We start from the raw sequence: 123,981 nt of genomic DNA, 5'->3' as shown, positions 1-123,981 counted from the left end.
GGTGTCGGACGGGGGGGTTGGGGAGGGTGTGTTTCAGGGATGGCCGGGGGGGGGGGAGGTGTATAGGGGTTGGCGGGGGGGTGGGGTTCAGGGTGTGGGGTTCGGGGTGTGGGGTTAGGGGGGTTCAGGGGATGGAGGGGGGGGCTGGAGGGGGAGTCGGACGGGGGATGGGGAGGGTGTCGGACGGGGGCCATTGTTCCCAACCCTTTGCCAATTGGCTGCTGGGGTTCCGTTAAACTGGGAATTTAACCTTAATTACTCGCCGCGCACCTATCAACGCGGAAATAAACCAACAATTACCAATGAACCAGACTGTTCTCCCCAAGGTCTGAGTGTGGAGGCTCACTCTCTCTCTTTCTTTCTCCCTCCCTCTCACTCTCTGGCTGTTCTCGTGGCCGCCATTTCTCCCGCTCCCAGCAGGCCGCGCGCGCCGTCGCGTCACCATGGCAACCGGACGCCGGAAGCCCGGAATGGCAGACAAGATGGAGCCGACTGGGAATCACAGGCAGAGTCGGGGGCTGGCCTCTCTTTCATCCTGACGTGCGGTATTGAGTGCTTTAAAACCTATTTCTAGCTATGCAAGATGCATTAATGTATGATGCTTCTCCTTGTTTATAACAGTTAGAATTAAGGCTGACATACGGAGGGAAATTAGTCAACAGCTCAATTGAAAAGGCAAAATATACAGTTGCCAATTTATCAGATTAATCATCACCACTAGGGTCAAAATGTTAATGGGAAAAAGTGTATTTAAGAAAATTAATTTTTACCAGGTCAAAAAGATTAGGCCCCTGGGTTTTAGTTCAAGCACCCGGCTAGTATTCACCATGCACATATCTGTCTCTCAAAAGAAAATTGAGATATTGGAAACTGGCACTTAATGATCAACAATCATTTTTGTTAGTGTGAATGCTACATATCCAGATCAGAATAGAAATCTGCAGAAGCTGTAACTTTAAAATGTACAAGTCGCATCTCACTTGGCTGACTGTGTTAAGTTTTCGTCATCAGTTTAAAATAAAGGGTTGATTCACAGTGAGAAGGGTGCTGGGAAGAACAAGAAAGATCCCAAGTGTGAAAAGAATGGGCTATGAGAAAATATTTGAAAAGTTCCAGCTCTCCTGCTAAGGAGAAGTTGCTTAGAGGGTCCTCAAGTATAGGAAAGGTAAGTACAGAATACTACTTCAAAGTAAAGCAGGCCTATTGAACTAACAATAACAACTTATATTGGTGTTGTACCTTTAACTGAATGACATATCCTAAGGCTCTTCACAGGAGCATCATAAAACAAAGTATGACACAGAACCACATAGAAAATATTAGGTCAGATGACCAAAGAGGTAGATTTTAAGGTGTCCGAAAGCAAGGTAGAGATGTGTGCAGCAGGAATTCCAGAGTTTGGAGCCGAGGCCATGGCCACAAATGGCAGAGCAATTATAACTGGAAATGCACAAGAGGCCAGAATTAGATCTCAGAGGGTTGTAGGATTGGAGGAGCTGATACAATGGTGAAGTCGAACAGTGTGATAGAGGTGGCTGAATGTCAGGTCGTAAGCTCATCTTGGGATCAATTGTGACATCAAGATTGCGAACAAACTAGCTTAATCTCAGTCTGTTGCCAGGGGGAGGGATGAAGTCAGTTGCAAAGTTTGGAGCACGGTCTGAAAACAATAGCTTCAGTCCAGAGGATATAACATCAAAATAATGAGAAAGGGATTAAAAGAGGCGCTGGGAAATGCTTTACTCAAAGGGTGATAGACATTTGCAATTATCTTCCAGGCACAACAAAAACATAGAAACAAAAATATTAGGAGCTTTCAAAATACAGTTTGATGCTCGACTAGTAAATTGAGAGTATTGGGATGTATATGTATGGGTTAAAATGTATGGGTTAAATAGCTTTTTCCTCATCCCAGTAAAACCATACAATGTTAATGTATTTTTTCATGTAAGATACTTATGAAAGCAGGTGGAGATTGAAGAAAGTTCTGCACTTAGTTTTGGGAGTTGCACCTGAGGAATTATACATGTTCCTTGAAGCAGAGAAATGTGGAGGGGGTACTGTGCAGATTCACCAGAATGGTAATAGGGCTTAAATTATGAGGACAGATTGCATAAATTTTGTTTGTAGCCCATGAGTTCAGAAGGTTAATGGATGGTCTAACTGAGAAAGGGATTCAATAGGTAGATACCGAGAATCAATTTCCCCCAGTTGGAAATCCAGACAAGGGGACATAATCTTTAAATCAGAGCTGGGCCACTCAAGTGAGATCCGGAAACTGTTCTTCACAGAGTAATAGAAATCTGGAACTCTGTCCTCCAAAGGGCCGCGGATGCTGGGGACTCAATTGAAAATTTCAAGACTCAAGTTTGATACATTTTTGTTTTATTAGGGTATCATAGGTGGGTAAATGGAGTTGAGGAATAGATCCATTATCTAATTGGCGGATATATTATCTGAATAGCGGAACATGGTCAAGTGGCTGAATCACCTACTCATGTTCCTATGACCTAATTTATGAAAGACACTGGTTCTGATGAAGAAATGCATCCAAAACATATATTTTTCTTTTCTCTTTACAGATTCTGACCTGCTTATTTCCAGAATTTTCTCTTTTTACTATTATAGCCAGCACTCCTTGCTATTGAGAATGGAGTTCATACATGAACAACATAACTTCAAATAAGAATCATGTGGTAGCACACTGACCTTCAAGTCAGAGGCTTGTTAATTCAGGCCCCATTCCAGAACCTGGAGCATAAAATCTAGGCTGAAACTCCAGTGCAGTACAAAAGGGGTGCTGCACTGTGAGAAGTGCCATTTTTCAGATGAGACATTAAGCCGAGGCCCAGTCTGCTCCCTTTCTGGATGTCAAAAATCCCTTGACGCTGTTTCGAAGAAGAGCAGGGCAATTATCCCTTGTGTCCTGGCCAATATTTATCCCTTGACCAACCCCACCAAAAACAAATTATCTGATTTTTATCACAATGCTGTTTGTGGGAGCTTGCAGTGTGCAAATTGGTTGCTGCATTTCCTACATTAAGACAGTAAATACAGTTCAAAAGCACTTAATTGTCCCAAAGTGCTGTATAGCCATTCTGAAATAGTTGAAAGGTGTGATGTAAATGTAAGTCTTTCTTTCTTTCTTTCCTTTAAGAATGCTATATTAAAACACTCTGGAACCAGAAAAGCTATTCATGTTCATGTGCCCAATCATTGACTCAACCCACTTATCTGATCGATAGCTTTCCAAAGCTTTTCCCTCAACACAGAGGGAATCAAACACGCTCGTTGAACATTTACACTTGCATTATTCCGGTCTGGCAATTTCTTATTGTTGATATTCTCTTCCTCCCAGCAGTTATTCACTCTTGCTGAGTATTTAATCATTTTGCCTATAACTATCCCTGTAACCTATAATTGCACTCACAACTCAATGGTTAATCAGCTCTTTAAAAGCAGTTGATTAACATTAATTCAGAAATATGAGTGTCTTAAGCATATTGAATTCTTCATGGGGAGAAAACATTCTCTTTGATCTGCAATTTTATTTGGGACTCATTAATTTTCTTATTATTCTCTCACACCTCCACCATGTCTGTTTCTGCACTCCCAGTCAACAGCTTTATCTACATTATCTCTCAGCATTTTAAAGAACTGAATTGTACTTCCATTGAAAAGATGTTTACCAATGACTCTCCAAAACTCAAAAACCCTTTGCCCTGGAGTCATCCTTGTCTACCTCCTCTGAACCCCTCATGCTACATTTATGCATCAGTGTGCTAGGATGTTGAATTAGGTTAACAGAAATTCAAGATTTCAATCTAACTACACAAGCACAAACCCTTTAGGTGTCACTGGGGTAAGCCTATGTATGTGTGAGTGGTTGTGTGTGTCTGTGCGTATGCATTTATCCCATCAGATACGCAGAAGTTCAACCTTATCTTGGATTCTCCTCTAAATTATTACTTTATTGCCTGTGCGATAATGCTTAATTTACTTGACCTCATGATCCCATACAATCTATATCTTTGTGATATCTTTTCAGCTCGTACTCGCTTCGTTATAAAAATCATTGAAAGCCAAGTGTTTCGATGTGATGACCAAATTTGCATGAGTTAATTACATAATAATGAATAGAACATTAAAAAAGAGAGGGCTAAGGTCCAGCAGAACAAACACAGTTCTGTCCCTTGCAAGGGTATGAGAATGGTGCATGTTCTTTTTTTTAATTCATTCAGGTGGGTGTTGCTGGCATGGCCAACACTTATTGCTCAGCATTAATCAAGAAACTGCAGTCCATGTGGTATAGGCACATGCACAATGCTGTTAGGAAGGGAGTTCCAGGATTTTGACCTTGCGACGATGAAGGAACAGAAACATAGTTCCAAGTCAGGATGGTATGTGACTTGGGTGAGAACTTGTAGGTGGTGGTGTTCCCATGCGCCTGCTGCCCTTGCTCTTCTAAGTGGTAAAGGTTGCAGGTTTCGAAGGCACTGTTGAAGAAGCCTTAAAAATTTGTTGTATACGGTACACTCTACAAACACATTGCTCTGATGATACTCTTTCGAGTTATCAACAGTCACAGATTGCAACTCTTTTTTTGAGTACAATCACAGTTCTTGGTTTCCAGGAGTGGGACATGAACCCACAACCCTCTGATTCAAAGGCGAGGGTGCTATGAACTGAGCCACAGCTGACACCATTGTTCTGATGATGGTGGAGGGAATCTTTAAGGTGCTGGATCAGGTGCCAATCAAGTTGGCTCTTTTGTCCTGGATGCTGTTGAGCTTCTTGAGTATTGTTAGAGCTGCACTCATCTAGGGAAGTGCAGAGTATTACATTACACTCCTGATTAATGTCTTGTGGTGGACAGGCTTTGGGGGGGAGGGGGGTCAGGAGGTGCGTTACTCACCACAGAATTCCCAACCCCTGACCTGCTCTTGTCACCACAGCATTTATTTGGCTGGTCCAGTTAAGTTTCTGATAAAGCTAACACTTAAGATGTTGATGTTGGAAGATTCAGCAATGAACATCAAGGGGAGATGGTTTGATTCTCTTGTTAGAGATGTTCATTGTCTGGCATTTATGTGGCACACATGTTACTTGCCACTCATCAGCCAAAGTCTGATTGTTGTCCAGGTCTTGCTGCATGTGGGCATGGACTGCTTCAGTACCTGAGGAGTTGCAAATGGCACTGAACACTGTGCAGTCATCATTGAATAACTCCACTTTTGACCTTATAATTTAGGGAAGGTTATTGATGAAACAGCTAAAGATGATTGAGAATAGGACACTGTCCTCAGCAACTCCTGCAAAGATGTCCTGGGACTGAGCCGATTGACCTCCAAAAGCCAGAATCATCTTCAATTGTGCTAGGTTAGACTCCAATCAGTGGAGAGTTTGCCCCCTGATTTACATTGACTTCAATTTTGCGAGGGCTCCTTGATGTCATACTCAAACCAATGCTGCCTTGATATCAAGGGCAGTCACACTCACCTCACCTCTTTGAGTTCAGCTCTTTTGCCCATGTTTGGACCAAGACTAGAATGAGGTCTGGAGCCAAGTGGCCATGAAGGAACCCAAACTGAGCATCTGGATGATGACTGAGAATAAACTGATGGAGCAATAATTGGCCGGATTGGATTTGTCCTTTTTGTGGACAGGATGTACCTGGGCAATTTTCCACATTGTCAGGTAGATGCCAGTGTTGTCGTTGTACTGGAGGATCTTGGCTAAGGATGCAGCTGGTTCTTGAACATAAGTCTTCAGCACCACAGCCAGATGTCATTTTGTACCAAAGTTTTCTATCTTACTAATAAGCTCTTCCTTGCCATTAGATTGAAGTAATAAAGGCAGGTCTTTGGTTCATTGTCTGCTGATTCTTCATCCTGAACTGTTTTTTTGACAGTGGTGGTTTGCCATTTCCTTCCACCCTCAGGGGTAGAGGCAGATCCCAAGTCTACCTCAGCAAAGCAGGAATCAAACCATGCTGTTGGCGTTATTCTGAACCATATGCTAGCCATCTAGCCAACTGAGCTAACCAGCCCCCTGATCAATACTTTTCTTGAACTATATCAATTACTTATATTGGGTGTACAGGGTACAATTTCAAAAGTTGGGATGTGTTGTGAACTGTGAGGAGGATAGTGAAAGACTTCGAGAGGACATAAACAGGCTGGTGTAATGGGCGGACAAATGGCAAATGAAATTTAATGCACAGAAATTTGAGATGATAAATTTTGTTAGGAAGAATGAGGAGAAGCAATATACCTCATGCACAGATCTGACCATCACACATGCCAGTTTAAAGTATAAAAATCTTGAGGGACACGGTGGCAGATTGTGCTGCATAGAATCATAGTATGGTTACAGTACAGAAGGAGCCCATTCTGCCTGTCGAGCCTGCAAAGCTCTGCAAGAGCAAATCATCCAGTCCCACTACCTGCCCTTTCTTTGTAGTCCTACAAATTCTTATCTTCAGCTGTTTATCAAAGTCACTTTTGAAAACCACAATTGAATCTCCCACAACCACTCTCTCAGGCAGTGCATTCCAGATTCCAGTAACTACACTGCTTTAAAAAATTTACCCATATCACCTTTGGTTCTCTTGCCATTCACCTTAAATCAGGATCCCTGGCTCTTGACACTTCTGCCCCTGGAAACATTTTCTCCTTATCAACTCTGTCCAGATTCCTCATGATTCAGAACACCTCTATCGAATGTTCTCTCAGCCTCTCTTCTTGAAGTTCAATAGCACCAGCATCTCCAAACTATCCATGTAACTGAAGTCCCTTATCCCTGGAACTTTTCTTGTTTATCTTTTCTGCACCCTCTCCAAAGCTTTCACATTCTTCCTAAAGTGCAGTGCTCAGAACTAGACACAATACTCAATTGAGGTTGCATCAGTGTTTTACCATAACTTCCTTGCTTTGGCACTCTGCCTCTATGTAAAAAGCCCAGGATCCCCTATGCCTTTTTTAACCATTTTCAGCAACCTGCCCTGCCACCTTCAAAAAGTTATGCTCATATACCCCCAGGTTTCTATGTTCCTGCATGCCTTTTGGATTGTATCCTTTGGTTTATATTGCCGCTCCTCATTCATCCTAACAAAATTTATCATCTCAAATTTCTGTGCATTAAATTTCATCTGCCATTTGTCCACCCATTACACCAGCCTGTTTAGGTCCTCTCGAAGTCTTTCACTATCCTCCTCACAGTTCACAATACATCCCAGCTTTTGAAATTGTACCCTGTACACCCAATATCAGTAATTGATATAGATCGAGAAAGATATCGATCAGGGGGCTGGTTAGCTCAGTTGGCTAGATGGCTAGCGTATGGTTCAGGATAATGCCAACAGCATGGTTTGATTCCTGCTTTGGCTTAGGTAGACTTGGGATCTGCTTCTACCCCTGAGGGTGGAAGGAAATGGCAAACCACCACTGTCAAAAAAACAGTTCAGGATGAAGAATTAGAAGACAATGAGCCAAGGTCCTGCCTTCAGGCAGAGCACAGATTAATGAATGAATGAAGTACTGATCCTTGGGAAACACCACTGCTTACCCACCCATTCACCACTACTGTCTGTTTCCGGTAATTCAGTCAGTTTCACATCCTTGCCACCACTGATCCTTTTATTCCATGGGCTTCAACTTTGCTGACAAGCCTATTATTTGGCATTTTATCAAGCTCTTTTTTTGGAAGTCCATATACACCACATCACCAAGACCTAAAAACGGTCGTGCTTGGACCCGAAGTCATTTTAGGTCTCGAGGTGGCCCAGGTGCGCGGTGATCTTCTGGCTGAACGTTCCCCTGTTCGGACGGAATTCCACATTGGCCCCAAGCCCTGAACCCTCCCTCGGGTGCCGGTGCCCCGCAATAATATGAGCCGCCTCGGGGACATTCCCTCCGTGCCATTTGGCACGGTGTGGAGGGGTTTTCTGTACGGACTGCTGCTGCACACCTTCCATTTTCTCGCCCTGGTCCGCCGCCCGGACACGCCCTGGCGTGCCTTGTTGCTGTCCAGCGGCGGAGGCCCCCGATGGGAGGCCCTCTACGGAGGTGTTCTCCCTCTTTCTATCGGGGACCTGGGTTGGAGGGTGTTGCATGCAGCAGTCCCCTACAATAGGAGGATGTTTAGGTTCACGGACTCCCAGGACACTTGCCCTTTTTGCGGTCTTGTGGAGTCCGTGGACCATGCATATATAGGATGTCTTAGGCTGCACTCCCTTTTTAGTTATTTAAAAAATCTTTTGCTACTATTTTGTTTGCACGTCAGTCCCACGCTCCTGATCTACGGACACCCGGTGCGGAAGGGGGTCGGGAAGGAGGAGGACCTCCTCGTGAACCTGCTCCTGGGCCTGGCCAAGTTGGCCATCAACAGGTCCAGGCAGCGGGCGATCGACGGGGGAGTCCTGCCCGATTGTTTGTCCCTCTTCCGCGGCTACGTTCGCGGCCGGATGTCCCTGGAAAGGGAGCACGCGGTGTCTGCCGGCACCATCGAGGCCTTCCGTGCCCGGTGGGCACTGCGGGGACTGGGGTGTTTTGTTGACCCCTTTAATCACATCTTAGTTTGATGTTTGTAAGGTTCCTTTAAAGTTTTTCCTTGATTTTACAGCTGACCTGACTTAGGGGCTGTGCTTGATTTCTCCCTTGTTTTTGTTAATTTAGTTTATTGTTTTGACTCAAAAGAGTTACACCACATCAACCAAATTACCCTCATCACCCTCTCTGTTATCTCATCAAAAATTCAATCAAATTAGTTAAACACAATTTGCCTTTAACAAGTCCATGCTGGCTTTCCTGAATTAATCCACTTCAAACTTGTCCAAGTGATTGTTAATTTTATCCTGGATTCTTCTATCAGCATTTTTGGATGCATCCCATTAGTCCTGGTGACTTATTGACCTAAGTACAGCCAGCCTTTCTAATGCTTCTTTATTAATATTTTGCCCCATTCACTATCTCAATTACCTCCTTGTTCACTCTCACCTTGGCAGCATCTTCTTTCTTGGTAAAGGCAGATGCAAAATACTCATTTAGTACTTTAGCCATGCCCTTTGTCTCCATGCATAGATTTTTTTCAGTCCTTAATCATCCACACCCTACACCCCCTACTACCATTTCCTATTGATATGCCGATAGAAAACTTTTGGACTTCCCTTTCTGTTAGTTGCCAGTTTCTTCTCATACTCTCTTTTGTCTCTCTCATTTCCTTTTTCACTTCCCCTCTGAACTTTCTATATTCAAGCTGTGTTATCAACCTGTCTTCTGTAATATGCACCCTTTTTTCTGTTTCATCTTAATTTCATCATTCAGGGAGCTCTGGCTGTGGTTGCCCTACCTTTCCCCTCATGAGACTGTACTTCAACTGTACCCAAACCATCTTCCCTTTAGAAGCAGTCCATTGCTCCATTCATTTTTGCCTGACAATCTTTCATTCCAATTTAGGGGACAGGTCCATTCTCGCCCCACTTAAATTGGCCTTCCTCTAATTAGGTATTTTTACTCTAGATTGTTCTTGTCTTTTTCCATAGCTAATCTAAACCTTATGATATTATGATCACTGTTACCTAAATGTTGCCTGACTGACACTCGATTAACTTGAGCCATCTCATTCCCAGAACTAGTTCCAGAAATGTCTCCTTCCAGAAATGTACTGATCAAGAAAATTCTTCTGAATACACTTCAGAAACTCTTCTCCCTTTCTTCCCTTCCAACTATTACTATCCCAGTCTATATTAGGATAAATAAAGTCATCCATTATCATTACTTTAATGTTCTCTGTAACTTTCCTGCAAATTTGCTGCTCTATTTTCTTTCCCACCAGTTGGTGGCCTATGGAATATACCCAATAGTATAATGGAACCTATATAACGCTATCCAAATAGATTCTGTATTTGACCGCTCCAGGACTTCCTCCCGCTCTGATGTTTCAGCCGTGGCTCAGTGGTAGTACTGTTGTTTCTGAGTCAGAAAGTGAATGGTTCAAGTCCCACTCCAGACACTTGAGCACTTAATATAGGCTGATACTGAATTTGAGTGCTGAAAGAGGTGTTGTCTTTTGGATAAGACATTAAACTCAGGTGCTGTTTGCCCTCTTGGGTGGACGTAAAATAATTCCATGGCATGATTTGAAAAAAATGTTGATTTCTCCAGGTGTCCTAGTCAATATTTATTCCTCAATCAACACTTCCAGAGAAAAATATTATGTTTGTGGGAGCTTGCTTTGTGCAGATGACTGCCATACTTCCTACATTACAATGGTGACTACGCTTCAAAAGTCCTTTATTGGCTGTAAAGCCCTTTGGAACATCCTGCAGTTGTGAAAGGTGCAATATAAGCATACTCCAACTGTAGAATATAAGTAAACTGATGCCTAATGCCCAACATGAAAAGTTCACAGTACTGGCTGTATTTTCCAGGGATGCGCTCAGTGAAGGGCAGCGAACTATCCAAGGGAATTTGGCAGTTGCATCACACTGTGACAATCAACATCAGCAAAAAGCAGGGTGCTACTGTCCATTGATGACCAGGGAACTATGTTCGGTGTGGCCTGACAATGCCCTGAAAGAGAGACTTCCATTTTATAGTATGTTTGCAAAATCTAAATTTTTGTTTAATTTACAAAATAGTTTAAAATTTTACACAATTTTACTTCATTATCAGAGTAAACTAGTATGTTTGCATCCACAAAACTCTGACATTGTCTCCAGTTTGCTGCATTGGAACATGACGGAGCAAACCAAGTTCCACACTAAAATTTCAATGCCCTCATTCCCCAGGTTGGTCACAATTAGAAGAGAGCCCATGTGGACTGTAAGTCTGTGCAACCAATTATATTTGAAGCTGTTTATGGTTGAAATGTATGCCCCTCCCCAAAAAATCACAGCCATTTACACCCCTCCCCACCCCGCCTCCACAATGAATCACAAACTCCCATAAATCACAACCTCCAGTGTTATCCTGCAGTGATGATATCATACTGGGTACTCAAAGTCCTAAATCAGTATCACTTCAGCTCAGTACTGTGAACTTTTCATTTTAGTTACAGCATAGTATACCTGATATCTTGACTGAGATCAGCTTAACTCAACACAGATAGGGATGAAACTTAGGATGTTCCTTTCTATAGAGTTCAGTGGTGATAATCTTCCAAACAATGTTGAATGTTCAAAGTAGTTCTAAATTTTCAAATTAAAGACTTTAAGTAGATATGAGTGCATGTAATTGATACAACAGGCACAGTTGGAGGTTATGTCTTTCAGGTGGCCTCATCTACCCTTTCAGGTGGACAAGTTACATTTATATAACGCATTGAAAGTAATAAAACATTTCAAGATGTTTAACAAGTGAAGAAACAATTAAAACACTGAGCCACAGAAGAAGATATCAAGACAGATGACCAAAAATTTGGTCAAAGAGGTAGATTTTAAAGAGCACCTTAATAGATGAAGGAGAGATAGAGAGGCGGAGAGATTTAGGGAGGGAATTCCAGAGCTTAGGGTCTTGGCAGCTGAAAAAATGACTACCAGTGGTGGAGTGATTAAAATCACGGATGCGCTACAGGCCAGAATTCAAGGAGCGCAGATATCTCAATGGGTTGTGGGACTGGAGATTATAGAGATAGGGAGGGTCAAGGCCATGGAGGGATTTTAAAATAAAGATGATAATTTTGAAATTGCAGTGTTGCTTAACCAGAAACCAATGTAGGTCAGTGAGTACAGAGGACACAGAATCGGTTGAAGCACAGAAGGAGGCCATTCGGCCCATCGAGTCTATGCTGACTCTCTGAAATGCAATCCAGTCAGCCCCGCTCCTCTGCTCGATCCATGTAGCCCTGCAGGTTTATTTCCTTCAAGTCACCCTCCAATTTCTTTTTGAATCATTGATTGATTCTGTTTCCAGAGAGCAGGGAGTTCCAGATCATTACCACTCACTGCATAAAGAAGTTCCTCCTCACATTCTCCCTGCATCTCTTGCCCAAAACCTTAAATCTGTGTCCTCCAGTCCTTGTACTATCAGCTAATAGAAACAGATTTTCCTTGTCTATCTTATCCAAACCTGTCATTATCTTGTACCCTTCTAACAAATTTCTCTCAATCTCCTTTGCTCCAAGGAGAACAACCCTAGCTTTTCCAAAGTAACCTTGTAGCTAAAATCCCCCATCCCCAGAACCATTCTGGTAAATCTGTTCTGCACTCTCTGAAGGACCCTCACATCCTTCCTAAAGTGTAGTCACAGGTGAATGGGACTTGATGCGAATTAGGATATGGGTGGCAGAGTTCTGTATGATCTTAGGTTTATGGAAGGTGGATGGAAGATGCTTTGGAATAGTCAAGTCTCAAGGTAACAAAGGCACGTATGAGGGTTTCAATATCAGATCAGCGAAGGCAGGGGCAGAGACAGGTGATGTCACAGATGTGGAAGGAGGCAGTCTTAGCATTGGTGTGAATCTGTAATTGGAAGCTCACCTCAGGATCAGATATGACACCAACTTTGCAAAGAGTTTGTTTCAGCCTCAGTCAGTTACTAGGAAGAATGGTGGAGTCGATGGCTAGGGAGTGGAGTTTATGGTGGAAACCAAAGACAATGGCTTGAGTCTTCCTAATATTTAATTGGAGGAAATTTCTACTCATCCAGTGCTGGATGTTGGACAAACATCCTGACAATTTAGAGACAGTGTAGGTGTTGAGAGGTGGTGGAGAGGCAGAGCTAGATGTCGTCAGCATACATGTGGAATCCAATGGTGTGTTTTTGAATGAAGTCACTGAGGAGAAGCATGTTGATGAGAAATAGGAGCAAGTTAGGATAGATCTTGAGGGATACCAGAGACAACGTTGCTGGAGTGAGAAGAAAATTTAATGCAGGTAATTATCTGGCTATGACTGGATAGATAAGAGAGAGACAAAGTGAGTGCAGCCCTACCCAGCTGGATGATGGTGGAGAGACATTGGACAAGGATGATGTGATCAACCATGTCAAAGGCTGCAAATAGTTCAAGAAGATGGGGAGGAATCATTTACCCTGGTTGCAGTCACATAAGATGTCATTTGTGATTTTGAGAACAGTTGATTGGTACTGTTGTAGGGGCAGAACCTCTGATATGCTAACTCTTGTGAATTGTTCACTGGAGATGTGATTTTTCACTATATTCAGCCTTCCTGACAACCTTGCAAGAGGACTGAAAACTTAGCATTTTTAATCGTCCTTCTGCGCATGCACACCTGGTTTTGGACTGTTCATGCACACCTGATGTGCCTAGATTGGAGAGGAAACTAGAAGTGTAGCATGCCAAAACACATTGCTTTGAATCTGGAGCCTGAGACAATGTTGATGTATGTGCAAGAATTATGGGGTGATATAGGGTGTGGTCCCAAAGCTTGTGCTTAAACTGGAGGGAAAGGATTTATTCGCAGTTTTGGGACACTCAGCTCAAAGCCGGTAAGAGACCCTGAGGAGGAGAAAAGGCTCAGACTCCTGGGTTCGTTCACACAGAGCCAGGAAAATCCTGGTACTGAGTGCCATATGCCATTTCCTGAGGCCTACAATTGGGAAATAGAGACGAAGGGAGGCCCCTGCTCATAAACCACCACCCCCCACCAGATGGCAAAGGAGACTATTGGCCTAACGTCTGGGCATACTGGTTCTAAGGCGTTCTAAATCAGGCCTTAGGCTCCTCATTAGTCTACTAAAGGCCAAATGTCCACTTTAGCTTGCTGGACGCCTGAACAATGGTCTGACTCAATCTCAGTTGTTCTTAAGGCATTCTTGGCCAGAGACATTGGTGCCTGATATTAGACCTTTGAGTCAGGACCATATGCTAATTCAATCCATAACTCTTGGACACATCAGCATGTAACACACTGCTTTCTGGGACCAAACAGAGTAGTTCTGTAACAAACCTCCTAATTTTTAAGAGTTTGCCTCCAGATTTATGTGACAGGTGATTTTCACATCACTGGAAATCCTGGTTGGTGTGATTCAAAGATGGACATCTGGAAAAGATGGGCATGGGTAGATAAACACAATGTTGGCAGATTTGAAGCAGAAAGGGGGACAGTATCTGAGCAAAGAGAACCATAAACAATAAGTAAAAGCAAAATACTGGGGATGTTGGATCTTCAGAAAGGTCTTACAGGTGTTAAATGTCAGCTGTTTCTCTCTCCACAGATGCTGTCAGATCTGCTGAGATTTTCCAGCATTTTCTCTTTTCATTTCATGAACCATAAACAATGTCAGCGAACATGGGCCATCATGTGTCATTAATTAAACTTGATCAACAAAAATGATGTAATTCTATTGACTGCCCCATTTGGATTTCAGTTGCCAGCCTCTTGAGAGCAGCTGCCCACTTCTAACAATACTTTCAATGAGGGAAAAACTGAATGAGATTGGTTTGATGACGTTGACAAATTCGACCAGCCCCTTCTTGGCTCTGATTGGCTGAGTGATAAACGATATAGTCGTCAATCCCATGCGCCTGAAGGTCTTTCGCCTTTTTTCTTGGAGAAAAAAAATTAAAGAGCGCGATTGAAAGTGTTTAAAAAAAAATACAGAAACGCGTGTGGGGAAGGGGTGGGTCCTGGGTGTGTTAATTTTGTATGTACGTGTGGGGGGGTTTGAATTGTTTTGTCGGGGTTGGGGGGGGGGTCAGGCAGGCGGTTGGTTTGTACATCCGGGTGTGTGAGGCGGCTGCGGCTTCTTGTCGGAGCGGCGGTGGTGACTGTTGCCGAGGCTCGGGGGTGGCCGGCTAGTTAGCCGGCGCAGAGGGTCCCGAGTGTCGCTCTTCCAGTCAGAGCCGCGGTCTGGGAGCCTGTCAAGTCCGCACTCGCCGCTCGTTAGTGCCACCGCCGCCTCCATCTCGGCTGCTTTCTTCCTTGTGTGCCTGGGGAAGCGGGTCTGCGGGAGGCTCCGGAGCCGGCGGGCCGCCGCCGCCGCTGAACCTTCCTCCCGGCCGGCAGCTCCTGGTTACCAGGAGAGTGGCCGGACCCCATCCTTCTCAGACAGGGGTGGGGGAGGAAATATCCCATTGCCACCCGCTCTCACCTCCTCAGCCAGAGGTCTCTATATAAGACTGGGAGCCTCTGCTCTGTTTCAGGTATGTAGATAGGTAGTAATGTGGGCTCTGTGCTGTGACAGAGGCGATAGCCTTTGTACCCTGTAATTCAAGCTGTATTTTACCCTCTCTAGTTTATATGAAGCCCCATCCATTGTTTTATCGACTTCGAATTAAATAACCGGCTTAAGCAAACTGTTCCTATTCTTCCTTGGCTGTTTCAGTATAGTAAGAACAAATATGTGCTTAATGTTGTCTTTTTGGTTAGGCTATATTTGTCTGTGTCAAGACTTTATTCGTTGAAAGGAAGAATGATTGTAGCTGCTTTTGCATATTGGGTGAAGTAATAGCCTGTTTCCTGTGAGGTTGGTTTTACTAATACCTGTACCATAATGTAACATCATAGTTAAAACAGCATTAAAAATATTGGGTAGTGTTTTAGTTTTTGCCTGATCTATGTTTTCAGTTGATTAACTTATCTTGGTATCACAGAATGTAAGTTAAATTGCAGTAGCTTACTACTCTAGTTGATTCCCTTTTGAATGTTTTGATTAAAGGTCTATGTCCTTTATGGCAACCATGGATAAAAAAGAATGGATTGAAGAAAATGGAGAACCATTAATTGACCCACAGAGAATGTGTGGTATGAAAAAAACATATAGATATTCCAAGGTAAGTATAATGTGGGAGTGGCTACATTTTCTTGACTAATCATGCTAAATATTTGTAACAAGGAACTGACATGGCTCTTGGCTTTTACCTTGCTGTTTGGATGATATCAGAGCCTACAAGCATTTATTCTCTGCTTTGGCAACAATGGATCAGAATGATGGTCAGGTTCAGAGAACAAGTTCTCTCAATCAGGAACTATTTTGAAAAGCTTGTCCTGGTGGCTGTGCTGGGTCTAGCCAAGCCAAAGTGTAATTAGAATTTCCTTAATTGTTTCCACTCAGCTGTACTGAGTTGGTTTAATAGCTGAAAGTAATCTAAATAGTTGACTTGAGATAGCTGTTATGGTATGATCTGATGCTGGGATCCCTGTTTTGCAGTAAGCTGTAAAATGGATGGTATAATGAGAATCTTTTAATATCCATCCTGGATGTGCATATACATCCTGGATGTACATAGAACAATTGAAAGTAATGCTAACACTACCCATCCCTAATTGCCTTTGTGAAGGTGGTGGTAAGTTACCACCTTGAACTCCTGCAGCGCATGTGCTGCAGGTACACCAAAGTGTTGTGTGGGAGGAAGTTCCAGGATTTTGACCCAGCAGTTTAAGAAGCTATATCAAAAGCTGTTGTGGCTATTTGCAGCCATAAGCCTTTAATGTGGAACCAGTTTGTGTAGTCCTCAAGCGCATGTTCAGATTGATTATTCTGCTGCAATAGTGCTTGTATGAAGCAGAACCACTTTTGAACTAATATTAGTGATGTAAATAATACCTTCAGGCTCTTGTGTGCGAGCTGAAGAATTACATTGAAAAAGTGGAAAGTTGTCCCCTATACTTAAATGCTCATTGCTTATGTATGAGCTTAGACTTAGTGCCACGAGGCTTGAGGCAGCTCAACTGAGCCTGACCTGACATCTCCATATGTTTACCTTCCCAGGGGTGTCATTGCTAATGATTAGGAGCGAGTCTTATTCTTGGCCCCTTCTTGGCTGTGTTTGCTAAAGCCAGTTACTGTCAGCACTGTTGCAAACTCGTTTCAACATTTGGTGAGGGATTAGCTGCATCACCATTGAAATAATTTGCATTTGTTCCACTACATGCTACTTGACAAGTAATATGTTATGAGCATTACCCCTGTACATCAAAATCCATGAAACTGGAATAATAGATTGTGGTACAGAAAAAGATTATATGGGCCATTGCCTTAAAGCTATCCAATTTGTCTCATTTCCCTGCTCTTTTCCATAGGCCTGCAAATTTTCTTAAGCATTGAATTACCATTTGATGGTAACTATTGAATCTGCTTCTGCTGTCTTTTCAGGCTCTGCTTTACAGATCATAACATTGCTGTTAATCAGAAGAAAAATTCCTCCTTTCTACCTTCTGGCTCTTAAATCTGTGGCCCAGACCCTCCTGCCAGTGGAGCCTGTTTCTCCCTGTCTATATTAGCACCTTCATAATTTGGAACATCTCTATTAAATCAGTCTGTCATCTTCTATGGCATAAGAAGAACAATCTCAGCTTCTGCAATGTCTACACACAGCTGAAATGCCTCATCCCGGTACCATTTTAATAAAATTCTGTTGCCCAGAATTGGAAATAACCAGTGCTTTATCAAAATTTAGTTCACTTTTTGTTCTCTTGGCATCTGTTATAGACATCTATTATGCCTATAATAGCCTTATCAACTTGTCCTAACATCTTCAGAAATTGGTGAATGTAAACCAAATTGTGCTTTTGGTTTATCTTGCCACTCCACGTTCTTCCTTCCACAACCTATTGCCTCGCTCTTTTTTGCATTAAATTTCAACTGTCATGTCTGCTTATTTCACCATCTGCTTTCCGCTTCATTAATTACTACATATGAGTTTTATGTCATCTGCTAACTATGAAATTATACTCCAATACCCACATCCAGGTCATGAATATATCAGAGCAGTAATCCAAATACTGGAATTCAGAATGCTACTATATACTTTCCTCTAGTCTGTAACAACTGTTTGTCACTACTCTCTGTTTTCTGTCTTAACTAGTTTCATATTCATGTTGCCACTGCTCCTTAGTCTTTTTACTAAGTCTACTTTATGGCACTTTATTACATGTCTTAAGTCTATGTACACCACCATCTGCATAAGCCTCATCAACCCTCTCTCCATTATTTAATTGTGGAAATTAAATCAAATTTCTGACTCTTTTGCCTTCAACGAAGCAGTGGTGACTCTTGCTTACCCATATGTTTATAAATGACTTTTTTTTCATCTTGCATTATGGTATCTAGAGGTGTTTTCCTGTATCTCACTCAGTATAAATTCAGTTGCTGTTTTAGGCCACATTTGGTGCTAAGTGACTAAGCATTTCCTGTTTGGAGCTCTGTGACTAAGTCACTTGCTTGCAGTGCAGCAAGTGGTCTTATTGTGGTATGATTCATCCAGTTACTACCAGTATCCCTATACATTTCTCTGTGAATACCCTGGATGGAAGAGCAAGTGGGATTTCTTGTAGAAAAGAAACCTAGTCATAGATTTGAAACCGAATGTACTAAACCAAGTCACAAGGTGACCCAGATGTAGGATAATTTTGTCCCCCTAAATTTTCAGATGAGCAACAGGAGCCTGGACTAGTTGGGAGGGTGGGTTTCACTTTCAATTGCGTAGTGCTGCAGGAGTGGGATTGGAAAGCTTCAAGGCAGAGCAGTTATTGTGGGCTTCATTGCCCCAGTCAGTGGGTTAAAATGGAATCTTTCCCTTTCAACTTGTCCAGATGCCACTGGTGACGACCTGATTTTCTCAAACTCAATAATGGGCAACCTCAGAGTGAATTGGGATGATTTTTTCATGCCAGGACATAAAATTCCTCATCTTGCATGCAGATGAAAAGTCTTTGTTAATATTTTCAAGTAAAATTTAATACTCTGGCTTATTCAAAACTGATGCTGTGCAGACTGAAGGATCCAGAACGCCCTATAATTCCTCTGGCAGCATTCCAAGGTTGTCTTTTTGAGCATTGCATCCTCTGGAGCAACTGTTGGTTTTCAGTTATCAAGTTGGATAGGGTTTGGCTACGCTAATGTTGAAATTAGACCACCAACCCACATCATTTTTCCAAGCAGGGTTCACTGCATATTGAATGGGGATGGCCGTTGCAGTTAATCCTGCCCCTCCAATTCTGACGGGAGTGTCCAAACTACAGCCCACAATCCAAGTTGCTCCTGCCAACCTGGAGTAGCTCTACTTCCTAGCCCCTGAAATACAGCTGAAGGCTCTTCCCTAGTTGTTTGTTTTTTCTGGGTTCTGCTCTGCCAATTTTTCAATTCTGACAAGCTGAAAATAAATTTTCTTGTGGTGTTGGGTTGCTTGGTACATGGAGCAGTAATAAGAGGTAGGAATTGACATGGGTTGGAGGGAAGGGGATGGTAGTGGTGATTGGGGGGGTGGTGTGTCAGCCTGAAATTCACATCTAAGTGACATTTTAAAAAATTTGTTCATGGGATGTTGGCGTTGCTGGCAAGGCCAACATTTATCACCCATGCCTAATTGCCCTTGAGAAGGTGGTCGTGAGCTGCCTTATTGAACTGCTGCAGTCCATGTGATGTAGGTATATCCACAGTGCTGTTAGGGAGGGAGTTCCAAGATTTTAGCTCAGCCAGAGTGAGGAATGGCAATATATTTCCAAGTAAGGATGGAGTGGCTTGGAGGGGAATTTCCAGATGGTGTTCCAATGCATCTGCCGTCCTTGTCTTTCTAGATGGTAGTGGTTGTGGGTTTGGACGGTGCTGTCAAAGGAACTTTGGTGAGTTCCTGCAATGCATCTTGTAGATGGTACACATGGCTGCCACTGCATTGGTGGTGGAGGGAGTGAATGTTTGTGGATGGGGTACCAAACAAGCTGCTTTATCCTGGATGGTGTCAAGCTTGTTGTTGGGAGCTGTACTCATCTATGCAAGTGGAGAGTATTCCATTACACTCCTGATTTGTGCCTTGTAGATGGTGGATCGGCTTTGGGGAGTCAGGAGATGTTAATCGTTGCAGGATTCCTTGCCTCTGACCTGCCCTTGTAGTCTCAGTATTTATATGGCTAGTCCAGTTCAGTTTCTGGTCAATGGTAACCCCCAGGATGTTGATAGTGGGGGATTCAGTGATGGTAATGCCATTGAACATCAAGGGGTGATGGTTAGATTCTCTTGTTGCAGATGGTCATTGCCTGGTATTTATGTGGCACAAATGTTACTTGGCACATGTCAGCCCAAGCCTGGATATTGTCCATGTCTTGCTACATTTGGACATGGACTGCTTCAGTATCTGAGGAGTCTCAAATGAGCATCATCAGTGAACATCCCCACTTCTGACCTTATGGTGGAAGGAAGGCCACTGAGGAAGCAGATGAAGATGGTTGGGCTCACAACTCATCACTTTAGGAGTTCCTCAGAGTAGTCCTGGAGCTAAGATGACTGACCTCCAACAACCACAACCATGTTCCTTTGTGCTAGGTATGACTCCAACCAGTGGAGAGTTTTCCCCCTGATTACCATTGATTCCAGTTTTACTAGGGCTCCTTGATGCAACATTCAGTCAAATGCTGCCTTGATGCCAAGGGCAGTCGCTCTTGCTTCACCTCTGGAGTTCAGCTCTTGTCCACGTTTGAACCAATCCTAGAGAAAAGTACTGAGCATCAAATTAATGTGAAAGGTGAGACTCCCAACTGATCTGAGCTTCTTGGTGGTGGTAGACAACTTGCTAGCAGTCCATGGACTCCATTGCAACTAATAAAATAGTGAACAGAGAAGAGAATGGACCAACCAGATGCCAAAACGTATGTCCCTGAAGTGTTTGTAATGGGCCAACATCAGCTTAGACTGCATTGTGACCTGCTAGACTGAACCTGCATTTTCCTGATCTATGGCTATGTTGTGAAAAAGTTAGTTAAGTAGCACAGGGGTGGTGTACATTTGTTGTTTTGAACAGGGGCGGGGGGGGGGAGTGGAAGCTTAGTACAAGACCATATATGAACCATATTGTTACTGTATCCATTCTGATTTTTAATGTGGTCATTAACATCTCCATGTTAGCATATGTTTGCCAACTACAAGCCATTTAAGCATTCTCTTAGAAGATTTTTTCCAAAGTAGTTTTAACATTTTCTTCCGTTGTGCAGGAAAAACTACTAGAAATCAAAGAGTACCCATATGCCAAACGGAGACCAGCATGCCTTTTGGAAAAATATGACAGGTAAACATTCGTCAACTAAAAATTTAATTACTGAAGTATTAAGTTGGTGATTAGTAGATTCTAAGCTATTAATTTATGAAATAGAAAATGAGACTTGAGGCATTCAGTCAGCTTGAAATGGTTCCTTGCTAGTAAACATAGCTGCTAATTCAATTAATTTGACAACAGTTACACTTTAATGAAATTCAGATAAAGGTTTGAAACTGTTTGAACATGCCCTACACCTAGAGCATATTTCTGAAACAACAGATGTATATGCCAGCATCTTCAGAGCAACATTTTTTTCAAGTAGCTTCACTTTAGAAAGTTTGCTCTTCGTACATTAGGTACTCACCACTTTAACAATCAAACCAAATGCCAAAGTCTGAATTTCAAGATCAGCACAGTAAAGTTAACTAGACCAGAATATTTTCATGTTAGTGTCAGCTTCATAGCAATATAGCATGTGAGCATTATAATGAAAAATAATTGTGCTGTCTTCTACTCTTTTTGGCAGTTTAAGTCTTGGGTCACTGCCTTCTTCTGGAGGGAGATGAAGAAGGAAGTTTTGTATCACTATCACTGATACCCAGCGCGACATGATTTGGTTTGTCAATTTTGAGAAACAGACTGCCATGTCATGTCCTTATGAGCTAGTTGAGTGAGGTGGTGCAGAGCGTTTACTGTGAATCCTGGGATTTTTAAAAAATTTATATAGTACGAGAACAATTGAAGATTTTTTTTAAAAAGCACTGTTTAGGTGCCAGCTACAGTCTCACTTTCACTTCTGGGCACCACAATTGAGGAAGAATTTTGGGCCTTGGAGAGGAGGCATTGGGAGAATAGGATTATGAATTTGTTATGTGGAGAGATTTGAGAAAGTGGGGTTGGTGTCCTTGAATCAGACAATGGATAAGGGAGATTTTACTAGAAGTATTGAAAATCATGTCTTGAAGTAGTAAGGCAAAACTTTCAAGTGGCAGAAGGATCAGTAACAAGATTTTATTTATTCATTGGGATGTGGGCTTTGCTGGCTGGGCCATTGTTTATTGCCCACCCCTAGTTGCCCTTCAGAAGGTTGTAGTGAGCTGCCTCCTTGAACCACTGCAGTCCATGTGGTGCAGGTACACCCACAATGCTGTTAGGAAGGGATATACATTTTGAAGTGATTGAAAGAGCCATAGGTGACAGAACCTTTTCAAGGGTTACTGTGATCTAGCACGACCTGCCTGAAAGAGTGGTGCAAGCAGATTCAATAGTAACTTCAAAAAGAAACTTAATATTTCAGAGCATGGTTGCCAGTGGGAGCAGAGCTGACAAGTGGACTCATTGAATAGCTCTTTGAAAGAGAAACCATCATGGACCAAATGGCCATCTTTGCTGTATTTTAACTCCATAGGATGTAGATTAAGGATACCTATCAAGTTTATTCATTATTTCATATATTTTGAGCAGAGTTGCAACATTAGTATTCTAGCTTCATGGTGTGGCATGTGTGTCAAAAACGCCAAGCAGTGAATCCCTCCACTCATATTGTACAAAACTAACAAGTCAATTTTTAGGTTAATGAACCTAGTGCTTCTGGTTTCTATAGTGAAGGTATCTGGGACCCCGAGAAGTGGCATGCGTCCTTGTATCCTAGTTCAGGCAGGAGTTCACCATCGGATGGAAATAAGAAGGATTATGGTTCGGATCTCGACAGGGCAGTTCTCAAACGCAGAATTGCAGGTGAGAATGGTGTAAAGCATAATCTCTACACTTGGCAGAGTTGAGTTTGTATTTTAATTACTGAAATTTCACCTTTTGGGGAAACTAATACAAAGTTTCAAGTTTCCATGCAATAAGTTGTAGGTGGTGGAGTAATGAGACTATATATGGAAGAAATGAATCGCTGGCAAACCTTGGTTCTTGAATTTGTGATTTCTCTGAAGATAGCAATGAACTTTGCCATGATGTTGGTATCTGGTTCCTGGTGTCTAACCCAGGGATACTTGGGTCAATTATATCAGCTGTGCCCTGTGACACATTCATAGCCTGGGAGTGAACCAGTGCACTATAGTCTGTTTGGCTCTTGGCAAAGTGATCTCCAGATGTTCACATGGAAACCATTGCCATAGCTCAGTTTGTAAGTCTGCAAAAACTACAGCCATGTCAAGCCATAATGGGGGTGGGGGCATAATGGTAATGGTAAATGGGCCAAAAATCCAGAGGCCTGGACTAATGCTCCAGAGAAGAGTTCCAATCTCACCATGACAACTAGAGAAACTTGGATTTGATTATTAGTTAAATTTGGAGTTAAATGCTGGTCTTGTTAATCATGAAACTGCCAGATTGTCCTAAAAACCCCATATGGTTCACTCATGCCCTTCAGGGGAGGCAATCTACTGCCCTGACGCACAGCAAACAATAGCCTTCTAAAATGGCCTAGCAAGTCACTCAATTCAAGTAATTAGGAATGAGCAATAAATGTTGACCTTGCCAATCACCAAGCTTCACATCAGAGGAACAAATTTTTAAAAAACTTAAGAAGGACTCCAATTCAATTGTATATTATGTCTTGTGATGTATTTAAAAGGTTCAAAGTAGCCATGCTCTTCCTTCCCTTGGCAGAGTCATTTTGTCCTGCACTTTCAGACCTTGTACTTCAGACGGCAATTCTTCAGTTTGTTTTATTTAAATGTTACGTTCATTGCTTTTTTGGAGTTTTAGGGCAATGAATTTGTGAAGCTGTCTATTTGAAAAGAGGCCTCCCACAGATTTTAAAAATAGTGGTTTGCATTGTCCTGCATGAACTTTTAAGTTCTTGCTTGCTTGGATCCTCCATATCTCAGTTGTTACACTGTGCTAATTTGCAATGTCACAATGTGGTCAGTCATCATTAATCTCTTACAAACTGATAGGTGTCAGTGAATTTAATAAATGCAGGGTGTACAGCTGACAAAGCCAACTAGCAGTGTTCATGCTGCAGCTTTTCAATACCAGTTATGTAGTTGGGGCAGTGCATACCAAGAACATCCAAGGGATTGGTAAAAGTTTACTCCCTCACAACTGTTGTCCTCTGACTCCAACTCACTTATGTGCCTCAGCAGCTGGGATACCAGATAATTGTTCCACATGTTTCAGACCACTCAATGAAAATATAATCAGATGGATGACCCAGAATTGGGTGTCTGACATGGTATAAAATGCAACCAGGCAGTGCAGACTTGAAGTTTAGTTAACAGCAAACAGCATTTGTCCTCGGTACAATTCACATGTTTCAGTACTGCCTTTTTCTCCTTGCCGAAGCCAGACTGCAGAGCAGGCATTTACTGTGTGAACAATACTTGGATCAACCTTCAGTCTACCACAGCACCGTTAAAGGGCAATTTGGCAACCACCTTCTCCAAATTGGTACACTGCTCCTTAGATTCACCACAGTGAACAGCATTTTTTTTCTTTTTTTGACCACTCATTGTACAAGTGATAGAACAAGCTGGCAGTATCCGAAATGGTGTGAAAAGATTGATTGAAGTTTAATTACGTTTTAAGATCCTGATGATCAGAATTTAGTTAGCTGTCATTCGGTAACTGTAATGCTCCGGTCAAGCAGAGGTTTAAGTCTAGCTTGAAAGTTTCCCATGTGTCTTTGCTTACAGCTGGTAGTTTTAAGCAGAAATCTGTGTAAACCCTGGAAGGTGACTTTTCCCATAGCACAAAATTGCCTGTGTGCCAAGGAGCCTACTAGGCTAATGGCACCTATTGGTAATAAATATGATTAATATCTAATGGTGCCTACCTACCTCAATGGTCAAGGGTACAGTGTACAGAGATGTAAGAAAATGCATGAACTTGTCAAATGTTTTCCCACTGACCATAACCGGGTGGCTGACAGAAGCAACAGCCTGATTCAGACCACCTGAAGCATCTAGTTCAGATCAGAGTGACCTGATCTATGCCAAGTGTCAGCTCCATTCATATCAGCAGAGTCACAAGGATAATGGCATTTGACACTCACTCCAGAGTTTGAACATAGTGTGCAGTACACTGTAGGGTGGCTGCATTTTTGAGTGTTGTCTTTTAGAAGAGGCATTAAAGGTGATTCTGGTATATCTAGAATATCTTTGGCAACATTTGTTCTTGAACAGTTATATTTGAATATATAGTCATCAATCTTTTTTTGTTTGCTTTGTACACATTGGATATTACATTTATTTTTTTTTGGAATTGCATTTCAAAATGGAACTCTGCTTGCAAGTTCTTTGGATGTCCTGAGCATGTGATAGCAGTTTACAACTGTGTCTATTTGATGATGCCTCTGCTGGCTCAGTAATCAAAAACAAATGCCACTATGCTCCCCCCTTTTTTACATGCCTCCTATTTTGAAGGATCTAATGGTTTCTGCCTCAGCCACTCCATGGCAGTGTCAAACAAGTTGCTACGTTTAACGCAGCAGCTGCTTTGGACCTGGAAAGCACTGCTTGTGTGATGGGGCAGATTCAATTGTAACCTGTAAAGGAAATTGGTGGAGAATTGGAGGGAATTTGCAGGACTGTGGGGAAAGGGTAGGAAAGTGGGACTGGCTCTTGCGCACATATCAATGGCTATCTCCTGTGCAAAAACTATTTTGTATTCTTTGTACCAACAATCCTTTGTGCAAATTATTTTCTAACTCCTCTCCTCACTTTTTGTTAACTTTAAATTTGCACCCTTCTCAGTAATTCCCTAACTGCCATCTTGCCATTTTCACCAACAAACTTCAATGTTTCTAAAAATGTTCAATTGTCTCAATTTCAAATGTTCGTGTTAACATTCCTAGTACCTTGGTTCAATCCTTATAACTTCAATCCCTGGTGCCATCAATGATTTTAAACAAAAACATAATTACCTGGAAAAACTCAGCAGGTCTGGCAGCATCGGTGGAGAAGAAAAGTGTTGACGTTTCGAGTCCAACATGACCCATCAACAGAACTGAAGTATAATTAGGAGAGGGGTGAAATATAAGCTGGTTTAAGGTGGGGGGCGGGGGGAGAGAGTAGTTGAGGGTGGGGTGGTTGTGGGGACAAGCAAGCAGTGATAGGAGCAGATAATCAAAAGATGTCACAGACAAAAGGATCAAAGAGGTGTTGAAGGTGGTGATATCTAAGAAAAGTGCTAATTAAGAATGGATGGCAGGATACTCAAGGTACAGCTCTAGTGGGGGTGGGGTGGAAAGACTAACAAGGTATTAGTTGTAGATTTAAAAATAATGGAAATAGGTGGGAAAAGAAGAATCTATATAAATTATTGAAAAAAAACAAAAGGGAGGGGGAAGAAACAGGGTGGGGATGGGGGGAGGGAGGGGGAGTTTAAGATCTAAAGTTGTTGAATTCAATATTCAGCCCGGAAGGCTGTAAAGTGCCTAGTTGGAAAATGAGGTGCTGTTCCTCCAGTTTGCGTTGGGCTTCACTGGAACAATGCAGCAAGCCAAGGACAGACATGTGGGCAAGAGAGCAGGGTGGAGTGTTAAAATGGCAAGCGACAGGGAGGTTTGGGTCTTTCTTGCGGACAGACCGCAGGTGTTCTGCAAAGCGGTCGCCAGTTTGCGTTTGGTCTCTCCAATGTAGAGGAGACCGCATTGGGAGCAACGAATGCAGTAGACTAAGTTAGGGGAAATGTAAGTGAAATGCTGCTTCACTTGAAAGGACTGTTTGGGCCCTTGGACGGTGAGGAGAGAGGAAGTGAAGGGGCAGGTGTTGCATCTTCTGCGTGGGCATGGGGAGGTGCCATAGGTGGGGGTTGAGGAGTAGGGGGTGATGGAGGAGTGGACCAGGGGTGGACCAAGGCGTGAGGGCGGATGCGCGGGAGATGGGCCGGACACGGTTGAGGGCCCTGTCAACGACCGTGGGTGGAAAACCTCGGTTAAGGAAGAAGGAGGACATGTCAGAGGAGCTGTTTTTGAAGGTAGTGTCATCAGAACAGATGCGATGGAGGCGAAGGAACTGAGAGAATGGGATGGAGTCCTTACAGGAAGCATTTCTTACATTTAATTCCTTACATTTTAATGTGACTTTTTCATGTCCTTTTTAATAATGGAATGCTCTGAACTGCAACTGGTACATTATTCTTGTACTTTATGTCCTTGATTCTAAAACCAAAACCTGGCTTTCAATGTCTTTAACTACCTGAACTTGCACTTTCGGGCACTTGATGCATTAGAACTCATGAGTGGCCTCCACTTCCTCGTCTTTCTCTTGCTTTTGCTCCCAAAATGTGTTTCCTTGCAGTCTTGTCTAACATTTCAATATCTAGTCTTAATCTTCTCTTACATTTATCTTTGCTTTGTTCTCATACTTCAGGTTTATGCTGCAAGTCCCATTGTCCTTAACGTTCCAAAAAAGGGCTACGTTGAAATGCACCGCTTTGAACTCCTAACTAAGCAACTATTTATCAGTGAACCAAATTTGCATACATGCTGCTAGAATCCCTTTTCTTTTGTCTGAATTTTCTTAAATCCATGAGAAGTTTGATCATTTTTTTGTAAGTCGCTTTTCCATCTCCTGCATTCCTTTTTTCCATTGAATTCAAATAAAATAAACAAAGCTTGCCTTTAACAAATTTCCAGATGTCATTGATTAACCCATGCTTTTCTTTTTACCTCAAGGGTTATAAAACTTGGCCTACAAAAGGCTGGTTTATCTTTTTGTCCTTCCTTGAACTGGCAAATGCTAGCTCATTCATTGAACATAAGTTCAGCAATTGAATCCTTGCTGAAGTTGACAGTTTAATTGTGTAGTGTGCTGTTACTAAACTAGAGAGACATAAAGTTCTCATTTGACCACTGGTCTGTTTCATGCTCCTGATTATCTTAGCTGCTGCCACACACATCAAATTGTGCACTGACGTTTTATTGTCTAGATGCATATATACAGTGGCCCATTTTTGATAGAGACATCAAAGGGTTGCTAGTGCTTGTGACAGTAGCTTATGTTGCACCTTAATGGGGAAACGAACAAAAATAATTTGATCTCCTTGTTGAGCAGGATATTTTCAAACCCATGGATCCTTATTATGAAAGTTTATTGATCAGTTCTGTCTTCTCTCCAGATCCGCGAGAGAGAATTAAGGAAGAAGATATTGATGTTGTGCTCAGTCCGCAACGTCGGAGCTTTGGTGGAGGCTGTCACGTGATTAATACTTCTAACTCCCGGAGATCTGGAAGCCCACTGGAAAATAAAGAAAATGAAAATATGCGTGGATTGGGGGGCCAGCGGAGAATTGGCAGTGGACGGATAATTACATCAAGGAACTTTGATCGAGATGGCCGAGACAAAGACTTGCGTGACAGAGATGTGCGAGAGGGAAGAGATCGAGATTACAAGGAAAAGCGCTTTCGGGTTAGATTTGTTCCCAGATTTCACTTGGTTTTTGAGTGCCATCTTCCAAATTATGACTGGAAAGATTAGCCATTGGCTTAAAAAAAATGGTGTAGATCCAAGTTCACTTACCAAACTGAAATTAATTTCTCTGGGTGTTATTGGAGGGAGAAATGGGACATGACCACTGGTCAGGATGAGATGGCTGTTAGAGAAGGATAGGACTAAATGACCATTGAGACTTCGACTGGAGGCTGATATGAAAGTTGATTACTTGACTATTTAAGAGGGCAACAAGAAAGTTCCTCTGTCTTTTTTAAAGCTACTTTTTGGGATTGCTGGTCTATTTTGAGCATCAAAGTAAGTTTGAACTATGAGTAGCAACATTGAAGTGGAAGCTAACAATTTTTGGTTTCCTCCTTGTTAACATCTAGTTAATTGACCAGAGTTTACTTAAAGTTGATTAGTTTTTTTGGTATTTAATTGCTACTTTCAGTCCTGTCTAATATTGAAGGGTAAGCAATGTGTCTTAATTACTTGCAGCCATTCCTATGCCCCCACTTGAGGGTGAAGTGCCTTCTGTTGCATTAAATTGCCTTCATTTGTGAAGAATGGTAACCCATTGAATTTTGGTCCTGAAGGTTTAAATTTATAAACTGAAATGTCCACATGTAACAATGGTAAACATGACATTGAAATACTCCTGAATTTTAAATATTCATTATTTAAGTGATTTGCTTTATCGCCCTCAATTCTGCCAAAGAAAATTAACTCCTCCTGACAAATATTTTCTTTCTTTTGTAGAGGGAGTATGGTGATGGTAAACGCATTTTTGGTGAGCGGAGGCGATGTGATTCGTACACTGAAGAAGAGCCAGAATGGTTCTCTGCTGGTCCCACTAGTCAGTCAGAAACAATCGAGCTGACTGGCTTTGATGATAAAGTACTATTGGAGGATCCAAGACGGCCAAAGCGATGGAGGAAGCGATCAGAAACTCTTAAAGAAGGCAAGTTAGTTGTTTATGGAGTAGTTAGGTTTGACCTAGAAGTTGGCGTGGAGTATACATGGAGTCTTGTTTAACATGGCTTTTCTTAAACATTCTTGATACTCGTGCAGTTATATAAGTTAGACACTTAACATGCCCTTGCTCAAATTCCTTCTACAAGGATAAGCATTTGCAAATTGGCTGGATAGCCACTGAGAATTTGGTCACCATCTCACTTTTCCGTCCCCAGAATCTTGGATTTCTACCTTAAGGGGCAGAAGGTACTGCTGCCTGTGGTGAGGCAGGGTGAGGTGAAGGATCCTTCTAAACATGATAAATAAGGTGGTCACCTGGAGTCGGGACAAGAAGTTGGGCAAGCAATATACAATAGGGAAATAGTTGTACGTGTAAATGTGGCTTCTCATGGGATCCATCTGACAACTTGATGGCCTGAAGTACTGTTAAGGAGGGAGCTCCAGGGTTTTGACCCAGTGACAGTGAAGGAACGGCAATATGGCTTCGAGGCAAACTTGCAGGTGGTGTGTTCCCATGCATCTGCTCTCTTGTCCTTCTGGGTGGTAGAGACAGCAGATTTGGAAGGTGCTGTTGAAGGAAACTTGGTGAGTTGTTGCTGCAGTGCATCTTGTTTATGGTGTACACTCCCTCAGTGGTGGAAAGTGAATGTTTGAGGGTGGTGGATAGGGGTGCAAATTAAGCAGGCTGCTTTGTCCTGGATAGTGTTGAGTTTTTTGCCTGGATGAGCACAGCTCCAACACAAGTGGAGGGCATTCCATCTCTCTGCTGATTTTTGTGCCTTGTAGATGGTGGACGGGTTTCAGGCACTGAGTTATGCACCGCAGGATTCAGAGCCTCTGACCTGCTCTTGGAGCTGCAGTACTTATATGGCTGGTCCAGTTCCATTGTCTGGTTAATGGTAACCCACCCCCACCCCCCAGAATTTTGATAATGGGTAATTCAGCGATGCTAATGCCATTGAATGTCAAGGAAAGAGGTTAGATTCTCGTTAGAGATTGTCATTGCCCAGTCCTTGTGTGGCATGAATGTTACTTGCCACTTATCAACCCAAGCCTCTGAGGAGTTGTGAACGGTGCTGAACATTGTGCAATCATCAGGGAACACTTCTGACCTTATGATGGAAGGAAGGTCATTGATGAAGCAGCTGAAGATGGTTGGGCCTAGGACACTAGTGTGAAGAACTCCTGCAGTAATGTCATGGAACTGAGATGATTGACCTCCAACAACCATCTTCCTTTGTGCTAGATATGATTCCAACCAGTGTAGAGTTTCTGCCCATGATTCCCATCGACTTCAGTTTTGCTAGGGTTCCTTGATGCCACACTCAGTTAAATGGTGTCGAGGGCAGCCACTTTTGCCTTGCCTCACTCCTTGAATTCAGCTCTTTTTTGTTCATCTTTGAACCAAGGCTCTGGTGAGGTCAGGAGTGGAGTGGCCCTGGTAGACCCAAACTGAAGATCAGCTTATTGCTAAGCAAGTGCTGATTGACTCCTTCCATTGCTTGAGTAGATTGGTGGGGTAGTAATTAGCTGGATTGGATTTGTCCTGACTTTTGTGTGCAGGACATACCTAGGCAATTTGCCACATTGCCAGGCAGATGCTAGTGTTGTAACTGTACTGCAACAGCCTGGCTACAGGTGCAGCTAGTTCTGGAGTGCTTGCCTTCAGTATTGCTGGAATGTTGTCAGGGCCCATATCCTCTGCAGTATCCAGTGCCTTCAACCACCCTTGATTTCATGTGGAGTGAATCCAATTGGTTGGCTGAAGACTGGCACCTGTGATGCTGGGGACCTTGGGAGGAGACAGATGGATCATCCATTCAGCACTTCTGGCTGAAGATGGCTACAAATATTCCAGCCTTGCCTGTTGCACTATGCTGGGCTCCCATCATTGAGGATGGGGATATTTTGTGGAGCAGCCAGTTAGGGCCTTCACTTTTTTAAAATTTATATCAGTGACTTAGTTGAAGGATCTGAATGTATGGTTTTTAATAGTGGGTTGTAAGGAGGACATGAGTCCGCAAAGAGATACAGACAAGTGAGTGGGCAAATAATTGGCAGATGGAGTATAATGTGGGAAAAATGTGAGCTTGTCCACTTGGCAGAAAGAATACAAAAGCAGTATATTTAGAGATTGCAGCACTTTCTCTGGATGTCTTGGTACGTGAATCACAAAGTTAGCATGCAGGTTCAGCAAGAGATATGAAGGCAAATGGAATTTTGTCATTTATTGCAAGAAAAATGGAATATATAAGTAGGGATGTTTTGCTACAGTTGTATGGGGTATTGGTGAGACCACGTCTGGAGTACTTAGAAGCTGTTCGGAGAAGGTTCACTTGTTTGCTGGGATGAAGGGATTGCCTTGTCATCAAAGGTTGGCCACCTTGTGCCTGTATCCATTGGAGTTTAGAATTGATCTTATTAAATCATAGAAGATCTTGAGGGGACTTGACAAGGTGGATGCTGTTGAGATGTTTCATTTGTGGGACAGATGAGAACTCGGGCACTTTTTTTTTAAAAGGGTCTTCTCATTTAGACTGCAGATGAGAAGTTTTCCTCAGTCTGTGGAATTCTCATTTGAGGGCAGTGGAGGCAGGGTCATTGAATATTTTAGGGTTGAATTAGATTTTAGGGTTGAATTAGATTTTTGATAAGGAAATCAAAGGGTATGAGGGTAGACAGTAAAGCAGAGGCCACAATAGGATCGGCCACTATCTTATCAAATGGCTGAGCAGGCTTGAGGAGCCGGATGGCCCACTTCTAATTCATATGTCAGTGTGTATGTTGTCCAGTTGATGGTTTAATTGTCTCCCCACCACTCATGACTGGGTGTAGCAGGACTGCAGAGTTTAGATCTGATCCATGGGTTGTGGATTGCTTAGCACTCTCTTCATCATGCTTATGCTGTTTGTCATGCAAGCACTTGTGTTGCAGCTTGACCAGGTTGGTACCTCCATATATTTAGGTCTATCTGGTGTTGCTCCTGGCATGCTCTCTTGCACTCCTCATTGAACCAGGGTTGGTCACCTGGCTTGATGGCAATGGAGTGGGGGATATGCCTGACCATGAGATTACAGATTGGGTGGTTGAATACAATTCTGGTACTGCCCATAATACCTCCATGGTTGCCCAGTTTTGAGTTGCTAGTCTTGTTCAAAATCTATCCCACTTTGCTAGTCCTGTTCAAAATCTATCCCACTTAACACGGTGGTAGTGCCACACAACACAATGGAGGGTACCCTCAATGTGAAGACGGAACTTTGTCTCCACAAGGACTTTGTGGTGGTTATTGCTACAAATACTGTCATGGGCAGTTGCACCTGCAACAGGTAGATGGTGAAGACGAGGTCAAATTGGTATTTCCATCGTACCCTCACCCCTGCCGCAGGTCCAGCCTAGCTTTTATGTCCTTTTGGACTTGGCCATTTCAGCCAGTTGTGCTACCGAGCCACTCTTGGTGACAGACATTGAGGTCCACCACCCAGATTACATTCTGTACCCTTGCCACCCTAGTACTTCTAGTAGTAGCACTTGGGGATGGCAAGGTTGCTTTTAAGTAGAAGCATGAGGGGAAATGAATCAGTTATGTTGATAGGAGCATAGGACATGTTCTTCTCATTGAATGGCAGAGCAGACTTAATGGGCCAAATGGCTGCCACTTTCTCCTATGTCTTATGGTATTATGGAAATATGAGGAAGCACAGGCCAATGAGCCCTTTGAGCCTTCTCTGTGTGGCTGACCATCTACCTTAAACACCATTTTCCTGCACTATCCCTATATCCACGACTCCTTAATCTAGATATCTATCTGTCTCGAACATACTCCTGAGCCTCCAGCCCTCTGGCAAAAAATTCCAAAGATTCACCACCTGAGTGAAGAAATTCCTCCTCCTCAGTCCTAGAAGGCCTGCCTCTTAGCCTGAGACTGTACCCTGGTTCTAGATCTTTTTCCCTCCTCCTCCTCCCCCCCACCCCCACAAAGCCAGGGGGAGCATCCTTATTGTATCTACACTGAGCCTTGTAAGTTTTACCTCAATGAGATCACTTCATTCTTCTCTATTTTAGAGAATATAGGAATATAGGCCCAGTCGTCTCAATCACACCTCATAAGACAATCCTGCCATTCCAGATCAGTCTGGTTAAGCTTTGTTGCACTCCCTGTATGATGGCATAATCTTCCTTGGGCAAGGAGGCCAAAACTACACACTATTCCAGGTGCAATGTCTGGGGTTAGTGTGGGAGGAGCCTCTTGAAGCATAAAGACTGGCATAATCCAGGTGGGACAAATGGTATGTTTTCCATACTGTAGACTTGGATCATCCTTGGGGCATAATTCATTCTGTGAAATTAGTTATACTTCATCTACTCCAATTGTACAACTCTGATTTAACTCTGGGGGAAATCTCGCCATGACCATGCTTTTGGTGCCTTTAAAATGCTTTAGTCAGTTGTGGTAGCACTGTTGCCTCTTGAGTCAGAAGATTCTGGGTTCAAGTTCCACTCTAGAACGTTAGCACAAAAATCAAGCTTGTACCCCAATGTGGTACTGAGGGAGTGCTGCACTCAGAGGTGTTGTCTTCTGGATGAGACACTTAAAATGAGGCCCTTTTTGACCCTTCAAATTGATGGTACAAGATTGCATGGCACTATTTCGAAGAAGAGGGAAGTTAACCTGGTGCATGGCTGATATTTTGCCCACAATCAACATTACAAAAACTGGTCATTATCACATTGCTGTTTGTGGGAGTTTACTGTGTATAAATTGGCTGCTGCACTGCTATGTCACAACAGTAACTACATTTTCAAAGTACTGCATTGGTGTAAAGTGCTAGGGGATGTCTTACAATAGGTACTATATAAATGCAAGCTTTTTTTAAGTGACTTTTTGGGAGGCAGTGAACAAATGTAACTAATTTGGGCAATGAAGATTGCAGTTGAAGAAATGAAGCCAGTTCAAGAGCAGTTTAACACCGGAAAGCCAGTGTTCCTATTATAAAATTATGGTGTTGAGCTCTGTCTTGTTAGGTCCAAAGCAAATGAGGGTTAGTGGATACCGCATATACATCTTTTCATGAAAAGATATACATAAATGCAAGCTTTACACCCACCTATGAAATTTAAGAATTGAAAGAGACTAAATGATTTTTTAAAAATTAAGTTGATATATTTGTTACCAAATTTGGTTTTGTACACATTGGATTGATGCCCAGGCAAGGGTAGAGAGGACATAAAACCCCAATGTATTCAGCTTTGCACTACAGAAATTCTAGATGGAAAGTGGAGGTTCTAATTATTTGCTAACTTAACATGGAGCATTGGCATTGAAGGGTTTTTACCACATGTAGGGGCAGGTATGGGATAAGTGAGTTTGCAGAGTCACCACTGAATTAATCCTTCATCTGATTCAGCTTTTTGTTTGGATCATCAATCCTATTCAAAGCTGATGATGAGACATCTGTCTGCTCGTTTGATTCCTTGATGGGGGTATGGCTGCACATGTTGCCAGTTTTGCTGTCTCAAGTGGCTATTACTAACATGTGAACTGTCTGTTTGACCACGAGAGATGAGCACAATATTTTCTGCACGTAAGCACTTCCCAGCGCAGATAGTAGACCAGTAATTGGGATCAAGCAGAATGGACAGCTTTTTCTCCTCTTAACCAGTGAAGTTCAAATTGGACAAAAGCAAAATACTGCAGATGCTGGCAAAATCTTCCAACATTGTTTTTATTGCAATGCTCAGTGGGTCTGGCAACATCTGTGGAGAGGGCAAAACAGAGTTGATGTTTCAAGTCTATGACTTTTCATCTAAGTGGAATTTCAGCCTAGGTCTAAGCAAACCTGTTGAGCTTTTAGGGAACTATGTTCACAAACACAATTGTTGGAGCACAGAAGGTGGCTATTCAGCCTGTTGTCTGTGTTGGCTCTTCATAGGAGCAACTTACCTAGTGCCTCCCTGTAGCCCTGCACATTCTTCCTTTACAAATAATAATCCAGTTCCCTCAAATGACTTGACTGAATCTGCCTCCACCACTCACAACTCTCTGAAATTTTTTCCTCCTGATGTCGCTATTGGTTCTTAGTAAGATCTTGTCTTCAGTAGCAAGTTAAGAGTATATTGAGGCATTTTCTAATGGAAAAACTGCACTACCCTCCCTTGAACAATTTCACACATGAGATTAGTCTTCATTTTCAACAATCACTGCTATCTAATGCTGGTCAAAGAATGGTGTTCATATTGAATGGAATTGTGATGCCGTTATCTAATGAGTAGAATTAACACAGTAATTCACTTCTGGGATTAAAAAGCCTTTACTTGTTTTGCATCTTTCCAATGCTTTGCACTTCCCAAAGTGCTTCTGAAGCATCATTGTGGGCAAACATGGTAGCCAACTTGAACACTGAAAGGTCCCATAAACAGCAATGTGTTACAGACGGCAAGAGAAATAAACAAACTCTTGTACCCTTTCCCTTGCTGTCTGTAATGGTGTTTTGGGGAGGGAGATATATTTTGTTCTTAGCCCCTGTGTGTGTGGTCAATTTTAGAAATAACAGCAGCAAGCTTTCTTGGGTATAAATAGAGAAGGTCATTTTTTCACCTATTCAATCCAGCTATGTCAATTGCCCCCATACAAAGATAGTCAAAGAAAATAGTATACTTTTAGAAGTTGTAAACCAAAAAGTTCATCGTTTTTGAGTTTGTGGTTGAGCAATCACTGCAAGCCCAAGAAAGGAGCATCTTTCCACTCTAGAATTATAGTTCAAATGGACTCATAGCTGCAGTCAGATACATGCAAACATGTGGAATAAGAGCAGTAGTGGGCTGTTCAGCCCCTTGAGCTTGCTCCACCATTCAATAAGGTCATGACTGATCGGCTTGTTTTGAATTTCACGTTCCCATCTACCCCATAACCTTTTGGTTCGCTTGCCTAACAAGACTCTAGCTATCTCTGGCTTGCAAATCTTCCATGACCCTGCCTCCACCACCTTTGGAGGCAGAGTTCCCAAGTCTCATAACTCTCTCAATTTTTTAATCTCTGTCCTAAAAGGGCAGCCCTAATTTCAAAATAGTGCCTCCTAGTTCTGGACTCGCCCACCAGAGGAAACATCCTTTCCACATCTGCCTTGTCAAGGTCGTTCAGGATCTTGTATACTTCAATCAAATCACCCCTCACTCTTCTCAATTCTAGTGGAAACAAGCCCAGTCTGTTCAACCTTTCCTCATAAGACAACCCAGTCATTCCAGGTATCAATCTCGTAAACCCCCTGAACTGCCTCCAATGCATTTACATCCTTCCTTTTAAATGAGACCAAATCTGCACACACTGTTCAAGATGTGGTCTCACCAATGCCCTGTATAACTGAAGCATAGCACCCTTACTTTTATGTTTGGTTCCTCTTGTAATAAAGGATAGCATTCCATTAGCCTTTAACTTGATGTACCTGCATATTAACTTTTTGTGACTCATGCACTAGAACACCTCGATCCTCCTGTGTCTTGGAATTCTGCAGTCATTCTCGGTTTAAATAATATTCTGCTTTTTTTATTCTTCCTGCCAAAGTGAGCAGCATCACATTTTCCCACATTTTGCTCTCTGCCAGATTTTTGCCCACTCACACTTAGCTTATCTGTCTGCAACCTCCTTATGTCCTCTTCACAAAATACTTTCTACCTATCTGTGTCATCTACAAATTTAGCTACCATGCCTTCACTCTCTTTATCTAAGTCCAGATATAAATTGTGAAATGTTGAGGCCCCAGCACAGACCCCTGTAGGATTCCACTGGTTGCATCCTGCCAATCAGGAAAAGACTAGTTTATGCATACTGTTTTCTGCCTGCCAGCCAATCTTCTATTCATGCTAATATGTTACCCACTACACCGTGAGCTTTTATTTTCTGCAATAACCTTTTGATGTGGTGCCTTAACCAATGCCTCCTGGAAATCCCAAGTACAGCTTGTCTGCAGACTCCCCTTTATCCAGCTCATGTTAATCCTTCAAAGAACTCCAATAAATTGGTTAGACATGATTTCCCTTTCATGAAACCGTGCTGACTCTTCCCTATTGCCTTGAGCTATTCTAAGTACCCAGCTATAACCTCCTTAATGATCGATTCTAATAACTTCCCCACGACCGACTTCAAGCTAACTGGCCTGTAGTTTCCTGTTTTCTGCCTCCCTCCCTTCTTGAATAGAGGGGTTATATTTGCTGCTACTCCAATCTGATGGAACCATTCCAGAATCTAAGAAATTTTGGAAAATTAACACCAACGCATCTACTATCTTAGCCACCTATTTTAAGACCCTAGGATGAAGCTCATCCTGACCCAGAGACTTGGCCTATAGCTCCAGTTGACTCAGTACTGCTTCCCTAGTGATTGTAATTTCGCGAAGTTCCCCTCTTCCCCTCCACCTCCTGATTTGCAGGTATTGCTGGAATGTTTTTAGTATCCTCTATAATGAAGACAAGCAAAAGATTTGTTGATTTCACCTGCCATTTCTTTATCTACTGTTAACTCCCCACTCTAATCACCCTCTAGAGGACCAACACTCGGTTTACTTACTCTTCCTTTTTAAGTACCTGTAGAAACTCAGGCTTATTGCAGGATTCCCTCGATCAATGTTCAGCAGATCACAATGTTTGGGTGCTTGTGGCCTTTGTACCAGGAGATCCAATTTCTTTACAGATGGTCTTGGAGTTTTGGAATTGGGCTGGAAGGCTCTTCTAAGATTGTGTAGCCTCTAGGCTCTTAAAGGCAAAGATGCCACAATCTTTTGCTGCAGCTGTCTCCTTTGGCAGTCTGCAGAAAACACCAGTTTGAATGAAAAGGAGCAACGTAAAAACATGGCTGTCTCACCATGTGGCTGCCAACAGCTTCCTTCCAAATATGGTGTTGACTTTACTTTCATTAGGCACACCCTGGGCTACTGTTTCCAGCCATCTTCACCCTGCCTGAAGCACACAAGGGCTTGAGACCATTACTGGCTTTACTTTTTGAAAAGACCCATTCAAGCCGAAAATGCAGTTCTGGATGGCTTCAGGATATGGATATTGACATTTGAGTCTGAAATGGGTCCCACAGTCTTTGAGACAGACTTCCAGAAGAGGTGTGCTGCCTGGGCATGCCCCCCCCCCATTTTAATTAGGAACTTTTCGGGAAACTTCAGATTATCTAAAGTTGCTCAGGTCACCTGACCCTTAGCAACTATGTTAACAGTTCATCCATGTACATTTTAAATAAAAGTTCCATAAACTTCTATATGATCAGACTCCATGGTTATGACATGCCTTCACTTGACATGACATAACAACATAAATGAGCAGGTAATCTTATATGGTTTTGAAGTAAGTATTGGCCAGACAGAGAGAACCCCTATTTCACAAGGCCCAGGGTGATCAACTGTCCTTGGATTTTCTGGGACTGTCCCATTATTTGGCTTTAGTTCTGCATCCAAGGTCAGGCCTTCCCAGATACCATTTTTCCTGGATTTCTTCCATTGTGGCAGGCTTTCTGCCTGTGCATGTACCAGCTGTGGCAGGGTGGTGGTTTGTTTTGAAGGTGTCCAGGGATTGGAATTTGATCCAATATTAGACTCTGGGCTGTGGTGATTGTCTCATGCATGAGTCAAGGATTGACATCTGTACCTACCATCCCACCCCCTCATTCCTGTGGCTTTGCAGCACTGCGTGTGCACACACACACACACACACACACCCCCCCCCACCTCATCCACAATTGAGTGGAGCTGATCTGTGGCCATGCCCACCCATTATAATGCAGTTTAGAGCCATATTCAATAGCCAGCCAGGACAGTGAAGTATTTTCAAAGTTAGGAAGAATGAGGGGCAATATAAACAAAATAGTACATTTTACAGGGGTAAAGGAGTAGATGTAAAGCTGTACATGTGCAAATCATAAGACAGGACAGTTGAATCTTGAGACACACAAGTATGAAAGCAACAATATTGACAAATGTTTGATCAGATTTCTGCTGGAGTCTCTGGTCCAATTTTTGAAACCATACAGAATGATGTCAAGGCCTTGGAGGGCATAAAGGAGATTTACAAAATGGGGGTGTGGGCCTTTCGTTATGTGGCGACACGAGAAAGGTTTTGCTTCGGTAGATGAGATATTTTCTAGAGACAAAATGGTCTCTGAGAACATTGAAATTAGCAAAAGAATTCCCTTGCCTAGCAAGTTATGATCTGGAATGCACTGCTTGAAAGATGGTGGGAGTGGGCTCATAACTTTGATATTTAAAGGAGATATTTGCCTGGTTATGGGGTAACAATGGAGGAGTGGTACCCATTGGCAGCTCCTTCAAGGAGCTGGCACAGACACTGTCGGCTGAATGGCTTCCCTCTGTGCTGTATGATTCTATGCAAGGATCTGACCAGGTAGTTGGAAACGCACTCCAGCAGTGAAGGGTTGAGGATGAGACCCCATGTGAAGTTGAATTGAAGATATTTTAAAAACTGCATCTGAAAAATTGCTTTACAGTTCTGAGGTTAGAGTTGACTTCTAGGGTTAGTCATTAAGACAGAAACTGTCAATATTGAAGATTGGAAAGGAGGATGGGTTGAAGATTGCTAGACTGGGGAAGCTTAAGTGCAAGAGGAATGAACATTGAAGGTCATTTTCAAAATGGGCTCCAGTAACTCTAGCTTTTGTTGTTTTTCACTCTTACCCAAATCACTAATGAAGCAAGTGACAAAACTGGATCTGATTTGTTCATCCTGAAAGGTCAGGAGTGCTTTTTTTTTTTGCTTTGCTTCCACACCATTGGTGAAATGCAGCCTCAGGAATTGTCTTGCATCCTCCAGCATAACATGATTTTGTTCCAGTTCTGAGTTGGATTACCTAAAATATAATTGTAATCATGTTTAAAAGTTCATGATGATCTTTCTAGGTGTAGAATGCAATGGTGGTATTGGTCAAGAGGCAGATACATCCACAGTTCCTACAACAGAAGCTGACCAAGAAGTTCCTCAGGAAGCAGTTCTACCTGAATCAACACCAGGAGATTTTGACTTCAATGAGTTCTTTAACATGGAGAAGAGTGTACCTGGACTGGCATCGGTAAGAGGACACTTCTGGTGTTGAGGCAGAGGAATGCAATGATATTTTAATTCACCAGTAGCTAACCACTGGTTGGATAATGGATTCAAGGGAAAAATTATGACCCACACTCATTATACTGATGATACTCACTACCATCTTGCACATTGCCATCTTGAAATCATCCAATCACAGCAAATGCTGATGCACATTGGCATTTGAAAACTTTTTTCCCTTCCAATTCACTCCCTGATGGAATATTGATTTGAGTTTGCTGTATGCTGCAGCTGTTTAAATGATTACACAAGGTAAGGTAATATTGGATTCCAAAATATACAACCACAAAACACTCATTTAGATAGCATTTCAGGCTCTAATCCTCGAGGCATGCTTCATTTCATCCCTACCATCTTTCCCGTTGTCAGCACTTATTGCTGTTTTTTTTTTTTTTGCTTAGCCCCATGAATGTTCCAGCCTTGATTTGGAGGATTTATTTATCATTGCAATGTGTGGTATTCTGGGTGGATGGTCATGTATTCACTGTAATCACCATTCATGTCCCTTTTGGGGTAATGATTTTTGCAAAGTATCTTTATAAATGTCAATTGGACTTGTCTAAAAGGTCTACAGGACCTCCTAAAAGTATTTAGATGACCCTCTTGTTGGATGTAGGTACAGGTGACTATATTGGACAGTAAAAATACATTTAAGTACACTGGTGCATTTAAGGTGGCGGCTGTTCACAGCATGCAACATTTTAACCTATGCTGCTATTTGTAATGAGTACTGGAGCTATTTGTAAAGTTCCAAGGACTATAAATGCCTCTTTGAAATTCATCCTAGCTGGTTTGGTAATTCGGTACTCTATCCCTTTCTGTGAACTGGCTAATATTTGGAGTTTTTAAGTTTTAAAATCTACAGGAACATTGGTAATTTGCCATAAATACATGCTTTTGAGTTGCTGGCTATAAGACACTTGAAGTAAATGGTCTTTTACAAATATCAGCTTAATTGAAACACTTGGTGCAATTATGTAATAAACATTTAACTTTTTTGCTTGACCTGTTGCAACTAATGGGCTAATGGGTGACTTGACTCCCTTGGGGTTTTGGGGGTTTGGATGGGGTGGGGGGATGGTGGGTGACGGTGAGGTTGGGTCACAGACCATGTGGCTGCTGTTAGTACTGATCTGGCTGAAGGAGGTGTTAGGTGGAGAGATGAAAAAGGGATGGGCCTGGTCCTGGCCATTATTATTATTTTTTCTTAATACTTCCTCTTGGAAAAGTAGCGAAAAGAGAGAATGAGCTGTGGACTTGGATTCAGCATTACTATAGGATTGATTGGGCTTTCTTTTGCCTTAGTCATCTAAGCATGTTTTATGATATTGAATTAACTAACTGCTCCTTTCTCTCCTCAGTACCCCAATTGCTTAAACTGTGTATAGTTAGTATTCATACAACTTGTTTATTTACTCGTTGCTTGCCCTACTGAAATGTCTCACTTCTGAGCATGGGAATGTTATGAATAGAGAGTGGAAATTCAGATTTTAAAGGCAGGTTGTAATAGAGATTTAGGAAACTAAATCCAGAGGGCACAGCTGTCCCCAATGGTGGGGTGGGGGTGGGACAGGGAATGGAATGAATTATAAATGCTAGGATTTTTTTTAATACCTGTTTGCTGGGGTTGCTGTGCCTTGTTGCTTTGCAAGGGCCTATATTTGCTCCTCAGTGGAAAGGACATCAATAAGTTGGGTGAGCTGATGTGATGGCTTGTAAGCCAGCTAGAAGCTGCACTCAATATAATTGTGTTGTTTGCAGCTTTAAAAATTTGAGCTATTTGAGCCATGAGTGAGCAATGTGTTGGTTGGTTCAAATTCAGTAACTGAGGCTTTAGTAAGCTCAGCTGGAACACTGGCAAAACTGTGCAGTGAGTCCAGCCACTTGCTGAGGACTGAAGGAAGAAAACAGATCATCCCATCGCTCCTGAAGTAGTTGGTCACCCAGGATGTTGGCTAGGCAGGGGAAAAAGCAATTGGGGCGAAGAATGTAGTTTGGGGCACAACATTTGTTGAGATAAAGGCAAGATACTGCAGATGCTGGAAATCTGAAACAAAAAAATGCTGGAAAAACTCTGCAGGTCTGACGGCATCTGTGGAGAGAAAGACACAGTTAACGTTTAGAGTCTGTATGACTCTTTGCTGAGATGTTGGGGCAGGTAGAAGTGGAACTTTATGAAGGCTGACTAGAGTGGTCAGTTGGTGTTCCAAGATGGAGTGATAGCAAGCTCATGATAATGATCATTATGCTTTTGGTTGCATAGATGAATGGAAGGCTCCATCAAGGATCTCAAATGGAAGACCTGTAATCGGGGGACAGTTGGAGGAAATAGCACTTGTGATTCGGGGGTGGAAATAAAGCCCAGGGTGTGGCTGACTGCTGAGCATGAGATCTCGAAGTATTACTTGGGTAGTCAGGAACTCCAAGTGGGTGCGTGAGCAGCTGTTCGGATTTATGGAAGGGATAGGTTTGAGGGATAAAGTTGCTAGATGCAAGATGTTGACCCACCTAACATTGTGAAAGTACCTTAGGATCTATTGCATTTATTTTGCACTTTTTTTTTTACAGTAAGTTCTTGAATTAGAGGGATGGATAGAGCAGTAAGTGAAGGTAACCAAGCTGCTTTGGTAAAATACATAAATTAATTGAATTTACTGTGGGTTGGCATGGAGTACACCGGCAATGAAGAAGGTTTGCATTGCTTTAAAAATGATGCATTGAATTGTACAGTGACTTTAGCTGATTTAAACACCAAGATAGTTTTAACTTACTGTGAGGCTTGTATAAACATGTCTCTGGCAAGTCTCAAAGTTGTATGCACTAACAATGTGGGACAAGGACAGATTTTTTTAAATAAACTTGTTACTGGTATTATGGAAATTGCTGCAAAAGCAATAATTATTTTGAATGAAAACAAAATGCTGGAAAAACTCAGGTCTGACAGCATCTGTGGAGAGAAAAAGTTAATGTTTGAGTCCATATGACTGAAGTAGGGTCATAGGGACTAGAAATGTTAATTGTTACTCTCTCCTCAGATACTGTCAGACCTCCTGAGCTTTTCCAGCATTTTCTGTTTGTATTTTGCATTTCCAATGTCTGCAGTATTTTGTTTTTATTTTGGTTATTTTGAAAGGCTTTGAATCAAACATGTAATATGGAATTAGTTTATAGACGAGCGTAAGTAGGGACTGGGATTCTTCCCTGAACAACAATGGTGAACTAGTTGGAATTGTAAAACAATCCAACAGCTTTCAAGGTCTTTCTGCACTCAGCCATGGTCAGATTATGATGAGCTTTAACCACTGCAGTGCTGTGCACTACACCTATAAGTGCTTTCTGTTGAAGTTATGATCTGATTCTTTCTTCCAACTTTGTCTGTGTGTGTGTATATACCGAAAGCATTAACACATCGCACATTTACAGCAGCTTAAGTTGAAAGAAAAATGTTCAAACTGTAGGTCATGTTCAATAGAAACAGTTAAAAGCCGTGACCCTTGAACTGTCTAAAGGTCTCTGACATCAATGAACCTTCCAAGGTACAGACTGTAAAGGAACCTAGCATCTTGGCTTAGTTCTTTTGCATGGCAAAAATCAGAAAGCCAGAGATACTTCAGATCAACCCATAAATCTTTATGAATTTGACAAAATAACATGCCTTTCAAGGGTATGAGTCTTGATGTAAATGCTTCTAATGTACATTTCAAATATCCAACTTATTTCTCTGGAACATTGAATGTGTATAAGTTTTCAATTTATGTTGAAATGGTGCCATAAGTAAAGCGAGCAATTGAAAGGCAAATGGTATGTTGGCCTATTTTGAAGGGGATTGAAGGGGAAGTCTGGACCAATAGTTATGGGGCTTTGGCGAGACCACAAGTGGACGCTGCTGTTTTGGTCTCTGTATTTAGGGAAGGATATACCTGCATTGGAGGCAATATAGCAAAGGTTCATTAATTGGTCCCTGGAATGAGGTTTGGCTTATGATAGAATGAGTACATTTGGTCTCTTTACTCTGGAAGTTAAGAAGGATGAGAGGTAATCTCATTGAAACATTCAAGATTCTGAAGGGACTTGACAGGGTAGATGCTGCCAAGTTGTTTCCCTTGGCTTGGGAATCTAGAACCAGGGAGTGCTGTCTTTGGATAAGGGGCTTATCATTTAGGACTGATATGAGAGATTTCTTCACAAGTTGTGAATCTTTGGAGTTCTCTACTCCAGAGAGTTGTGGATGCTTAATCATTGAATATATTCAAGTCTCTGAGACACAATTCAAAGACCAAAAATGTATGTGGAGTGGGTAGAAAAGCGGAGTTGAGGCAGAAGATCAGCTGTGATCATATTGAATGGTGGAACAGACTCTGGTTGTATAGTCTACTCCTGCTTATGTTCATGTACTACTACATCCAGTATTATTTGACAAAGGGCTAGCAAAGGACTAACTTTGAAATCTTAACTTTGAATATTTAGATGCTGCCGACTGATTTGGTGTACTAGCACTCTTGAATACCAAATTAATGACATTTTAAGGATGCCAATATAAGCTCAATTGAATGTATTATTATGCCCATCACTAACTATGAATAGATGTGTAACTAAAATTAAATGGTTGATTTTTTTGGGAGGGGGTGATGTCTGTTGCACTAATTGAGCAGCCAGCCAACGATCTGGAGATGCAGTCAGCTGTCCCATCTGTCGTGTTGGGAAATGGAGTTCAAACTCATCTTCCAAAATTAGCGCCAAGTTGCTGTATGATGACGTAAGTTCAAAGCTCTTCTATGTAGTTTGCTCATTGAATTTGGCTTGATTATGACAATATTTTCTTTTTGGTTTTTTGATTAGATGATAGAAGAGGTGCTGGGTGAAGGATCAGTGTCATCCAGCCGGTTCAGCCAGTGGTTCTCAAGTAATTTGAGTAGACCAGGTAGTCGATCCAGTAGCTTGCGATCTACCCCACATGAAGAACTTGAAAGACTTGCTGGTAAGAGATTTTTCCAATGCAAGGAAGTACGTGGCTTAACTTTACAGGCTTTCATTGGCTTAATCCAAGCTCTGATGTGTTCTTGGATCTTTGTAACTAGCTATGTAATAGAAATCCAAACAAATCAAATTAGGCAGGTTTTAAAGAGAACTAATTCTTTTCTAATCAACAGTTGTAAATAAAACTTGCAGTTAAATAAGGCATTAAATGCTAATAAATTGAACTTGCAGCACTGATCCTAGGAAGAAGTATGGCATTGTGCCGGCTACATTTCAGCACTGTACTAGAGCATGATCTGTTGTGAAATAGTGGAAATCAAAGGGTCTAAAGACTGAGGAATTTAAAATAAACCAGTATTTGCAAAGAGTGTACTGGAGAAATTAACAGGACCAAAGTTGACCAATCTTTGGACCTGTTGACCTACGTCTTCGGTTTTGAGTGGTAGCTACAGAGATAATGATACTTTGGTTTATATTTTGCAATTTCCTAGTTTCTTCAACATCCTCCTGAGTTGGAAGGTAAATCTGACTCCTCTGCTCAAGAAAAGAGGGAGTGAGAATTATGAACTCAGTCTGACATCCATTGGAGAGAGAGGGCTTTTAGAATTATTATAATTGGAAAGAATCAACATGAAATTTATGAAATAATATTTGACAAAGCTTTAATTGGCATGGTAGGCAAGGAAATCAGTGAATCTGGTATATTTAGATTTTAAAAATATTTGATATGGTGCCACACTGCAGGAGGTTATTAGACAAAATTAGGGCTTATTGGATTAGATGCAATGTATTAGCATGAATGGCTTGGTTGATTAATGGACAGAAAATAGTATGAATAAACAGGTTATTTTCAGTTTGGCAGACTGCAACTAGTTAGGTACTGCAAAGATCAGAGCTTGGATCACAGCTGTTCTCAATAGATGGGGGGAACCTAGTCTAGTGTACCTTTTGTTTGTTTGTTGACAATACAAAGTTAAGTGGAAAAGTAAGCTGTGAGGATGTGCAGAGGGATATAGACTGAGTGAACAAGAACATGGCACGTGGAATACAATGTGGGCAAGAGTGTAAAGTTATCCACTTTGGGAGAAAAATAAAGCAGAATATTTTTTGAATGAAGTCACTGGGAAATGTTGTATTGAGGGTCTTGGTTGTCCTTGTACATGAATCACAAAATTAACATGTTCCTCTCCGCAGATGCTGTCAGACCTGAGTTTTTCCAGCTATTTTTATTTTTGTTTCAGATTTCCAGCATCTGCAGTATTTTGCTTTTAACAAAATTAACATGTAAGCAAATTAGGAAGGCCAATAGTATGTTGGCCTTTGATTAGTTTTGAGTAAATAAGTCACCTTTTGAGGCCACACCAGGACTAGTGTGCAGCTTTGGTCTCCTTTCCTAAGGAAGGACATGCTTCTAGAGCAAGTGCCATGAAGGTTCACCAGATAGGTTCCTGTGAGGGAGTTGCCCTCTGAGGATAGATTGAGTAGACTAGACCTGAATTAGACTATCTAATTGAAACATTAACAATTCTTAAGGGACAGAACAGGGTAGATGCCAGAAGGATCTTTCCCACAGCTGAGGCATCACAATTTCAGAATAAGAGGTCAGCCATTTGGGACTGAGAAATTTCTCGCTCAGGTTGTGAATCTTCAGAATTCTCTACCCCAGCAAGCTGTGGATGCTCAGTTATCAAATATACTTAACGGCAATTTTGGATAAGGGAATTCAAGGGTATGGGGATTGATTGCTGACTAGACGTTAGAAACAGGACGCAGGGGCCATTCAGCCCTTCAAACCTTCTCCAGAAATCAATATCGTGTTTTTTTTAAAAAAGTAAACCATAACTACTGCAAAATGTTAAGGCAAGTATGATACTTGAGGGTGGTGTTTGAACCGATGATTCTAATGCAGGCACCACCCATAAGCTGATCGAATTACAACCAAAAAAAGTCAAGATTTGCAGGAAGCATTTGTATCATTTTGGCAAATGGTAAATTTTTATACTGAAGAATTGCATTTTTTATGTATCTGGGATATATGAACTATGGGCAGTGACTTGGGCAAATAGAATTGTTACTTTTGCTGGAATAACCCACCATAGTGCTTAAATGCAGTTGATGGGTGCAAAAGGTTAGGGGTGGAAGACTGTCATGGAGCACTGATACACCCCCAAGTTGAAGGAGATTTTAGTGTAGAATCTTAATGTGAGACTGTTTTTGGTAATTGTGTTTCATTGGTACTTGGGTTTGCCCTTTGGTCCTAATGGACTTCACCCTAGGGTCTTAAAAGAAGTGGCTAGGGAGGTAGGTGATGCGTTGGTTTGAATTTTCCAAAATTCCCTAGATTTGGGGAAGGCTCCATGAGATTTGAAGTAAGATGAGTTATTTTCCAAAGGGGAAGAGCAACAGAGCAGGAAATGACAGGCCAGTTAGCTTAATATCTGTCACAGTGAAAATGTTAGAAGTTATTAAAGACATTATAACAGGGCACTTGATAAATTCAAGGTCATGGGGCAGAGTTGATGTGGTTTTGTGGAAGGGAAATCGTTTAACCAATTGATTGGACTTCTTTGAAGGAGTAACATGCTGTAGATAAAGGGGAACCAGTGGATGTACTGTACTTAGATTTCCAGAAGGCATTTGATAAGGTGCCACATGAAAGGTTATTGCAGGAAAAAAAGCTCCTGGTACAGGGGGTAACTTTTTATTCATTCTTGGGATGTGGGCTTCGCTGACTTTATTGCCCATCCCTAGTTGTCCTTGAGAAGGTGGTGGTGAGCTGCCGCCTTGAACCGTTGCAGTCCATGTGATGTAGGTACACCCACAGTGCTGTTAGGAAGGGAATTCCAGCATTTTGATCCAGTGACAGTGAAGGAAAGGTGATATATTTCCAAGTCAGAATGGTGAGTGACTTGGAGGGGAACTTCCAGGTGGTGGTGTTCCCATCTATCTACTGCTGTTGTCCTTCTAGATGGCAGTGATCAAGGGTTTGGAAGGTGCTGTTGAAGGAGCCTTGGTGAACTCCTGCAGTGCATCTTGTAGATCGTGTGCAGTGCTGCTACTGTGTCAGTGGTGGAGGGAGTGAATGATTGCGGATGTGCTGCCGATCAAGTGGGCTGCTGTGGGCTGCTTTGTCCTGGATGGTGTCAAGCTTCTTGGGAGCTGCACTCATCCAGGCAAGTGGGGAATATTCCATCACACTCCTGACCTGTGCCTTGTAGATGGTGGATAGACTTTGGGGAGTCAGGTGAGCTACTCATCGCACAGTTCCTAGCCTCTGACCTGCTCTTGTAGCCACAGTATTTATGTGGCTAGTCCAGTTTGGTTTCTGGTCAATTGTAACCCCCAGGATGTTGATAATGGGGGATTCAGTGATGGTAATGCCATTGAACATCATGGCGTGATGGTTGGATTATCTCTTGTTGGAGGTGGTCATTGCTTATCACTTGTGTGGCACAAATGTTAGTTGCCACTTGTCAGCCCAAGCCTGGATATTGTTCACATCTTGCTGCATTTGAACATGGACTGCTTCAGTATCTGAGTCGTCACGAATGGTGTTGAACATGGTGCAATCATCAGCGAACATCTCCACTTTTGACCTGATGGGAGGAAGGTCATTGATGAAGCAGCTGAAGATGGCTGGGCTGAGGACACGACCCTGAGGAACTCCTGCAGTGATGTCCTGGAGCTGAGATGATTGACCTCCAACAACCACAACCATTTTCCTTTTGTGCTAGGTATGACTCCAGCCAGCAGTTTCACCCTGATTCCCATTGACTCCAGTTTTGCTAGGGCTCCTTGATGTCAAGGGCAGTTGCGCGCTCCTCACCTCGCGAGTTCAGCTGTCTTGTTCATGTTTGAACCAAGGCTGTAATGAGGTCAGGAGCTGAGTGGCCCTGGTGGAACCCAAACTGAATGTCAGGTTATTGCTAAGCAAGTGCCACTTGATAGCACAGTTGATGACCCCTTCCATTACTTTACTGATGATCGAGAGTAAACTGATGGGGTGGTAATTGGCTGGGTTGGATTTGTCCGGCTTTTTGTGTACAGGACATACCTGGGCAATTTTCCACATAGCTGGGTAGATGCCAGTGTTGTAGCTGTACTGGAACAGCTTGGCTAGGGGCGCAGCAAGTTCTGGAGCGCAAGTCTTTAGTACTATTGCCGGAATATTGTCAGGGCCCATAGCCTTTGCAATATCCAGTGCCTTCAGCCGTTTCTTTATCACATGGAGCGAATTGAACTGGCTGAAGACTGGCATCTATGATGCTGGGGACCTCCGGAGGAGGCAGAGATGGATCATCCACTCAACATTTCTGGCTGAAGATTGTAGCAAATGCTTCAGCCTTAGCTTTTGCACTGATGTGCTGGGCTCCTCCATCATTGAAGATGGGGATATTTGTGGAGCCGCCTCCAGTGAGTTGTTTAATTGCCCACCGTTCACGACTGGATGTAGCATGACTGCAGATCTAATCCGTTGGTTGTGGGATTGTGTAGCTCTGCCTATCACTTGCTGTTTGGCATGCAAGTAGTCCAGTTATATTTTCATCAGGTTGACTACACGTTTTTAGGTATGATTGCTGCTCCTGGCATGCCCTCCTGCACTCTTCATTGAACCAGGGTTGATCCCCTGGCTTGATGGTAATGGTAGAGTGGGGGATGTGCCGGGCCATGATCTTACAAATTGTGGTTGAGTACAATTCTGCTGCTGATGGCCCACAGTGCCTCATGGATGCCCAGTCTTGAGTTGCTAGATCTGTTTGAAATCTATCCCATTTAGCATGGTGGTAGTGCCACAACATTGAGGGTATCCTCAATGTGAAGGTAGGACTTTGTCTCCACAATGTGCAGTGGTCACTCCTACTGATACTGTCATGGACAGATGCATCTGCAGCAGGCAGGTTGGTGAGGATGAGATCAAGTATGTTTTTCCCTCTTGGTTCCCTCACCACCTGCTGCAGACCCAGTCTAGCAGCTATGTCATTTAGGGCTCGGTCACTAGTGGTGCAATCAAGCTACTCTTGGTCTGGATAGATTGTCTAGCTAGCAAACGGGCATAAATGGATTATTTTCTAGTTGGCAAGATGTAACGTGTGCCATAGGGATCAGTGCTGGGGCTGTAACTTTCTTACAATTTCATATGAATGACTTGGATGAAGGGACTGAAGATTGCTAAATTCAGTTAATTGACACAACAGTAGGTAGGAAAGTAAGTTGAAGACGACATGGCGAGGCTACAAAGGGGTGCAGATAGGTTAAGTGTGAGGAAAGATCTGGCAAATGGAGTATAATGTCCGCAAATGTGAAATTATCCATTTTGGCAGGAAGAATAAAGGAGAAGCATATTGTCTAAATGGTGAGAGAATGCAGAGCTCTGATGCAGAGGGATCTGGGTGTCCTGGTGCATGAATCACAAGGCTAGTATGCAGGTACGGCAAGTAATTAGGAAAGTTAATAGAATGTTATTGCAAGGGGAATTGAATACAAACGGAGAGGGGTTATTCAGGACATTGGTGAGACGACATCTGGAGCACTGTGCACCGTATTGGTCTCATTTAAGGAAGGATGTATGTGTTAGAAACAGTTGAGAAGGTTTACCAAATTAATACCTGGAATACCTGTTAATGGGAGAAAATGTTCGACAGCCTAGGCTTGTATCCACTGGAGTTGAGTAAGAAGTGATGTATTGAAACGTATAAAATCCTGAGGGGTCTTGACAGGGTGGAAGTGGAAAGGATGTTTCCCCTTGTTGGAGAATCTAGAACTAGGGGTCACTGGTTAAAAATAAGGGGTCTCCCACTTGAGACAGATGAGAAATGTTTTGAGGGTCATGAGTCTTTGGAACCATCTTCCTGAGGAAGCAGAGTCTTTGAATATTTCTGAGGTAGATTAGTGACAAGCAAGGGGGCAAAGGTTATAGGGGGTAGGTAGGAATGTGGAGTTCAAGTTGAAATTTGATCAGCCATGATCTTATTAATGGTAGAGCAGGCTCATGGGGCTAAGTGACCGACTCATTCACATATTCTGTTCTTGACAATCTAGTTTTATCTTGCAGTGTTTTCATTGCTGTGGTGCAAGTTCAGCTAGTACTTGCAACTGTTAAATAAGCTTTCAGTAGTACACAGATCCCCCTCGAACTGAGGTCAGCAATTTTATTAACAAGCTAATTTTCAAAACTTTAGTCGAACTGTTCAATGCTGTTCCTCATAATGTCAAAAATTAAAAACAAGACAGACAGCATTTCAAAGGTTTTGACAGACTATCATTCAGTTAAGTAAAAACATTTTAAAAGAAATAAACCACTTGACCAATTAAATCCGTTTTGGTAATTGAGCTCAGGTGTCACATGAAACTTATGAGCTGTGTGTGACTCCAGAAGTGCAAGTTAGTAGGTTCTGCCAGTGAGCAATTTAACCAACGTACAGTCTGACCACTGTCGTTACAGATTGGGGAAAAATTGAATCCTGGTTCCTCCCTTAACCTTGTGCACTTAATTTTTTGTGCCCTGCATTATGGATCTTGGCTTGGTTTCTCAATTTAAAAATCTGGCACAGAAATATGGTGGTCTAATTTCCAGAAGTATCTCCCATTCATTCTAGATCAATTAAACTTCAGAATGCACAGCTTTTTATGCTGGTCCTTGCCAAATCCAAATTTAAATTGGCTCCTCCATAGTGAGCCACAACTTTTAAATCTTAACTTTTTAAGACTTTGCATCGATGTTTTACAAGCTAAGCTGAGAATTCTCCCTAATTGTGAAATCTCTTGAACAATCCTCATGAAACTAATTTCAAAGGAAAAGCAGTTTGCTACAAGTGTGCTGGTTGGCCAGAGTGGGTTGCTTATAATTAGTGGAGGAAAAATTGTTCTTGCTTACCACTGCTGCTGCCTTTTGAAAGGAGGCTTCATCTGCTATCTAACTTATTCCACTAAACCTGTCTTTACAGTTCCTGGAATTCTCTCTGAAATGACATTCTTTTCCCCAGCCCTGGCCCAGTGTCTATTTTTCTTCCCTCCTCTGTTCTCCCCAGCTTTACCGCCCATATAAAACTCTCCATGTTCAGGAAATGTCAGTTTTCACTTGAACTCTGGACAAGTCATTTGTTTTGTTATGCATTTTGTTGCCCTGTTGTGGGGTAAACTTTCCAGTTGTGCTTTTAGAATTGAAGCAGTATAAGAAAAACAGTACGAAACAGTTGAACGCCACTTGTGTTTTATGCATACCACATGTCCTGGATAAATGCTGCAGGTGACCTTAGACTAATGGAGTTTACTTGCCATCCCTGAACCTCTTTTGTCAACGTTCTGTGGTTACTTTGAAGCTTGGTCCTTTAGTGCTCATCATTTTTGATGGCTGCAGTGCCAAGTCTCTGAGAAGATATTTTCACTTGTGGGAGAGCGCAGTTCAGGATTGCCAATATAAGATATTGGATTTAGTTGTTTGGATGTATTTCTAAGGACTTCTGGGGAAACTTCACTGAGTGGTTAGAATGTGGAACTTGATTCCATGAGTTGCTGAGACAGATTGCATAGATCTATTTAAAGGGAACCTAGAAAAGCACATGAGAAAGAATAGGTTATGCCTTCAGGGTTGGATCAAGATTGTTGGGAGAAGGGTTGAGTGGAGTATAAACATCACAAAATCATTGAAAACTTAGAGCACAGAAGGCTGTCCCTGATGGTATCCTATGGTCTTAAAAGAAGTGGCTGCAGAGATAGTGGATGCATTGGGTTGTAATCATCCAAAATTCCCAAGATTTTGTAAAGGTCCTAGTGGATTGGGAAACCACATGTTTGCTCTCTATTCAAGAAAGGAGTAAGAAAGAAAGCCGATTAAAAATAGGACAGTTAGCCTAACACCTGTCATGGGGAACAAAAGCAGAATTACCTGGAAAAACTCAGCAGGTCTGGCAGCATTGGCAGAGAAGAAAAGAGTTGACGTTTCGAGTCCTCATGACCCTTCAACAGACCTGTCATGGGGAAACTGCTACAATCGGCTATTGAGGTTGTAGCAAAACATTTAGAAAATCTGGCAGAGTTAACATTTTGTGTGAGGGAAATTGTGTTTGACAGATTTGTGTTCTTTGAGGACTTATCTGCCCTGCATGTTAAGGGGAATCAGTAGATATAGTGTATTTGGATTTCAAAAAGGCAGTTAATAAGGTGTCACAGGGTTACTACATCGAAGAGCTCATGCAGTTTGCAGTAATGTATTGGCATGATAAAGGATCTGCTAACATGAAACAAAGTCAGGATAAATGTCATTTTTAGGTTGGCAAACTAGTGCCACAGATCAGTGCTGCGTCCTTGACTATTTACAAGCTCTATCAAAGACTTGGATGAAGGGTCCTAGTGCACTGTTGCTAAATTTGCTGACCATATGAAGATAGGCAGGAAAGCAAATTGAGCAGGAGTAGGCCATTTGGCCCCTAAAGTCTGCTCTGCCATTCAATAAGATCATGGCTGATCTAACTTCAACTCCACATTCCTGTTTACCCCTGATTACCTTCCACCCCCTTGCTTATCAAGATTCTGTCTACCTTGGCCTTAAAGATATTCAAAGACTCTGGAATTTTCCTCAAAAGATGGTTCAGGCAAAGTCTTGAACCTCAATTTTTCCTCATCTGTCTTAAATGAGTGGTCCTTTTTTTTAAACAGTGACTCCTAGTACTAGATTCTCCCACAAGAGGAGACATCCTTTCCACGTCCACCCTGTAAAGACCCCTCAGGATCTTAATCAAGTCGCCTCTTACTCTAAATTCCAGTGGATACAAGCCTAATCTATCCAGCCTTTCCTTATAAGACATCCTGCCCATTCCTGGTATTAGTCTAGTAAACCTTCTCTGAACTGCTAATGCATTTATATCCTTAAATAAGGAGACCAATACTATGTACACTACTCCAGATGTGGTCTCACCAATGCCCTGTGTAATTGAAGCTTAACCTCCCTCCTCCTGTATTTGACTCCCCTTGCAAAAAATGATAACATTGTATTAGATTTCCTAATTACTTCACTACATTCTAACCTTTTGTGATTCGTACACGAGGACACCCAGATACCTCAGCACCTCTGAGCTCTGCACAATCTCACCAATTAGATAAAATGCTGCTTTTTATTTATCCTGCCAAAATGTGGACAACCTCTCATTTTCCCACTTCATACTTCCATTTGCCAGAACTTTGCCCACTTAACTAACCTATTGTAGCCCCCTTATGTCCTCTTCACAACTTACTTTCTTTCCCATCTTTGTATCAACAAATTTAGCAGCCACATCTTCAGTCCCTTCATCCAAATCATTTAGATAATTTGTAAAGAGTTGAGGCCCTGGCACTAATCCCTGTGGCACATCACTCATCATACCCTGCCAACCAGAAAATGACCCATTTATGCCTATTGTTTCCTGTCAGCCAATCTTTGTGCCAATGTTACCCTTGGGCCTTGAGCTTTAATTTTGTGCAATAACATTTGAGGCACCTTGTTGAATGTCTTCTGGAAATCTAAGTACAGTATATCCACTGGTTTCCCTTTATGCACAGCACCTGTTACTACTTTAAAACTCCAGTAAATTGGTTAAACATGATTTCACTTTCCCAAAACCATGTTGACACTGCCTGATTACCTTGAATTTATTCAAGTGCCCTGCTATCACTTAACATCTGTCATAGAGAAAATGTTAGAAGCTAAGCTAGCTGGCTTTTAGTTTCCTGCTTTCTGTCTCCCTCCCTTTTTGAATAAAGGAGTTACATTTGAATTTTGGAAAATTAAAACCAACATGTGAACTATCTCCCTTTTAAGACCCTCGGATGGAATCCATCAGGATCTGGGACTTGTCATCCTGCAGTTCCAGCAATTTACTCAGTGCCACTTCCCTGGTGATTGTAATTTTCTTGTTCCTCCCTCCCTTCCAATTCCTGATTTATCTTATTTCTGGGACGTTATTTGTATCCTCTGTAGTGAAGACTGATGCAAAATACTGGTCTAATTCATGTGCCGCCATCTTTTCCTTATTAATTCCCCAGACTCAGTTTCTATAGGACCAATGTTCACTTTGTTAACTCTTCAGCTTTTAAATAGATATTACTATCTGTCTTTGTATTTCTAGCTAGTTTCCCCTCGTACTAATTTTTCCCTCCTTACTGTTCTTCTAGTCATTGTTTGCTCTTTTTATATTCTGTCCAATCTTAGCTTTGCACAATTATATGCTTTTTAAGTTTGATACTACCTTTCATTTTTTTTGTTAACAACGGAGGGTGGCTCCTCCCCTTGGAATTTCTTTCTTTTTCTCATAGGAATGTATCTATTCTGTGTACTCTGAAATATCCCCTTAAATGTCTGCCACTGCATCTCTGACCTGTCCCTTAACCTAAATTGCCAGTTCACTTTAGCTCGCCCTGCTTTCATGCCCTCATAATTGCCCTTTTTCAGGATTGAAGTGGTCTTCAACCCACTCCTCTTTCCCTCAGACTGAATGTAAAATTCAATCATATAATCATCACCGCTACCTAGTGGTGTGTTTGCTATGACATCATTAATCCTATATCTGTACAATACCAGGTCTAGTACAGCCTGCTCTGGTTGGCTCCAGAGCATGCTGATCTCAAATTATCCCAAAAACATTGCCTATTTGATTTTTTCCATACTGTATGAAGATTAAAATCTTCCATGATTCTTGTACCTTTCTGACAACCTCCCACTATTTCTTTGACACCAGTCCTACCATGTAATTACTGTTGGGAGGGGGGCCTGGACACCACTCATACACAAGTGACTTCTTGTGTTTATCATTCCTTATCTCCACCCAAACTGTTTTTATATCTTGGTTTCCTGAACTTGGATCATCCCCTCTATTATGCTAAGGTCATCATTAATTAACGGAGCCAACCCTCCACCTTTTTCCTGGCTTCCAGTCCTTCCTAATGTCCCATACCCTTCATTATTCAGGTCCTAATCTATGCCATCCTGCAGCCATGTCTCTGTAATGGCTATTAGTGCAAATAGAGACAAATAAGTACAATCAGTGCATCTGTTTTTGTTTCAAATGCTATGTGCATTCAGATACAGAGCCTTTAGTTTTTTGTCCTCTTATTTTTGTAACCTCTAAGGGACAGAGGACAAATCTGTCAGTCGGTTTATCATTGCCCATATTCATACCTTCCTCCCTCTCTTACCTTGTCTCTACTCTTTGATGTGCCACTTTTGGTCCCTTGCCCCCATTATTTAGTTTAAAGCTCTCTCTCTAGTTAAGCAGTTCACAAGGACACTAGTCCCAACACTGTTCAGGTGTAGACCATCCCAATGGTACAGCCCCCACTTTCCCCAGTACTGGTGCTCGTGCCCCATGAACTGGAACCCACTTCTCCCACACCAGTCTTTGAGCCACACATTCATCTCTCTAATCTTATCTGCCCTATGACAATTTGCATGTGGCTCAGGTGGCAATCCAGAAATTATTACCTTTTTTGAGGTTCTGCTTAATTTGGTGCCTAGCTGCTCATAATGACTCTGTAGAACCCCTCTCCTTGTCCTGCTTCTGTTGTTGGTATCTGTGGACCATGATTACTGGATGCTCCCCCTTCCACTAAGTTCCTTTCCAGCCTTGAGCAGGTATCCCAAGCCCTGGCATGAGGCAGGCCGTGTCAATCCCCCTTATTATACTGTCCCCTACTACTCCTCTTTGGTCCTCCCCACTTGAACAGCCTCCTGTACCACTGTGCTGTGGCCAGTCTGCTCATCCATCCTGTTTTTGTCGACAGGTTGTAAGCACCTCAAATGTGCTTGAGGAGCCTCCTGTCTGCTCAGACCTTTTTACCTGCCTCACGCACGGTCACATCCTCCTGTCACTCACACTGACCAAAACAGGTGACCCCATTCTAAGAGGTGTGACTGTCTCTTTGAGTGTCCAGATATTTCTCCCTTATGTTGTGCAGTGTCTGTAGTTTGGCTTAGAGATCAATAATCCTGATCTGGAATTCCTCTAGCTGCTTACACTTTCTGCAAACGTGTTTGTCCTGGATTGCATAAGTGTTTGGAAGTTCCCACGTTCCACAGCTGCAACGTAACACCTGTCCTGCCATTGTTACTTATGTAATTTAATTACTTTCTTGGTTAACTTGTAATATACATAGGAGTTATTCTAATTTACTGTGCGTATTAAATACTAGTACCACTTATTACTAAATGTTATGTTTCTTAAGTACACGGTTTGTTTTAAGTATCTTAATTATTTTTATTTATTATGTTTTAAAGTTTTAGTTTTATTTATAGATCTACCTTAACTCTGTTGTCCTAAGCTAGCCATTAGTACACTGTCCTTTACACCAAGCACTTACCAGTCAATCAACTTACTAGTTTCCTGTGATGTTTCAGAAGTTCACTCCGTTTCTTCAGCAGTTGAAATGGTCTCGGTTCCCTTCTCATTGATTCTTTGCATCATTGTTTAAAATCAGTCTGCAAAGGGATATAGACAGGCCAAGTAAATAAAAAATTGGCAGATAGAGTATAATCTGGGAAAATTGTCTATTTCGGTACAAAAACAGAATATTAAATGGATTGAGACTGCAGAATGCTACAGTACGGGGGACCTGGGTGTCCTTGTACATGAACTAAAAAGTTAGCATGCAGGTACAGGAAGTGATTGGTAAGACGCACACAAATGGAACGTTGGCCTTTATTGCAAGGAGGATGGAGTATAAAAGCAGGCAAGTCTTGCTATAACTGTACTGGACTTTGGTGAAACAACACCAAAGAGTACTGTGTACAGTTTTGCTCTCCTTACTTAAGGAGAGACGTACTTGCATTGGAAGCAGTTCAGAAGAGGCTCACAGGCTGCTTCCTGGAATGAATGGGTTGATTTATGAGGAAAGGTTGATTGGTCCTATACTCATCGGAGTTTAGAAGAATGAGGGATGATCTTATTAAAAAAGATTCTGAGGGGGCTGACAAGGTAGATGCTGAGAGGATGTTTCCCCTCATGGAGGAATCTAGAACTCGGGCACAGCTTAAAAATAGTCTCTCATTTAAAGAGATGAGGAATTTTTTCCTTCAGGGTTGTTGGTCTTCGGAATTTTCTTCCCCAGAGAGTAGTGGAGGCTGAGTCATTGACTATTTTCAAGGTTGGATTCGACAGATGTTTGATTGGCAAGGGAGTTGAGGGTTATTGGGGTGGGGGGGGCAGTAAAGTGGAGGTAGGCCACAATCTGGTCATCTAGGTTTTATTGAATGGCAAAGCAGACTCAAGGGGCTGAATTACTTCTATTGTTTTGAGGTGCTGTTGCTCTAGCTTGCATGGAACTTCATGAAACACTTCCTCCAAATAAATGAGTGCCTTTTTGTGGGATATATGGAACACTCCTTGTTTAAGCCTACTCTGGGGTCCATAATCCCTTCTCCTTTTTCCTCCAGTGGAATGAATGTTTCACCGTACTGCAGTTTCTGCTCTTGCCCTGAAGTGGAAAATTTCATTAACTTTGCTTCCGATTTCCGCCCTTCTCTCACCTTCACGTGGTCTGATTCTTCCCTTTCTTGACTTTTCCATCTCCATTTCTATTTCTGGGGTTAAACACCAATCAATATTGACTTCAGCTACCTTATCTACACTTCCTCACCCTGCTTCCTATAAGGATCCCATTCTCCCAATTTTTCACATCTGTTCTGATGGGGTAATTTTCCATACCTGCACACACAGAACAAAAAAGTACAGCACAGGAACAGGCCCTTCAGCCCTCCAAGCCTGCGCCGATCATATTGCCCGCCAACTAAAACATTTTGCACTTCCGGGGTCCGTAACCCTCTATTCCCATCCCACTCCTCGTGTCTTCCATTTTTTTACCCTCAACTGAGGATTCCCCTTGACTCCTGCCCATTTTATTTCGCACGCTTCTGCTCTCACCCCTCTTTTCTCCCCTCTTCTCTTCCCCCCCCCCCCCCCCCCCCCCCCCCCAAACCCCAAGAACAATGATGGGTTTCTCCTTCTGCCCCACCAGCCCCCATATTCAGCAGCTCACCTCCAGCATTTTGTCACCACCAAACATATCCCCAACCTCTTTAGCATTCAGCAGAGAATTCTCCTCCATGATTCCTTTGTCCATTCAACAGTCATCCCCAACATCCCCTCCCTTATACAGCAGCTTTCCACATGAGCATAAGAGATGCCACACCTGTCCTTGTACCTCTTCTCATTGTCCAAGGCCCCAAACACTTGTTCCAAATGAAAGTGATTTACTTTAGTTTCAATGTAGTATACTGTGTTTGCTGCCTGTGACATGGTCTCCTCTACAGGGGGGAGGTCTGAGGTCAAAACAGACTGTGACCACTTTTGTGTTCAGTCTGCAAGTATGAACCCAAGCGCTCAGTCACCTGTCATCTTGATTTTATACCTTTCTCTTCTCTGACCTTTGACCTGCTACAGTGTTCCAAAGAAGCTCCATGTGAGCTTAAGGAACAGCACCTTATTTTTCAACTCCATACTCTTCAGACTTCTCGACTTAGATGGTAACCTCCGCTCACCCCAGCATTTTGTATTTCCTCAGGTTTGTTTTTCATTTTGCTTTAGCTGCAAAATATTCTTCGTGCCATTCACACCAACTTCTAGACATGTTTTATTTCTTGTCCCATTACCCTCCTTTTGGCCTTGCACCATGAACTTTTGGTCACTTAGTCCCTCCTGCCCACCACCTGAGCATGCATCTTCACTTTTTTGTTCTTCCCACTACCCCTGCTTCACCAGTAAAATCTATTATCTTTCTAACTTTGAAAGATCTCTCATGTTTCCACAGAGACTGCTAGACCTACTGAATATTCCCAGAATTATTTTTATTTCTGTATCATGTTCTTGCCTTTTTGCTGATGCTTTCACTAAAGCTCCATGTGAACAAAATTGTCATGTCCAAGGTTTAAAATAACTAATGGGACTGAAGGGTAGTGATTTAATTGTAACCTATAATACCACAACATTTGGGGGATGCTCAATTCTCACTTCGCACATTTGGGGACCAATTTATTGCCACTCAAGTTTTCAATGAACATTTGGGCCACCCTGTTTTAGTAAATGTCAGTAGTTGACACAGGTGGTGTGGACTATAGGTGAACATTAGTGGAACATTAGTGAACCAGATTGACAATAGTTGTCATTAGACTTGATTCCAAATTTTTACTGAATTCAAATCCCACCATCACAGATGGTGAAATTTTAACCTCGGTCCCCAGAGCAATACCCTGGGTCTCTGGATTACTAATCCAGTGATTATACCACTACCCCACTGCCTCCCCTAGAACTGGAGCTGCATTTGCAGACTGAGATCACATTGCACCTGGAGGATCATGGCATCCATCCACTGTTTGGGTCAACATCACTTCCTTGATAACTGCAAGCAGGTTATCTGGCCGATCTTGGGGCTTCATGCCATATTTGTCTATTTTGCAGTGTTTATTTGTGTCACAGAAGTAAAGAAAGGCATTGTGTTCTTTATGATGAAACAAATGTAGAAAACTGATAGGCTCAAAGTATTTTAGGACCTACTTTAATGTAATTCCATAATTGAACAAGAAAATACATGACATATCTTTCAAGTGTTGCTCATTATAGCTAGGTGATGGGATTCAATGTTACTAATTTTGTAGCATTAGAATTTCTGTATCTTGTGAGATGCATTTTGCGGCATAGGAGTGAATGTTATTTATTGGTTGACAATCGGTGTCTTGGGAAGAGCAGTGAGGAATCAAAATGTTGTATTTCTTGTCTCCTATACACAGCCTGCATGCAGCCAGGAAAATGATGACTGACATCATTGGTTTCCTATAGTAAATTACTATCACTAGCTATTTAACTGCCTAGTGAGGTGCAAGAAATGGTTTCTATAGGTGACTCCCTTCCCCCGACACACAAATTTCCAGCATTCCTGCCAAAGCTGGGACAATGCTGATGTACAACTATGTAAAATCCTCTGCATTTCCTGTTTAGCTACTTGCCCAACTCCATCTTGCAATGCAATTGCTCATTGTATTATGTACAGTAATGTTGAATGTGCTCTGTGTTTGCATTTTGCTAAGCATTAATTTTGTGTTGGACAGGTCTGGAGCAGAGAATCCCAACACCTGTTTCGCAGCTTGGTAACTACTTCGCTCCCATTCAATCGAGAGAAGATAATAAGGAGGTTAATAAAAAGGTTGATATTCTAGAGATACTGCGAAAAGCAAATGTGGATGTGAAACCACTGCTGTCCAATCTCACTGCCAACAAGGAGAAACTAAAGGAGAGTTGTACGTGTCTATTTTGATACTTGTCTCAGCTGAGAACGTGCTTGAAGTGCAGTTTCAAATTGTCCCAGTGGCTGCTCAGCAGTTTTGAATGAGTTGCCAACCATATCTCCCAACATGTTTCCATTTTAGGTTGGCTTGTTATTACTTTGCAAGATGGCATCCAAAAAGACCTTCAGTACTCCTGAGTTGTGTTGAGAGATTTTTGGCTCATTTTTCAAAGCAACATGCTGTCCAGGCAGCTCCAGTGATCATGTAAACACGCTGAATCTGTTGTGTTTTTTGCAGCTTGTAATTGAAGCCCATGATGGCATGTGGGGGTGTGTTGTTGTATTCTGTGAACCTTGGAGAAAATTCCAAGCTTCCAGTAGTAATTGGGATAGTAAAGTAAATTTTGGTGGTGACTTAGTCAAAAGCTTTTGTCTCCAAGAACTTGAGCATGGCCTGAAAGTTTGTTATCCTTTGTCAACTCTACAGCTTGTGCTGATACAAAATGTAAAATGTGTACATATTTTTGAATTTGAGCCAACTGAAGATAAAATTACATGTTTCCCTTGTAGCATGAACTGAGGTGCTCCCTTTCTAACTCAGACAAATGCTTAAACTGCTACAAATGTCAATAGATATGTGTGTAATTGTCGTTTTCTGCTTTTACAGCACAGACTGGAGTGGTGTTGTCTGTGGAGGAAGTGGAGGCAGGGCTGAAAGGTCTCAAAGTGGAACCAGAAAGGAAACTTGCCACCCCATTCATGGTGGAACATTTGGAACAGACTTTGACTGCATCATCAGGCCCCAAACCAGTACAACAGAGAGATATGGACATGACTGCTTTCAATAAACTGGTTAACACTATGAAGGCAAGTGGGACTCTGCCTTCACAACCAAAGCCCCCTGTAAGTAGAAGGTTGACTGTAGATTCAAGTCTCTGACTTGATCTTGGTTTTTTTAATATGTGATGGCTTTGCTATTTCATAATTAGTGATGGGCATAATAAGTAATGTCATTACAAAAATTGAGCAGAACCTTGAGATTTGAGTTATGAATATGAAGCTTCAACATGGGACTGGACCATCACTTTGGCCTGACACTCAACCTGGCATCATTGTAAAGCATGTAATAAACTTACCAGTATCGTTTTTGTAGCTTTTGGTTATTTGATATTTGTACTGCTATTATGCCTATTGTTTTAATGTTTTTATTTTGCATACCCAAGTCATAAGCTATCTGAATAATACAATGGGATGTACAAGCTCAGTGTGAGTGGAAAGCAAAATAATATGGAAACCTTTTTAAAAGCCGCTTGTGTGTGTACTTAGCCTGGGTGATGTAAATTCATCTGGTTTTGATTGGAATATGGTTCAGGAGTGTTTTTTGAAATTTTAGGGCAGTTGCAAGCCAGTTGCTTTTGACATAAGGCAAATAGGTGACCTTTCTGGCGCTCTGTTCAATTTGCTGGATCGTTTTCTAATTTGCAATGAATTTATTTAGGGAAAATGTTACTTACTGACTCCAAGGTACGTCATTGTCTCTGGACTTCTAACTATATTGACAATGAATTTAATTCACATTTTTATATTGGAGGTCAAATTGAAAACTGATGGTAGTTGGATCCAAAAGTGGTAAATTTACAGGTGCAAAAATTGACCAAGTAATTCCAGATGTCGTTATTTGACAATAGCACCTCTTTCAGCTTAGACTCTATCTAGTACTAAAATGCAATCTGCAACTTATTCTGCTTTTGATTTTTCTTGCTGAACTGTAACAAATAGTAATTGTGGGTGGTGAAATCATACAGCGATCTTCCTCGTTTTAGAAATTGCTTGCTGCTGAATTCCAAATATAATTGGCATCATTTGAAGTAGATACTGTTGATCAAATTGCAGAATTATTCCTAGTTCGAGATTCCTTCTGAGGCAGTAATCTCTCTCTCCATTTGAGGTATTAGTATCTCGTACGGTTTCTTAAGACCTTTTGGGGTTTTAACTACAGTCAGAATGCTGAATTTTTTTCTATGCAATTTAGAAGTAATTGAGCACAATTTCACAGGTCCAAATAAGCTTGGAATATACATTTCTTGGGCATCATCGTAACTACAAGGAAAGATGGGCAATTTTGATGTGACCTCCCACTTACATCTGGAAGTCATTTCTTTTTTCCAATTGGAAATGGTCTGTGGCCCGTTGTTGTCTGGTTAAAAGATTCCATGTGATCTATCTGCTTGGATCAAACTTTGCATTTTTGTACAGGAGATTCTACCACCCCGTGTAATGGGGCCTCCGTCGCCAGATATTCTAGGCGACCTGCTTGGCAGTCAGAATCATCATACATCAGCTTTATTAAATCAGCGAGGCCATTCCTCTCCAATACCAACATTTCAGCAGCCATCCCCATCAGAGTTCTTTAGAGTCAAGTCGCCAATTGGTGAGTCTTAAAATCTCCAATTTAGGATTGCACGTAATAGTAATATTTATTTGAAGGTGCCTTTTAACTGACACCAGTTCTGCTGTACTTGCTGATGTATTTAAGGAGCATATCTGTACTGTACTTGGAAATAAAGTCCCTTGGGTATTTATTCTATGTATAAACCATTTCTAGGCTTGTGGAGCTAACACTTAATGCTTCAGTATACAAGGCTAATACTAATTTTTCTTACCCTTTGGAATGTTTCATTTGAACTTGGCAAAAATACTAATTCGCATTTGGTCTGTAATCCCTTACTTCCTGTTTTACTGTGAGTAAAACTACTGATCAATTTAAAGCTGATGGTGATGTAGTGGTAATGTTATTGACCTTGTAATCCACAGGCCCAAGCTAATGCTCTGGGAACATGGTTCAGATCCCACCATGACAGCTGGTGGAAGTTAAATGCAATTAAGTTTGGAATGAAAAACCAGTATTAGTAATGGTGAGCATGACAACACTCTGTTGTAAACACCCATCTGGTTCATTAATGCCCTTTTTTTTTGGGGAAGGAAGTCTGCCATCCTTCTTTGATTTAGCCTACATGTGACTCCAGACCCATAGCCAAGTGACTCGCAACTGCCTTGGAAATGGCCAAGCAAGCCGCTCAGTTCAAGAGTAATTGGGATGGACAACAGATGTTGGCCTTGCCAGTGATGCCACGTCCCATGAGAGAAAGAAAAAAAAAAACCTCAATTTCTTTGTGCTCCATTCTGGTGAGCATAATTGCCATTACGTTAGCAGGATAATAATCGGGGTAATTTCAAACTGAGATGAGCGAATTCCACAAGTCAAAGTAATACAAATTTTGTTTTTTTTTGAGACCAGAAACAAGCAATGAAAGGTTCAAGACTAAAAAGTTGCCCACAGGATGAAGTTTTGCAAATAGCTTACTAATTGTAATAAGTCTAATTATAATATAAAATGCCTAAATAAGTGCCTGAAAGGAGTCAGAAGGGCTGAATGGTCTTGTCTTGTCTCGTCTCATTTCCTCTGCAAGGAAATGGGAAGGAGTTCCTTTTTATTGGAGAAATTCCTTTCAGGCTAACAGACATTTAAGCCTGATCAAAGCTCCAAGATAAATACTGCTTGTACTTTATGAACCTTGTGGGACAAGGGATAGTTTTTGAAACAACAGCCATCAGTATCAGTTATACCGTCCTTCCAATTTTACTGCTTTCCGTTCATAGGTTATGCTCAAAATGCTCCACGCATTCGTGATCACTTCCAAGGATTGCCATTGCCCAAAAACGTATCACCTATTCCAGCTCCACAGGTATGAGGAATCTGACTTCAATTGTTTTGACAAGCTAACTTTTATTCCCCCAGGAAGCTAATTAATAGTTGCTTGTCAATTGTTTAAAATGTTACCAGGACATAAATTTCCCAACTTCAAAACCTATTGGTGTCTTTACCATTAACCTCTTAAATTCATTGTGGCTTAACAGCCAGCGTGTTTATCCTGCTGGTCTGTTGATGAATTTGTTTCACTTTTGATTTTTCCATCCTGAGGCAGAGCTAAATTGCAACATAGACACGAAGAATTAATTATAGCGTGCACAACCCATGCCAACCAGTCAGAAGATGGCTCTGAACATATCCTGCTTACCTTTTTTGAGCTGATTTTTTCTCTTGAAAGAGATCAAGTTTGAATATGCTACAAACTCTCCCTCCTGTTCAAGACTGCCGATAGGATGCTCAAACACAATGTGACTTAATCATACAAAAATTGTTGCTGTAATTAATGATCAAACATGTCATTTCTATATGAATAAGTGATTGACCAATCTGACACATGATTCTAGTTGCCATGAATGGTTTAAGGTATTCAGAAGGCCCCAAGGTAAATATTTTCCACACTTAACATCATGGTGACCAGGCTATCTTGCATTAACAGAAATAAGACTGAAATCTTCTGCCCACTTGCAGTAATGAGTTGTCTGTAAGTTGTATAAATATACACTTCATTCCAAACTATTATACAAAGTGCAACATTAAATATCGAATTCTTATAAATTTTTGGCTGTTCAGTTTTGGTCTTTGCTACAATGTGCTGCAGTTTTCCTTCTACCTTGTGGCAAGTATTTATTTCAGTATCTTGAATTTAAAACTGAGCTAGATTTTTGATATATTCTAGGCTGTTACTCCATCCCAACTGGATATACGGCAGGGTGCCATGGAAGGCCTTCCCTTTGCACAGGATTTGCACATGCCAGGTGGTGATGTTTACCAACCTGGCTATGGAAAAATGCACCATGATCACAGCAGGGATGGCTATAGAGTCAGGTATGGCATTCAAAGTGCATAATTGCTGTATATAAAATCATTAAATCACTCAAATATACCGTAAACTTTTTGTACTCCATCTAATTGTCCAAACCTGTATTTTAGGGTTGGCATTAATGCATAAATTCCATCCTAAGCCAGTATCCATTTCATGGCTCCTAAATTGAAAGGAGCATTTAATTATTGATTTTTGCCAGCATAATTTAAAAGCTGAGGCATTCGCAGTAAATAGATGACTTCATGAACCTACAAGTTCCTTGACGTGACTTTGAAGTCTCCAAATAGGTTGGTGACATCGCACTTCATTTCAATAGTAAATGGTAACTTGTTAATTGGTGCACAAGTGGTTTTCCTCAGACAACCAGATTGTTTTAGTGCATTACGATCAGAATCGCACTGCCTTGAAAGGCTGATGGGAGCTGTTTTAATTTTTGCTCTCCAAAGGAAATTGAATGAATACTTGAAAGGGAAAATTTTGCAAGGGGTCATGGGGAAGTATGATTAGTTGGATAGCTCTTTCAAAGAAAAGGCTCTCATGCAAGATGAGCCAAATGCCTTCCGTGCTATTGAAGTGGTTCTGCTTAGTCCTATACCTGAAAGACAAGTCTGCACTCTTGTTTGGAAGGTTTTCAGTTCAAGTCCCATTCCAGATACGTGAACATAAAAATCTGTGCTGACCCTCGAGTGCATTACTGAGTGGTACACTGCCAGAGGTGTGTCTTTTGGATGAGATGTTAAACCAAGGCCCCCTCTGGCTTCAAACAGGCATTAAGATCCTGGGGCATCAGTATTTTGAAGAGTACAAGTGTTGGCCTGGTGTCCTAGCCAATATTTAACCCTTGGTCAGATTGGAGATTATCTGGCCAATATAACATTCCTGTTTGCTAATTGGCTACCACATTTCCTGCATTCATAGTGACCATACTTCAGGTACTTGATTTGCTTTAATTTCAGAACATCAATGTTTTATCAGAGGCAGTATATGATTGGAGGTCTCCAAGTATTCCTTCCACTTTATCTAACTTGGTGGTTTAGTTGTCTCTAGACTACTGTATTAATTCAGGCAGCATTTAGTGTTGGGTTATTCTCTAATGCCATCTATCCTGGTTCTAGGCAACAACGAATTAGCCGATCACCTGGGCCACCCAGTCAACACAGGCTTAATGCAGCGTCGCCATCACAAGCTTCCTCATTTACAAACATGGTAAGAATTTATACCAGACTTTTTCATTTGGATGCCCATCCGGAAGGGATGGGACTAGTTGGATGGAAATAGTTTCTAAAATGAGAGGCCAGACTTGAGATTGCACCTAGAAATTAGAACCACAGGAGGAACTTAGGTCTCTGGAATGAACTAGCAATTGATGCGAACGCCACACCAATAGGTTGGGAAGTGAAATGAGAATAAGGCAGGCAAATGGGATTAGAAATACTCTTTAAAAAATGAACGTAGCACAGATTACCAATGCCATGTGGTCTCTGTTGATGTAATTCAGTTACTCAAATGTTTTTTTTTCCCCTTTTCCAATTAAGCTTTCTCCATCATTCACCCCTACCTCAGTGATCCGGAAGATGTTTGAAAGCAAAGACAAGGGCAAGGATGGGAAGGAGAACCATCCCGTAAAAGACACTGCAGAGGATGGACACATCCTAATAGGTAATCGATGGCACCAATGCATATGTTTCTGTTACTTGTGATATGTCCTATACCTCACTATTGCCACCAGGGAGCAGACTGGCAAGTGTGAGCTCCAGCTGATCCCTTTGCCCAAAGTCTAATACCTTGTCAGTCACTGCTTGTACCCCTAACTTGCCCCAATCAGTCAACATGGTATAGACCAGGTATCTTTTTTGCTTAGCCATCCATTGTCGCTTTTACCAATGCAGTGATCCAACTTCTAAAATGCAATTAGTTTGCTTCATTTACTCCTCCAGATCATGCTGCTACACACCTTGCCTGTTGGGATAATGATGCTACATGTTCTCATATGGGGAATGGCAGTTTCCTGGTCCTGACACTGGATTAGTAATCCAGAGGCCGAGGCTAATGCTTCAATGAGTTCAAGTTCCCACCACAGTAGCTGGAGAGTTTAAATTACACTAAATTTGAAATAAAATGAGAAGTGCAAGCCTTATTAATCATAAAACCCATCTGGTTCACTATATGCCCTTTGGGGAGGGAATCTATCCTTACCCAGTCTGGCCTATGTTTGACTCCAGACCCACAGCAATGTAGTGGACTCCTAACTGCTCCTCAAATGGACTAGCAAACAGCTCTGTTAAAGGGCAATTGGGAATGGGCCACAAATGCTGGCCTTGCCAGGAATGTTCCCATCTAGGAACAAAAAGACTAGGCAGCAAAATGGTCCAGTTCTGTTTCTTTTGAATTCTTGGGTGAATATTATAACACCAGCTACTTAAGATTTAGAAAGGTTAGATGCTCTTAATTTGGAATTGCCATCTAATTGTCCCCTTGGAGTAGAGCAATCCCATTGTGTGTAAACTTGAGGCCTTCTCTAATTAATGAAGTCCAAGGAAATTATACACAGGCCTGCAAAATGTTAAATAAGGGTGAGAAATTTGTGGTCAATTAGATTATTTAGGACCATACAGCCCCTTGAGTCTGTTCCACCATTCAATATGATAATGGCTGATCTTTTGCCCCAACTCCACTTTGCCTGCTTGCCATATCTCTCGATTTCCTGAGACCAAAAATCTGCCTATCTCAGTCTTAAATATACTCAAGAATGGAATGTCCACAACCCTCCAAGTTAGACTATTCCTAAGAATCACAATCCTCCTGAGTGAGGACATTTCTCCTTCTCTTGATCCTAAACGATTGACCCCTTACCCTGAGACTGTGCCCCCATGTTCTAGGTTCCCCAGCTGGGGAAAGAACCTCTGTCTACCCTTTCAATCACCTTAATAATCTTGTATGCTTTAATGAGATCTACAGAGAAGAATATGGACCCATTTTACTCGGCCCCTCATTGTAAGACAATGCTGTCATCTCGGCACCAATCTGTACTGCCTCCAGTACAAGTTTGCCATTCTTGTAGTATGGAGACCAAAACTGCACATGGTACTCCAGGTGTGGTCTCACCCAAAGCATAAACGATTGTAGCAAGACCTCTTCTTTCCTATACTCCAATCCCCTTGCAATAAAGGACAACTTGCCATTTTCCACCTTAATTGCTTGAAGTACCTGCATGCTAATTGTGGTGCCTGTATGAGTGTACACAAATCTCTGGATATAAAGATTTAGAAGTCTCGCACTTTAATCTGCGTTTCTATTAAATTAATTAACCTTGCACATCGTACTCTGCCACCTGGTAACCAACTCACCACTTTATCAGACTATCCTCATCACAGCTTGCATTCCCACCTAGCTTTGTATTGTCAGCAAACTTGGACGAAGAGGCAGAGTAATGTATCAAAGTCAATAGCACTGATCCTTGTGGCACTCCACTGGCCACAGCCGGCCAACTTGAAGATGCCCCATTTATGCCTACTTTTTGCTTCCTGTCAGTTAACCAGTTCTCCCATCCATGCTATTATATCATCCTCAACTCCATGAGTCCTTACCTTGTATATTAACCTTTTGTGTGGCACCTTCTCTAGCTCCTCTTTAAATTGTCCTCAATTTTTATGTCCTTAATGGTCTAATTTTGTCAACAATTTCCTTTTGGTAAAACCATTTTAACTCTGATCATGGTGTTTTTCGTGCTTTTGTTAAGACTTCCTTTGTAATAATAGATTCCAGGATTTTTCCATGACTGTCAGGCTAACTGGCCTCCAGTTCCTGCATTTCTTGAATAGCAGTGTTACACTTGCTAACTTGTAAACTGCTGGGAGCATTCTAGAATCTAGGGAATTTTGGAAAATCATAGCCAGTGCACCCACTATCTCCGCAGCTACCTGGCCTAGGATATAGATCATCACATGCTGGGAATTTGTCAGCTTTTAGTCCCTTAAGTTTCCAATACTGTTTTACCTTCAGTTCCTCGCCATGAAGGCAGACACACTTTGAGAAAATTCTCCTTGTCTGTGCTACTTAAGGGATCAGTTTACCTTTGCTACTGTCCATTACTTGTAAAAGCTCTTGTCAGGAATATTATAATAGATTATTTAATTCCCCTGGTTTTTTAACAACTTTAGGGTCACTGTTTGAACCATGGAATCATTGCAGCACAGGAAACCATTCAGCCCATCAGTTCATGCTGGTGTTCTCTCTGGAACCATAGGCTATTCAGCCTGTTGAGCCTGCTCTGCCATTCAGTTAGATCATGGCTGATCATCTAGCTCAACACTACTTTCCTGCTCTATTCCATGTCCCTTGATGTCATTAATCTCCAGAAATGTATTGATTTCTGTTTTGAAAATGCTCAATGCTCCACAGCCCTCCAGGGCAGAGAATTCTGAAGATTTGCCACCCTTGGTGAAGAAATTCTTCCTCCATCTCAGTCTTAAATGGTTTACCCTTTTTATCCTGAGATTGTCCCCTGGTTTTAGACTCAGTAGCCAGGGGAAACATCTTATCTACATCTATCCTGTCATGCCCTGTGAGAGTTTAAATTTCAATGAGGTCACCCCTCATTCTTAAGAACTCTAGGGAATACAGACCCAGTCTCGATCTCTCCTCATACGACAATCCGGCCATCCCAGGGATTAATCTGGTGAAATTCATTTGCACTCCCTCTATGGCAAGTATATCTTTCCTTGGATAAGGAGACCAACTCTGTGCACAATACTCCAGGTGAGGTCTCACCAAGGTTGTCTAGATGCAGCAAGGCATCCTGTACTCAAATCCCCTCATGATGAAGGCCAACATGACATTTTCTTTCTTAATTGCTTGCTGCACCTGCATGCTAGCTTTGTGACTCATGAACAAGGACACCCAGGTCCCTTTGGACACCCACATTTCTCAGCCTCTCACCATTTAAGAAATATTATGCCTTGTTTTTCTGCCAAAGCGAATAACTTCACACTTAATCACATGATATTGCATCTACCATATTCTAGCCCATTCACTTAGCCTATCCAAAATCCTCTTGAAGCCTCCTTGATTCCTCTTCACTGTTCCTGCCCAATTTGGTGTCATCAGCAAACTTGGAAATATTATAATTGGTCTCCACACCCAAATCATTTATTTAGATTGTGAACAGCTGTGGACCTCACACTGATCCTTGCAGTAACCCATTAGTAATTGCCTGACATCCTGAGAAATGATCAGTTTATTCTTACTCTGCTTTCTATTAACCAATTCTCAGTCCATACTATATTTCCCAATCCTATGTGGTCTAATTTTATTTACTAACCACCTCCTGTGTGGGACTTTATCAAAAGCCTTCTGAAAATCCAAATACACCACATCCACTGGTTTTCCTTTATCTATGCTACAAGTGATATCTCAAAAAAACACCAAGTTTGTCAAACATGATTTCCCTTTTATAAATCAATGTTGACTCTGCCCAATTTTACTGGTCTTTTCTAAATGTCCAGTTATCACATCCTTGGATTCCAACATTTTCCCTACTACAGTCATCTCTGACATCAAACTACTACTGAATGTAGTTCTCCATTCTCCCTCCTTTCTTAAATAATGGGGTTAAATCTGCTACTTTCCAGTCAGCAGGAACCTTTCCAGAATTGATAGGATTTTGAAAGATAACCACCAATGTATCCACTATCTCTCTAGCCACTTCTTTCAACACTCCGGGATGAAGCTCATCTGGTCCAGGGGATTTATCAACCTTCAATCTAGTTAACTTTTCAAGTACTACCTCTTTACTAATACTCATTTCTTTTAGTTCCTTGGGGAGATCTTCTGTATCATCTTGCATGAACACGGATGCAAAGTTTTAGCTTCCCTGCCATTTCCTTGTTCTCCACTATAAGTTCTCCTGTCCACACCTGCAGAGGGCCCACTAGCCAATCTTTTCCCTTTTGCATATCTAAAGAAGCTTTTACAGTCCACTTTTGTTCCTCACTAGTTTGTTCATATTCTCCTTTCCCTTAATCAGGTTTCTTGGTCCTCCTTTGGGTTCTAAATTATTCTCAATCCTCGGGCTTATCTTTCCCTGGCATCCTTAAAAGCTGCTTGCTTTGATTTAATTTTGTTAACCACAGTTGATTTAAATTTCCCATAGCTGTTTGTGCCTTGGAGGAATGTATTTCTGTTGTAGACCTGTAGTATTTCTTTAAATACTAGACATTGCATGTCTACTGTCATTTGTTTTCCTAATCTGCCAAGTCAATTTTCCCCTCATACCTTCATAATTTCCTTTCTCCAGATTTTCCTTTCTTCAGATTTTAAGGCCCTAGTTTCAGAATGAAATATATCACATTCAAACTTAATGAAAAATTTTACCTTATTATGGTCACTATTTCCCAAAGGCTCCTTTACAGCAAGGTTATTAATTGGCCCTTTCTCATTACACAACGCTAAATCCAAAATAACCCGATCCCTAGTTGTCTCCTCAATGTGCTGCTCCAGAAATCCATCTCGTGTTCACTCCAGGAATTCATCCTCCACAGCATTGGTGCTGATTTGGTTAACCTGTCTGTGTAAATTGATGTCGCCCATATTACTCTAGTACCCACATTACATCTCTCATTTCCTGATTTATACTGTGCCCAACATTGCCACTGGTTTGGTGGCCTATAAACAGCTTCTACCCATGCCTGCTGCCCCTTGCTGTTTCTTAGCTCTCCCCAAACTGATTCTACATCATGATCCTTGGATCTAAGGTTCTCTTTTACCAATGTACTGATCTCATCGCTTAAGAGTGCTACCCCACCTCCTTTTTCCTTTTTCCCTATCCCTCCTAAATGCTGAATATCCATGGATATTCAGTTCCCAATCTTGGTCACCCTGTAGCCACGTCTCCACAATGGCAATTAAATCATACCCATTTACCTCCATTTGTGCATTCAAATCATCAACTGTTTTGCAAATGCTACATGCATTCAGATAGTGCCTTTAACTCTGCTTTTGGTGCTTGCCCATGCTTCATCTGTCCTCTATTTTTGCTTTTCCTGTATCTTGGCTCCCTCTCAGGTTCCCACCCCCCTGCCAATCTAGTTTAAACCCTCCCCAACAGCACTAGCGAATCTCCCTGTGAGGGTGTTGGTCTTGGTCCTGTTAAGATGCAGCTTGTCCATCTTGGACAGGTTCCAGCTGTCCCAGAACTAGTTCCATGCCTCTGAAATCTGATGCCGTGCACCTATATCAGTTTTCCAGCTGTGTTAAATTGCCCAATTCTCCTATTTCTACGCAATAGCATGTGAGACTGGAAGTCATCCTACGATTACTGCATTAGAGGTCCTGCTTTTCAACCTTCCTAGCCCCCTGAAATCTGCTTTCAGGACCTCAACCCCCTTCTCGCTTAAGTTATTTGTACCAACATGGACCACGCCCTCTGGCTGTTCACGCTCCCCCAGAAGAATATCCTGCAGTCACTCTGACATCCTTGACCCTGGCATTGGAAAGGCAACACGCCATCCTGAAATCTCACCTATGGCCACAAACTTCTGTCTGTTCTCCTAACTAACGAATCCACATCGCTCTTCCCCTCACCCTCCCCTCTTGTACAGCTGAGCTGCCCATAGTGCCACAAACCTGGCTCTGGCTGCACTCCTCCAAGGAATCAACACCCTCACCAGTATCCAAAATGGAAAACCAATTAGTGAACAGGACCCCAGGGACTCCTGCATTACCTGTCTGGTTCTCTTGGACTACCTGGTGGTCACCCATGTTCCTAACTTAGTGTTCCCCTCTCTGAATGTGCTATCCATGTAGCTCTCAGATGTGCCAAGGTGACTCCAGCTGCTGCTCGAGCTCTGAAACATGGAGTTCAAGTTTCTGTAGCAGGTGATATGCCCTGTACATGTGGTCATCTTGGACACTCTTCTTCACATCCATGACTTCCCACTTATTACAGGACATTCATTTAATGTGACCGAACTGCCCTTCCATGCCTTAACTTCATTTACGTTAACTTTATTTTACTTTAGTTTTACTTATTAACTTCAATTTATTTTACTTTAAGGCCAAGTAAAAGAAAGCTCAACTGTGATAGACCTTACTAGTACTGATAAATCTGACTAATACTTAATGCACTTAGCTATTTTGCGATTAGTCATTTGGTAGTACAGAGTATTGCTTGAAAAAAGACATGTCAAAGTTTTTCGTCTTGTACTTATATTGGCATTCTTGAAGTGTCCTGATAAGGGGGAAAACAATTTGTACTGTATGGGAAAAGACTCCCAACTATCCTGCCACAAACCCGTGTCTACTGAAGATACTGAATCGTTGAAAGCGCGCCTAGCTGATCTAGTGCATGCGTGTTGTGGGATTCCGAACAGCCTGTCGGACTTTCGCGTACAACGCGAATGTCTTGCAGCATTGCGAGGCCTTAAGACAAACCCAGACATACACATCAGTAAACCTGACAAAGGGATGGGAATAGTCATCCTTAACGAGAGTGACTATATCAGAATGCACGCCATTCTTGAAGGGTCCAAATTCATATCCATTGGACGTGCCATTCAACATGACCAGACAGCCTTGCTTGAATATAAACTTAAAAGCTTGCTGGACTTGTGGTTGGTCATCACTCTTACGGGTGATATATATAACAGTTTGTCCTCATGGTTCACTACATCAGTGTATCTATGGGCTACCCAAGACACACACAATGTCCCTCTACGCCCCATCTTATCTATGACACAGGTTCTGCACAATATGAATTGGCCAAATGGTTGGGGGTGTTGTTACAACCAGTTTTGATCAAGTTTTCCACATATATGGTGAAAGACTCCTTCATACTTCCGAAGGCCATACAGGACTTGCATAGCGATAGCAATGCTGTGTCCCCATGTTCAATTGACATTACTAGCCTATTCACCAATGTTCCACCTCTGGAAACCATAGATATTTGTGCTGGAGAACTATATCATTGAGACCTATACCTGCCGCTACTCTGTGAATCAGTATTCATTGAACTATGAACTTGGCAACTCATGCAATTGAGTTCAGTTTTAACGACATCATGTATGCCCAAATAGATAATGTTGCCATGGGATTCCCCTAGACCCAGTTCTTGCAAACATCTTTGTTAGGTTCCATGAGAAACGTGTCTTTGATGGAATGATGCCTAACCTCCTACTCTTAATATTTCTGATATGTGGATGATGCATTTGCTATATTTAAATCCACAGCTGCATGTAATAATTTCCTTACATGTCTTAATGGGCTCCATCCTGCACTCAAATTCACCTTTGAAATGGAGCAGTCAAATGAACTCCCCTTCCTTGCTGTACTAATTGAGAAATCTGCAGGGGGTTCTCTACTACGGTCTACCGCAAGCCTACCTACACTGGTCAGTACATGCGTTGGGATTCTTACAGTTCCACACGCTATAAATTGGTCTTATCGGCACCCTTGTAAATAGGGCCTGAGCCATTTGTTCAGCATGCAAGCTTGATGCTAAAATAGGGCACATCAAAGACATCCTGTGGGATAATGGTTATCCTGATGTGATTTGTTTTACGCTGTATAATCTCACAAACGAGCCTAAGACCGTCACTTACGGCCCTGAAAAGTGCCCAGTCTACCTCAGATTACTCTGGAAGGGCAAGGTATCTCAAAAGTTTGAGCAACAGATGAAGCCAGCTGTTTCACATAGCGACTATGCTGTCACAACTTGAGTGGTATTTGTCACTAACAGGATGTTGCCGTCAAGCCAAAAAGATGTTCTGCCTATGAGTAATGTGGTACATGAATTTCAGTGTCAGTGTGATGCTAAGTATGCAGGCCATACATCCCAAAGACTGGTGGATCATATCAAACAATATCCTAGCCGCTGTTTGCAATGGGCCAGGTAAAGCCATGCTTGTGAAACTCAAAATACATGTCCAACATTAGATGTGATTCTGCAATTGGACAATATTTGCTTAATAATCCTCTGTGCTAAGAATTATGCTGACATTCAGTTTAAGATTGTCAGTCGGGCTCAGTGTGGCACATTTGTGTGTACTGGAAGCTACATTTATTAATACATAGGGACCTATTCTTTGCAGACAGGACGTGTACATTGTGCCTGTTTCAGCTAAACAAAGTAAGTGACAGCCATTTGCTGACTCATTCCTCAGGGCGATGTCTTGACCAATCAGGGTCAAGCTGCCTGGTTTAAATTTCAACAATGCTTGGCTGTTAACTGTCAGTCACCATCACTGGTGCATTCTCCATGGCAATGCCTCTACCAATCGGAGTCCACTTGCCAACCAATCAGCACTCTTCACATACAGTATCAATTGTTTTCCCCTTATTGGTATTCTTGTGAAGTGTCCTGATCAGTGCAAGACCAAAAGCTTCTTTTCATCAATATTTAACAATTATGTATATCTTTGTTTTTCTAATTTCCACACCCTCCCTAAGAGCAGTTACTCACCAGTCAATCAACTTGTGTCCCTTGGACCCTGCAAATTTATTTCCATCAATTTCATTCTGTAATCATTCTACCTCCACTTCCACTATCCTCATAGGCAGTGAATTCCAGGTCATTACCACTCACTGCACAACAGTTCTTCTGCATAACAATCCTTCCATTAAATCCGTCACCTAGTCCTTGTACCACCAACTAATTGGAACAGATCTTCATTATCTGCATTATCTAAATCTTATCAAATCTCTCCTCAATCTACTTTACTTCAGGGAGAACGACCATAGCATCTCCAACCTAACCTTGCAGCTAATTTCCTTCATCCCAGGAAGATTCTAGTAAATCTCTTCACCTTCCCAAGAAGTCTGTCTTCTATCCTAAAGTGTGGGAACTTAGATCTGGATTAGATACTCTAGTTGGGGCCTAGCCAGAACTTGATAAAGGTTCAGCATAACTTCCTTGCTTTTGTACTGTCTCTATCTATGAAGCCTCCCCAAGATTCCATATGCTTTAACTTTTTGTCTATCCTACCACCTTGAAAGATCTATGCATTTGCATCCCTGGCTCCCTCTGTTCTGCCCACTCTTTAGAACCATGTTATTCAATCTATCTTGTCTCTTCCCTACCCATCCTGCCAAAATACATTGCCTTTCACCGTGTTGAATTCCATCTGCCACTAATTTGCCCATTTTGCCAGCTGACCTATTTTTCACAAGCGATTGAGTCTTAAATGCCCTCTGAACAAGGGCAGTTAGAGATGGGCAATAAATGCTGGTTGAGCCAGTGATGCCCTCATCCCATGAACAAATAAAAAAACAAACTTGGTATCACTGGCACATTTTGACAATGTACTGTGTATTCCTACCATTGGTCCTTGGAACACCCCTGTCCACCGTCCTCCAGTCTGGGAACAACAATTTACCACGACTTGGTTTTCTGCCCTGCGTCCTTATTTTTAATCCAAGCTGATGCTAACCCTCCTAGTCCATGAGGCTCAGTTTTGTTAACCAACTTTTTTGTGATCCTTTTGTCAAAGGCAACATCTGTGGCAGTTCCTTCAGCCTTCTCTGTCACTACTTCAATAAATTCAATTGGGTTAGTCCACCGCTACCTCCCTTTTCACAAATCCATGTTGGCTTCTCCATGCACCAGTTTTGATGTTTCCTTGATTATTTCTAAAACCTTACCATTGATGTTGAACTGATCAGCCTGCATTGCTGGCAATGTCCTGGCAACCTTCCATGAACAAGGGTGGCGCATTTGTCATTTTCTAATCCTCTTATCACCTCCCCAGTATCTAGTGAAGATCATGGCAAGCCCTTCTAGCTTCACTCCCATTAGTGTTCTGGGATCCAAGTCATCCAGACCAGGTGACTTACCAAGTCTTGCCAACCTTTCTAGTCCATCTATTTATTACCTCCCAGCACCCTCTTCCTTTTAAACAATGATAAAAGTACTCTTGTGTTCTAGCCTTGTCCTGCACCTGTTGATTGTTTATCACCTGTGCCCCTAATGGGCCCCATCCTACCTTGTGCCTGCTTACTATTTACATGCTGGCTTCCAAAACTCTTCTCAACCCTCTGGCATGCCACCATTTATTCTTCCCAATGTTATAAGCCTCTTTTAGTCTAATTGTCCTTATCTCTAAGTCATAGATGGATCCTATGTTTAAATAGAACATGTTTTTGAACATTTTGAACCACTTCTCAATGTTTCCCACTGTTTGTTTATGCCTGTTTAATGTTCAACATTCGACTTCTCCTGCAGATCATCTCTCTCCTGGCTCTCCGATAGAAAACACAGACAGAGGGGCATCTCCTATTGGAGGGACGAGGTCAACCTACCACAGATCCGCTTGTACGACTCCCCAATTAAACCAGATGCGTTTCACCAAAGACCAAGACTACAGACCCAGATCCACAGGAAGGAAAACTCCCACCAGAGCCTCTCCAGTTCCTGGATCTCCATTTCCTCGCCCTATTTGTCCTGTACCTATCATGTCACATGTACCACTTGTCCGCCAGTCTCCTCCTCACCTGCCGCCTGGGGTAGTTCAGAGAATGCTGGCACAAGGCATGTCACAACAGCAGTTACATCCTGCACTCCTTCACACAGGTGAATGAGCAGCTTGCCACTTTAGTCTCTGATCACAGCTACACAGTTTTCCTGTAAAAGTTTTTTTGGTTAGGTAAACATTCAATGCAAGGATTTTCTCTTCATGTCCTCCATCCTTGACTAGGATGAAAGATATTTGTAGGAAATATTGGGGTCTGAACTAATCAATGGAAAACATTGAAGGTAGCTGCTCAGTACCTAATGTAAGATGTTTGAATAGAATGTTTCTGCAGAATTAGAAATCAGTCTCTTCATTAAAACTGACCCTAATGCAAGGTGATGGGAACAATCTATTGTTCAGAGCTGCTAACTTTGTCTTAATGGCTCTATTAGCCCTTGAAGACCCCTCGTATGTGAGAATACTCTATTGCCCAACTAGAAAAGAGACATTGCTGGATCTGCTGGGAAATGAGGTGGATCAAGTGTCTATGGAGGAACACTTGGGTAAAAGGTGTATCATTGAGATTTAGACTAGTAATGCTGAAGGTCAAAGTAGCATTTCTAAATTGAAGACAGCTAATGTCAATGCGATTGAGAAGGGAACTATGGGTAAAATGGAACCCAACACTAACGGGAAAAGCTAACAAAACAATGGGTGATCTTTAAGGACGAGATGCTTCAGATACAGGCTTGGTCCATTCCAAGGGTGAAAGGTAGGGAGCCAAGAACAGAGCTGCTTGGTTGATAAGGGAGATGAAGGTCATGTTGAAACAAAAGCAGGTGTATGATGCATGGCGGATGAATTCCTCACATGAGAATCTGGTTAAATGCAGTGGGTTGAGCGGGAAGGTCAAGAGGAAATTAAGACTGAGAATGAGTGTAGTATAGAATGGCAGTCAACATTCAAGGGATCGAAAAATCATCTACCAGCATTTAAGAGGTGGAGTGGGTCTAATAGGGACAGAGGGTGAGCTCAAGAAGCACAGGTCAAGGCCAGAACTTTTTTCATCGCATTTGTTGCACATCTTTAATTGCCCTTATGTGGTGGCGAGCAGCTTGAACAGCTGCGGTTAACTTGGTTTGACCTTTAACAGTTTGGTACAACTAAGAGGCTTGTTAGGCTGCTGAAGGCAGTTAATAGTCAACCACATTGCTGTGGGTCTGGATGGCAGTCTCCCTTCCCTTGAGGACATAATGAACCAGATGGGTTTTTACAACAGTTAATGATGGTAATGGTGACCATGAAACTGAGACTGGCTTTGAATTCTAGATTTATTCGTCATTTGAATTTAAACCCCATTAGCTGCCATGGTGGGATTTGAATCTGTGTGCCTGCAGCATTAGCCTGGGCATCTGGGTTACTGGTCCTGGACATTTACCACCGCTCTGTTGTCTCCCCCACTATACTTAATGAATACTGTGGTTACTAATGAAGAGGAATCTGATATGGTAGAGGCAATGGATAGGGTGAGAATTGAGGGAGAGCATGAACTGTAAAAGCTGGCAATGCTTAGAGTAGCTAAGACACTTGGTGTGGATGGCTTGCATCCCAGGTTGCTGAGGGCAATAGGGGTGGAGATGGTGGAAGGGTTTGTCATAATCCAATCTTGGGGAGGTGCAGGGGATTGGAAGGTGGCAATGTGGTCCCCTTATTCAGGGAAGGATGTAAGGGCAGTCCAAGCAACTACAGGCCAGATACAAGGATTTTGAAAACTTGGGACATTTTTGAAAGGTAGGTAGATTGTGATTGACTAATTAAATTTTTTGAACTGAAGGTTGATGAGAATGTAGTGGACATTGTATGAATTTTAGCGTTTGACAAAATACCACAGGCAAGTTATCAAAATTGAGGCTCATGAAATGATGTCAGCGTCCAATTGGATATAAAATTGGCTTAAAGACTGAAAACAGTGAGTTGTACTAAGTGGTTATTTTTCAGACTGGAGGATGGTGGGCAGTGGTGTTCCCCAAGGGTTAGTGCCAGGGCTACTGCTCTTTTTTCTATATATAAAGAACTTGGACCTTGGAATACAATAGAATTTCAAAATTTGCTGATACCACCAAACTTGGAGTGGCAAACAAAGGGGATGGTACAAATTGTCTGCAACATGACATAGGCTAGCAGAATGGGCAGACAAATGGCAGATAAAATTGATAAGTGAGGTGATGCAGAAGGGATATATAGAAAGGCAATATATATAGACTTAAATAGCACAGTTATAAAGAGGGTGCAGGAGCAGAGGGACCTGGGGATGCATGTATGAAGATGGCAGAACATTGAGTGGTTAGCAAAGCATAGGGTCTTGGAAAAAGTGAGTGCTAAGAGAGTTAACATTGGTAATTTCAGTTTAGGCTGCAGGAAGTTTTGTCAAAACCCTTTGATCTGCTTTGGCCTTTGCTCCAACTCATGCAGAGTCCACAAGTGGTGTAAATGCTAAGAATGAAATTAACAACTTTTATTCTCATTCATTTGCGCAAAAAGATCTGACAGTGCTTCAGGGAGCAATGCTGGCTTTTTCAAATCCACTTTACATGGCAATTTTAAACACAACTTGTGGTCTGTAAGTTGATTTTGCATCTTACACAAGATGCAGAATTCTTTAATAATTTGAAGGCTTGTAACCAGGTTGTACATGTTTACTGTAGAATTACCGTAGTGAAATCTTAGTTTGCACATCAAAAAGCTTTTGGGCAGCCAGACTGACTTGCTGGTGAGCTTCCTGTTGAGATGTTTTGGATCTGTACAATTGCATCAGTAACATGACCTTGTAAATATTTACAATCTGGATCTAACTGGATGCAAAGCTTTTTTTGAAAGTCCTGCACTTTTGAATTGATGAGAGCAGAGGGGCGGAACGAATGAGATCTCTGAATAAGGGAAGGAATTATAGGTGTGGCCCCAAGTAAACTTAAAACAAGCTGGAATGTGACAAAGTTTTTGAGCATGAGAATGAAGTGTTTGTGTAGTTTTGTAACTAGTGAGGGTTACTAAAATGATGCTGATTTCTTGTTTGAGTCATGCAAGTGTTGTAATTTATAGTGAAACTGGCCATCCAAAGGGCACCTGGGTTCCTTGAGCCAACTGGTAGCTGGTCTAGGTTGTTTGGAGAGCTAAGTCAGTGAAGTGCATCAGCGTGAACTGTTATTCCCAGCAGCATGTTGAACTTGCATTAATCTGGATCAGAATTACTTAATGGTGCCCTGGCATTTAGTGTTGGTATGAACAACTTACCTCTGTCTGAATGCAACTTGCTATTCTGATTTTGTACAAAACCGCTAAGGTCTCAAGTAAACTATGCTGAATGTAACTGCTTCCCAGTGACTAGCAAATCTGAAACTTTTAACCACTTGCCTTCTAAATCTACCTTGGCAGGTATGTTTCCATCAGGTGTGGATCTGTCTCATTTGCAGAGCATCCCTCCAACCCTCCTTGGGCAGACTTTCTACCCTCTTCCAACAAGTGGACTTCCTCTCCTAAATCCTCGAGCAACACTCTCCTCCACACAAATTCAGGCATCTGCAACTCCTTTGCAGCACCTGGCCATGATAAGACAAGGTAATGAGTCCAGTTTGCATATAACTTGACGCTTCAAGCTTCTTGGATGTGCATGTATTCGTTTAAGCATCTGCAGACTGTGTGTATAGGAGCTTCACCTCATAGCTGTGTTGAAGTTTGCAATGACTGATTTCTGTATCAGTCCTGGGTCTTTGCTTAGGTAGGTGGTTCAGGGGTGGGGTGGTAGGCGGTGTTGCGGTCAGAATGCAACAATGTCAATGCCTTAGGCCTTGGATGGAGATGGGGGTGTTGGGGCAGGAGGAGATGGCAAACTGATTCCCACTTTTAATTGCTATTGAATGTGAGTTGATGGCAAGCTGGGCAATCTTCAGTTGGTTAAAGAGCCTGCCTGTCCAGGCTTAAAGAATATGCATTTGGACTCTGCAGTGGTTGTGGCTCAGGCCAATTCCCATGTGATGAATAATCTCATTCAACATTCACTGTTGAGCGCCTGGGTACTGTGGTAATAACAAAATTGGTTGCTGTCATTACACCACTGAAACCAACAGTAACATCTGGAGCCTGCATATTTGCAGAATAACTTCTGGATTTTCATGTTTTTCCAGACTCTGCTGTCAAGGCACCCTTCTCTCCCAACCTCCATAATTCATTCTATGGGAAATCAGTTGAGTTGATAACTTCCATGGGCTCTTAGTCTCACTGTAAAAAGCCTTTGTAAAAGTTGAGAATAATTCTAAATGATGTATTATATTGTTATTATAATAAGATTATAATTACTGTTAAATTATTGGCCTTGAACTATTTTCTCCATAATCCACATTCATGTTTATTGTTTCCATCTTAATCAAATTATTTGCTTCACTATTTGAAAAATTAAATTTAAAAATAAAGGATGTTAAATGCTTTATCTTGATGTTTGCAATTGGCTCCTCACCTGCTGGCTGACCATTACTGCTGCACACTAAGGCATCCTTTGACTTCTTACCAGAAGTAAGGTGCCACTGGGAAAGGCAAAAACTGCACCACAAATTGCTGATCTTGTGGGCAGCTTTCTTTAGGGTGGGTGCTGCTGCATGCTGCTGACCACAATCCAGCCCTAAATGTTGCCCTTTACAGCCGGAATTGGAGGAAGTCAGATCTGAGGGTTGGGGAGGGATGTGACCATGGACAGATTTGAAAATGAGGATTACATTTAAATTTGAGCCATTGGTGGACTGGGCACCAAAGGTGAAACTCTGATAGGGTATGAGTTAGGATAAGGCTAGCAAAGTTTTGGAGGAGTTAAAGTTTACGCAAGGTGCAAGCTGGTGAAGAGAGCACTGAATTGTTTGAGGCCAAAGAAATGCACCCTATAAGCCATGCAGCAACCCAAAAGTTCCCTTGCAGATGTCAGTCCCTAGCTTTCATGCATGCACAGGCTTGCAGAAAAAAAGGCCTGTGCACTCAAAACTGCCCATGCACTGCAAAAGAATTCAAAAAACATGGAATAGGCTTTCAGCAACAGAGCTAAAGCAGGGGTGAAGATGGTTTTATTTCGTGGGATGTGGGTGTTGCAGGCAAGGCCAATATTTGTTGCCCTTGAGTTGAGTGGATTGCTGGGCCATTACACATGGCAGCCAATGCTGTGGATCTGCAGTCCATGTGGGCCAGACCAAGTGGTAATGGCAAATTTCCTTCCCTAAAGGGTGTTAGTGAATCAGATGGCTTTTTATGACATTCAGTGGTGGTTAGTGGAGGTACAGTGCATCTGGTGGAAAGGATATGGGATCAAAAGCTTAGTTTGAGGTCAAATAGAATGCTGAGATTATGAATTGTTGCAACAAAAGTGGATGAGGTGGGGGATGGTGTTAGCTAAGAAATGGTCTGGCAAGGACCGAAGACACTTTGTACCTGTCTTGGGCTGGTCTGTTATCGGTTCTCTTGTGATCTACCTTTGTTCCACTGCAATCTTTTATCTCTTCCTGCTGCTGTGCAATTTTTCCCCCCTCACCAAAACAAATGTTTTGAAGTTCTAAGCCTCGAGGATGAAAAGCTGCTGCAGCTGCTTGACTGCTATCAGTGATTTAGTAGTAGTCAAGTGATGCATGCAGTGATCTATTCAAACCCTCTTACTCCAGAATACCAACACTCCTAGGTCAGGGAAAGTCGTCACTTTTTTTTGCGAAGGAACAAACTCTGAAGCTGTCATAATAAATGGAAACTAATTTGGACTAATCCCATCAGATGTGCTAATTTGACTTGTCACAGACTGAATTAGCCTCTGCAGGCTGGAGAAAATTGAGAAGCTTGGGTTGGATAGTTTATCAAGTTGCTTTCTCGCCTGTTTCGGGTAATCTGCTCGAGCTGCGTGTATGTTTACACTACACTAGGGTGGTACTTAACTTGCTGCTGATGACCAGAGGAATACAGTGGTTTTAACACTTTTTTTCTTGTACCACCTCTGTGCTGAACATGCATCCTATCGCTGCTATAAAAGCACAACACTTGACATGCAGAGAAGTGGCTTTTTAGGTCACTTCTAAAGGGACTGTTTTAGGGACTCACTGAAATTAACCTATCAATTAAAACAATGTAGAAAGGTAAATTTGCTCCTGTGAAATTTTTTTATTTTGTAAGTCTAACTCTTTCTCTTCTCTTGCAGTGCTGCAGTCTCCCAGTGTAGCTGGCCAAGCACATGCAGCCCACCTGCACCTGAACCAGCAGAATTCTACTCTGAGGCCTCTCCATCAGAGAAGTGGGTCCCCTGTTAATCTCTCCAAGTGGTTTGGCAATGATGTTCTTCAGCAGCCATTACCATCTATGCCCAGCAAAGTGATCAGTGTGGATGAACTTGAGCTCCATCAATAGCAGTGTGGCAATACAGAACATGATATTTGGAGAGTGTTTTAGTAATGTACCTGCAGGCATCCAAATACAGGGGGAGTGTCCTAAATATGGATTTTTTTTTTGTCACCTGTGTTTCTTGGCCCCTGTTTTGACTTCTCTACTGACCGTGGGGACAAAGTTACTTGGGAGCGCCACCACCTGGGGATTGTAACTAAATGGTACCAGTCAGGTTGCCAGAGGTCTGTGTCTGTGGGACAAGTGCCTGCATTAAACATTGGATACTTCTGGAAAGAATCCAGTTGAGCTCTTAATGTTCCAAGGAAAATGCAGCCAGAAAGGGGGGATTTTACGAACATTAAAAGCCACCATGAGAATTGTATAGACACTTGTGTACAGGAACTTGTGTAAAATAACACTGCTTACATCTGTACATAAGCACCTGCAGTGGCTGACTATGACTGTGTATATAAAATGCTGCTGGATGGATGAATGCAATGACTCCTGTACTCCAGTTTTGCTGAAATATATTTTGTAAGTTTTTTTTTGTTTGTGGAATTTGCAGCATGAACAACTTTTGAGGGAATTTTAATTTCCAATGCACTACATGGTTCCTGCGGTCTGTTGGCAGTGACCAGTAGATAGGAACTAAGCAGGCATCGCTGTACTGGGAGTGTTATATGTGTGTATATACTAGATTCATTTTAATACTGGGAGCAGGAAAAGGCAAAAAGACCCTGTATGTACATTTTTTTTGTTGGAAAAACTAGGTCAGACCAGATCAGGTTTATATTGCTGTTGGGCTGGGAACTGAAGGCCTTCAGTGGGAAGCCTTCCCAACTTGACTCTAATGTCCACAAAGGGAGAGTGGGGCTTGATTTCAGTAACTTTCTTTTTGAAACTAGTGGCTGAGGACTCTGGAATCTGACAGTTGCTTACCAGTAGGGGATGCTAGCCCCCATAGCACCAGTACAGACCATGTATTGCCTCTGGTGCTCATTAACTGATGAGAGAAGTTTATTTTGTGTGCCTTTTCTGTTATGTGGCTGAAATGCTTTCATTTTCTTTCCTCAGTCTCCCCTTGCCCACCCTACCCAATTTAATGTACAGCCCCTTCACTCCACTGAAGAACACTGCTTTGTATTGTCCAGAAATGAGACCTGTAACTTTTCTGGAGTTTGCTGTTTTAGGGAAGGGAAAAGCACAAATTGATTTACAAATGAAGCGAATAAAATTTCACATCTCAATGTTCTGTTTCTTTTTGATCCAGTAAATTGCTGAAATGTTTGCCAAAAATGCTGCACTTCCCATTGAACTTAGAACTGTTAGTCCCCATACACTGATCACCTGAAGCAATTGTAACCTGTTTAGCATGTACCATGCTAAGCTTGGTTAGAGCTGCATCTTGCACATGTAGTTCAAATAAAGTTTGCATAGTTGCCAGCTTTCATATTTACCCCAATTTCAGCTGCTTTTGGAGTATATAAAATTCTACTTCAATAGCTCTTTTGCACCAACATTCCATTATATCATCTACTCAAGTATTTCAATGCCTGTGATGTTGGAAACACAGCAAGGTCTAGCAAATAGTAGTATGATGGTGAGCAAATAATCCATTTGTGATGTTGGCTGAAGATGAATATTGACCAAAATGTGGGAGATCTCCCGTGCTCTTCAAATAGTGTCACATTGACCAGAGTTCAGACCAGGCCTCTCTCAGCATCTCCAACCTGAGTGCTACACTGGAGTCAGTCTGGATTTTGCACCTGATCATTGGAGTGGGGCTGAACCTACAACATTGTGTGCTTCTGCTGAAACATGTTACAGACCTATGGGATGACCTTGTTCCCTGTTAGACACACTTCTTTTGTAAGTACTTATTCCTCTTCTCCATTCCTTGAAGATACTGCGCTCTTAAGTACCAGAAAACTGAACTTCAGAGGGCATCATTCCATTCCTTTACTTCCGCACCCAAGTGTCCTAGTAAGTATCACTGGATGCCAAGTGGAAACAGGAATCTAGGTTTGGGGATGTTGCTGTCTGTTGCTTCACCATTTCATCCCCACCCTTCTCAACAATCTTGAATGAAATCTAATATTAGGCCACAAATGAACCTGGAGAATACCTTTTTCTGTTCAATTCCACACCCACATCTTCACATCACTGAATTTGTGGTGGAATTGAGTATAACCACCTGATGTTGCCTCTTCCCCTGTAGTTTGTGTTGTGAATTTGTCACATTTAATTGGTTACAGACTTTAACACCGCACATTTTAAGACTTGGCAAACTACAACTGAATATTAAATGAACACTTCAGCTTCTATACTTGTATTTTCCCACAAATTCCTTAATGTTATGACAATTGTTCCTCAGTGTCTTCTCAACTTGAGTCATTTTCCTCATCTGGCTCTTCAGTATTACCTGTCTTTTTTTCAACAATAGTGAACTACCTTCTGCAGTCAAACATTGTTGTGTCTCATTGGCTGTCACATGAACATGGACAGAACCAACTTTATATCACCTGATAGGGCAATTAGTCCTGAGTACACAACCCATTTAATTTTGAAGGGTAAGGTTGGGAATGCTGTTGGAGCCATGTTAGCTTTCAACATATTCAACGATGGGAGTATCCAGAGTCCTCTTGGATAGCGGATTCCTGAGTGAAGATTGGAGTTCCCCGTGATTACTTTAGAGATGCCTGTAACAAGGGTAATAACTTCCTGATTTACCATGACTTTATGGTGGCCTATAACTCCCACCAATGTTTGTTGCCCTTTGCTGTTTTTTTTAGCTCCACCCAAACTGATTCTACATCTTTTGATTTGAAGATACACCTGAGGATGTACTGATCTCATCCTTTAATAGTGCTACCCCATCTTCCTTTTTGGCCTTTCCTTCCTAAATGTCAAATACCCTTAAATATTCAGTTCCCAGCTTTGGTCACCCTGCAGCCCCATCTCTGTAATGATAAGTCAATCATACCTGATACTTTTTGTGCTGTCAAAACACCTACCTGTTGTGAATGCTGCATCAAGTCAGATAGTGCCTTTAATTTTGCCTCTATATTTTGACCCTATTTGATGCTGGTCCTTGTTTCCATTGCCTTCCAATTTCACTTACCCCTTTTCTTCCTACCATTCCCAGCTTTGTTCCTCTATCTGAATTCACCCTCCAGCTTCCATCTTCCCTTGCCAACCTAGTTTAAACCCTCCCCAACAGTACTAGCAAACCTGAGGATATTGGGTGTAATGCCCCCCTGTACAGGTCTCCTGCCCTAGAGCCAGCCCTTCAGAAATCAAAAGCCTTCCCCTCCTACACCATCTCTCCAGCCACACATTCATTTGCTGTAGTCTATTTCTGTATTCACTGGCATGCAGCACTGGGTGTAATCTTGATTACCTTTTGAAAGTCCTTTTTTAAAATCTCCTTGGTGCCCCTGTGGACCATAACCTCTGGCTGTTCACTCTCTCTCCACCACCACCTCCCACTCCCCCCTGCAAAAAAATGTCCTGCAGCCATTCAGTGCTATTGACTTGACTAAGGCAACATACCATCCTGGAATAATATCTACAACTGCAGAAATGCCAGCCTATTTCTCTAACTATTGCTCTTCTTCCTGTGCAGCTGAGCCACCTTGAATACCACAGACCTGCCTCTGGCTGCACTCATCTGAGGACCCATCACCCTTACCAGTACTTAAAATGGAAAAGTAGTTCATGAATGAGATGGACTCAGGGAGACTCCTGTGTTACCCACCTGGACCTCCTAAACTGTCTAGTGGTTACCTATTCCCTCTCTATCTTCACTCAGTCTGTGCTGTGACCACCTCCTAAATATGCTATCCACATTGTTGAGTCTCACAAATGCACCAGAGTGACTCCAGCTCTGCTCAAGTTCCAAACAATAGCAAGGATTATAACTAGTGAATATGATTTTCGATGGTCCTTTCGACTACCATGTCTACAAGCAGTTTTACCATTACTCTGGTGATCCAGAAAAAGAAAGGTTTTTTGGTTCCTCTGTGCTAGTGTTTATTTCCATCTAATTCTTGCACTTGTTTGTGTTGAGTTTCCTTATTAAACAGCATTTTGACATCAATGGACATAATTCTGAACCCAATTAAAAGTGTTCATCCAATTTGTTCGACCAAGCATCAATTTGTTCTGTGAATGTTTGTTTTGCAACAGTTTTTGTCGTCCTAGCTAAAGATGTTTTTGGATTGAGTAAGAATTACTACGTTTCTAGGTTCTGAGCAGCCTGTGAAGGCTGTCTCCAAGCTGGACATTTAATATTGGGAAAATACCAGCTACATGAGTATGTTGTTTCAGAGGGAGTGGGGAAGAGGAGAAAGATAACATAACCTCTAGGCAAGAACATCAACGTCTCTTGGTTTGATGCTTTCTCCATTACTACAAGGGTAATAGAGTTTCTGTACAGGAATTTGCATGTATCCTTAGGGAGTCACTTGTAAAGTTTAGATGCATATCCCCAATGGCTGTAAATGGAAGTAGGACCAACCAACAATTTGCCTGTAAATAGGATTAAGTAGCCAGGATTTGCAGTTTAGACACCTTTCAACTACTACAAGGAGGAGAAATAAAAAGCAATTCATTGTATTTTCAGGATGTCATTTCCTCCACAAACAACATCTGTTCGAGTGATAAATTCAATGCTGCAATAATCACTTCAATACAGGAGCCACAACAATTATTGCTGCTAAATTAATTTAAATAATGGCACCAAATGTTTCAGCAGTGATGTTCAATTCTGTTCCTCAGAATATGTCTCAGTCTTTATTAGCTAAATTATACCATAGCAACTGCATGTTAAAACACAAGATTCTCATATCCCTCCTTTTGCAACCATTTTGGACGAAACAATATCTCTGCAGTTTAATCAAACAGGTTCTCATTCAAATTCTTGCAGTGACTAGAAGTTTATCATGCATGGTACGATGGAGTTTGGCACCAATAAGGAAACAGGAGAAAGGAGCTTCGATCCAATGATGGAAATTTCCCATTTTACTTCTTGACTATCTGAATTACATCCTCGTCTTCCAGCACATGGTCCTTGCCAACCTTCTGTGGGTTGTATTTCACAGAGGAACCCCACACCAAAGCACTGAAATAAAAAATACAGTTGTTACTCACTGCATCCACTTTTTTTGAACCCCAGTCTACAACTTTGGGGTGAGGTACCAGGAGCCTGCTGCAGCTGAGAGAATTGATACAGACAAAGCCAGGAGTAAAACTTACTATTTGAATTCTTTAATTAGGTTTTTGTGAATTTTCATGCAGAAATCGTCAACTGTAGTTTTTCGATGTGGTAACACGACTGGGGCACTGTAGTCAGGTAACTGTCCCTTGGGTTTGGTATAACTACAACAATAAAAGTTCAGACCATTTAGCCAAAGAATCCCAACAAAACAAACAAGAATTAACGAGTTATCATCCACACTTAGCCGATACCTACATCCGTACAAGTTGCAAGTAATCCCATAATTTTTCCAGTAGATCATCAAAGTTCCAGCGGTGATGTGCAGAGATTGGCACACAGTGCGGTATTTTGTAAATGACATCCAGCTCCTCCAAAGAGATCTGGTCAATTTTGTTTAGAACATAAATACATGGGATGTATACCCTGCAGCACATAAAACAAGACAGCAAGTCAATATGTTGCCCAAATGGAACTGTGTGCGAAAGTCTGAAATAAACTTATATTGACTGCTGAGACATTGTATAAAAGTGCAGGTGAGTATTACAACCTGACTGGTTTTTTACTTATCTTAATCTCAAATTTTAACCTCTTCTCCAGAAGAAATTTTACTTGACTAAAATAAGTGTATTTTTGTCAATGCTCAATTTCCACTTCATTCTGGTTGACAAACACCACTTAAATGGCTATTGCTTCCTGATTCAGATTGGGATATAACTTGATCGTGACCTCAGTTTGAACTGAAACATCATCGTTAATGAAAAAAATGTATGAACTATTTAAAAAAAAGAGTCAACGAGTGAACATCCAGAAGCATCAACATTCCCATTATTGTACAAAGTATTGTGAGGTTGGGGCAACAGGGGATCCAGAAAGTGAGCTGGGGAGTCCATGTACAGATTTTTCACAAAAGATATAAGAATATATAGAGTATACTTTTAAAAAAAACTTACACTCATGCACACCTCCTGTCAACTATTTCCATTACAAATTCCTATGTCCACATTTATAACAGAAACTGTAGAACACTTTTAGTAATCTATTTCCAAAAAGGGATGGGTACCTAATTACATTATCAGGCTGAGTAATTTGTAGGGCAGTATCTGATACAGACACCAAAGAGCACTTACCGATTACCCTCAACCACATCAATTAGATCATCTGCTGTTGAATCGCTGCGTAATGTGATATCTGCATTGTGGATTTTGTATTCAGCAAGGATACTTTTAACAGTATCCATGTCCAACTCGCTCTGCACACACTGTTGGGGGGCAGGGGGGAAGAAAGAGGGATCATACAAGATCAAACAGATTGCATCAAAGGAAATTCAAAACATTCCAGATTATACGCACAGCTCTAAACACAATCTGAGATTAAGCACAGCATAGTTGTGCTATGCCAAGTCACAATTAAATCAACTGATCATTCAATCCATTTGCCAGTAACTGGATGACCGGCACAGAAGCAGCAGATTTGCCCTACACATTCACAGGGATACTGCATCCTACTGGTGTTGCAATTTTAGTCTGTTTATGGTTCCTACCACAAATTTTCCTTCAAGTATTTGAACAGTGCAACCTTTTTTTTTTAAAATGAACTCCACTTTATCACTATCACTTTCATGCTAGTTTCAGCACATTCCATACAAGAACATGGCCTAGCACTCCTCCATAGCAAAAGACTTACTGGGGATTGATTCCAATGGCAACAAATCACAAAGCACAGGTACAAAATGTAATCAACAAAGACTAATGGAATGTTGGCTTTTATCTCAATAGGTGGTTGGATTACAAGGGGAGGATGTTACAATTCAGTTGCAGCTTAGCGAGACTCCATTTGCATTACTGCATTCAGTTTCGGACATTATCTCATGAAGTTTGGCCTTGAAGGGGGTGCTGCGCAGATTCACCAGAATGATAGCGCTTAAAGGGCTAAGTTATGTGGTCAGGTTGAATAAACTTGGCTTGTATTCTGATCAAGGTATTTAAATTAAAAGAATTTGATCAGGTAGATACAAAGAAACACTTTGGGCAGAATTTTCCGTGCCACTGCCATTGGGTGTATTCGGCAGCGTGAGCGGACAATATGGTGAGAAAGGCCAAAAATCAGTTTCACGACATTGTGAACCAGTTTGCAATCATCCGCTCTTCCCATCAATGGCAGGCTGAATTTCCCGCCATCAGACATCGGGAACCTCATTGTAATCCATCTACATATCATTATAAATTCAGCTCGCTGGAATCATTCCCACATGCTAGATCATCCGAGCGTGATTGCATGCCGACCTGTTGCACAACAGTGTGCACTTGGCGGACTGCACTTCGCTCTGGATTTCAAGGGTTGTTTACCTACCTTGCTTTAGGTAGCTCTCGCAGTCATCAGCACCAGGCTTCACCACAGCACTTTTGGGGTGGGGGGGGATCACGGACAGCTCTATCTACCAGACCATCCATAAAGCGTGGGTGGCTTTTCAACGGCTGAAGGGCTAGGGCTTGCTTGGGAAGGGGAAGAACTGGCCTCAGGCAAGAGAAGCTGCAGGATGGCTGTACTGGGGGTCCCAGGGTGTGTGTGGGGGCACCTGTTAATCTGTATAAGTGGCCTCAAGATGGTGAGGAATGAGGAAGCAGTCTCCAGCTGATGAGGCCGGATGGACATGCGAGGGTGTGTGGGAGAGAATGGTTGCTGAGGTCCTTTGAGCTGGCAGTGAGTGAGATGCCAGTGAATGTGAGATGGGCTTGAGTGTGAGAGTTTAGAATGATGAGATGGTTGCCATACACTGGCTGCACGGATGAGATCATTCATCGCTATCTGCATTGGATGACCAACCTCTTCTGTGCAGCATTGGTGATCACTGCCATCACCTACCAAGCTGAAATGGTAATGTAACTGCCCCTCCAGCGGCCAGAGCGGGGGTAAAGGACATCACAGTGGGGCCTCCACAGTATCCAAAAGGTGATCGAGGGATGTGTCACTAGACCTGGGGGCTACAGTCTTCTTGCCTTTCAGGACCATGTCTTATTTGCAGCAGTCCTGGGCTGGAAGCACAGAGGTGTATGTGCAGCTGTACTTTAAATGTGGTGCCCAGTATGATGATACGGCGAGGTGGGCGAATCAGAGCCTGCCCACCATCGAAACGGCGTGTTTCCCAAGAATGGATAATTAATGCAGCGGATTGGGACAATACATTGCGAGGAGCCACCTTTGCGGCCAGCGAGTAAAATGACATAGATTCAAGATAAGTGGCAGAAGGTGTACGGGGGATATGAGGAAGAACTTTTTTACGCAGAGGGTAGTGGGTGTCTGGAATTCGCTGCCCAAGTTGGTGGTAGAGGCAGAAACTTTAAACTCTTTTAAAAAGTACCTGGATCTGCACCTAAAGTGCTGTAAGCTGCAGGGCTATGGGCCGGGTGCAGGAAGGTAGGATTAGAAAGGGCACCTGGGTGTCCTCAGGCTGGCATGGACAAGATGGGATGAATGGCCTTTCTGTGCTGTAACTTTTCTATGGTTCTATGGTCGTTTTTCCCGCCCGCTACCACATTCAGTGCAAATCTGGGATGATTCTGCCCTTTGTCAGAACACCCTTTCCTGATGAAAAGTCATTGACCCAAAATGTTAACTCTCCATGGATCCTGCTACACTAGCTGAGCATTTCCAGCATTTTCTCTTTAGATGTAAAATTCCAGCAAAGAGAGGATTACATCTAGACTGTGGGTTAGACCTTAAACTGAATATTCATAGGGTTCTTCGTTATCTCATGTGATATTAGAAGTTTAGAAGTGGGTATGTAAAATTCCTTTGCCCTGCTATTTTCACGTTTATCTTCAATTCAATATGTTTTGACAGAGCAAAGAAACTTTGAATGAACTTGTTAAGTATTCACATGCAAATAGCACACCACATAATTTAAACGGAAAAATTTTCTTAGATCATACAACACAACCCAACACCAACTCTACAGCACACAGACCATCACTAAGCAACTGCTTCAACTGATTTCCAATGAGCTAACACCCGTACTGATCAAACCAGCTCACAGTTTAGTGCAATTCTGATTTAATTTCAACCTTCTCCCACTTAAATTCTTCTCACTCACCGTCGATGTCAGGTTAATGCCTCCTTTGTCCTTCTTCCTGAACCCAATGTTGGGCGGCTGCTTGTTAAGCCGGATTCCAAACCCTTCCACCTCATTCTCAATTATTTTCTTGTGTGCCAGCGGTTTCAGCACATCCAGTACAATAAGGATCAGATTGCAGGTACGAGCCACTGAAAGACACAAGGGATGCAATGATGTGGTCAAGTTTATCAACTAATCCTCCTAAAAAAAAGCAGACATTTATTTACACCCCTCCCCCCAGAAACACGTTAGTACTTCGTTCTGCAAGATGTGCAGAGATAAATACAGTACAGTCCTTTACTCAAAATAATTCTATTACATTCTTAATTGTACACCAGTTGAACTATACAACTTACCAGCAATAACTTGACGCCCTCGGCCTTTACCGTCTTTAGCTCCCTCAATGATGCCAGGAAGATCTAGCAGCTGGACAGGAAACATAAACATTTAAACAATCAGTGACCAAACAAGTGAATTAAACATTACACAAATGAAAGCGCTTTCAAATTCCACCTCAACACAGCATTTCACTATCACTTACAGCCTCTCTGTCATAATGTACTGTCCGCTCGAGGCCTAATTCAACAGACCACCTCTCTCTCATTTCCAGGAATCCAGATTCCAAAACCACCATTCCTTTCACTGTTCACGATAGGCCTGCTCTGGACTTGGAGATTATGTTTCTCCAGTCTGTACCTTTAACTGCTTTTACATTTGCCCAAACTTTTCAGAGCAATCTCTGTCCACAAGTTTTACAATATCTTTATGGAGCCACTCACTACACACTGCTTTTTTTTTTTAAACAGTATTTATGGAGCCACAACCCATAATGCCACTGCAATCAGGAGGCCACTTTACTTAGCCAGTGGCATTAACCTAATAACAAATTCTTCCCGACACTTGCTGATGGCTGCAGTGAATGGAGACTCTCACACACTGTAAGGAAAGGGTGGGGGGAAGGAATGAACTCTCAATGTCAAACTCGTACCGTGTGAGCAGAGTTAGCAAGGCTGGAAGGAAAGGCAAGAGACATCTTTGCCTAACTGCGCACATCCTAACTCTGCCTATGGTGATTGAGTGTGTTTCCACCTCATACCTGTATCTTAGCTCCTTTATAGCGAATCACGCCCGGTACCGTGGTCAAGGTGGTAAACTCATAGGCTGCAACCTCAGAGTATACTCCAGCCAGGTTACTCAGTAATGTCGATTTTCCAACAGAAGGAAAGCCCACAAACCCAATCCGGGCATCTCCAGTCTTTGCAACGTCAAATCCTAATAGCAATGGGAAAAGGAAATAAATTTGCATAATGAAAAAGGTTCAGCAAACATTAGTTAAAAAGAAACAGGAATAGGCCATTCAGCCCTTCAAGCCTACTACACCATCCAAGATGATCACGGCTGATCTTCTACTTCAAGTCGCACTATCCCTGTATCCCTTGATCCCCTTAGTACCCAAAAATCTATTGACCTGTGCCTCGAAAATATTCAATGATACTCAAGCTCTCTGGAGTAGAGAATTTCAAAAGATTCTCAATTGTGAATAAGAAGCTTCTCCCCAACCTCAGTGCTAAATGGCAGACCCTTATCCTGAGACTGTGATCCTCTAATTCTAGATTCCCCAGCCAGGGAAACATCCTCCCAGCAACTACCCTGTTATGCCCTTGAAGAATTTATGTCTCAAAGAGACCACCCCTCATTCTTCTAAATTCCAGGGAATATAGCCTAGTCTACTCAATCTCTCCTCATTTCTAATGGAACTGTCCTGTCGAATGAAGCTTTGTTGCAACTGGCAACTATATCCTTCCTTAGGTAAAAAAAGAGGCCAAAACTATACACAGTACTTCAGCTGTGGTCTCACCATAGCTCTAAATAATTACAGCAAGACTTCTTTATTCTTATACTCCAATCCCTTAGTAATAAAGGCTAACATACCATTTGCTTTCCTAATTGCTTGCTGACTTTTTGTGACAAAGATACCAAGGTCCCTCTGAAGAATAACATTTCCCAGTCTCTCTCCATTTAAAAAATCCTCTACTTTTCTGTTTTTCCTACAAAGTGTAGAACTTCACATTTTCCCACGTTATGTTTCATCTGTCATATTCTTGCTCGCTCACTTGACCTGTCTATTCCTTTGCAGTCTCTTTATGTCCTCCTCACAGCTTATTTTCTTATCTAACTTTTAGGGCAGAAAATCTGGATAGGTGACACTCAGTTCCTGCATTTAATTCATTAATATAGATTGGAAATAGCTGAGGTCCAAGCATTGATTCTTCCGGCACCCTGCCAACACGCAAAGACCCATTTATCCTTACTCTATTTTCTATTAGTTAACTCATTCTCAATCCATGCTAATAAATTAACCCCAATTTCATTAGCCCTAATTTAGTGTAATAACATCTTGTGTGGCACCTTATTGAATGCCTTTTGAAAACCCAAACACACAATATCCACTGGTTCCCCCTTCTCCACCATGCTCATTGCAACCTTAAAAAAAAATTTATCAAATACAATTTTTTTGATAAATCCATGCTGACTCTGCCCAAACATACAATTTTTGAAGTGCCCTATTATCATGCCCCTAATAATAGATTTGGATGTTAGGCTTATTGTTCCCTGTTTTCTCCCTCCCTCCTTTCTTGAAAAGTAGGATTACATTTGCAATCTTCCAATTGAGAGACACCATTCTAGAATCCAGGGAATTGTGGAAGGTCAAAGCCAGTGCATCCACTATCTCTGTGGATGCCTCTTTTAAAACCCCACGATTGTTGGCCACCAGGTTGAGGGGATTTGGTGACTTTTGGTTCCATTAATTTCTCCAGTACTATATTTTTACTAATACTAATTTATTTAAGTTCCTCACTCATTAGACCTTTGGTCCCCTGCTATTGACAATTTTCTTTTGTGTTTTGCCTTGTGCAGAAAGATATAAAGTCTTTGTTTAATGACTCTGACATTTCCTTATTTTCCATTAAAATTTCTCCTCTCTCTGCCTCTAGGTTAATGCATGTTAATTTTTGCTAGGTTCTTCCTTTTTACGTACCTATAGCAGCTGTTACAGCCTGTTCTTATGTCGCTTGCTAGAATACTCTCATGTCCTATTTATCTATTAATTTCTTCGGCACACTTTGCCAAATTAGAAAATCCTCCTGATCTCAGGAATACTCCTCTTTACTCTTAATATTATAAGTCCCTTCCTTTCATATATTTAATTTCTCATGTTAGCCACATTTGGACTGCTACTCCAGTGGGATTTTTATCCCTGAAGGGAATGTTTATTTGCTACAAATTGTGCAATAATATTCCTTGAAAATGGTTAACCTGTAAAACCAGGTTGGACAACTGGTGTTAAACTAAACTTCAATAAAACAATGTACTGTATGAGCAGAAACACCACTTTATTTTGGGCAGTAACTTCCTCTGAGCAGCAACCAGTGTCGGATTGCCACTCCATGCCCACTTATCTATGCCAAATTTATTCCGTGCCTGTCACGCTTGACCTTCCGACTCAAGCCAGACGAGATCCAGGCAGCGCGGCTGTTCCCAAAGCCCAGCATCGCTGTCCAGCAGAGTAGAATTGAAGGAGGATAAGCCCCCTTTTTTACGGCTCTAGCTGCCTTAAATCAGATAAGTTTAAAGGCCCAAATGAAACTGACACACCAGGGAGAAGGCAAGTGCACATTTGGGGGTGTTTCAGACATCAGGAGGGGGTGGAGCGGGCCAGACACTCGGGGGTTAGGGTGTCGGACATTGGGAGGGGGTTTGGTGGGGGGGGGGGGGGGGAGCGGGGGAGCGGTCGTTGGTTACTTGTGGGGGATGGTCACACATTTGGGGAGGGTGGGGAGGGGTCTGGTCAGACCTCGGAGTGGTGGGGGTGTCAGATTGGGCCTGCTGGGTGGGGGTCCAGTCGGGTCAGGGTGAGAGTCAGACTCGCATGCAGGTGGGGGGTTCAGGTGAGGAATCCCGTGCGGGTGGGAGAAATCCCCATGGGAAGGTGTTTGGGGGTGTGGGGAGTCGGGGTGAGGTGAGTCCTCTGGCTGGTCGGGGGTGCTGGGGGAGTCCTGTGGGGGCAGGGGGAGGGTCTGGGTCTTTACAATAGTTACCCAGAAGTTAGAAGAGATTTGAATTCTTCTGACTTCTTCTGGGTAAATATTGGTGTAACCCTGTTGGAACCATCCAAAGTTTGCATTTTAAATCACATTTTTGGATGGGTCCCAGCACAGGGCAATTGGCCAGAGGAAGCTGGAACTTCTGGGCAACTGCCGTGCAAATGCTTACCTGTGAAGTTCCAAGAGGGATTCCCCAGCGCATCTTTGGGGTACACCCCCAATCCGATGCTGGGGAGCTCAGAAGTTAAGACATTACAAATACTTGAGAATCAGCAGCCAATTTTGAAGTTGAATTCTTTCTGTTCAGGTTATTTCTGTAATTACAGGATGTGGCACACCTAAAAATTTTGTTTGTAGGCAACAGATTTTTTTGTGAGGAAGTTAATCTGTTTGTTTTGTTTTAGATCTAAAGATGTGCCATTCTATATTTTAACTGGAAGTTTTATTGTGGTAGTAGAGGTCTACACAAAATTGCAACTTTGTGCCACCATGTCAGTTTCAGGCACTGTGCCATCACTGCATCAGCCAAAATTAGGACCACTGGTGCAGCTGTATCTGACTCTCCTCCACCCAACCCACCACCTTGGCCACCCATGGCCTCTTCCAGTGCATCCTTCTCAGGTTCCCTCCTCAGTCCATACATTACCAAATTCTCTCTATCCTCCAGCACTGCCCTCAACCTCTTTCAAAATCCCCATTATCAACACAGAACCTTATTCAAAAAATAAATCTCAAAACTCCCCATTCTCTCCAAAGGGCTGGAATGCAGTCTCTCCGCTCCTCTCTCTGCCCTTGTCAAGTTCCACTAGCTCCCTGTGCTTCGACAAATGGATTTTTAGATCCTCAGCCTTGTTTTTGAACCCCTCTGGCTCATTCCATGTTCTCCAACTATTAAACACCACTTAACTATTGGTGGCGGTTCTATCAAACACAACGTTTCCCATCATTTGGAATTCCTCTTCCCAATTATCACTGCATTGACTCCTTCCTCTCAGTTTTCAAAACTTTTCTGAATATCTTCCTCTTCGACTACTCTCCTTCTCATCCTATAAAGCACTGAAATGCAAGTCATTTTGCTATAAAAATGAGTTACAGCAGATTAAAAGGAATACCTTGTGAACAATATGTGAAGGCTTTAAAGTGCTTAATATTCACAAACTTCATATCAATATCCAACATATCTGTGAGGTGTCCTAGAATCTGAAAATCAGAGCGCTCCTTATAAAGCCACTGTTTCTCAAACATAGCCACATAAACCAACTCACTGTACCTTCACCAGGTCCTCCTCCACCTCCACCCTTAGGGGTGATAAGTTCTCGCCGTAGTTTGGCCAGACGAGCTTTCAGAAGCCCCAAATGGTGAGCTGTTGCTTTGTTCTTCTGTGTCCGGGCCATCTGACCAAGAGACCAAGAAAGAGATTCAGAGAATTATAAGCCTGGGAGACTGCTCTAAGACTGTGAAAGCAAAACCTAAACCCCTCAGTTATATTCCAGTGATTACTCCAAAACATTAAATCAAAAGCACACCAGGACTGAACCTCACCAGCTCTATCAACTTATCTTATTCTCTGCAAGTTACCTGGTCCCTTCTGTGTTTACAGAAGGCATGCAAATAGCTTGCCCCTTATACATCAGCCACACTCAGCAGATTTAATTTAATACATAGTCCTTTGGTAGTGCAGAATTTGAGTATTGCTGAAAAAAAAGAGACTAAGCTTTTTATCTTGCACTCATCAGGACTCCTTACAAGAATACCAATCTAAGGAGAAAACCACAATTTATACTGTAAATGAAGACAGTGGTGATTGGTTGGCAAGTGACGTTGCCATGGCGAATGCACCAGTGATGATGGCTGACAGTTAACTACCAAACATCGTTTAAAATTTAAACCTGGCAGCTTGACCCTGACTGGTAAAGGCATTGCCCTGGGGAATGGCTGTCACTTAGTTTGTTTAGCTGAAAGCGGCGCAACGTGCAGGGTAGCGAAGAGGCAAACAATAATCAAAGTGTGACAGGAAGGGGCAGAAAATATAAGCAGGAGAGTGCAGCAGAAACTAGAACCAGAATGAGTAATAATGGTAAAAAGTCAAAGCTTAAGGCTCTTTATCTGAATGCACGCAACATTTGTAACAAGACAGATGAGTTGACGGCACAAATAGAAATAAATGAATATGACTTGATAGCTATTACAGAGACATGGTTGCAGGGTGGCCAAGACTGGGAACTCAATATTCAAGGGTATTCGACATTCCAGAAAAATAGGCAAAAAGGAAATGGAGGTGGGGTAGCTTTGTTAATGAAAGAAGGTTTCAGTGCGGTGGCAAGTAGTGATATAGGCGCAATAGGTTGTGATGTGGAATCAGTTTGGGTGGAAATAAGGAATAGCAAGGGGAAGAAGTCACAGGTGGGAATCGTCTATAGGTCCCCAAAGGGTTGCCTCACTGTGGGACAAAGTATAAACCAGGAAATAATAGAGGAGTGTAAGAAGGGCACTACAATTGTCATGGGGATTTTAATCTGCATATTGACTGGACAAATCAGATTGGCAGGAGTAACATGGAAGGCGAATTTGTAGACTGCATCAGGGATTGTTTCTTAGAGCAATACGTTGCAGAACCGACCCAGGAACAGGCTTTTTTAGATCTAATCTGTGTAATGAGGTGGGATTATTAAGATATATCGTAGTTAAGGATCCTCTAAGGGGTAGGGACCACAACATGGTAGAAGTTCAAATTCAGTTTAAGGGCGAGTAACTCAGATCTCAAACCAGTGTCCTCAGCTTAAGTAAGGGCAATTACAGAGGTATGAAGAAAGAGTTGTCTAAAGTGGGCTGGGAAAATAGACTAAGGGGAAGGTCAGTGGATGAGCAGTGGCAGACATTTAAGCAGATATTTCATAACGCTCAGCAAAAATTTATCCCGGTCAAAAAGAAAGACTCAATGAAAAGGATGAACCACCAATGGTTAACGAAGGTGGTCAAGGGGAGTATCCAATCAAAAACTAAGGCATACAAAGTGGCAAAAACTAGTGGTAGGCCAGAGGATTGGGAATTTTTTTTTAAAGAAGCCAGCAACAGATGACTAAAAAGCTAATAAAGAAGGAGAAAATTGATTATGAAATTAAATTGGCAAGAAATGTAAAAACAAACAGCAAGAGCTTCTACGGGTATATAAAAAGAGAGTGGCTAAAGTGAGCGTGGGACCCTTGGAGGATGGGACTGGAGAATTGAAACAGGGGACATGGAAATGGCAGATAATTTAAACCAATATTTGCATCAGTCTTCACGGTGAAGGACAGTATAAACATCCCAAAGATATCAGATAAGCAAGGAGTTAATGGGAGGAAAGATCTTGTAACAGTCTCTATCACAAGGGACAAAGTATTTGACAAACTAATGGCAGACAAGTCGCCAGGGCCTGATGGCCTGCATCCAAGGGATTTGAAGGAAGTGGCTGCAGAGATAGTGGAGGTGTTGGTCGAAATATTCCAGAGCTCACTGGATTCTGGGAAGGCCCCAGCAGACTGGAAAACCGCTAATGTGGCGTCCCTGTTCAAGAAGGGAGGGAGACAAAAAGCAGGAAACTATAGGCCAGTCAGCCTAACATCTGTAGCTGGGAAAATGCTAGAGTCCATTATTGAGGAAGAAATAGCAGGACATTTAGAAAAGCTTAACGCAATCAAACAGAGTCAACATGGTTTTGTGGAAGGGAAATCATGTTTGACAAATTTGCTAGAGTTCTTTGAGGATATAACAAGGAGACTTGAAAAGGGGGAACTGGTAACTCTTTCGAGTTATCAACAGATCGCATGTAACTCTTTCGAGTACATTCACAGTTCATGGTTTCCGGGAGTGGGGCATGAACCCACAACCTTCTGACTCAAAGGCGAGGGTGCTATGAACAGCATAGTTGGATTTTCAGAAGGCATTCAATAAGGTGCCACATCAAAGGTTATTGCACAAGATAGGAGCTCACGGTATTGGAGGTAGTGTATTAGCATGGATTGAGGATTGGTTAACACACAGAAGACAGAGAGTTGGGATTAATGGGTCTTTTTCAGGTTGAAAAGATGTAACCAGTGGAGTGCCACAAGGATCAGTGCCAGGGCCTCAATTATTTATTTATATTAACTTGGAGGGGGGGGGCAGAATGCAATGTATCCAAATTTGCTGACGATACAAAAATAGGTGAGAGGGTACATTGTGATGAGAGCATAAGGAATCTGTTAGGGGATACAGACAGGTTGAGTGAATGGGCAAAAACTTGGCAGATGGAGTTTAATGTAGGAAAGTGTGAGGTCATGCACTTTGGTTGGAAGAATCAAAAGGCAGACTATTATTTAAATGATGAGAGACTCCAAAAAAGTGCAGCACAGAGGGATCTGGGTTTCCTATGCATGAAACAAAAAGTTAGCATGCAGGTGCAGCAAGTAATTAAAGCAGTAAATGGAATTTTGGCCTGCATTTCTTGGGGGTTGGAGTTTATAAATCGGGAAGTCTTGTTACAACTGTACAGGGTGTTGGTGAGGCTGCATCTGGAGTACTGTGTACAGTTTTGGTCCCCGTATTTAAGAAAGGATAGATTCACTAGGCTGATTCCTGGGATTAGGGATTGACTTATCAAGAATAGCTAAACAGGTTAGGCCTTTATTCATTAGAGTTTAGAAGAATGAGGGGTGATCAGATTGAAATGTACAAGATTCTGAGGGGGCTTCACAGGGTACATGTTGAGAAGATGTTTCTACTAGCAGGAGAATCTGAAACTGGGGGACATAGTTACAGAATAAGGGGACACTCATTTAAAACTGAGATGCGAAGGAATTTCTTCTTTCAAGTGGGTCGTGACTGTCTGGAATTCTCTACCCCAGAGTGTTGTGGAGGCTAGATCACTGAAAGTATTTAAAGAGGTAGATAGATTTTTGAAATATCGGGGAGATGAGGGCTACAAGGAGCTGGCTTGAAAGAGGAGTTGAGGCCTGGGGCAGATCAGCCATGATGTTACTGCATGGCGGGGCAGGTTTGAGGGGCTGAATTGCCTACTCCTGCTCCTATTTCTTACATTCTTATATACGTGTACATGTTCTTGCTGTCTGAAAGCTACATATATTAATACACAGGGCCCTGTTCTGTGCAGATGAGTGCAAGACAAATAGCTTAGACATTTCTCTTTTGTCAGCAATATATATTATAAATTTTATACATATATTTTATATCTGTACACTCACATATACATCTAAAAATTATACATACACACAAATGTGACTCTGAAGAGTCATACCGACTCAAAATGCTAACTCTGTTTCTCTCTCCACTGAGTTTTTCCAGAATTTTCTGATTTTATTTCAGATTTCCAGCACCCACAGTATTTTGCTTTTATTTCAGCAGGTCTAATCACAGGCTGGAAATGACACAAAGTCACAAATCAAAAATTTTAAAAGCAAATTTAAACTGAATTACAATAGAAACAAGCGATTTATAAAAACATTTTTCAAGAAATCAATGAAATATTGCACCAAACACACAGGAGATATTTCAAGTTGACTTCAAAACACATTTAATACAGTTCTGCACCAAATGTCACTATTAAGCTGTGGCAGCGATACAGGATGATAGCAGATAAGAAGCTGCCTGAAGGTACTCAGCAGATTTGTGTTACTGAAGCTACATTAGGTGTGAGGACAAAAGAAAAGAAAATGCTGAGATGGCCCCTACAGTTTCAGGAGTTCAATGCAAATGGTCACATTTGGTGAGGTATTTGAATCTGAGGACAATTCAAGAATGTAAACATCAACAGAACTACGCTGCCCAGCACACAACAGCCATTTATTGGACTCCATTTTAAAATTCTACATGGAGATTGTTTCCAGTTAGAATTACTTGAAAATGCACTAGAAAGGTTATTGGATAGAAATGGAGTAAGTTTTTCAAACCTACATGTTAAGAATGCGAGGTTTTACAAGATGGTTATATGTTTTAAATTGTCTCTTTTAATTCAAGGTAAAAAGGAAACATGTGACCTCCTGTTAATTCTGCCCAGTGATAAACTGATGTCACCTGGTAACCATGGGGACAGTAGGCCCAGGTCAAGTGGTTGACTCTTAACTGCCCTCTGAAGTGGTCACTAGAACAAGACACTAGGTTGCGTTCAAGGCGGTAACTCACCACCAACTTCTCAGGGGGCAATTATGGATGGGCAATAAAGGCTTGCCATTGAGGCTCACATCCTGTGAAATAACAAAAACCTACGAATTGTTGAGGACGCAATTTATCCAGAGCTCTACAATTTCAAACAGTATAGAATTAACTAGATAGGTAGGAAAGTAAGTTGGCAAGAGGGCATAGGTTGAGTGAGTGGGCAAAAATTTGACAGATACAGTATAATATGGGAAAATGTGAACTTATCCACTTTGGCAGAAAGATTAGAAAAGCAGTCTATTACTTAAATGGAGAGAGACTGCAGGGCTCTACAGTACAGAGGGATCTGGGTATCCTGGTACATGAATCACAAAAAGGTAGTATGCAGGTACAGCAAGTGATTAGGAAAGCAAATAGAATGTTGACAATTATTGCAAAGGGAATTGAGTACAGAAGTAGGGAAGTGTTGCTAAAGCTGTGCAGGGCCTTAGTGAGACCAAATCTGGAATACCATATACAGTTTTGGTCTCTTTACTTAAGAAAGGATACAATTGCACTAGAAGCAGTTCATAGGAGGTTCATGCCACTAATTCCTGGGATGAGGGGGTTATTTTCTGAAAAGAGGTTGAGCAGGCTGGGCCTGTACCTATTGGAGTTTATAAGAATGAGAGGAGATTATATTGAAATATATGAAGATCCTGAGGGGAATGGACAGGGTGGATGCTGATAGGATGTTTCTCCTGGTGGGGGAGTGTAGAACAAAGGGACACAATTTTAAAATTATGGGTCTCCCATTTAAGACTGAAGTGAGGAGAAATTTTCTCTCAGACGATTGTTAGCTTGTTCAATCGAGACATTCAAAAGGGAATTAGACTGTTATTTGAAATGGAACAATGTGCAGTTACAGGGAGAAAGCAGGGGAATAGCATCAAGTAAATTGCTCACTCGGAGAGCCAGTGGAAACACAATGAGCCAAATGGCCTCCTTCTGCACTGTAGCAATTCTGTGATTCTCTTTCCCAGAGAGTAGTGGATCATTGAATATATCCCAGGCTGAGTTAGAGTTTTGATCAACAAGGGAGTTCAGGGTTACAGGGGTAGACGGGAAAGCAGAGTTGAGGCTACACTCAGATTAGCCATGATCTTATCGAATGGCAAAGCAGGCTCGAGTGGCCAAAAGGCCTACTACTGCTCCTAATTCTTGTGTTCCTAAAATCCATATGCTGGGAGGGTGGTGAGGAAGCTGCTTCCTAAGCCCCTCCCCGCCATGACTGGAGCGGCCTCATTCTCTCAGTGACAAGCCCGACCCCCAGCCCTCACCTCCTCTCTCCCTCTCGGTGTGAGGCCCACATGTGAACAGCCTGACTCTCGGTACGGCCTGGCCTTACCTCGGCCTCAATCTCGGAGATTTTCTGTAGGATGCTCATGTTGGCGGCGGCGGTGTTGCACTCTCTCCCGGAGGCCCAGCTTGCTCACCGAGTGGATTTTCCCGTCAGAATCGGACAACCGGCTCCTCGCGAGATCAACCGTTCGACGGGATTTGGAACTCCGGGGAGGCGGGGCTGGGGGGAGCATCTCCGCGCGCATACGCGCGTAATGCTTCACCCAGAGTAACACCTTGCTGCTCAGCTGCAGCAGCTCAAATGGTGCAATCATTTAAAGGGACCACAGTCTGTGAAGGACTAGAGGGTTCCACAACAAGTGTGTTCATAGCAGCAAGAAGTTACAAAAAGACATTTTTAAAAACTCATTCATGTGGTGTGGGAGTCGCTGGTAAGGGTCGCCAGCATTTGTTACACATCCCTAATTGCCCCCTGAACTGAGTGGCTTGCTAGCTTATTTCAGAGCCAGTTAAGTCTACCAGATTGCTGTGGGTCTGAAGTCACATGTAGGCCCAGGCCCGACGAGGTATGGGTATGGTAGATTTCCTTCCCTAAAGGACATAAGAAGTAGGAAGAGGAATAGACCATTCAGCCCCTTTGAACCTGCTCTGCCATTCAATAAGATCATGGCAGATCTTTTTGTGTTTCGATTTCCACATTCCCATCTAACCCCGATAACCTTTGATTCCCTTGCCTAACAAGAATCTATCTACCTCTGCCTTAAAAATATTCAACGACCCCGCCGCCACCACCTTCTGAGGCAGAGAACTGAAGCATAACATCTTTACTTTTATGTTCAATCCCTCTCGTAATAAAGGATAGCATTCCATTAGCCTGCTTAATCACTTCATGTACCTGAAAACTAACTTTTTGTGACTCATGTACTAGAACACCGAGATCCCTCTGCACCTCAGAATTATGCAGCCGTTCTCCATTTAAGTAATACACTTTTTTTGCTCTTCCTGCCAAAGTAAACAACTTCACATTTTCACACATTAAACTCCATTTGCCAGATCTTTGCCCACTCACTCAACCTACCTATATCCATCTGCAACTTCCTCATGTCCTCTTCACGACATACTTTCCTACCTATCTTTGTGTCATCTGCAAATTTAGCTACCGTGTCTTCACTCCCCTTATCTAAGTCATTGTTGTAAATTGTAAAAAGTTGAGGCCCCAGTACAAATCCCTGTGGGACTCCACTCATCACATCCTGTCAATCAGAAAAAGACCCATTTATGCATACTCTCTGCTTTCTGCCAGCCAGCCAATCTTCTATCCATGCTAATATGTTACCCCCTACACCATGAGCTTTTATTTTCTGCAATAATCTTTGATGTGGCACCATATCAAATGCCTTCTGGAAATCCAAGTACAGTACATCTACAGGCTCCCCTTTATCCACTGCGCAAGTTACTCCTTCAAAAAAATCCAATAAATTGGTTAAACATGATTTTCCTTTCACAAAACCATGCTGACTCTTCCCTATTGCCTTGAGCTCTTCTAAGTGCCCAGCTATAACCTCCTTAATCATCGATTCTAACAACTTATGGGGTATGTGGAACATTCCTTGTTCCAGTCCTACTCCGGCCCCCTCCCACAACTCTTTCTCCAGTACATTGATGATTACTTCGGTGCTGCTTCATGCTCTCGTCGGGACCTGGAAAAATTTATTAATTTTGCTTTCAACCTCCACCCCTCCATCATTTTCACATGGTCCATCTCTGACACTTCCCTTCCCTTCCTTGACCTCTCTGTCTCAATTTCTGGTGATAGACTGTCCACCAATATCCATTACAAGCCTACCGACTCCCACAGCTACCTCGACTACAGCTCCTTACAACCCGTTTCCTGTAAGGACTCCATCCCATTCTCTCAGTTCCTTCGCCTCCGTTACATCTGTTCTGATGATGCTACCTTCAAAAACAGTTCCTCTGATATGTCCTCCTTCTTCCTTAACCGAGGTTTTCCACCCACGGTCGTTGACAGGGCCCTCAACCGTGTCCAGCCCATCTCCCGCGCATCCACCCTCACGCCTTCTCCTCCCTCCCAGAAACATGATAGGGTCCCCCTTGTCCTCACTTATCACCCCACCAGCCTCCGCATTCAAAGGATCATCCTCCGCCATTTCTGCCAACTCCAGCATGATGCCACCACCAATCCCATCTTCCCTTCACCCCCCCTAGCGGTATTCCGTAGGGATCGTTCCCTCCGGGACACCCTGGTCCACTCCTCCAACACCCCCTACTCCTCAACCCCCACTTATGGCACCTCCCCATGCCCATGCAGAAGATGCAACACCTGCCCCTTCAATTCCTCTCTCCTCACCGTCCAAGGGCCCAAACACTCCTTTCAAGTGAAGCAGCATTTCACTTGCATTTCCCCTAACTTAGTCTACTGCATTCGTTGCTCCCAATGCGGTCTCCTCTACATTGGAGAGACCAAACGTAAACTGGACGACCGCTTTGCAGAACACCTGCGGTCTGTCCGCAAGAAAGACCCAAACTTCCCTGTCGCTTGCCATTTTAACACTCCACCCTGCTCTCTTGCCCACATGTCTGTCCTTGGCTTGCTGCATTATTCCAGTGAAGCCCAACGCAAACTGGAGGAACAGCACCTCATCTTCCGACTAGGCACTTTACAGCCTTCCGGACTGAATATTGAATTCAACAACTTTAGATCTTGAACTCCCTCCTCCATCCCCACCCCCTTTCCGTTTCTTCCCCCTCCCTTTTGTTTTTTCCAATAATTTATATAGATTTTTCTTTTCCCACCTATTTCCATTATTTCTAAATCTATACCTTTAATGCCCTGTCGGTCTTTCCACCCCACCCCCACTAGAGCTGTACCTTGAGTGTCCTGCCATCCATTCTTAATTAGCACATTCGTTTAGATAATATCACACCTTCAACACCTCTTTGATCCTTTGTCTGTGACATCTTTTGATTATCTGCTCCTATCACTGCTTGCTTGTCCCTACAACCACTCCCCCTCCAACTTCTCTCCCCCCACCCCACCCCCCCACCCCCAACCTTAAACCAGCTTATATTTCACCCCTCTCCTAATATTACTCAGTTCTGTTGAAGGGTCATGAGGACTCGAAACGTCAACTCTTTTCTTCTCCGCTGATGCTGCCAGACCTGCTGAGTTTTTCCAGGTAATTCTGTTTTTGTTTTGGATTTCCAGCATCTACAGTAGTTTTTTGTTTTTAAAAGAATTTAAGTATCCGTATGCACAAATTGCTAAATGCTATTGCACAAATACAAAACATAACAAAAAAGGCCCATGGAATATTACATAGCGCTCCAAAGGAGAGTTGGGTGTGATGTAAAACAAGCTGTCAATTCTCTGTGTGTTTTGTGCAACTGATGGAGACCAGTTTCAGCTCCAGAGAAATTATTTTGTTGGGTGGGACAATCTAAAACAAGGGAACATAATGTTAAAATTAGAGCAATGCAGTTAAGAGTGAAATCAGGAAGCACTTTTTCACAAAGGATAGTGGGAATCTGCAACTCTCTTCCTCAAAAGGCTGTGAATGTAAGATTAATTGACATTTTCAAGACTGAGATTGATAGAATTTTGTTAAATAGTCATTTGGTAGTACAGAACTTGTGTATTGCTGACAAAAGATATTTTATCAAAGCTTCTCGTCTTGCACTCATCAGGTCAATCCCAAGAATACCAATGTCAGGGGAAGCTACAACTTTACACTGTATGAGAAGTGAGTGCTGATTGATTGGCAAGTGGACTCTGATTGGTAGAGGCATTGCATTGGAGAACGCATCAGTTAATGGTAACTGACAGTTAACTGCCAAGCCTTGTTTGAAATTTTAAACCAGTCAGCTTGACTCTGATTGGTCAAGGCATTGTCCTGAGGAATGAACCAGTGAATGGCTATCACTTATTTTGTTTAGCTGAAACGGGTACATGCATGTGACACATTTGGATGTACAGGAAGCTACATATATTAATACACAGGGCCCTGTTCTTTGCAGACAGAAAGAACATGTACACACATTGTTCCTGTTTCAGCAAAACAAATAAGTGATAGACATTCGCTGGTTCATTTCTCAGGACAATGCCTTGACCAATCAGAGTCAAGGTGCCTGGTTTAAAATTTAAAACAGTCACAGAATCACAGTGCAGAAGAGGCCCTTCGGCCCATCGAGTCTGCACCGACATGTGAGAAACACTTGACCTACCTACCTAATCCCATTTACCAGCACTTGGCCCATAGCCTTGAATATTATGACGTGCCAAGTGCTCACCCAGGTACTTTTTACAGGATGTGAGGCAACCCGCCTCCACCACCCTCCCAGGCAGCGCATTCCAGACCGTCACCACCCTCTGGGTAAAAAAGTTTTTCCTCACATCCCCCCCTAAACCTCCTGCCCCTCACCTTGAACTTATGCCCCCTTGTGACTGACCATTTAACTAAGGGGAACAGGTGCTCCCTATCCACCCTGTCCATGCCCCTCATAATCTTGTACACCTCAATCAGGTCGCCCCTCAGTCTTCTCTGCTCCAATGGAAACAACACAAGTCTATCCAACCTCTCTTCATAACTTAAATGTTTCATCCCAGGCAACAATCTGGTGAATCTCCTCTGCACACCCACCAGTGCAATCACATCCTTGTGGCGACCAGAATTTCACACAATACTCCAGCTGTGGCCTCACTAAGGTTCTATACAACTCCAACATGATCTCCCTACTTTTGTAATCTATGCCTCGATTGATAAAGGCAAGTGTCCCATATGCCTTTTTCACCACCCCACTAACATGCCCCTCTGCCTTCAGAGATCTATGGACACACACGCCAAGGTCCCTTTGTTCCTCAGAACTTCCTACTGCCATGCCGTTCATTGAATACTTTCTTGTCAAATTACTCCTTCCAAAGTGTATCACTTCACACTTTTCAGGGTTAAATTCCATCTGCCACTTATCTGCCCATTTGACCATCCTGTCTATATGTTCCTATAGCCCAAGACACTCAACCTCACTGTTAACCACCCGGCCAATCTTTGTGTCATCTGAGAACTTACTAATCCTACCCCCCACATAGTCATCTATGTCGTTTATATAAATGACAAATAATAGGGGACCCAGCACAGATCTCTGTGGTACGTCACTGGACACTGGCTTCCAGTCACTAAAGCATCCTTCTGTCATCACCCTCTGCCTCCTACAACTAAGCCAATTTTGAATCCACCTTATCAAATTACCCTGTATCCCATGTGCATTTGCCTTCTTTATAAGTCTCCCATGTGGGACCTTGTCAAAGGCTTTGCTGAAATCCATATCAACTACATGCTTGGCAGTTAACTGTCAGTCACTAACTTGTGCATTCTTCATGGCAACGCTTCTACCAATCAGAGTCCACTTGTCAACCAATCAGCACTCTCTTTCCATACAGTGTAAAGTTGTTGCTTCCCCTGATATTGGTATTCTTGCAATTGTCCTGATGAGTGCAAGACAAAAAGCTTCAACGGAATTTTGTTAAGAACAGATATCGGTGTTAGGGAGCAATGACAGGTGAAGTGAGGTGAGGTACTAATCTGCTCACCACGTGGACTTCAACGATTCAAGAAGGTGGTTCATCAGCACCCTCTCAAAGGTAATTAGGGATGGGCAATAAATGTTGGTCTTGCCAGTGATACATCGCATGAATTAATAATAAAAAAATGAATGGTAGAACAAGCTCGAGGGGCTGAATGACCAACTCCTATCTCTATGTTTCCTGTGAAGCCATCGTGTTATGGCAGATTATTTAAGATTTAAACACCAATTAAGTGTTACCCTTGTAAGTGTCACCTAAACCTACTTGAATAAATTACAATCTGGCTTACTCCTGGATATGTATCATTATACAGATTTTGGATAATAACTGTAACAGCTTCAGGTTTAGGTCTGTACCATTTTCTTGTTCAATAGCCTGATAATGTTTTCAGTGAGCAGACTGTGTCCCTTCACAATCTAAAATCTTTGTGTCTTTTTACATTCTCTCCTTGCAGAGGCTAACAATTAATCCAATTATACTACCACTACTGGATTAAGTGTACCCTTCTGTTACACTTCCATATTTTTTGCACAGATGGTAAACATTACAGCACAGAACAGAGATTTGGAAGGCTATATTTATTTACAAAATCAGGTAAGGTCATAGAATACAGAGAATTAGGCTCTCAACTATGGTTTATAACACATGGTTCATCAGAGCTCTCACTAGCCCTTCTCCAACAGTTAGAACTGTCTCCTGCTGTTAAAACAAAGAATGTCATTTGTCCAGTACTGTTGTGACCCTTGGATTATGCAACTTTGTCTCAAGTTGTACTCCTTCAGTTCAGAGTTTTGGGTGTAACCTGATCCCCTTCTGTCTGAACAGTCCAGCTGGTATCTGCTTAATTTCTTTGCAGAAGGAGAGCAGGTGAATCTTGAAGATCTAGGGAATAACATTACATAGAGTCCAAGGCTATTTCACTAATGCATTTTAGCCAGTTTTAACACGCAACCACAACAAGGTCACATTTGTGTCTGATATCACACAGTGACAAAATTCAACTAAACACTTGCTGATTTTGAATTGACTGGCTTTGACCAGTCTGTAAACATCTGCAAAATACATAACCTGATATATTTAGATATAATATTTTATCCTAACTAATTAATTAACTAACCAACCAATTTGTGATGGGAAAAGCCTGTGGCTTCTTTTGTTCTGGGGTCACAGACAGTCATAGGTTCAGCTATTTTAAGGATCTTGTTCAGCTAAGGTCCAGTTTAAAATTTATAAATAAAATTAAGTATATGCATATATACATACACACATATACACACCCTTATCACCAAAAAAATCACATTATCTGTTCATTATCACATTGCTGTTTGTGGAAGTTTGCTGATTAGCTGATTCGCAAATTAACAGCCATGTTTCCTACATTACAAAAGTGATTACACTACAAAAAAAGTACTGCATTGGCTGTTGTCACAATGATGTGCCATGTGGAATATTAATCATTAGTTTCATCAGCTGGTGTAACGCCTTGGATTGTTTTTAAAAAGAAAGGAAACAGCTAGAACTGCAAAAATATTTTAAAATGGCTGCAGAAATCACCTGACCCACAAATTGGCCAAGGTTCTAGAAACCTCTGAAAGCGGATTTGCCAGGGGACATATCTAAGCAGTTGCCCAGATGGACTTCATATCTGCCATTGTCTGAATGCTCCACAAACATAAGGACAATAGGCCACTAGACTCTCTGACCCCAGAAACTATCAGGAACAAAGAAGGACTAATGAAACTCATTATGCAAGGAGGATGCTAAGGACCCCTATCTGTACTGATGGCATCTTGATAGCTTTGACAATTGGAGATCGAAGCTCCTTCATTAATATGGATCACCCTCCATTGTGTGCCAATAATAACTGTCACATGGCCAAAACCCTACATGTGAAAAGCTATGATTATAAACTTGTCTTTTAGTAAAATCCAGAAGAAGTCTACAGAATGGACCAGTAACCTTATCTCTCACCCTGCTATTCTCAAGTTCAGAACCCCATCTCTGTTACATTTTGGAATACATCACAGAGGTAGAGAATTTTAATCAAAATGAACTTCAAGGGTTGAATTTTCTCCCCGTCGGGGGGGAAGTTGATGGGCGGGCGTGTACGGACACGTTTCCGATCGGCGCCCCCGATCGGAGGCGCGGCGCCATTTTACGTGGGCGGGCCAATTAAGGCCCACCCAGCATGACATCCGCAGGGAAGCGCTACGCGCTCCCTGTGTGGGTGGAGGGGGGGGGGATTCCTAAAATCAAGAGTGCGCTCTTTTGCGCATGCGTACAAAAGAGCACACTCATCTCCCTGAGGCTAAGTGCAGCCTCAGGGAGATCGGCTCTAAATGTGAAAAAGATCAAAATAGAACAATAACATTTCCCTAACATGTCCCCTCATGTGACAATGTCACATGAGTTGGGACATGTTCATAATTTCCAAAAAACTTTATTAAAATTTTTAAAACCCTACATGAAACCTCATCCCACCCATGGATGAGGTTTCATGCTTTTTCTAGTTTGTGCTGGGTCTCCTGGCCTGCCCGCCAACCTTAAGGTTGGACGGGCAGGTCCACTAATTACTTTAATTGCCCTGTCAATGGCCTCAATTGGTCAATGACAGGTCGGCGGGAGCGCAGCTGATTTTGCTGCGCCCCCGCCTTCCTGAAAATTTAAATAGGGCACGGTGACGTCATGAGTCCCACCCGATGTCACCGTACGTCATTTTCCGCGTCAGCGATCGGGCCCCGCTCCCGCTCGCCGATTGTAAAATCCAGCGCCAAGTGTCATAGCATCCACTTTGGAAAAAGACAGATTACAGTTCAAAAGAGACTGTCTCCAGAAATTAAAGTTTACATCGGCTTCAAGCCCATTGGAATTTTGAAACCACCAAAGAAACATTGGAATGTATATTTATTTATTTTCTTATGGATTTTAACTGTTATCAGTTCCACCTCCCCCAGCCTGTAACTTGTTCTGTTTTGCATGCTAGTGTGTGTATATATGTTGCAGGATTCAGGACATGTTTTTACCTTTTTAATAAGTCTTATACTTTTACATGAGTGAGTTTTTAAACAATTAAACTCCTTACTTGCCAACTTAAGAGACCCGGTTGGCTTATTTCTTCATAAAGCTTTTCATACAACCATATACATATTGGATTGGAAAATAAAAATCACATCTTTTTATAAATTCAAACTCTGTTATAATCAACCTTAGGAGTGGGAAAGAGGAAATTATTCACCCCTCTGGACTTGATTGTATCACTGTAAAGCACTTTTAGAAGTCCGGTAGTTGTGAAAAGTGCTATATAAATGCAAGTCTTTCTTTTATCACAGAATCTCAGAATTGTTACAGTGCAGAAGGAAGCCATTTAGCCCATTGTGGCTGCACCAGCTCTCCGAATGAACATTATGCCTCAGTACCATTCTTCTGCCATTTCCCAATAACCCTGCACATTGTTTCTATTTAAATAATCACCTAATGGCCTCTTGAATGTCTCGAATGAACCTGTCTCCACCACACTTCCAGGCAGTGCATTCCAGACCCAAACCACTCACTGTGTGAAAAAGTTTTTTCTCACATCGCATTTGCTTCTTTTGCAAATCACTTTAGACCTGTGCCCTCTCATTCTCGATCTTCTTATGAGCGGCAGTAGTTTCTCCCTATCTACTCTGCCCAGCCCCCTCATGATTTTGAACATCTCTATCAAATCTCCCCTTGGCCTTCTCCTCTCCAAGGTGAACAGTCCTAACTTCTCCAATATATCTTCATAACTGAATTTTCTCATCCCTGGAACAATTTTTGTAAACCTCTTCTGCACTCTCTTCCGTGCATTCACATCCTTCCTAAAATGTGGTGTCCAGAACTGCACACGATACTCCAGCTGAGGTCTAAGTAATGTGCCATACAAGTTAAGCATAACCTCCTTGCTCTTGTACTTTATATCCATATTAATAAACCCTAGGATATTGTATGCTTTATTAACTGCTCTCTCCACCTGCCCTGACCTTTAATGACATATGCACATATACGCCAAGGTCCCTCTGCTCCTGCACACTCTTTAGAGTTGTACCCCTTATTTTATATTGTCTCTCCATGTTCTTCCTATCAAAATGAATCACCTCACACTCCTCTGCATTGAACTTCATTTGCCACCAATCTGCTCACTCCACCAACTTGTCTATGCCTTTTTGAAGTTCAACACTGTCCTCTGCACAGTTTACAATGCTTCCAAGTTTTGTGTCATCCGCAAACTTTGAAAATTTTCCCTCGACACCAAGATCTAGATCATTAATATATATCAGGAAAAGCATGCGTCCCAGTACCGACTCCTGGGGAACTCCACTACCTTCCTCCAGCCCAAAAAATATCCATTAACCATTACTCAATATTTCCTATTCTCAGCCAATCTTGTATCCACATTGCTACTGTCCCTTTTATTCTATTAGCTATAACTTTTCTCACAAGTCTGTTGTGCAGTACTATATTAAATGCCTTTCGGAAGTCCATGTACACCACATCAATAGCATTACCCTCATCAACCCTCTCTGTGACCTCTTCAAAAAACTCCAGCAAGGTAGTTAAACATGATTTTCCCTTAAGAAATACATGCTGGCTCTTTCTAATCAACACACATTTATCCATGTGGCTATTAATTCTATCCTAAATAATTGTTTCTAGAAGCTTCCCCACTACTGAAGTTAAACTGACTGGTTCATAATTGCTGGGATTACCCTTACAACCTTTTTCAAACAAGGGCGTAATGTTTGCAATTCTCCAGTCCTCTGGCACCTCCCCTGAGTCTAAGGAAGACTGAAAGATTATGGCCAGAGTCCCTGCAATTTACACTCTCACTTCCTTCATTATCCTTGGATGTACCTCACCTGGCCCTGGTGCCTTGTCAACTTTAAGTACAAACAATTTATCCAATACCTCTTCCTTATCAATTTTTAACCCTTCTAGTGACAGAGTTTCCTCCTCTGTCATCATGGCCTGGGTAGCATCTGCTTCCTTGGTAAAGACACATAGATATACTCAGATACATCATGTTTTGATCATGGATGGCTTACAATGCCAATTATATACCCAGGTTTGGGGTGGTTGGGGAGGGGTGGGGTGGGGGGGGGGGGGGGGGGCGGGGGTGCGCAGTTGGTGTTGCAAACAGAAAATCTACCCTGTAGACACCTACACATCACTGACTTATGAACACATTCACAAAGAATGGAACTTCACTATAATGGCTCCCTATTCCTTCCCTCCCAGGGTTAGAAATAAGCCATAGAGTGCTGATGATTTCATACTATTCATGTTTTTTCTCAAATGCACACTATTTCTACCTTGTTAACATCCCTTGTTTAAGGATGGGCAATAAAAATGCCGGCCTAGCCAGTGACGCCCACATCCTGTGAAGGAATAGAAAAAACAAATCCAAAATTATTCTCTGTTCCAGATAATGACTGTGTGAAATTTTGCACATTTGTGATTGTCTTTCTGAGTTCATTCTGTGTAAGGATAATTAGTTGTGTGCCTTCCACATCCTTGTCACAACTTTCTGCATCCTCTTCCTGACTCACTCACTCAACAAGGTCCTCATCATTCATTGTTGCTCATGCTCCTCTAATTCCTATAGTTTTCTTTCTAAAATTCCCAGTGTATTGCATTCCCATCTAACAGGTGCCATTTTCTTCTTTTGACCACAATTTTCTGTATACCTTCCAGTGTGTTTAAAACAGTTCACAAAATACCTTTCTGACACCCATTCCCATGCTTTGTGTGTGAAGTGCATGGCTTGGAGAATGTCTACCTGGATTACCACTGTCCACGCACTCTAATTACCTCTCAGAGCAGGATCTTTCTGTAAGGATCTGAATAACACCCTGGTCCAAGGTTGCAGCACATTTGTTGTATTAGGTGAGAGAAGTGCATGGTGATTGATTTCAGGTCTTTGGCCATCAGATGTGCAGGGGCATTGCTGAGCAACAGGACTACTTTAAAGCATAGTGATTGAATTCTTCGATCCAACAATTTGATCTATTCAGTTCAGATGTTCCAAGTTATTGATACTTTTATCATTGTTGCTGGCAGCAGCTTAACATTTTTAAAACAAGTGGGATTCACAGCTCTACTGATTAAAAAAGGCAGATGAAAGTTTCTGTACATGTTTCTCTCTTGTAGAAGAGTAACTTGCTGTTTGTTGTCAGCACAGGCATCACCATCACAGGTCAGAATTTATTGGAAATGAGATAATGAAAAAGGCTAGTTTCGTCAATGTTTTCAATATCTCTTTGACTGTAGTTCTGTATGACAATAACAACAACTTGTATTTATGTAACATCTTTAATGTTGCAAAACTTCCTGAAACATTTCATAGAGGTGCAATTGGACAAATATTGATACCAAGCCTGTTTCTCAAAGGGGACCCAAAACAGGCATGAGGCCTCTCATAAGGGGCCTCATGCCTGTTTTCGGCAGCCAATTGGATCAACTAAAATATGGCTCAACCCTGAAAGGACATCTTTAAAACGTTCTTTTGGCACAGGACTTTGTACCGTAAAATTGGTGCTCATTGAATCCATTTTATGCCTATATAACAAGTCCAATGAAGTCCTATTGTTGTAATGCTTAACTGTTGAGAAATAACAGTGTTTAATCTTCCCTGGTCCTTTAAGTTACTCTATGCAGGAAGATGGTTTATATAGATACATGTTGAGGGTAATTAGAGGCTAATTGCTCAGAGACATAGCCAGAGATAGTTAGCTAGACTTTGGATTCTGAAAAGGTTAGGTTTTCAAATTCGGAGAAGTTAGCATCATCTGAAGACTACACTTGGTCTTAACTCTCTGTGCACAATCCTATGGGAGATCAATCAGTATACAGATATCATTACTATACTAGTTGATTCTTACAGTATTGTTTCTAAGATTAAGACTATCCGTTCAACTGCCTCTGCTACTTTCTTCCCTCCTCCAGCCCCACCAAGTCAAACTTACCCCAAGGGTACCCCATGCCTGACTCTCGCATCTTTGTCTAGCTTCTATTTTTCTCCTATCTCCCCTTATTCCCAGTCCGAGCTCATTTTGTCCATGAGGCATGCTATTGACACCCCAACTTTCCTCCCCAGTTCCTATGTTAGCTCATGTTGTTAACAGCTCCCACTCCTCAGTTACTGTCCCACTCCTTTTCAAATCTGTCTTCATCAACTCGCTCTTCAAAGAAAACACCGACTTCTCTGTCCTTGCAAATAACCGCCTCATTTCCAAACTTCCTTTCCACTCCAAAGTCCTTGAACATGCAATCGCCTCCCAAATCCGTGCCCATCTTCCTGCAAGTTCCCTAGGTTTGAGCCTCTCCAATCAGATTTCCGCTCCATTGCAGCAACCAAATAGCCCTTATCTAAGTCACAGATGGAATCCTATGCGATTGTGATCACAGCAATCTATCCCTTCTTGTCCTTCTCAACCTGTCTGCACCCTTTCACACGGTTGACCTCACCAACCTTCTCCAACAACTCTCCATTGGGTGGGACTACCCTTGACTGGTTCCAGTCTTATCTATCCAGTCTTAGCCAGAGAATCTCTTGCAATAGCTTCTCTTCCTGATCCTGTCCTGTTACCTTGTAGTACCCCAAGGATCCTTGGCCTCTTCCTATTTCTCAGCAACATGCTACCCCTCAGCGACATCACCTGAAAACACAATATCAGGCTTCACACATATGCTGACAATATGCAGTTCTACCTTATTACTGCCTCTCTTGGCTCCTCCACTGCCTTTGATATTTCAGACTGCTTGTCTGACATCCATTACTTGAAGTGCAGAAATTTCCATGAACTAAATATTGAGCAGGCTGAAACAGATGTCTTTGGTCCACACCACAAACTCCAGTCCCTAGCCACTGGCTCCATCCCTCTCCTTGGCCTCCTTCACAAAGACTGCCTACTTCCACCTCCGTATTATTGCTTGTCTCCAACCCTGCCTCAGCTCATCTGCTGCTGAAACCCTCATCCATGCTTTTGTCACCTCTGGACTCTACTATTTGAATGCTGTCCTGGCTGGTCTCCTACTTTCCGCTCTTAATACACATAAGCTCATCCAAAACTCTGCTGCCCACAAGCTACTTCACATCAGGTCGCATTCACCCATCACTCCTGTGCTTGCTGACCTACACTGGCTCCGTCAGCACCCGGAGTTTTAAATTTTCATCCTTGTGTTCAAATCCCCCCAAGAGTTCTCCCTTTCCCTGTGACCTTCTCAGTCCAACAAGCCCCAAGAACTCAGCATTCCTCCAATTATAGCCTCTTGTGCTTTCTCCAATTTATTTGGCTTACAAATGGCAGCCATAACTGTCTAGGCACTAAACTCTGGAACTCCCTTTCTAATCCTCTCTGACTCTCCATTATTTTTCCTCCTTTAAGATGCTTTTGAAAACCTCTCTCTTTGCCCACTTTTCTAATGTCTCCTTCTTTGCTGAGCCTTAATTCTTGTCTGATTATGTTCCTGTGTGGTGCCTCAGAGGCTTCTGTTTATTATTTCTCAGTACTTCTTGTACCGCTGTGAGTTGTGTGACATTGTAATTCACTGTGACAATTTTTGAAGTGTAAACTTTGGAATTATTGTTGAAAAGATCAGAATGAAACTTTGGAAAGGAAAAGCTATACTTTTGGTTCAATGACACTGACAGTAAAATATGACTAAAATTTGGAATAATGTGGTCATTTAAAACTTGGATTGAATCTTTCCCAATACTATAAATATAATTAAACTAAATCTTTTTGATGAACGACAAGACTAAAATTAGAATGATTACCATGATTTAAAACAACACAATCCACATATGCATAACTTCAGAATGGAGTGCCTTTATTTAAGTGTTGCTTATATAAATTATATTCATCCTTACATGTGCTATGCTAATGTTTTGACTCTGACTTTTTCACGCATTCATGTGCCATGTGCCAGCTCACCGCACTTTGCTGCTATTGTTTGTACCACACAGCGATTCATGTATTACCCAAGCCTAGGTGTATGCTTGAAGCCATCTGGGCTGGCAGCTGGAGAAAATTAAAGAGCCATAGCCTGTTTGACTGGTAAAAAAAAAGGAGGAGACAAGATCAGAAAGAGAAAAGAGGTGCAGCAGCTTCAAAACATGAGGCAGAAAATGAAGAAGTGTTTGAGAGACATGCACAGTCCAAGAAAGATATAGGCCAGAATTTTCCCATTGGCATGTGGGGGTGGGCCCCGCACGCTGACGTGTAAAATGACGCAAGGTGATGTCGGACAAGCGTCCCTACGTCACTGCACGCCATCGCGATATTTAGTTGGGCGAGCGCACGCTGTTCTCGGATGCACGCCTGCCATTAATTAATCAGGTACTTAAAGCCCTTGAGGCAGCAATTGACTGCAATTTTTCGCAGCCAGTGTGATCTTCAGGACGTCACACGGATGCAACGGGCAGACGGGTAGGAAACATTTGTATAAACCTCATCCATGGGCGGGATAAGAGGGATCAGTGGGGTCGCAAATGATATCTTTTAGATATTTAATTGTGAAAGTTACTGCTACTTGCCTGTGTGAGCAGGAATACTTAAACTCAAACAAGCTGCTTGGACAGGAGTAACAGCCTTCAGGTCAAGACTGTACAGTAAAGATCATTTTTGGGGCCTGCAGGTTTCAGGAAACCTTCCCTCAGCCTGGGAATGGGAGTTGTGCTATCCACTGGAGGCACCTCCTCTGAGGAGGAAGGGAGGGCCAGAAGGGGGAGGAGGCCTGGCGTCCACATTCAGCCTCCAGGGGAGCGACCTGTGGGTGGAGAAGCGCAGGCACAAGGGGCACAGGGCTAACAGGAAGTGCAAGGCAGAAGGGGCCACAGAAGATGACACTATCCTGCTGCCAGGGTTTACAAGTGGCGAAGCAACGACCTCAATATGTCTGAGGTGCAATGCTGAAGGAGGCTCCGTCTCTCAAGAGAGACAGTCACCTCCATCTGTCAGCTGATAGGCCCTGAGATCTGCGCCAACTGTGTGGGTGGACACCCCATGCCAGTGGCGCCAAAGGTCACAGCTGCCCTTAATGTCTATGCCTCTGTCTCTTTCCAGGGGTCGGTGGGTGATCTTTGCGGAGTCTCCCAGTCAGCTGTCCACACTTGTGTCAAACAGGTGATAGATGCTCTGTTCAGGCGTGCATTGACTTTCATCCACTACTGCTGGGATGAGGCCAGCCAGACATAGCTAGTCAGAGGCTTCACAGCGATTGCTGGCTTCCCCCGCTTCCAGGGTGCAATAGATTGCACACATGTGGCCACCAAGGCGCCAGCGGGTGAGCCCGGTGCCTTCGTCAACAGGAAGGGATTCCACTCCATGAACGTGCAGATAGTGTGTGACCACAGGATGCAGATTCTGCAAGTCTGTGCAAGGTACCCTGGCAGCTCCCATGATGCTTACATCCTCAGACACTCCCAGGTGCCAGGGCTCTTCAGTGTTCCAGCCCGGCTGGCTGGATGGCTGTTGGGTGATGAGGGCTATCCCTTCAAAAGGTGGCTCATGACGCCTCTCCGCCAACCAAGAACTGAGGCTGAGCAGTGGTATTATAGGAGCCACGGCACTACAAGGGCTGTGTTGGAAAGAACCATCAGTCTTCTCAAGATGTGTTTTTGATGCCTGGACCGTTCAGGGGACACACTCCAATACCCCCCAGATCATGTGTCATTGACACTGGATGCATGCTGCATTCTCCACAATCTGGCGCTGGAAAGGGGCGCGCTGTGGGTGAAGAAGAAGTTGATGCAGTTGCTACGGATGCGCACAATGAGTTCAGTAGTGAGTCCAAGGATGAGCACGCACAGGAGAACGCTGAGGGACTAGAAGTTGACCCGGGCATACTCCAGGGAGGCAGGGACACCCGGGAGACTTTAATCCAAAGAACCTTCAGCTAGCCCACCACAGATGGACCTTCAACACACGCCAGGGCTGCAGGCTCCATACTCAATACCTAAGTGCTAAATCTGCCTGGATAGGAACATTAACTAAGGCCCTCGTCAATAAAGCTCAATGTCAAACAACTCACTCATAACATCATGGGTTCCCGTCCACTTGCAGAAGTAAGGAATCACCCTGAGCCATGGTTACATATAAAAATTTAATGAGATTACAAAATTAACTTCAGAAACTAAAAAAAAAATTAAGACATCAAGTCTTAAATGAACTAATATGGGGCAACATAAAAGCACCAGTGAGAAACCCGTGGTGTGCCTATTACACTTACGGGTGCTATGTCTAGGTGCTGTCCTCTCGCTGGCACTGGCATCTGAGACAGCCTGCTCACTGTGCTGTCCTGTTGGCCTCGATGACCTTGGCGGCCGTCCTCTGGCTCATGGAGCCTTTGATGGCCCCGCCTGGGAGGGAGCGGCCAGTTCCACAGTTGGCATCTCCCCAGTCGCCGCAGCCTCATCAAATGCTACGGTCACTGGCAGAGGGGCGGAGGAGCTGCTGCCCTCATCCGGAGTGTCCTGAGAGGAACCCGCAGAGATGACAGAGAGCTGCTGCGTCGACATGAGGTCGCTTCAGACCTCCCTGCTCATGGTAGATGGATGGACACCGAGCTGGGATACTTGGCGCCCAAACCATCTCCCACATGGGCACTGAGGGGCTAGCAGGTCCGAGCACAACCCCAGGAAGCCCTGATTGTTCTCCTGGAGGAACCTTTCCATGAGAGCCACCACTCTCTCCATGGAGGAAGCATGGCGCTCGGCCATGAGGCTCATTGCATCGGTGATGCTCCATGTGGACTCTCCAGCATGGGCACCATGCCATGCATTGCCTCATGCACCTCTGCCAGATCCTCCCGCATACCCTGCTGCACTTCCAGCGTTTGCTGTCTCATGGACGACTCCAGAGACCCATCATCAGCCACTGACTGAGCATGTGCCTGGTCCCCAGCAGTCCTCCGACTGCCGGTGCCCTGGGCACTCTCTGTCTCTGCCCGCACCTCAAGCAAGTGTGAGGTGCCCTCACCGCTGTGCCCCGAGACACTAGCTGAAGATCTAATTCCCACCGAGGCACTAGTATCTGCACTGGTGCCTGCCTGGCAGAGATGGTATGATGCTGGTGAGATGATTTATTCTGTGCCCTCAGGTGTCAGAGGTGGCCCCTCTGTCTCCTCCTCCCAGCCTTGCTCCGGTGATGCTGAAAGGAAGAACAAGGACATTTGATTAGTTAAAGTGCAGACAAGGTCAATTTGCATGCCAGTCCCCCCAGATCATTAT

At 42.4% G+C, this 123,981-nt stretch overlaps 2 protein-coding genes across 2 annotated transcripts; one reads left to right on the top strand and one right to left on the bottom strand.

The window, feature by feature from the left end:
- Positions 1-14,676: 14,676 nt before the first annotated feature.
- Positions 14,677-86,471, top strand: eif4enif1 (eukaryotic translation initiation factor 4E nuclear import factor 1). Its single transcript, XM_078553842.1, has 18 exons — positions 14,677-15,105; positions 15,621-15,735; positions 20,888-20,961; positions 22,535-22,668; positions 28,006-28,295; positions 29,079-29,280; positions 40,205-40,374; positions 45,249-45,387; positions 61,453-61,641; positions 62,296-62,531; positions 63,885-64,059; positions 65,289-65,374; positions 66,236-66,384; positions 67,498-67,588; positions 67,918-68,041; positions 78,597-78,944; positions 82,258-82,440; positions 85,043-86,471. Exons 2-18 carry the CDS (start codon positions 15,625-15,627, stop codon positions 85,246-85,248), a joined length of 2,907 nt encoding a protein of 968 aa, XP_078409968.1. The 5' UTR covers positions 14,677-15,105; positions 15,621-15,624; the 3' UTR covers positions 85,249-86,471.
- Positions 86,472-89,971: 3,500 nt separating this feature from the next.
- drg1 (developmentally regulated GTP binding protein 1) lies at positions 89,972-106,353 on the bottom strand. Its single transcript, XM_078553841.1, has 9 exons — positions 106,179-106,353; positions 99,930-100,053; positions 95,650-95,825; positions 94,910-94,979; positions 94,533-94,702; positions 91,570-91,700; positions 90,698-90,865; positions 90,481-90,603; positions 89,972-90,346 (listed from the first exon to the last, which is right to left on the bottom strand). The coding sequence occupies exons 1-9, from the start codon at positions 106,215-106,217 to the stop codon at positions 90,247-90,249; spliced, it is 1,101 nt and encodes a 366-aa protein (XP_078409967.1). The 5' UTR covers positions 106,218-106,353; the 3' UTR covers positions 89,972-90,246.
- Positions 106,354-123,981: the final 17,628 nt, after the last annotated feature.

This window comes from Cetorhinus maximus, chromosome 12 (assembly GCF_964194155.1).
Source record: "Cetorhinus maximus chromosome 12, sCetMax3.hap1.1, whole genome shotgun sequence".
In the NCBI taxonomy this organism is placed as follows: domain Eukaryota; kingdom Metazoa; phylum Chordata; class Chondrichthyes; order Lamniformes; family Cetorhinidae; genus Cetorhinus; species Cetorhinus maximus.
The sequence above is the reverse complement of the archived record's forward strand: the minus strand, read 5'-3'. Positions and strand labels throughout refer to the sequence as shown.

Excerpts from the sequence above, each read along its gene's own strand:
- eif4enif1 (XM_078553842.1), top strand. The coding sequence starts at position 15,625 with ATGTCCTTTATGGCAACCATGGATAAAAAAGAATGGATTGAAGAAAAT. Across the intron at positions 28,296-29,078 it reads ACAAGGAAAAGCGCTTTCGG|AGGGAGTATGGTGATGGTAA; the intron begins GTTAGATTTGTT and ends TTTCTTTTGTAG. Across the intron at positions 64,060-65,288 it reads TAGAGTCAAGTCGCCAATTG|GTTATGCTCAAAATGCTCCA; the intron begins GTGAGTCTTAAA and ends TTCCGTTCATAG.
- drg1 (XM_078553841.1), bottom strand. The coding sequence starts at position 106,217 with ATGAGCATCCTACAGAAAATCTCCGAGATTGAGGCCGAG. Across the intron at positions 90,604-90,697 it reads TACTTGCAACTTGTACGGAT|TTATACCAAACCCAAGGGAC; the intron begins GTAGGTATCGGC and ends TTATTGTTGTAG. Across the intron at positions 90,347-90,480 it reads CTAATTAAAGAATTCAAATA|TGCTTTGGTGTGGGGTTCCT; the intron begins GTAAGTTTTACT and ends TTTTTATTTCAG.